Genomic DNA, 144,179 nt, shown 5'->3' on the forward strand with positions numbered 1-144,179 from the left:
AATATATTAATTCATCCACCATTCATTTTTAAAATTTGCCAACTGTCCCAAACATGTATTTTATAGCGATTGTTTTTCCTGGTCCGGAATCCAATTCAGAATCATGCATTGCATTTATTGTCACGTAGTCTTCAGTCTCCTCTAATCTGGAACAGCTCCCCAGGCCTTCTTGGTGTCTTTTGATTTTGGCAGTTTTGAAGAGTATAGGCTGGTCAGTTGAACAGTTAAAACTATATTTTCAATGTTCATGATTTTAGAAAGGACTTGTGGAAATTAGTCCATAAAACTCTCAGGTAAATAAAGATGATATTATGCAAGTATGTTCATAGTTGCACTATTTGTAACAGCCCCAAACTGGAAACTTCTCAAGTGCATCCACAATGGAACAGAAAAATTGTAACATAGTCACAACAGAATACTATTCAGCAATGAGAAGGAAAGATCCACAGTCACATGCAACATAGATGAATCTCACAAACGTAAAGCTGCATGAAAGATGCCAGACAAAAAAGAACGCATGCTGACTGATTCTATTTACATAAAAGCCAAAAACAGGCAAAACTAATGTCTGATATTAGAAGTCAGGCCAAGTCGGGGAGGGTATAGCTCAGTGGTAGAGTGCCTGCCTAGCATGAACAAGGTCCTGGGTTCAATTCATGTGTTTAATTTATTAAATAAATAAACCTAAAATTACTTTCTCCTCATTAAAAAATTTTAAAAAAAGAAAAAGAAAAAGAAAAAGAAAAAAAAAGTCAGGCCAGTAGTTGTCCTTGGAAGAGTGACGTGACAGTTGAGAAGGGCTTCTGGGGCATGTCCTGCTTCTCATAGGTCCTGGCTACAGGGGGGTGCTCCGCTGGAGAAAGTTCACTGAGCTATACACTTAAGCTTCATGAAATTTCGGTATACATGTTATATTTCAATACTACTTTGAAAAAACAAGTTAAGTGGGCATTTTTCAACAGGCAGAAAAACCAGCACTCCTATTTTGGATATTCCTTCATTTCCGTGTTTTGTTAAGAAAAAAAATAAGGCTTTTGGACCTTTTTTGTAAAATATTAATCAAGTAATGAAATGAATTAAACTAGCCAACAGGACAGGAAAAGAGAACATAAAAGCCTCAAGAGACGAGCTGCCATCAGGGGCTGCCGTCCCCCTCCCAGAACTGTACGCGAGTTAGAATTTTAGAAGCAGGCCCACTGGATGCACCGGAGTCTCTCATGTCTATTCAGAAATGCACTTTCCAAAGCTAGATGGCTGGCACAATAAGCTTAGTGAGTAATGAATTCATAATTTCCATTTATTATCAAAATACTTCCATCAGAGGACAAACCTGAAGAGATAAGGAGACGCAGAGCTACAGAGATGCGGTTTTGCCCTTTTCTCACAGCCACCTTCAGGGACAGATTTAATTTAGAAAATCCTGCTTGTAAACCACAACTCTTAGGTATCTTTAGACCACTGTCCCATGGCAATTTTTACCCCAAAGTTTATGCTTAAAGCTTTTCATCAATATGGTTTATAAGTTTAAAAAGTCTCAAATCTTCATCTGTGATTTACAGATTTTGGTTCATAACTCTTTATCTCAGTCTGAGGTTCAGTATTCAACGGTTACCTATAATAACAATCCCTTAGTCATAAATGTCATTAATAATTAAATATAAAAATTATTTATACATTACTACAAATCTCTTAAAAAGGCCAAGTTTTGAGAGAGAGAGAACAAGAAGTTGCTTAGAAAACTGCAGGGAGCCTCAAGAATCTCATGATCAGTCAAAGCAGTAACAGCAGAAACCGTTTCAGACGTTCATTTTAGCCCTAAGAGTGCTTAAAACACAAAGCTCTCAGAATGGATAACTGATGACTGGCAAAAATAGATTAAAACTACATTAAGTCCCGAGGCCCCACTATGTATAAGAATTCTTTGGAAGAGCCCTGAAGGAGTATAAATGTCGTAAGTAAAAGTAAAAATAAGCACACAGGCAACGGGTGTTTAACTCTCACGTGGGTGCTGTGCTTTTGGTGCCGAATGAATTCCTCAACCTCATCTTTCTCCCTGTGATTAGAAGTCCCGGTCATCAAGAGACAACATCAAACTGGCAGATCATACGAGAAATAGACATGAACGGTAGTATTATCTTTAGATATTAAGCATTATTTACACAGTGAGCAGTGATTGATTTGATAGACATTAGACCCCTCCACCCTCCACACCTTTCCCAGCATAACCTAACTTCATTTTATCACAATGCTCTCATCTCTGTGAATGACCTCCATGTAGTTACAGTGACTTCTCTGGCCCTTTTTTTCTTGGATAGAGTTCCCCATTTCTGTGATGTTGGCAAGTCTAGCCCAGGGCTGCACTGCTTCTTCTGAAGATTACCAAACCCGGCATTTCTTTTCTGGATTCATGTATGAATTCTTGTGGCAGTGAAAGGCTTCTGAAAACTCAGGAGAGTTCTGCAAAGTCCCAATAATCCTGTAATTACAAGCAAAAAAGAGTCACCATGAGAATTTGATACTCATATCCATACCACATAGGAGCTCTGTAGACTTTCTTTGTAAAAGCCAAGAGAATGGGTTTGGAAGTTTCAGTTTAAAAGGGAAAAAAAAAAACAAAACTCTTAGAATGAACCCATTCCTTTTCAGTAACAGAATTTTTAAGTGGAGATGTAGTAAACTATAGGACTTAAGAGCACCAATCTTGAAACCAGACTGCCTGGTTTGAATCCTGGTTATGAACTGTATTTATTTGGCCTCTCTGTGCCTCAGTTTCCTTTTCTGTAGAATGCATATAATAATAGTACTTGCATCTTCAGGTTGTCACAGGAAGTTCATTTATCAACACTCTATATGTGTTTGTGAGATAAATGAATAATTCATATTTGGGATTGCAGTTATAAGAAAAGTTTGGTCAGAGAATAAAATCATGATTTCTTACCTTATCTTAAAAGGGCTCACACAATAGCTTTCAGTGTATCAGACTTCAAGTAGATATTTGTTGATTTGATGATTTGATTTAATAGGGAAGATAATTATTTTCTTTATTCGCAAAAGAACCCCATAGGTATCAGAAACTGGATTCAGCCTGAGTAACTGGAAAGGCTTGGCAAATGCCAATTTCCTCTGATCTGACCCCAATGGGCAAAAACAACACTGTTCAACTCACTATCAGCACCAAGCAGCATTGGAGGGACAGCCAGGTCAGTACAATGAGGCAGAGGGATGTTTTCCCATCAACCCTGAACCAGCCCCTTCCCTTCTCTCCCCCGGGAACTGCCCCGCCCCCACCACAGCCACCTTGGGCTGGGGGCCGGGGGCTGGGCAGCAAGCAGCCTAGACCGCTGGGAAGACTTGGAGTTGGTGCTAATTTGCTGAGATCTCCCCACCTGGCAGACGTGTGCGCGTGTATGAGTCTGAGCATTTCTCTCCCTTTTAATCCATTCTTCATACAGTGGTCAGAGTGAATTTTAAAATTTAAGTCAAGTTCCATAATTCTCTTACTTAAAACCTTCCAGGGGCTTGAAGGCTATTCAAACTCCTCTCCATGGTCTCCAGCATCCCGGTGGCTCCAGTTACCTTCCACGCCTCCTCACAGTATCTTTCTCTTCTTGATCCTCATGAGGCTCAAACCACACTGATCCACTTTCCATTCCTCAAACTGGCCCAGCTCTTTCCCTCTTCTGGGCCTGCTGTCCCTGCCAACCCTGCTCCCTGGAAATTTCCTCCCCCATGACTACATAGCTAACTCCTTCCCAGACTTCATGCCCCCGCTGTAACACCCCCCCCCCAACCCGAGGCCTTCTTGGAACACTGTCCACATGAGTTCCCCCATCTCTGCCCCCCATCAGCTCTGTCAGAGCACTGAGCACAATGTGCAATGATTTGTTCTCCTTCTGTAACTCCCTGACATACCCTCCACACTGTAACCACTATGAGGGCAAATACCAAGTATACCTTGCTCCCCGCTGCAGCACCAAAGCTCAGCACAGTGCCTGGCATATTGCAGGGCTCCAGACGTAACGACTAAGCCCATCCCCTGGCCGTGGTGATTACAGGTAGAGTTACAGGGCATTACAGAGAAACACACTGTTCAGTGTTTTTGGTTTATTTGCTACTGTAGACCAGCTAGAGAGAAAGAAAGCATTTCCTTTCCCCACCTCCACTCCATATGGATTTTCTAAGTCTGGCTTCCTAATGTCTCATCCATCACCACATCAGCTCTTTCTCAGTCTCCCACCCGCTACAACTCCCCTATCCTTTAGGAAGGATGTAAACATTTTTGGTTGTATGTTTTTGAGAACTCTTAGAGGAGTCTTAAAGATGGAAAGGAATCTTCCTGGTATGATGGGGTGGGGGAGCAGTTGAGGCGGGGAGGGCAGAGCAGAGGAACTTCCATGTATGGGTCCACTTGAGGGGGAGAAGACTGACTCTCCCAAGCCTGAAGAGGGGCCCAGGAACGCCAGTTTGTGTGAAGAGCAAGGACACGCCTCTCGCTCTGAGAGGAGCCCCGAGGGGATCTCTGATGGGATGGCACGTGTCTGTCGGGGACGCTCCCGCGGCCGTCGACCATAACCAGTGGAAGGAAATGGAGTCACCCGACTTTAGACAGGGCAATCGGACTTCTAGCATGTCAACAGTGACCGTGGCAGGCTGGAGAAGGAAGTTATTCCCTAATTTCTAGGCTCATGAGATGCCACTGGATTCCTCTATGGCCCTGAAAATGACTGGAATTAGATTTCTCACTTCCTGGCTTAGGGTGGGAGCTTAGGGTTTAAATTAATATGATTTCTTACACATGAAAGTTCAAAAACAAATTCACTTGATATATGATCTATGATCATACATATAAGAATAAAAAGCCTTTAGACATCAGAAATTTATATTAGTATTTAGTCTTTAAGATTCTAGGTTAACAGACTCTGGGAGTTAGAGAGGGGCTATGATTCATTTAATCTAATCCTCAAAAGAAAAAAGAGAAAAAAATTTTAAAAAGTTTCTTTTGTATAGTATAGGGAACTATGTTCAATATCTTGTAATAAACTTTAATGGAAAAAAATATAAAAACAACTATATATATGTACATGCATGACTGAGATATTGTGCTGTACACCAGAGATAGACACATTGTACTTGACTGTACTTCAATTAAAAAAAAAAAATCCTCTTCCCACATTAGGAAACCCGATTAGCTGGCTGAGGGACAGTATGACAGTGGTCTGACTGTTCCTCAGACTGAGGAGCAAGCTTCCTGATGGACAAGGTAAGCATTTGACAATCATTGGCTGGTAATTAACATTTTTTCAAAGGACTGTGTCTTAAATATCACCATATGGGGATAAGCACTTCAGTAAAAATGCCCTAACTGATGGCTTAATTCTATGTTTCTCTTAAAAATATTAAAGAAACAGAAACACATACACATACACCTCAAAACAAGAAAACTTTAACCCCACACCACTGGGAGTTGGCCACGCAGCAACACTCAAACTGACCCACATGCCCTCCTTCTCCATTCTAGCTCCTCTCTTTCCTTCCAAAGACTTCAATTTAGATAATTTAATTCTGAATAATCAGGTCAACAACGTACTAGGGCTTCACTTACTTTCCTAGGACTCTAATTAGTGTTACATTGTTTATAACATCAAATCTTTGGATGGATGACAAAAATAGTCTATTTTAAAAAGTGGATACATTATTAATTAAAATGAAGCTCTTCTCTAAGAATGGGATCATATTTTATTAATATTCTTACAGGAATCTCATGCTACCTGAAAACTGTAGTTTTTGTGTTTCTGTTTACAATAACAGAAGATAATACTTTTATTGGTTATGTCTTAATCTACTTGAAATTTTTACTTTATTATACCAAGCGTTTTATCACAGTGCTGCTGTTTATTCCCTTGGCAAATAATCACCTGTACTGAAAATATCTAAAAGATATGGTGTTGAACATCATGTAACCAAGAATGGACTTTATATCCTATAACATATCTGACTACTCCTGCCTGCAAATAACTTTTTTAAATTACAGAATGAGCTTTTTTGCAATTAGTGAGTTCTCTGACAATATTTGATTACTTCTTTTAAATAAATGACTTGTCTACAAGGTGTTCATAGATAAACTATCCAATCTTTATCATTAACTAATGTTCATGGTCCTTTTAAAGTAAGGTCACTTTGATCAGCATATGTTCCACTGAAATTCATGAAGAAATAAATGTCTGAATAGATTCCCAGGTATAGCCCAAAGAATAGTAAGTGTTTATAGCAGTTCTATGAGGCCCACCGAAATTCACATCGTTTATAAAATACCAGAAACCAATGCTAATAAATGGAGGAAACAGCAGTATTTCAAAGAGGGTTTGGCTTAGGCAGGTTAAGTCATTGAACCATAAGAAACAAAATAGCCATGTAACTTGAAAATGTCTACATAAAACACTAGAAAGACTTTTCCTTTAGAAGTAGTAGAAATTAAGCTGTGGAAAACGTTTCTTGTATTATTAGTGGCATTAATTCTCTCAAGTGCCCTTTGTTCTTACTGGAAGCTGATCTCAAGCAACCTAAGTAAATTAGCAGCATTACTTTCCAGGTGGCTTAGACATTGGTGTCATTTTGTCTACTTGAACTTGCTTTAAAAAGTGATCAGGTCCTTATATCTCATACAGAAATATTACATCTGAATAACTTCAGAAACACATTTATAGATAATACAGTAAATATTATCATAGCAACCATTCCCTGAAGTGACTGTAGATGGCTAACAAAAACTGGATTTCCTAAAATAAGTCATTTAAATTGCAAATTCAACTTCTACAATACAAGGGGAAACGTTTTTGTTTTAAACACCAAAGTTTTAGAAGCTTATCTGAAAATACGTAAAACTTTAGTTAGGAAGAATAAAACAATTATAGATTAGACCTAACATGGTTTTATAGAGTCAGCTTTATAGCAATATACTTTGCCTTTTGTTTTTAATACTGTGGTTATTTAAGCATAAAGTTACAAAATCTCCCTCTGTTTCAGAAGTTTCTGCAGAAACCACTATGCACAATTTTTCAACAGCAACTCAGTATCTTACTAGTTTTTAAGTTTCTTTAAAAACATGTGTTTTACTTTGTACAGCCAGGAAGCAGCCTGTTTCCAAAACTAAATGTGACTTCAACCTTTTGCCAAGGAAATCCTTTTACCTCCAGTAAAAATAATAATTTCCTTGACAAAAGGTTGGCATTCCATTTACCCTTTAAAAAAATCAACACATACTTCTCTTATTATGAATGAAAAATAGTCAAAGAGGCATCTTTGGGGCCAAAACAAAGAAAATGACAGGTATAAATAATTTTATATATTTATAATAAAGTACTCAGTTTAAAATTGGGGGTAGAAAACAATTACATATCTACCTAAATTATCACTTAACTGGTGATTAGTTATTTACATTTTGAACCATGCAGACATAAGAAATGAATAAAGAAAAAAAAAAAAGCCCTTGACTGTCAGCTAATATGGAATGTTGCAAAATTCATACACATTTTTTCATAGATATTCTGTTCTTATTTCTCTAATCTAAAAGTAATCCTAGCGCTACTTTTCAAATACATATATGTAATAGGTACTTCATACACAGTAACATTAATCCTCCTAGGAACTATCATAGTAATTCAATCCTAATTTTATATATCAAGAAATGGAGACACAGAGGTTAAGGATCAGCTTGTAAATGGCAGAGCCATGGCTGAAACTCAAATGTTTCTTAATTCAAAGCTTGCATTCATTTTTTACCATAAAAGTCTTGAGAATATGTTTTCTGAGCTAATCGAAATGGAGGAATGGGACAGGTGAAGACAGACAATATAGTAAAAAGAAAGAGAAAAACAGAAAAGACCTAATAAACAACCACAATGAAAAGTTAAGAAGTATCACCATCAATGGCTCTGTAGTGTAGGAATAAATAACTCCACATATTATAGCTCCTAAGGATTTTACAAATCTAGTAAACAGTGAAACCATAAGTAAGTCATAACAGTAGTCTGTGTCATCAAGAAAAAGAAAGCTCAGGTTTTGTTCAGGATACTGTGCTAATAAGGCAGGAAGCTAGAAAATTTATTTTAGAGAAATTTTAATCCATTGGTTAGGATAAAAATGTTAATACTCGAGACAAATTTTAGCCATCAAAAAAATTAATTTGTTACCTCTTGTTCTCTGAAGATGCCAGATGTACAAGGTATTAATAATTAATATTACTTAAATCCACCTGGACTTTTTATGGCTATATGCTTTGGTTCATGAGGCTACGTAGGGCAAAGCTTTGACAAATTAGGTTGTTATGGTGGTTTGTGTGAGTTTATAAGTGCTCTCTGTTATCCTCAGAATTATATTCTTAGACCTTAATTTATGAAGACTTCAGTAAGGAAAAACACAACTTTAAAAAATTAAAACCATCGAATCACTATGCTGTGTACCAGGAACTAACACAGTGATGTAGGTCAATTATACTTCAAAAACAGACAAATACATCATAGAAAAAGAGATCAGATTTGTAATCAGGTGGAGGGAAGGGGAACTGGCTGAAGGTAGTTGAAAGGTACAAACTATGAATCATAAGGTAAATAAGTACTAGAGCAATAATGTACAACATGATAGATATAGTTAACACTGCTGTATGTTATGTATGAAAGTTAAAAGAGTAAAACCTAGGAGTTTTCAACACAAAAAAATTTTTTTCATTTTCTTTTATTTTGTATCTATATGAGATAATGGATGTTCAATAAATTTATCATGGTCATCATTTCACGATGTAAGTCAGCTCATTGTGCTGTACACCCTAAACTTACATAGTGCTGTATGTTAATTATATCTCAATAAAACTGGAAGAAGAAATACAAAATAATTTCAAAAATAATTAGGACTATATAATAAATAATGAGAGGAAGGAAGGAAGGGAGGGAGGGAGGGAGGAAGAAAGGGCAAGTGAGTGAAAAGCACTGGATTTCCAAATTTTATAGAATCCGAGTTGGAAAAAGGCCTCCGAATTTGAAGTAATGGAGACAGTATTGGAGCACCTTCACAGCTGTTCATACTCACGCACCTGAAGTTGCCTGGACTGTGCACATCTGTTTTAATGGAGTTGATCGCATACTCTGGCCTGTAGGTCCCACACCACACCTAGGAAATAGGAATAGAAAAACAAAAGCAACGTACTTAGGTTCCATCAAGGATTATTTGTTTGGACAGTCTAGCAAAAAAACTTCCTATTGCAATAATTAAATTGGAATTCTGCATGCTCAGCCAATTACTCTTCAAATAAGGTTCAATAATAGGCAACCAGGAACATAATTATCATTAATCTGATCTGACAGTCTGTTACACATAATGAAAGTTAGTCAATCAAATGCTCTGCCACAATTGATTAAAACAAGAAAACTCAGCAGGCAACATCTAACTTACTATGAAATTATAACTCAAAATGATTTTCATATCTATCAATCAAGAAAGATACAATACCTGGGCAAAGTTCAAGAAGAACAGTTGTTTGTGATTTAGGTCAAGTCCAGGAAGTAATTTTTCTTCACCATTCTTTTTAACATAATTTTGATAGGCCTAGGCAGTTAATGAAATAGAAACATGATGTTTGTAGTTTGTAAACTTATACATAATTCTGTGCAAAGAACATGTAATCAAGTAATTAACCTTTTATATCAGAATCACCATAATAATACATTTAGATATAGCAAACTACAACTATTTAATGGATTAGAAAGACTAGAATTTACTTACAAAACTCTCTGAAAAGAACAAGATAAATGATTAACAGGTAAAAGACTAGTATATGTCAGATGATCAACAAATGTCAGCTAGATGAAAGAATGACTTAAATAAGTGATGAAAAACTTAAATAAATGTTGTTCTACAGATGGATATGTCTAGCTATGTGGAAGAAAAGATTGCCAAGGGAGTCTGCAATCACTATCCTTGCTTAGTTACTTTTCTCAGCAAAAGAGACTCACACCAGACTTAGTTTGAGTGATTCTTGCCAAAAGTCAAATGATTCTCTTAAGATCCCTTAGAGGCCTAACATCCTATGATTCTAAGAATAAGGATGAGCAATTATTATGGTCCCCGGAAGGCAGGGCAAAATAGACTGAACCTCAGTGACATTAGGAAGAAGAAATTTAGATTAATTGAGTGCCAGAAAATGTTCTTAATTCTTAAGGATTTATGGACACTATTGAAAAATGCAGTTTTCTTTTACTAAGTATACCTAAGAAAGGGATTGACAATAACTTTCTGAGATGTGTTAGTTTCAATTTAATACGAAGAAAGGTGATAATTAGATATGCAGAAGATATATTTCATTTCTTCTTACTTGCCATCAACATAGATTTATTAAGTCTCTACTGTGCAAAGATGCTGGGGATATGGGAAAGGCTTGAGCCTGTTCCTCTTAGGGAGCTCACAATCAAGCAGGGAGCGTGACATTCTGAGATTTCATGTATAATAAAATATTTGCACAATTGTAATTTGCTTCATTATTATAATTCTGTACTGGTTCTATGTGAAGACCTCTATGGAAATACCCTTAATACAGACTTTGGCCAGATTTATACAGCAGTGATTCTCAATTTGGCTATGAATTAGAATCACCATGGAATATTAAAAGCAAACAGTATCTTCCACTTCCAGACAAGATGGAGTGACAGGGACTGAGTTTATCCTCCTACTGAAACAACCAAATGGTAGACAAAATGCATTAAACAACGGTTTGCATGACACTGGACATCAGGCAAAAAGGAAAGTCGTCTCTAGAAGATGGTAAACAAACAAAATGAGCCCTATGATTGTCCCAGCCTTGAGCATTTCCAGGCCACAAAGTAGAGTGTGAAACCCCAGTGGGAGCCTGACGGACTCCTTGTGTGGGTGAGAGTTCAGTGACACCAAGGAGAGGGTACTAAAGAGGAGAAAGCTGCAGAGAAAAAGAATCTCAGAGATCAAATTGCTCCCTCAGGTATTCAGCTGGCATATAAATATGCATATGAGCAAACTACCCAGCCTAGGGAAGGAACCGCAGAAAAGGACTGGAGATAAAAGTGATAAAAATGAGTCTGGTACTCGTACAAGACAAGAATGGAAGACCTCAAGATTACATAGTAGGGTCTTGACTCAGCAGCGAAGAATAATTATCCGTAGATTGAGCACTACCCCAGACATGCCTACGAGTTGTAAAAGCAAGACCCAAAAGGATCAAACCATTTCTGAGGAATTTAACTGCATCCTAGAATAAAGCTCAAGAGTATTTATAGGAAAACAAAAATATCCAACACCCAAAGAGGAAAAATGCACAATGTCTGGCACCCAGTAAAAAAATCTTTAAGCATTTAAAGAAGCAGTAATCTACCATCTTCCAGGACTTGGCTGGGACTCATTCTTTTGGAAACTTTGCAGCCAGCTTAATCTCCCAAGACTAACACTTTGATCATCCAGGGTCACTCTCAAGTCACATGTCCTACCAGTCATCTCTCCAACATGGCTCTGATAGTCCCTCCTTCCTGACCCAACCAGTGAAGCTCTCCAGCCCTCCAACCCTACATCCTCATCTGCTCCACTGAATATTCCATCCATCTTTGTCTCAGGACCTGGTTCTACCCTGCAGACACCTTGTCCCCTATACCCTCGCAAGTAGACCCTGCTTTTTCTTCACATGTGGGCTACCTTAGGGTTGGGAAAAATGACTCAAAATCATGCTCACTCTTCCTTGTTGCTTCCAAGACCATTATTCTTCCACTCTTTTCTGAAAATACATACTTTTTCTCATGTACATAATGTTCAGTAGGCCATTTTAAATTTTCACTCAAATCATCAAATAATGACATCTTTTATGTAGGGTTCAAAGCTGTATCTTCAGCACCAAGAAAAGTGCCAAACACACCTCAACAAGTATTGCTGAATGGTAAAATGAATGGAAGCCTGAATGCGATTCTAACGGATGCTCCAACAATATATTCCTCTGAGTATAATGGTTTGGACTACTGCACAACCACATGCTGGAACCATTTCACTTCAGTCCCTCACTATCATTGTAACTGGACTATGGTTTAATATTATGCCGGTGGTTTATGTTGATTATTGCTCCCAAATACTGCTTCTCTGTTGTGAAACTGAGAGTCCTGCTCAGTCCATCAATCAATGACTCTGAAATAATCCTTTTTATAGACTAGCTTTTCTAAAAAGATTTATTTCAGAGATTATTTCTTAGAAAAACGTTGGCTCCTCTGTAGAATTTACATGTCTCCTCAATTCTGTCATTATAATAGTCTGTATTTCCTTTTCTCCTTGGCTTTTTGGAAGCTTAGAGACTGATATTCGGCTCAGTCACATCAACTGTATTGCCCCTTCTGGTTAGCATATTTCTCTTTCTCCTTACGTAGTTTTCATTTTCTATTTATCATTTATTCCTTACATTATATGTGTCTTTTGCAAAAATCTTTAAATGAATGATTAAATATGATCAATATACACTCCAACCACTAAAATGGGAAGAAAATATTATTACTCACTCTGTATGCTTGGCCAATACCACCATTATCAGCAATGTTTTCTCCCAGTGTGTTAATTCCATTGAGCTGTTAAGAAAAACAGAAAACAATGTTAACAAACCACTTAAAGACCCTTACCAGTGTTTGGATTATTAAGAAAGCATCAGCAATTCACTTAAGATTGAATATAACTTTTCAGGAGAGTGCTGATAACATACATGCTGTCCACCTGCTAGGTCCCAGGAGAAGTTTCCATACTGGTACACCATGCACTGGGATTGCTTTTTAAAGTTATTTGCAGACTCTTGAGTCCACCAGTCAACAAGGTCTCCGTCCTTGTTAAAATTTCTGCCTGAAATATATTTATTTAAGTAAAATGAGAACTCGTTACGTCAGGAATTGCAATAAGGTATCTGTAATTCAAGGCGCAAGGACTGAAATACCACTGTGTGAGAGAACATTAAATTGCACAGATGATGAGAGAAACTGTTCTCCTTTCTCACCCGAGCTGATGAAACCCGGACTGCTGGGGCTGTCTGCTGATACGCCTTAGTGTTAACCCAGATGTTTTACCCGCTTGGCTCTTGATGTCTCCGCCGAGGCCACCAGATAAACACTCCTGAAATCATGACTTGTTTCTGTTGGACAGTTTTCATCTGAACCAAGTCTGTTTAACTTGATGTTACGAGATTTTACAGAGGTCAATATTGCACTCTAGCATTCATTTCATATCCCAAACCCTTCATTAGACATTGTGGACTCAGTTTCCCAGTACTTCAAGCACAAGGGAAAAGTTGCCTTTCCCCCTGGAGCTTTCTTGCTGATCCTAACTACTGATCTTCCCCTTTTTGAGCTTCAGCAACATTTATATGTATCATATGTCTGATACTTAATTTTTATCATCTTTTAAACAGTTGTCTGTGAAAAGGGGTATAAAGACAAACCACCTGACCCCACATCCTGGCTCACCAATTCCCAGTTTTGTAACTTTGAGCATGTCTTATGTCTCTCTGTATTTTTTCTGCTTGAAAAATGGAAAGAGTATTAACACCTACCTGTGAAGATTGCTGTGTAGTTTAATTGAGTTAACAGACGCTTAGTATGTCCTTCCTGTCTCCTTGTCTTCCTGGGCTCTCAAAAATTGGATTAAGGCTTGATTATTTTCTCTCTGCTGTACTCTTTTTATTGTCTTTCCATTTGTGAACTGACTTTTGTTATGCTTCAACTAGTACCTCTTTATCTCATGTCCTTACTTCTAGTCCTCTCAAATTTCAATGAAACTCTAAATCTACTTTGCCATTCGGGGCAGCATATAAACATTAACTGCCTACTGTTTGTAAGACCCTGAACTACGTAGTAGGTGTAAGATGCAAAAAAAAAAAAAAGAAAAGAAAAGAAAAGAAAAGTCTCTGATCACAAGCAGTTTAAGAATCCTATGGGCATTTTACTTTCAGAGTTTACATCTAATTAAGACATGGACCCTATCATCTAAAAGTCTGTCTGGTGAGATAAGACACAAATGATCATAAGACCAGACGTTACCATTGGTGCTGAAAATACATCACAGTGTTTTCTCAATGTGAATATATGTTTTATTCTGTCAGAATATAAAGCACATATTGCTAACCTCACTCTTAGAAATTTCTGATCTTCTCAACCAACAATTTGTAAGGAATACTAAAAGTGTGGTGATTTATTAGGCCAGTGATATGCTGATGAATAAATGTGTTTTTGTATTGATAAATTACAATAACCTTTTTGCCATTTTGGGGTTCTTTTGGGTGAGGAGGTAGTTAGGTTTATTTATTTACTTATTTATATATTTATTTTTAATGGAGGTACTGGGAATTGAACACAAGAATTCCTGCATGCTATGCACACACTTTACCACTGAGCCATCCCTCCCCTCTTATAATAACTCTTGATCAGGTTTACTAGGATATATCTCAGCCAAAGAAAAGCATCAGCTGTACTTTACCATTGTCATCGAAGCCATGGGTGATTTCGTGTCCTATGACCATGCCGATGCCCCCGTAGTTCAATGAGTTAGGCTGATGAGCACTGAAGAAAGGAGGCTGCAGAATGCCAGCTGGAAAGACTGCAAGGAAAGAAGATGGTTAGAGACTACTTGTGGTTTTATTCTGCAGACGACAGGCCTGGGGTTGGCTTCTTGCCTGCTAAGCTGTTTTCCGGTATGCTGGTTTCACTTAATTGTATACAAAAATCTTCCACGATAGAAACAAATGCAGGTCTTTTATTATTGATGACAGCAAAGAGTTCATCCCAGAGTGGCATCATAATCTATGATTTATGTTCCCAATTCACTTTACGATATCCATTAAGATTGTTTTTTGCTATAAGGAGTTAAGAACAAGGGAAAATGATCATCTTCATTCATAAGGTCTCTTCCCCATTGCAAATATTTGGGAGAAATAGTTACTTAATAACAGAAAGTATTAGTTTTACTGTCTCTAACATTTTATCCATCTACAATAGCTTAGTAAATAAACAGAGCCACTCAGTTGAAGGTTCCCCAATCACACAACCTTGTTTAATTTTCATCCAGGCATGTATGACTCTTTACTTATTTATTTATGGTTGGTGGCCCTTCTTCTTCTTGTCTGCCTCCAAAGCACCTCAAATATTAGCTCTTTGAGAGCAGAGATTTGTTCGTTTGTTTTTGAGTCCATTTGCTTTTTCAGTTAATTATCTCTAGAACCTAAAACTAGATGAAGGCTGGAACATAATAGGTGCTCAGGAAATGTATGGAATAAATGAATAATCAATGATAAATGAATGAATGACTGAATTTCCTATGGTGTCCTAAAGATTTTGTAAATAAATAAATAAACGATAATTTTTACGTCTACCCTAACACTTGTCTTATCTTGCTAACTTTCTACATGTAAGATGTCTCACACTATATAAATTTCATGTGTCAAACATCAAATTCATCATTTTCCTTTCTAAGCCATCACTTTGATTTTATAATTTCTGCTAATGGCATGTGAAGACTCTCAGACACCCAAAGTGAACATTTTCTGTTTATCTTCGATGTCTCCTTTGTTTTACAAAATTTTATACAATCTATTTAGGAAAAGATCAGGCCACGTACCTTCGTTCTGGTAGCATCTCATGTTTATCTCCTCCTATCAGTCTTCCTGCCCCTTCCTAGTTCACACTCTCAGGCCTTAAGAATTACTTAATTTCCTAATCCATCTTCACACTTCCAGTCTCACCCAACTATAATCTATCCTGAATTTAATCTGTCCTGAATTTAATCTATCCTGTAGCCAGATTAAAGTTCCACTGTGGTCATTATCACTCCCCTGCAAAAACACCTTGGATGGCTTATCACTGCTCTGTAACTAAATACAGCATCTTCTTCCTGGCCATTGTCTCCATGGTCTCCCACATTTCCACACACATGCCCTCCCTTTACCTCATATCACCCATAGTTTTGTAATTTTATCTTTCATGTTCTAAAATTCTAGTATCCACTGAAACATCATTATGTAATTGAAAAAATAATTAATATTAACACTTGTTACTTGCAAAGCCCTGGGGCATTGCTACATGGAGAGTACAGCAGAAAGTCCTTGACCTTAAGAAATTTTAGACCTAATTAATACAGAGTAGCAAATCTTGTTTTTTTGTCATTCAGGTGGAGGAGGGGTGGTGAGTATGCTAGAGCCTAGCAAAGGTTCCAGGGATAAATATTAGATATTTAGAGAGGACATTTTAAAATATGCTGGACAATTTAAGTGCACTCTAGATCTTAAAAAAAAAAGAAACTGGAAAGTTGTCATAACATTCAAAATGACAAAATAAAAATATATAAATATTTTTGTCCTTGGAGAATTTGATGAACATTATACCTCACATGTAGCTGCCTGAGCCATCAACGGTGCCAAGAAATTATTTTTAGCTTGAAGTATAAAAATTATGTGCAGTACTGTATTAACTTAAAGTGAACACAATCTCCCACACCATGTACTTTGATTAAAATCCACCCATTATATAAAATGCTCTTATGAAACGTGCTATCAAGACTACACAGTAACTGTAAAGATCCTGCTGCTTTTATTATACCTGGATATGCCATTCTCAGGCAAGTGATAAGATTTTTATGGCTTACATTAAATACTAGTCTTCAAGTTCAACTTTGCAAATTATGATTTCTCCTTTGACTCTGTCAGCTAAATCTCTATGGTGAGGATTTTCCCCATTAGCCTTATCGCTGTTACTAGTAGACACCAAACTCTTCATAACCAACTGCTTAGCTGTGCATTTTTTATGTTCATGATTGTCAACAATTAAATTGGTTCATGAAACAAAAGACTGTGTCTCTCCCCACACTGCCCCCCTCATTTCCTTGTTTTTTTTTTTAAGGCTGCAAGCAATTCCACTTTAGAATCTTTGATGTCAAACCCAAGTTGCAATCAAGTAAAATCAAATTCTGGTGGGAGAAATTAAGCATTATTTTTTTATTAAATGGAAGAGCAATACGTTTGGAAATATTTACTCTTAATTCCCAAGTCTGAAAATAAGACTCCTAAGAATAGGACAATTTTAGAAAATTTAATTATGTCAAGTTAGTTATAGATAACCTAGGCTGAAAACACTGAATAATCCAAAAATATTCGAAGATTGAAAAATAATTTTTGATTGTTAATGAAAGAGGAGAATGTACCAGCAGTAAGACTTCCCATTATGACTTGATTATTTCCTTGTTCAAGACATGAGGGTTTAATGAAATTATTGAATAGTGCCTGGAACTTACAGATAAACATTTGACAAAACATTCAAGGGCAGCTTTCCTAATGGCATGAAGGTCTCTAAAGGTCCATTACACAAAGAATAGAAACCGGTAAGTTACACACTTTCAGTATGCCTTCCTGTCTTGGAAGATAACTTCTTTTTATTGACGTGAAGTAGGAGAGTGCATAAAAATTTGAATGTAGCTTATTTGTGTGAGTTATCACAAAAAGTGGTGGGAAATGAATTAAAAAGTAGAAATTTTTAATATAAATAATTCCTTATATGATAATAAAACAAGTTCCTTTTTTTTTTTCACCATAACATAAAAAGACAAAGCCCATGAGAAATTTTATGTGATCTAATTTAAGGGTATTTGTGTAAAGGTGGGAGGGTCATTTACGAGACACATGATGTTCTATACCAATACTAATTCTGTAATGCACATGGTACTAAATTGGTTAAGATAGCATTGCAAAAGTTATATATCTAGGTATGGATAGACACACACACACTTTTATCAAGAAGAAGGATGGAGATCTGGATCTTCAATTACTTTTCGTTAAGACAATCCCCACTTTGGAGATTTAAATGAACTGTCAAGGAAAAAATGTACACATGTCAAAGATTTCTCCTCTTTTATGACACTTTCCCTTTCTATGAACTGCTGTTATTAGCAGAGAAGCATATGAAAAGAGGTAACAATTTTTCGGATTTCATATTTCCATCAGATGAATTTAACTTGAGCATCTTTAAAAGGTCTTTCTTATTTATTAAGAATGCTTACCACAGCCAATTCTTGATTATTCAGAAGATAATTGTCTACTTTGTGAAATGTTGGGCAACTTTTACCTTCTTTTTCCTTTTGCCTTATGCTTGTTTGGTCTGAGGGTATTAAATTCAAAGTAAGAACATTCCCAGGTTTTCTCTGATTAGGGAATCTCTGAGGTAGACCAATTATGAGCCAGTTCCAAAGATATGGGGTAATTCAAAGCCAAACAAGGACTATCTTGACCTAAACTGTGTGGACCTGCCCTGGAGAAGGGCTAGAGGGATAAACATGTCAGAGTGGTCCTACCGAAAATCTCTCTGGCTCTTCTTATGGTGATGAATCAGCACAAAGTTCTGACAGAATCCTGAGCTGAATTAAAATAAAGTGATATCCCTTAGTTTGTCCTAATGCAGAATCCAGGCTGCCTCACTTCACTGTGGGATTCCATTAAAAGTTAGTTAACCTGTTTAAGTCCAAGTCTAGAACAAACTAAATCTTACACTCACAGAACTACTGAATATCAAAAGAGATCTTCAAAGTAAAGACTCTCCAGAGATAAAGGTACTTCTAAGAAAAGGTCTGAGTGGTTTCTAGGAATACCTTACAAAGGATAGACTGCATGGGTTCTGAGTTGATCATTAAATAGGCTCTGATCTGGGTTTAGGTAATCATTTCACTAGCTGGGAGACTTTGAGCTAACTGATTTTAACCCAGTGCACATGTTTTACTTATTACCTATGTTATAGGCATAAAGACAAACTTTTTCTGATCATAATTCATTTTCATTGCATGTACCAAAATAAATTCCAGATGGATTAAAGATCTTTTAAATTGAAGTGTAGTTGATTTACAATGTTGTATTAGTAAAGATTTGCTCCAAAAATAAAAATCTATGAAAAATACTAGAAGAAAATGTGGATGACTTCTTAATTTGAACACTTCCTAGCTTTAAAAATAATAATCAAACTTTAAAATAAGGGTTACAATTTCTTTTTAGTTTATTTTTTAACTTAATGGTGAAAATCGTATAGGATTTTTCATAATTTCTAATGTAATTAATAACAGAATTCAAGAAAAATGAGGCTTCAGGCAGACTCTGAGATATAAAAAGAGTAGTAGAATAATACTGAAATTATCTTCCTTCTTGATTCTTGACCACACTTAGAAATGACATACTAAACTGAGTACACCTGGAGAAGCTGGTTGTACTGTTTGTTTAGAATACTTCTGGTAGTATTTTATCAGTTGAGTGCCTTTCTACATACGAAAAACCCTTTGGAAAAAATGCATCTATTTATGAGATACTTAAGAGAGAATTTAAAGATGTCAAGGTATACCCAGGAATAGAAAAATATACATCTTTGTTATATTAAGTCTTTTCATTATTCATTATATTATTCACTTATGTATTAATTTTTAGGCATATTTTTGTGATATTACTATTAGTGAACATATAAAATTTTTTGATTAAAATTTTTTTTGTTAAGTAAATACAATTTCATATGGTTCAAACTAGCATAATTGACTTTCAACTTTCTGAGCCCCTTGGAGCCTTCCAGGAAAAAAGATGATACAGAACAGACTATCTCTAACAGAGCCAGCACACAGAATTGACAGGAAAATTGGATCTCTGAAAATTTGGTTCTTGGAAACTTAAACCACTTAAGATGATGCTTAGAGAGTCCTTAAGTTAATATAACTTTATGCAGATATAAGGAACTTTTAAAAAGTATTCAGAAATAAAAGAAAAGTACTTGGAAATAAGATAAACCATTCATCTATAAATAGAATATTGTAAAAGAAACAAAACTACTTAATGTGATTTATACTAATATAAATTTTGCTTTTATAGTGAAAAGAGGTACATGGATGCATTTACTTTCAAGGAGGATATTCAATAAATCAGTAACTCAGCCTTAGCTGTGCTTTTATGGGGAGTATTACAAATTGGTCATGCAACACACTACAGCTTGGGAACAATAGAGAAATATTAAAGAATTATTTAGGAATAGACCTTACCTATCTGATTTCTGCCTGAAGAATAAAATGCATTGACTACAGCTGCTCCGCTTATCCACCTATAGAAAACATAAGAACTTGTTACAAATTATACTGCATTGTCTGATTCAATCTACTTACCGCAATAAAAGTGTTATCATTACTCCTAGATGAATCTTAACTTTCTATTTGAAATATGATCAACAAGTTAAAATCAGCTCACTAGGTGAGAGAGTTCAATTGAAAGTATTTCTACTTCTTGAAAAATCAGACTATATCCAAGTCTGCATTCTGTTATTTAATTTGCATAGATTTTTATGGAGGCATCTGACAGTACAAAATCCATTCTAATGTATCTCTTTGGAAATTGCAGTGGATTAAGATTCTATTGAAATGTGTTTAGTTCTGTGTTCTTTATACTAGGTAACAATGCCAACAATTCTGGAGCAGTTGACAGAATACTGAAATAAAGGTTGTTAAAATTTCTGGTTCAAGTATATATATGTGTGTATATATATATAATATATGTATGTATATATGTATATACATATATAATATATGTGTATATATGTATGTATATATTATATATATATATTTTTTTAAATTCCTACTTTACAAAGAGCCTTTTGGGGACCCAGAGATAGTTAGCTTTGAGTAATGTGCCTCCTTTGACTACTGTCATTTATAAGTATTATTTTTTAACTATGACATTCCAACTCAGTGAGCAAAGGCGTATTTTTGTATACTAACTGTAAAATGAAATCCAAATAGATCTTAAGCAGATTTGTCTGTCTGTGCATGGCATGAATTAGGCTCTATATTGAGTCTAGAGATTTTATAAAATACAGTTCCTGACTTCAGAAGACTCTAGTTGAGATGAGAACTAGGTATAAATAATTGTAATACAAGACTGACTGAGAAAAAAAAAAAAACACACACACACACACAGCTCTCCAGATAATAATTCAAGGGCAATGCTAAGCTAAAGGATGGTGCCAGTGTTCCCATGTGTTGTCTGCTCAGATGTTATGAAGACTGCATATTAATAATCACTGTTAAGCACTTTTGTGCAACAGGGGTCATATTACCATCTTAATAGACTCTTACATGTATCCTTACACTCACTGAAAAATAGACACTGCTTAGCTTCAGCTATCTCCTTAAATTTGTCAGCACACATGCATACACTTAAGACAATCATATATTATTTTCTAATGGCTGCGTTGTAGTTATTCCACTTTTAGGGCAACAATTACAGTGGCAATTATTATCCTACTCACGGAAGGAGTTTACAGTGGTTGGTACAATGAGGTTAAATCAGAACTGTTTCCAGACCCTGCTTTGCAAGGTAAGCAGTACAAAGTCAGCTGCCCAAATCAGCATTTCAGCTACAGTCTCAGTAACTATTGTGGGATGTCAGATGTGAGTCCTATTTTGATCTCTTAAAAATAACTCAGGGAGGGCCACATATAACAGCTGTCTGATAAATTCTAATTAAGTATGAGTTTTATCTTCACTAACAAGATAAGACACTCATATAAAGGATTTGGGACTTAAAACAAAACCCAGATAGAATTTCTGTGATTTTTTCCTTTAGGAAAAAAATAAGTTTGAAGATGGAGGGTGTAGGTTGCGGAATGGTTGGTTGATCGATGTGTTTCTTCTTTGGGTTGATTTCATTGCTGTTTTAAATAGAGAGAAACATTTTCAGACAGGGTGTTCTGACTAATTTCATGGTTCTCCCTAATTTCATCACAGCTGAGCCATCAATATTCTAATTTCTTGCAGGTTGATGATTACAAGCATGCAATTTTATTTATTTTAATTAAACTCCACTTGCTTCCCATATGCTTTGTGGTGACTCACAACAAAAACGTGTATTTGTAAACCCAGAGGTGTTAGACTAAAATCTAGAGATCGGAAACTACATAGGGCAAATAGATTTTGTTTGTGTGACCCAAAAGTATTATGTAGGAAAATCTTTACATAAATTAAACTCATGATCAAGAAAAATGATGTATTAGGACTATATTTATATGTATTCACACAGTTATGATGACTCAAATATGGTTCAAGGTGGTCTGGCTGGAGGGGCAAAATAGAAAATGTGCTCATACTACTTCTGAGAATCCCTGTTCTTTGCAGTAACTTTAGAAAGGCATTTCTGATGTGTCCTCTACACTCTGATAGTGCAGGAGAGCAAAACTTGCCACCCCAAAATGTCTCTTTGGCATGAAGATTATATTATTTTGAGCTAAAAACAATTAAGGCCCAAAAGGCTCAGGAAGAAACTTTGACTTCCCCTCAACTGCTTAAAAAAATGTTTGTTCCTGGGGAAGAGAGAAGCAAGATGGCAGAGTAGAAGGATGCTTGTAGCTCACCCTCTCCCACAAATACACCAAAACTCACATCTACGGACCTACTCAGCCAACCAGAGCACCTGCCAAACTCCAACAGAACATTGCCTTCTTCGAAAGACAAAAACGCCAAAAATCTGGTAGGAGAAAAGGAAAAAACAAAGAAGATAAAGCAAAACAGTGTGGACTGGTCCCGTGGGGAGGGAGCGGCAAAGGAGGACTGGCGCTCGTTCGCTGGGTCCCCCACCTCCAACAGAGAGGCCAGCGGAACAGAAGGGGAACCTCCGAGGCTCAGATCTGCACTGAGCACCCCTTGGCTGATAGAACTGAGTTAAACAGGCACAAAGGGTCCCCTCGACACCCAGCCTGAGATGCGAGCCAGCAGCTGGAGCCGGGACAGGCCGCCTGAGCCAGGCGGAGGACTGGGGCGGCTGCACTGAGTCAGCCCCGGGGGGACTGCAGGGGGCTGTGTGCTGTGGCTGGGAGGGGATATGGAGCAGAACAACCTCTGTTCCCCATAAATTGCGAAAAGAGCAAAGCAACACGGGCTGGTATGCCCTGGGGGGAGGGATGCTGTAGCCTTTGTCTCCTCAGACCTGCACCGCCATTACTGGCACTTCTCTCAAGAAGAGAGGCAGAGCTCAGGCACAGCCCCCATCTCCTCCTGTGCGCAGTGCCTGGGCAGGGGCAGGACCAAGCCCTGAATCTGCCCCGGGGGGCTCCACAACCTCCTAGGCAGGACTGAGACTTGTTTACAGCCCAAGGCAGATAGGATCTTTCTGCTTTGGCACCTCAGAGAACTTGTGCCACCAAGACAAACAAGGAGCTGAGATTTGGCACGGAGCAGGGGCGGGGATATTCTGCGGTATTCCCTGAGCCTGCCTTCGGAGTGCCGACCCGAGTCGGAGTGGACAGCTGCATAGAGCAGTGGAGTAACCGGCACTGGGAGAGGGTGGGCGGCCACCCCTCTTCCTGGCAGGAATGCAGCACCTGACCACGGTGCTGGGAGGGGGTGCGATCCACCCACCTGCCTCCCCCTGAAGCACAGCATCTGACTGTGGCATCGGGAAGAGGAGTGACCCACTCACCCACTGGGTAAGAGCTCAGCTCCTGACCCAGTGTTAGGAGGGGGCACGATCTGCTAGCCGACAGCCACTGGGAGCAGCACAGATGAGGGCGCCAACAGAGGGCCTCTGGAAACAGCAAGCTGAGATCGTGGAACAGGGAGAAGACACAACGACCTCTCGATAAAATCATTAAGAGCACACTGTCTCCAGGAGAACTAGATAACTGATACTCCTTAAGCCACAGTGCCAGAGAGATACGAGCAATATGAAGAAGCAGAGGAACCACTCCCAATTAAAAGATCAAGAGAAATCCCCTGAAAGCACGATCAAGGAAATAGACATTGATGGCCTACTAGATCAAGATTTCAAAAAAGGAGTGATCAAAGTACTGAAGGAACTAAAAGAAATAGTGTTTAAAGATATAAAATATATCAAAAATGAAATAGAAGCTTTAAAGAACCAAGTAGAATTAGTAAACTCATTTGCTGAGATGAGAGCTGACCTAAAGGCTGTACAAAGCAGGCTAGATAATGCAGAGGAACGAATAAGTGACCTAGAAGACAGGACAACAGAAAGCACCCAATCAGAACAGCAGAGAGAAAAACAAATAAAAAACAATGAAACAATATAAGGGACCTATGGGATAATATAAAGCGTGCCAATCTATGCACAATAGGGGTTCCAGAAGGGGAAGAAAGAACAAAGGGGATTGAAAAGGTATTGAAGAAATCATGAGTGAAAACTTACCAAACCTAAAGAAAGAATCAGATATCCAAGTACAGGAGGCTCAGAGGGTCCCAAACAGGAAGACCCCAAACAGACTCACACCAAGACATATCATAATCAAGATGGCCAGAGTCAAGGATAAAGAAATGATCCTAAAGGCAACAAGATTTCTCTACACAAACACTACAGGCCAGAAGGGAGTGGCAAGATATATTCAAAGTCCTGAATGAAAAAAAGATGTAGCCTAGGATACTCTATCCAGCAAGGCTATCCTTTAGAATAGAAAGAGAGAGAAAGAACTTCACAGACAAGCAAAAACTAAAAGAGTTTAGAAACACTAAACTCATGCTAAAAGAAATATTCATAGGTCTACTCTAAATAGAAAAGAAGCAGAATGCTACAAAAATGAGAAACTTATAACTGGAAAGGAGATAACTGCCATGAATTACAAAAAGAATAAACACAAAATTGTAAAAGAAGACATCTAAATCATTAAGAAGCAAGGAAAGCCACTGTGGAAAACAGTATGGAGATTCCTCAAAAGACTAGGAATAGACTTACCATATGACTCAGGAATCCCGCTCCTGGGCATATATCCAGAAGGAACCCTACTTCAAAATGACACCTGCACCCCAATGTTCATAGCAGCACTATTTACAATAGCCAAGACATGGAAGCAGCCTAGATGTCCATCAACAGAAGACTGAATAAAGAAGATGTGATATATTTATATGATAGAATACAATTCAGCCACAAAACCCGACAACATAATGCCATTTGCAGCAACATGGATGTTCCTGGAGAATGTCATTCTAAGTCAAGTAAGCCAGAAAGAGAAAGACAAATACCGTATGAGATCGCTCATATGAGGAATCTAAAACAAAACAAAACAAAACATAAATACAAAACAGAAACAGACTCATAGACATAGAATACAAACTTGTGGTTGCTAAGGGGGTGGGGGGTGGGAAGGGACAGACTGGGATTTTAAAATGCAGAATAGATAAACAAGATTATACTGTATAGCACAGGGAAATATATACAAGATCTTGTGGTAGCTCATAGTGAAAAAAAATTTGACAATGAATATATACATGTTCGTGTATGACTGAAAAATTGTGCTCTACACTAGAATTTGACACAACATTGTAAAATAACTATTACTCGATAAAAAAAAAAGTAAAAAAAAAAATGTTTGTTCCTGGAATACAGCTATCACCAGAGGTATCTTCAAAGATCATGGGCCAGGTTCAATGGAGGAAATTCAATAGAGCCTAGAGGTCAGAGTCCACTGTGTCCACTGTCTCTGCACAGCACAGCAAGCAATTGCTTACCAAACATTTGCTTTTCCATCTTCATGTGAATTGCCTTCCATCCCTTTGTGGTCCCAAACCACTATCCGCAACATCCTCTTTTGCCTTTAGCTGAAGATGGTATTTAAGGTGCAGGTTTCTGCTATTTTGGTGAGTTACTGTTTTCTTGGATCTCTCCCATGTGTACATATTATTAAACTTTGATTTTTCTTCTGTTAATCTGTCTCATGTCAATTTAATTCTTAGACCAGCCAGAAGAAACTAGCAGGGTAGAGGAAAATTTCTTCCTTCCTGACAATAGCAAATGTAGCAGTACATTTTATGCATAAGCAGCTTGTAATGATTAAAATTTCAATTTCAATTGATATAATAATGAATGTAACATATTTTTAGGTCTCAGTTGTTCAATTATGATCTTCTTATTTAGTGATAGGATACTCTGCACGGGTTTTAATGGGTAATCCCAAATAATATGCAAATTGTTGGTTCTGGACTCAGGCACAATGCTAATGATGAAATACAAAAGGTGCCAATTCAAAATGTCTTTTTTAAAAATAAGTATATAATACAGAGGAAAGAAACTAGATATATGAATCTAATGGTTCTGAGAGCAACAGATCTCAAAAGTGGGACATATGAATGAAGTTTATGTTATCCATGTTTATTGCTTTTGTAAAAATAAATGTTACACCTTTTGTTTCAGTGATTTTTCTACTCTTCTGTTATATTACTTTGAGGGGCTTAAGATTGTATTTTGATTAATGTTTGTAACTTTCCAGCAGGGAGGGTTTTACATATTAAAATGTCCACTGTGAATTACACCTTCAAGAAAATAGGTAGCTATTTATGACCACAGAACACTCAAATAAAATTAGAATTACGGTGGTTAGGTTTACAGAGCACTACTGTGTAGTGTTTGCTTTTTCTTCCTTGAGCTCTTTCACTGTGCATCCTCAGACCCACCCTGGGTAATTACCCAGATTCAAAAGCACAGGGCACTTTGTCCCTGAGAATGATCAGAACTTGAGGTACTGTGATTGGATCATTACATCTTCAAGTGATGATAACAGCTACAGACTCAAGGTCTAATATTTGTGGTCAATCATGAAATATCTCACTACATTACTATTAAAGCTAAATTAACAGGGCAAAGAAAATATTTTTCAAATTAAATGGTGATGTAACAAAACTGTAAGTTCTTTTGACTTGAATGCAGCCTCAAAGTTTCGAGAGAAGCTTTCATTTAGAGAACATATACAAATCTGACCCTGAAGAGCAAGCAGCATAGAAAAGAGAAAATGCGCAACTAAAGAGAAAGACGAAGTGTCCACTAACATAATGGATAGTGCAGGTTATCTGAAGATTCCATTAAAGTATGGAGGCCAGACACTAGCATCTCCCAGCACAGGTACTGGACCTGAGAGATGAAGTAAATACCACCTTGTTCTTTGAATTCTCTTCCTGCCTCCAGCGGTCTGTGTGTGTAACACGATGGGCGTGTGCGTAACACGATGGGTGTGTGTGTAACACTACGGGTGTGTGTGTAGCACTGTGGGTGTGTGTGTAACATGATGGGTGTGTGTAGCATAAAGTGGAGAGTGGGAAAGCAAGAAGTAAGCAAACTTTATTTTAAATTTCTGAGACATAACTTTGTCAGGTAATCTTATTCTTGTTTGGTTGGGGCACTCACCACCAGAACAAAGGGCCACTAAAAGCAGCAGAGGGCCTCAAAGCTGAACTAACAATGTGGCTGGGAAATATAACTGAAATACCCTTGAGAGGGGGACCAGGTGTGTTTCTCTTCCCTCTCTTATTACCCTGAAGAACCTAAGTGCTAATGGGATGAAAGCACACAGACATCATTTTTTAATAGCAGGGGAGAAAAGTAGGAAGTCTATAGCCTAATTCTATACAGCCTTTTGGATATAATAAACCCACTGGATTGCAAAAGCACCTGGAATAAAACTTCTCTTTCACCCATTCATGTGTAACTTTAAAACTTAAAACAACAAAATTGTTAATGCTCTTTTCCCTGAAAGTGTTCAATTTCTCAGCATCTAGCGGTCTGGAAGCGACTGCTTTGAAATTTGCAGTATAATACAATGGTTTTCCCTGTCTTCCTCAAGTATTTCTGGAAAGAATTTTCACTTTATAATTGCAATTACTACTGTAATGCTTTAGATTTATCAATATTCTCTCATCGACTTTAAAATTTTCTGTATATTTTCATTCATCTTTCAAGCCATCCATATAAGATAAATGACACCTCCAATTTTCAGGTATAGAAACTAAGGCACAGCAGGGATCAAACGCTCTCCTAATGCACTTACAGACTAACCAGTACAACTGGGGAAAGAATATGTAAACCAGGGAGGGAGAAGACTCTCTCATCCTCCAAGAAATCCCCTACTTCTAACATGTTAATATGCATCATACATAAAATTTCACTACAAAGATGAATGCCATTGCCTTGACAACTTCTTCAAAAATGAAAGTGTTCATTTTTAAATTGTTTCACATTCAGGGTTTCCCCTTACCCCAACCAGCTCTAGGCCTCTACACCACCCTGAAGTCTCATCAAGACCAAATCATAACAACAGCAGCTACTGTTCAATGAACACCTAAGTTACGTGGCATGCACATTACACCATACACAGCACAATGAGGCAAAAGTAAATGTCATTACCCTCAGTTTATAAAGGAATCACTGAGGCTCAGAGGTTGCCTAGGTTCACACAGCTAGTAAGTGGCAGACAGGAACTGTAACTCAGGGCTGCCTGCTCTTTCTACCTCCCACCACCCCCACCACCGCCCCCTGACTCTAGAGCACAAGCCCTTTCCACTGTTCTGGAAGGTGCAGTATTTTACCCAAAGGCAACAGCACAGCAGGACTAAGGAGCCTCATTAAACTGTTCACTGTTTTGCAGAGGAGTTGTTAACGTGACTGAAGTACTCTGAGTGACTCACCTGCTGTCTGAGAGGTGAGAGCCAGGACTCTATCCAGACATTACACTGGGAGAATCCACTTTTCTTTCAACAAAAGGCAGTAGAAATCACTACTCTGCTTTTCTTCCTAGAAGTCATCGGTTGTGCGTGGTTCTAAGTGTGGCAACAAGACTTAATCATTTTAGTCTTCAGTAACTCTCTATGTGTGAACACACATGCACATGTGCACTCGCGGGTGATGTGCTGATTTCAGAGAAATTCCCAGTTTGGGACGCAGCATAGACGGGTGGGTGGATCATTTCTATCAGAATTTTCTTTTGGGGACCTATTCTCCTGATTTAGGATAAATCTTGTGATCTTTCAGGAAAGAAATGAAACCTCTTCCACTCCATCTGATGCTTAGCAATGATATATGCTTAGCTTGTGATATTGTAAGTCCACTGTCTGTCTAGCTCATTAGACTCCATGAAGGCGGGAATGGTCCATGTGTTGCTTTTTTAAGATTGTGGTAAGAACATAGCATGAGCGCTATCCTCTTAACACATCGCAAGTGCACAATACATTACTGTCAACTACAGCTACAGTGCTGTACAGCAGGTCTCTGGAGATTAGTCATCTTGTGTAACTGAAACTTTGTGCCTGCTGATCAGTAACTCCCCATTTCCTCCTCCCCCAGCATGATTCTCTTCTTTGATAATACAAATTTGACTACTTTAGATACCTCATGTAAGTGGAGTCATGCAGTATGTGTCTTTTTGTCTGGCTTATTTCACTTAACATAATATTCTCAGGTTCATCCATGTTGTTGCATATTGCAGAATCTCCTTCTTTTTAAAGGCCGAGTAGTATTCCTTTGTACATACAGACCACACTTTCTTTAGCCATTCATCTGTCAATGGAAACAGGTTGTTTCCACATCTTAGCTATTGTGAATAGTGCTGCAATGAATATGAGAGTGCTACTGTCAGCGATCCTAATTTCAGTTCTTCTGGTTATAAGCCCAAAAGTGGCATTACTGGGTCATATGGTAGTTCTATTTCTAATTTTTGGAGGGACCTCCATACTGTTTTCTGTAGCTGCTGCACCATTTTGCATTCCCACCAGCTATGCAAAGGTTCCAATTTCTCCACATCCTCACCAAAACTTGTCTTTTTTTTTTTAATTTAATAGCCATTCTGATAGGAATGATATGACATCTCACTGGGGTTTGATTTGCATTCCTTTGAGGATTAGTGAGGTTAAGCATCTTCTCATGTACCTGGTGGTCATTTGTATGTCTTCTTTGGAGAAATGTCTATTCAAATCCTTAACCCGTTTTTTAATTGGTTTATTAGTTTTTTGCTATTGAATTACAGGAGTTCCTTGTGTGTTCTGGAGATTAACCCTTTACCAGATATGTGATTTGCAAATATTTTTCTCCCATTCTTTAGGTTACCTTTTCATTCTGTTATTTCATTTGCTGTGCAGAAGCTATTAAATTCAATTTGTTTGTTTGTTTCATGTTTTGTTCTTAACAGTATCTCCAGGGCTTAGCACAGTGCTGGGAACATGACAGGCACTCAATATATATTTGGGCCTTGGCATATCAATGGGTCCTTCAAGCCCCAGGAGTGCTGACCCTTCTCTTCCTGGGGCCCTGAGAGGGTGGAGGGCACTAAATGGAGGTGAGGCCCTGCTGCCATGGCAACCAGAAGTGTGCACTTTCTGGACTTTGTCCTCTCGAGAGGGTACACTGATATAAAGCTCTAGAATTCTGCCAACTTCTCACAGTTTAAAACCTCAACCTTTAACTTATTTATCTTCATGCCCTACTTCTTCTCCTTCTGGGAAAAAAAAAAAGCCTCCTTGGGTGCTAACTAAAAAGCAGAAATGTGCTTACTGATAAAATGCATCTTGTTTATAACCCCAAAACAGGTTAGAAACTGCAAAGTTTATTGGTTTAATGGGAGTCTAAAAGATGGAATGCTAACATTTTAATCTATTACAATATGTATACATGAGCAAACCAGGGCAATACTGCCATAGGGAGGTAGAATGGTTTGTCCAAGTTTAGTCTATCTGTTATTCTGGCTTTCTGGCTGAGTAGAACTTGATAAGCCAAATAATCGCTTTTACATATATTCCCCATACATCTACACTCATGGAGATTCACTTGCATCCCAAGTCTTCAGCATGCCCACCCTGGACAGGTCCTATCAACTCTCCACCTCTGTGCCATTTCATATACCCATAAACGCCCTGCATAACAAGTCTTCTTCTGATAATGAGGTTCAATGATAGATGGCTTAATTAGAAAGGAGATAGATTCTAGAAACATCAGTGAAGGGGAAATATCAGAAGAGGTATTTTAGAAAGAAGTGAGGTACTTCCCTGCCTCCCAAGAATATGTTCTTTTTCTCTTGAGTCAATTGACACAGAGAAGCCAAGCAGGAAAACAACCCGGCTCTTACCAAAACTCCCCAGGAAGGGCCATAAAATTTTAATGCTGGAAAGAACCTTAGAGATGTAGCATCATCTAAATCAACCTGCTCGTTTTATAAATAGGGAAACTGCATGGATTTTAAAAAGACACAGGAAGTAACTGGCAGAACTGGGCCACCGGAAAAAGTGTTAGCAACTCACTGCTGTGGCAAAACTACTGTGGTACCAAGAGTCCTGCCATCTTTGGTGGTGTTGGCCTTTCAGGAAGAAAGAGCCACACCTGTTGGGCTGGCAATCTCAGGAGCATTGCTTATTTCAAGGGCTTACAAACATCCAATTAGCCCAGATTAGGAAGAAACAGCAGGCTTGAAGCAATAAGGAAGACAGAAATGAACCAACCATTCTGTTCTGTTCACCTCAATATTAATTTAAGTGCTGACAAGTTGTTTACAAAGAATATTTCACTAATAAGTAAAGGTTTAATAAAAGTGCTATCCCCACACTTTGTTGTCTTGTAATAGCCCCAACTAACCCTGCCTTTCAGCAGCTTTCATGTTACTTGCCTCTTCCACCAGATTGACAGCTATGAGTTTTACTCTTATCTTTTTCCTCTACAGTGTTTAGCACGGTGCTTCGCACATCGTAGCTGCTTGATAAAATGTTTATTGAGCTGGCTGCTGCTAATGTTAGCTTGTTTTTATTTCAATGTACAACAGCAAGGAAGATGCAGCAATGAAATGTCTTGGTAGTTTATGAAAAGTACCTCCACCTGTTCAACGGTCATGATTTACAAACACTGGCACTACCTGTCCCAATTATATGACAGAAAATTCTGTCCTGAGAAACTAACAAAATAACATCAAGTCTAAAAATAAGAAAAGGAATTCATTTTATTTTGTCCTTGTACATTGTTTCTTTTTAGAGGTTTATATTTGTTCCTTGGAGTCTAAGTGAATAATAACGTTATTGGAAGTAAATCATTTTAGACATCTAGCCAGGTAATTTTGCCAATGGATATTACATTCTCAATTTAGCACTATTACTATTTGAAAACATGACATGAAATTCTTTACAAACTGGCACTAAATCTGCAGAGAACATAATGTTTGAGATGATTTTTGGAAGCACAAGCTAGGCACTCAGAAACCACATGAACCAAGAGCCTTTTATATTTAAATCTTTGTCCTTTGCAGTTGCCAGCTGCTCGAATGGGCAGACGGAGGGCCTTTTAGCCAAATGACTAACTCGGGCATATCACAGGCAGACTTCCCGACCTCCTCTATATTTTGAATTTGTTAAGCAGAGAGAGCAGCAGAGATCACACTGGATATCTTCACCAACTATGATGGTGAAATGCTTGGTTGCGTCAGCATTTACTTTAGTGGCTGAGTTAACTTTATTAGCATCATTACAAACCAGCTATTTTAGCAATCATTCATTACGTCATCATTGAGGAAAGGTCTACATTCTGCTCACTGATTTTAATCTCTGGTGACACAAAACACATAGTATCTGCTTTCAACAAGGGCCAGTCCAGCTAAACATAATAAAATGTACTGGTGCTGTGACTAAAATGTGCGTAAGGTATAGCATAGGGACAAGATGAAGAGAAAAATGTAATGAAGTTCTGTGAGGAAGGGTGTAATGCTCCAGTTGAATCATACCATGTATAGGTTTCTGTTAAATGAACAAATGCAGAAAGGGTGGTCCAAGGTAAGAGGCAAGGAAGAGGAAGAGATGGAGCAATGACTTTAAAGTAATTCCTATGGTCGGAGATTTGGGGCAATGCTGCCAGGTAGGGTGACTCTAAAGGAAGTCTGCAGAGCTAGTGGGCGGTATGCAGAGCCTTGTACACACTTCATGAGATGGGCAAAACAAATGCACTTAAAGGTTTTCATCAGAAAATAACATGACTCAATTTCTGTCTTTGAAAGTGAATGCAGTAGCATGGAGAATTAGCTGAAGGAACACGAGATGACTGATGATAAGATTAGGAAAATATTGTAATAACTCTGGTGAGCAATGAGAAATGTCTGAATTAAGGCACGACAATGGAGATGGTGAGATGCAGATCCACACCTCCCCTGACAATGCCTATAAAATAGTTTAAGTAGCAGCTGGAGGATGTGAACTTTTGGGGGGGGGATGGGATTTGAAGTAGACATCACTGAGATGTCAGGGATGATAGGAAGGTCTCAGTCTATGATGATGGGTGCCTGGTTTCTGTCTTGGTAGCAGTAAGATGGAAGTTGTTGGAAAATAGGGTGAGAAGGGGAGAAAGATGATCAATTTTTGCCCAAAAAGGCAAATGCTGAGTTTGTAGGATTAGTGGAACACCTACATGGAGAAGTTTCATAGGCAGTTAGACATTTGGATCTGGAGCACAGCAAACAGACCTGGGCCAGACACAAATATTCAGTGGTTATAGGAGAAGATGTAGGAGATGCCAATAAGTACACAAGTTTGCCCAGTGACAGTATGTGGAGTGAGAAAAGGTCCAGAAGTTTACTATTTGGTTAACTGACTGAATTTATTTAAATTAATTCCTGCCTTGAAATTTCAAGGCATCATCATTTCTCTGTAATACCCTACAATATAACCCTACTATAATCAACAGCTTTTCTTATCTCTGTCTCATCTATTGTGGGTATGGACACCTATTTGTCCTGCAAAATGTTGGGAGTGAAGACTTAGGCATCTAAAGATGTAATTCTCTGAGAGGTAACTACTGGCTATGTGATCAAAGTAGCAATAGATGTTATCTGCCTGAATATACACAGTGAGGACTTGAGCCTGATGCTACATAAAAAAGGAAAGAAAACATAGTGACTTTATTACTATAAAGCAGGTGCTAAACAAGTCAGAATCATTGACTATAAGAAATCTCAATAAAATAGGAGGGATTTTATTATGTTGTTTCCTAAAGGATGCAGTCCTAATGACTGAATGCAATTGTTGTCAAAAGTACTTCCAACATTTTGGAAGACAAAAAAATTAATTTTAAAGATAAATTGCCAAATTAAAGGTATCATCTTGCAAAAAGGAGTAACACTCAGGTGTTCGTGTGACTTGAGAAGGTGGGTGGTACTTAAGAAGAATACTAATACCGGGGTCCCCGCCTTATCAGCAAGTACATCACAACCTAGGGTGGTGGGGTTGGGGAATCAACACTACTGCTAATGCTCCCCAGGTGACTCTAAAGTGCAATCAGAGTTGTGAACCCTTGTCCTCAGCATACAGGCAGAAGATGGGGAAGGAAGGAAAACTAGCCTGGTGTGGCAGAGAAGACCTAACAAGTTATACTGCACTTGTGATTAACTGTCGGAAGTTCATGGAAAGGATCCGAAAAGAATTAATAAGCTATGCATACCATTGAGCAAACATTCATTAAAGTATTATATATAATTTTTGCTTTTGATTATTTATCATGAAGAGAAAAGGACTCAGAGAAAGTCAACACATATGATGAAAAGGAATGAAAACTGCACACTGTCCTACAAATGATTATGGAACTGGGACTATGTTAACTTCCAAAGAAAACATCAAGCAATAATTCAACAACTACTTTTAAAATTATGAAGAAATCTTCTGGTGTCAGGTGGGTGCAGATTATATTAGCTATTTTCAGAAAGCATATTTGATGATATTTGTAAGTAGATATTTTATGCAGAACTAACAATCATTAAATGTAAGTCTATGTATTGTTAAGAAATAAAAATATTCAGACTTCTAAGAAGCTTCTCAGATTATAAATTTACCTATAGGGTATTTTTTTTGATGATTTTTTGTTGGTTTCTAGAGACAAGATACAACAACTGATTATAACACCAACTGTATGTACCTGTTCTCCTTTTTCCCTTCCCACCTGGGACATTAAACGTTCTGACATTTGCCACCCTGTGTTTAGCACCAGACAACATAACATCAGCTCCAGTATTTTTTTAAAAAGTCAGAAAAAGAAATCAGTCTCTTTCTCAGGGTACCTGAAGGGTTCAAAACGTTGTTAGGTATGAAAGTGTATTGGCATTTCCATATTAGGAATTTCGTCCAACCTGTACTCGGTTACTGAGAATAGTCCTATTATCAAATAGCCCCTCTGTACTTTGTACCTTTCTAGGCACAACAGTTCCCTCCTGGGATACAGTTTGTCACATCAGTCTTCCCTACTGATGTGCAACAAAATATAATCAAAGTTCACCTTTGATTCTCCCAGTTCCAAATGACACCTGGACTTGGTCAGTATTCCAAAATATTAGCTTAATAAACGAATGAAAGAATAAATGAATGCATGAATGAACCAAGCACTTCACTAGCATGTTATTGTGTCAGTTACCAGAAAAATCAGGTTAGTATATTTACTTTTCACTTACTCACTCATTCATTAATTCAGTTTTAACTGAAAACCTCCTACGTGTTCAGCACTATGCTGACTGGTCCCCCCGTTCCCTAGGAGCTAAAAGCCTAGTGGGGAAAAAGTCAACATTAGCAGTTGACTTTTATGACTTTTATGTGCAGAAACACATACGCTGATAAATATGTTAGACACATATTTATGTGCACAAACACATATGTTGATAAATATATTAGACACATCCATTTAATTGAAGAAAACCCCCCGCTAAGCTAGTAGTTACTATGAAGTAACAACGCCACTAGTGAGCAGAGATTAACAGCATCAAAGGCTAAGAATGAGGGTGATCCCTGGCATCTCATATTTGGCCACCACGTGGTTGAGAGAAGTGTTCCAGGGAGCACTCTAGGAAGGGGAGGGAGTTGTGGGATGATTGACTGATAGAAAAAACATGGGGCTGAGGGCAGACGATAAATCTGAGTCCAGTAATTGTAGCCTCAGGGAAGACCTGCAGGAACTACGGTTACTCAGGCTAAAGTGTTACTGAGAGCCTTGTGCACAGACAGGCAACGATACGAGAAGAAACCAAAGGTAGCCTGAGGACACCTTACTGAAAAAATTTAAGTCTGGTTAAATCCCTGAGCCACATTTAGTAATATCTGTAGATGCTCTTGGACATAGTCAACAGAAGGAGGACATTACACCTTCGACACTGTTCTAAGTCACGTTTTTTCTCTTAATCCAGCAAAGGCCCTCTTCTGCATGAACCCATTAGAAAACTGGAATATACATACTCATCCTTGTCCACCTTTTCTCGAAGCTTCTTTAGTTGTTTATTTTGGTTGAACTTCAAGTTTTGAACTATGTTCTCAAAGTATTCATTTTCTTTGTAGCGCAACTATATTAATATACAAGATTTGGAGAAGATATTAAAACCAGTATCTTTAAAATTTTTGCAAAATAACACAGAAGATATTTTCTTAAGTTCTACCACTTAATAAAGTTAACAGAGAGCATTAAAATTTAACCAGAGAATTTACTTCCGATTAGCCTAGTTCTGTATTACAGGTCACTGCTGCTCTGGCTGAATCACTACTTCAGTCTACTCTTTTGTAGTTAATCAAATAAAACCAAGTGTCAGACAGGCTTTATTATATTGATATTAATCCTTGCATGACAGATGAGATAACAGCGAATTCTTATTTAGTACATACCATGTGCCAGGCACTCTTCTAAGCACTTTATCTATCACATTCTTTTAATCTTCATAATAATCTTAGAAAGATGAGCTGTTATCACCATTTTAAAGTTGAGTAAACTGAGGCACAGACAGTTAAGTCTCTTGCCCAAGTTAATAAGTGATGGAGCTGAGATTTGAACCCTAGGAATTTGAGTTTATGTTCTTAGCTAGTCAGTGAGTGGTTTAGCTGATATGTGAACCCAAGCAGTTTAGCTGCGAGTCTATGTGCTTAGCCAGTAGACTCCTGCCCCAAGGGCCCCGGGACTCACATGCTACAGCCAGCTCACTAAAAATAATAACAAATAAATAAATAAATAAAGCTTTTCTGCAAATGGAAAAATGAAGAAAGGATACTGTGCCTTGCAAACTCCTGTGTTAGGCAGCAATCAACAGATTAGAAGTCGCTGTCGTCTCTGCATCTAGGCAAGGATCACCTTGTCACCAGGGTTTCAAGTAGTTGTGGTGACCATAAGGTCAGCAACAGGACCCTCAGCTGAGTCTGAAATCAATACTGTAGTGACTTCAATCAACTGTTTTCTTTTCATTGTTACATTACTAAAGGGAATAAAATAGTTCCCCATTTTCAAATAATAGATATTTTTTTTAAATAGAGAAGGAATGACTTGGTTTATCCAGTAGAGGAATTATTAGAAAGTGGAAGGAAACCTGGAGGCGTGTGAAAGATGAGATAAGGAGACTGAGCACTGCCTTAAATTGAAATGTCTATGGCTCTTTAAAACACGCCAGATTTTTCCTACTACTCTTAAAATGGAATATATGGAAACCAAAATAACAAAAATCAAATACAGACCAGGCTAATGAAACAAAAGGCTAAAACTAAAAGAAACAGAGTTCTGGATTCAGTGTAAAGGTTTTACGTAGTAAGACCTCTGGGCGTAGGCTATGTCACGTAATTTCTGGCCGCCACTCCAGCCAGCCCCAGGTGCCATCAGTGCAGAGTCTTCACAGAGACTTACCTTGCGGTATTCATTGTTCAGTTTGCTGTCATTTGAAAGGATGTCATCAGGATAGCCGATTCTTTCTTTAATTGCTAAGGCCTATGAGAATTATAATACTGAATGTGAGGATGATTATGAACTCTCAAGTGCAGACACTGTAATCTGCCCTTGACTGGCAATTGAATAACGTGATCCAGACGATTTACTAAAAGAGTATCTGACAACACTTAAGCAGAGATCTTTGCAGTGGCTTCTTCCTAGGTTTCCAAATAAACAAAAAATAGTTCCAAAATTTACCTTCTCATACCCCATTCTCATAGGCTGCAGCTTGCCCAAGAAAACCAAAATGCAAACTGACAAGTCAGTGTTCCACATGTATTATACTTTTATGAACTTCTTCTCAGAAAGGCTTTTTTCTTCAATTGTACAGGAGGGGTAATATTTAGAACTTCCATTCTGGCAGCTTATAATTATCTTTCCACTTCACTGATTTGGCTGAGAAAGCAGATGTGGGCTTACAGGTTTAGTGCTAATATTCCTCCTGAATATTGGTTCCTGGAGTTTTTATATTCTCCATTGGTCTCCAAAGCCAGTGTACAGATCTTCCCAGTTAAATGAATGACGTTAGTTAAATGAGTAAAAAACAGGGTTTTCCTTGCTATATCAACCCACATTTACCACTTGCTTACTACCACTTCTATTTTTATTATTTTAAAATTGTTTATTTTTATTGTTTCATTATCATCACTTATTTAACTACTTGCTATTTCTATTTCCATTTTTTAATTTCTCTCATTTTTCACAAAGATATTTGACTTTTGATTTTATCACATCACATTGCTCTCAAATAATTTAACTAATTTAAATTTTTCTTGGGTTTTAAGCCTGCATCTCTGAGTTATTTGGTTTGCCATCAAATGCATGTGGTTTTGTTATAAATCTGTTTCATAAGCCAGGATTTCCCCAGTAGGGCAGACAAATGTGTCACTAAGTCAATTAGGCCAAGCCCCATTTTCTTTCTACATTGGCCCCTTCTCGATGGTACTTTACTTTCTAAAAGACATTTCCCCTCCTCCAAAGTATTAGGAATACAAACTCCACAGAAATAAGAGGTACTACAGAGGATATATTGTCAAATATTTGGGGTAAGTCCTGTGACAAAAACATTAAGCAGGCTTCTTCACTGAAGGACTTCTTAGACTCTAAAATTAGGTAATTGTAAGTGTCCAAGAGGATAACTTATTTATTCATTCAATTTGTGTTCAAGGGTCTACAACAAGCCAGGTACTTTGAAAGGGGCTAAGGATGCATGCTAGGCAAACATTTCTGCCCCTGGAGAGTAACTATAAAGGTCAATGGTAGGCAATAAATTGGGTATTAACTCTCAAGTGTGAGGTATGGTGCCATAAAATCACACCCTGGAGGCACGTAACCTAGTCTAGGGTGGGATCAGGGAAGCCTTCTTGTGGGAAGTATTTCCTAAACTCTTTCGACTATGGGACTCTCACAGAGCAACTTGCAGGCCTAGTGTTTGGTGATACTACCTTGGGAAATGATGATCTAGAACAGTTTAATTGGCTACATCAAACAGAACCATGTCATGATAGTTAGAACATGAAAAGAGCAAATCCAATCTGAACTTCTGAGGACCCAGTCAAAGTGGTGGAAAGATGGCTATACTATAGTGCCTAAATTCTAGACCTGACCCACCCAGGTCTCTGTGGTAGCTGAAAAAGATACGCCTTGTATGTGATTTAATCCTGAAAGAGAACTAGACTACAGCCTGAGTCTCTTATTATAATAGATTTAGGGACTCTTTCTGTGTAAGTTCAAAGAATGGTCTGTTTTTCCTGCTTCCCTAACTACAGAGGAATAATCAGGTTACAGGCAAATACTGCACATAAAGCATACAGTTTTCATTGGACATGTTTCTTCGAATTTTATGTAGTTATCAAGAAAATGACCATAGTAAATCTAAACCTGAGAGTTCCTTAGACATCTCACCTTTATTCTAATGCAAGATATTAAAAGTCCCAATAAAAGATGCACAATGGGATAAACAGGAATGGTTATTTAAAACTCCTTCCACATCCCTCTAACTGTAGGTCACCTTATAGCACTCAAATAATGCACCTCTTTACATTTGTTTGAGTAGAAGTTTAGTATTTTTCTCCCTAGATCATATAAAAAAACTAAATTGGGTATGTTTAAAAAATTGTAGCTGGAAATGTGCATTAAAAATTGAGGGGATATTTTTAGACATTGGTAGAGGTCTTTTAAATATGTTTTTTAAAAGGAGGAAAAATACGAACAACTGATAGATAGTATCTTTTAATGTTCTCTTGTTCACACAAGATTTTCCTCTTGTTTTCTGAAGACTTCTTAAAAGAATAAAGGAAAATTGGAGATATTTCTAAGTTTTGAGTTGAACATGGAGAGTAGGAGCTAGTTACAAAGAAATAATAAGTGATGAAACTCACTGAAAAAAACATCTTCATCCATGAAAACTATTCCTGAAAATATTACCTCTTAAAGGAGCTTGTTTTTATTTTATGCAATCTTTGATTACTATATTTTTTCCCAAAATTTCTTAACAGTTAAACTTTTCTTATAAAGAGATTTTCCCTTGAGAGTTAGCCCTGCCTTGCTTTTTACCTTTTCTTCAGCTTTCTTTTTTGTTTCAGCATCCATCCAAGTAAGGTCATCTAAAGTCTGAATAAAAACTTTCCGGATCTGTGCAATCAAATCCTCAACCTCAAACCAAAAGAACAGAAGACAAATTTAGGCCACTAATTTTTTGTAACACAAATTTAAAACAATAGAGCTATAAGCTCTCTTTATGTGATTCAATGATATGTAAATAAATGTAAATTTATAGACAAACTGTGGATCTAAACAAATGGATATATATGGATAGTTATATTTTTAAAGCAACACTGCTCCTATCAAAACTAATGATTAAATTGTTCTTAATGTATACATTAATAAAAATCATCTTTAGAATGTAGTAGTTTCCATTATCATGAAAAAAGAACTAACATAAAATATTAGCTGTCATTAGTGGTAGTAGTTAAGCATGAAATAGCATTTAAATAGATTCTTTCACCATGACTTAAAGTTCCCCGTCTTCATTTCAGTAACAATTAAAAAAAAAAAAAAAAAGTACATGTCTTATATTTCAAATAAACCCTGGCTTATTTTCTAGTTTTTAAGAAAATACTAATTCTTGGTCAGTTTTACAAATAGAAGAGTTTATAAATGACCATCATTAGAAGAGGTGACTAGGGATTGTGAATACACTGTTTCTGGAAAATGGACAGTTGGTTTGGGGTTAAACAATATTAGGATCAGAAACATAACCAGGCCCTTGGGGAAGGGAGGATGAGATTTACTGGGAAACACTCGCAAACTGTGATTCAGAAGTTCCCTGCCAATTAATAAAATTTTAGCCAAATTATGGACTACTACTGCAATTGCTCATCAGTGAACAAATTCTGATAGAGTACTGTGTGAAAACATTACCACATGTTTACTCTCTCCAGAAAATGCTGCTTCCACATAAAGCCTTCCCACAGCATTCTCCATGTTCCCATTGACGTAATTTGCACAACGTCTCCAAGTTGCTGTTTCTGATGTTGTGCCATAAAGAGCCTGTAGGAGAGAAAAAGGAAACGGCATTTGACCAGGAGTAGAAGGCTGGAGGGTGGTCAGAGCACAGACGTCACAGGACTCTAGTCCTTATGTCTCCTAAGTTCTTGAAACATTCATTGCTTCTCCTCACAAGGCACCATGTCCATGCATAGGATAAAATGTAATCCAATTGAATTACTCCTCACATATGATCTGGAAATAAGGTATACTTTCAGTAGCATGTCCTAGTAGAACTTTTGGCTATTACAAGTTAATATCCTTCTAGATGGCTTTAGAAAAAGATGATAACCCCATCCCCCTCAAAAAACAAAATAACACTGCCACCACTGCGTAAACATAAGTATGAAGTAATGTTCAATAAATGTAACGTGGGAGAGATCTGGTATCAAGAAAACACATTCCTGTTTTTTAATTTTTTTGCTGAACTTCCAGCACTTAGAAGAACTGCATGTGTACAAATTGAAGTACCAGTAAAGGGATTGACTTATATAAGGGAAATTTAGCAAAAGACCATTTTTACATTCTTTAATCTAAAAAATACGTCTATGTTTTCTTTTAAAGGATAAAAACTAAAAATTTCAAACAATCAGAGCGATATTTCCTTTTCATGACACCAACCAATACCCTTGGGAGAATTTCTCCTTCCTCAATCCCCCTTGCCCTGTCGCCTCACAACAGGGCTAAAATGGCGACTGTTTAAATAATGTAGCTACAGCCTAACAAAAGGCCTTAAAGTTATCTCCAGGTACGTATATTCTCAGTGGATTATCCACATCAATGTAGTCCATCTGTCTGCATGTCTAGTGTGCTATGAGCAGCTGAAAATCAAATTAATTGAGATAGACATCCCTGAAATTACTTTTAACACAAGCAAAAAGCAAGCCAGTATTCTTTCATGAACTGCTCAAATAACCAAATGCACCTTCTTCCAGGGCAATTCAATCATGGCACCAGAGTAGACAATCCTAGGACAGCAGAGCCCACGAAAACTGGCTTTCCTGGGCAGCATAGCTTAAACATGGTCAAAATGACCAACACTTGGCATTTTGTCTCTTGACAAAGTTTACCACAGTCTAGCAATGTACATGGCAAGCCTTCATAACCATGTGTCTCTTTATGCTTTAAGTCTTAAGAAAAGAGATTTTTTCTTCACCTTGCGGAAGGCATTTCTGGACTCCTTGTAGGTTCGGCTGAGGCTGCTTACAAGATCCATTATGAATCGCCAGGACATTAAATTTTGAAGATCTCTGTATAAAAAAACCCACCACCCAGCAACAAAAAAGATGAGGCTGCAAAGCTTCTAAAGAGTGATATTAAATGTAAACTTTGAGGACATGGTCACTATGACATACCTACCTGGCAGAATATTTGGTAAGAATGGGCTTAAGTTTGATTAAATATTCTGGAGCATAAACAACCACATCTTCCTCATTTGAAATATTAATATTCACAGTTGACATGATTTCATTTGTGAAATTTGACCAGCTGAATGGCTGGAAAAAAAAGCAGGCACAAAACATTCAGCAATAATGGATTTCTCTCCTTGGTTCCAAGACTCAATCATGGTTAAAGGGTCAGACATGGTTACAGTGTCAGTTGCATCACTATATAATTATCACAGTGGTCAGTTTGATATTTATTTGGGGTTTTTCTTCAATTGCTTCAATTAGTTTTTGAATAAAAATTAGTTCTGCAGCATGATTATTTAAACAGCAGAATTGAACCAACCATTTAAGAGCAAAAGCAAAGCCTCTAAGTGTAGAGAACACAGAGCTAGAAATTAGGCTCAATGTCATATTCTTGGTCTAACGAACATTAAAAAAACAAAAAAAGAAATTCAGCTGTAAACAAAGTTTCCTAGGTTTACGTAAAAATTTAAATGAATATAAAGTGTTTATTTTTTTAAAAGTGGATATTAATAAACAATCCATTTGAACACACTAATACCTCTCAGTGGAGATCGTGCTGTAAATGAAAGCACACTATTGTCCCAGCAGAGGTATGGCACAACATAAGATGGTCCAACAAAGACAAACAAAGTACATTTTAAGCTATCAATAGTGGGTCTATCCGTGTGCAGTTTTTACAGTTCAGGAGCTGGGTCTGGAGCTGCCAAAAGATGGAATCCTATCTATTATTCTTTAAATGGGAATTGTAGTTATTCAACCAACAATGGATATAAGAAAAAACAGAAATGAAGGTTATGGAAATCTTGCTGAAATGCCACATTTCAGTGTTTGAGAATGTTTATTTGCCAGTATCTTGGGCTCCATGATTATATAAATATATAATGTATGTATGTGTGTGTGTGTGTGTGTGTGTGTATATATATATACGTGTATATATATATATATATATATGTATATATATATAAATACACTGCTTATTAAGTATGAGGTGCTATGTAATTTCTTGATTTCCTTTGGTGGTTTGGATCATTCTTTCCAAACATATTTATTAAACATGTATTATATTAAAAGTTCTATGTAAGAAATTCCTAATTCAATGAGTTATGCCTTTAAAAAGTCCTCGTTTACTGCAATTCCAAAGGGAATTCCATCACTGAATGTGGTGGTTTGTAGATTTACTATGAATGTTGCTTCATTTCCCAATCATGGGCTAGTATACAAGAATATATGCATAGCTTTAAAAGAGATTATTAGATACTAGCTAAGGAATTACAACTAAGCAAAAAAATGTCAATTGATGTTTATAAATGGAACCTACAGACATTTTCTGTTTCTTTTGTTCTATTTTTCGATTATTGCTCTGAACACTCCCGTTGATGGCTTTGATGAGAACACAGCAAGTTCTATGAGTAAATTATCCTTTTTTGGAGTTAAAAAGAAATCTGGTACTTCTATTATTTAACTGTCCACCAGTAGCTATATAATGGTCTTCCAGAAGGATTTCCAGTTTTGATGTTTCCAAACCCTTTTTTTCTGACAGTTTCTAATATAATTGCACAGCTGCCTGGAAAGGACTTTTATCTTTGAAATTCACCCTGACTAAATATAAATATAATGATTTCAAATAGTTTTTTTTCAGATCTTTTCATGAAGTCAAATGGTTGGTGTCATCTAAATTCATTTTGATGTTCAATTTATTTCAATAAATAAGAAATCATTGAAGTTTAACAAACTGCATTTCAACCTTTTAATTTTGGAAATGGCACAATAAGAGAGTACATAAAACTACTTACCTCCCCATTGATCATTAATGAAAAATTACGTTGGATCTGGGCTAATGTCATTTTGTTATAAAGATGCATTGGATCATTTCGATCTTCAGATCTAGTTGTAGCCTATGGATTTAATTTTCGACTGTTATTTTAGACTAAGAACTCTTCAGGAAAATATAGCTATACATAAGGTAAAAAGAAACATAGGATAGGTACAACATAATTATATATAAAGTCTTTTCTGTATTTGTTTGGGAATTTATTTTGTCATATCAAGAGGAAGAGACAAATAGAAGAGATATTAAATATATTCGGTTAACAATTACCAAGATTTGGCTGCAGTGTCGAGTATAAATTTCTTCAAAAATCTTTTTGCATTTTGATAACTGTCAAACGCCACACGCAATACTTGCAGGCCTCTTTCCCTCTGTGGCTAATGGTCAGCTCATTGTGTCTGTGACTGTTTCACATTGTAGTGACTTTCTGAAATAGTTATCTCCAATTTATCTCTCTAATACTCTGTCTCCCACCACCGCCTTTCAGGGTCCCAGTTAAAATTCAGACAGGAAAAAAAAAAAAGCACAATGATTTCTACAAGAATTTAAAGCAAGTAAGACAGAGAAAATTCCTAGTACATAGCACAGTTAGGTGGCAAGTTATCTGAAGAGAGTGCTAGCAACTACTTTTGTGACTGTCCTCTCATGTTGCCTCACAAGTTTGGTGCTATCAACAGGATCCAGTATTATTATGAATGTGGTTTTTTTTTTGTTTGTTTTTCTGAATCAAAAAAGAAAATTTCAATAACCACTCCTCAACTAGTGGTTGAAAGGAGTAAAAGCAATTTTAAGTGAGAAGGGACAAAAATAAAAGTGGGAGCTATTTCTCAAGTGACAATGGCTCCAATTTCTCTTTTAGGTCTTGTTTACATATTTATTTAAAAATTATGCATGTAACATCTGCATGGAATAACATGCTGGACACCGTTAGAGATACATAGGTAATTCAGAGATGACTAAGACCCCACCACAATCTCAGAGTCCAAGAGAGGAGAGAAAATACATACAAAGAACCCTGAGGTAAGATACAACTACCACAGAGCTGAGACTGATCAAAGGAGAACACAGGCTGGGAAGGTACAGTGATAAAAACCCAGGGCAATAAACTGCTCTCCTCTAATAATTCTGTTTCCAACACAGAACCACATGTAACCCATCAAACTGTCATTCATCCAGCTGCAGCTCCAAGCAAAATGTGGTTCTGATTGGAGATTTTTGGTTTCACGTAGCCCCAGGAAAGCTAAAATTATTCCTCAAAGCTCTTCAGTCTTCAAGATTCTGATGGCAGTGGCACGCAGATGGGGATTTAGGATTGCAGGTTGTTGTTTGTAATGTCAGAGAGCTCTGTGGATCCTAGACTGAAACTGACCACAAGTTCAATCAATAACCCAGATGCTGATTAGACAAAGTTCATTCTTGAGACCACAGTCCCCATCAGAGGAACATCAGACAAGAATGTGCCAACTCAGACTCTAAGGGTTCACTTGGAACTAGAGAAAACTCAGAAAAACATCCCTGGGCTTTGCTGATAAACTCCTCGTGTTGAAGCTCCCCTGAGCTAATTAAGCAGCCTGACAGTCTGAACTCAGTGGCATCACGCTAGTGTGGTCATGTTCAGGGGCTAATACTTCTTAGCAAAGGGACAGAGACAGTTTCTGTGGTCACCTTCAACTTTGGAATAAAATAAAGTAACATCGTACATATCAAACTAAAACAGCTTTGCTGAATAGTTAGCAATCAAGCGTGTCCTGCCTCTTAAGGGCATCTTAACAACAGTTTGACTATAAATAGTTATGATCTTGATGTAATCCACTTATAATAGGTCATTATATTTTATATTTTAATATTTGTCAAATTTATTATGTCTCCTGGATGTCTAGAACATGGTTTACTATAAAATTCCACAGTTTCAAAGGTCCTCTTGAAGTCAATGATCCATTACTGAGCTATGCATTTTTATCATTTGGCTAAGGGTTGTACATTTTACCCTTAAACTATGATAGAGAGGAGAAAGCCATAAAAAGTGGTTGCCATTATACAGTGTATCAGAGAAAATGTGTTTTACATTGGCAATTTCTTTTTCCAATTCCATAACTTTATTCATTTCCAAGGAAAGCTTATTTTCATCCACGGGCAGTCCTTTTTCCTTGCGAATCAATTTGGCCACAGAAATCATAAAATCCACATATGCTGTACAAGCCTGCAAGAAATAAATAACAGTACATTGCTGGAGAACTTTCTAAATATTCATCACAATGCTTTCACTTGAAATTTATTTTCAATTCAATATTAATTTTTAGTAACAGATAAAGCACAATAAAATAGAAATGCAGTCCTGAATCCCAAAAGAAATGACCTGCACAGTTTCTTAGAAAGTCAATGTGTCTTTAAATTAGAGCAGAACAATAAAGTTTTTAACTATTCAGTTGTGGAAATTTTCTGATTTTCAACTTTTAATCAATTAAATTGCTTTAATAAGAATGCAGTTGCAAAACACTTGGTAAGCAATAAACTAGAATTTTTTTCTTAAATAATAATCAATTCCTTTACCAAATTTCCTTTTATCAGGTTTTCTCTGCTCATATATATATGTGTGTGTGTATATATATACATATATATATATATATATATATGTATATTTTTTTACCTATTCATGAAAAAGATGGCCATGAACTCATATCATATTATTAGGATATCTTCTATTTGTCTCCTCTGGCCAAGCAGTATTTTTTTTTTTAATGAGACTGTGTTCTCATGAGCTCCCCCAACACAAATCTGTGGGTTTTAGTTAATTCCATAGTTGGCTCCCATTACTCTGAAATTTCTAAGATACCACAGATTTGAATATCAGTTTTCTTCTAAGAACTCAAATTCTTTTCATTTTATCTTCACATACATTTTAACTTTGTGAAGGTAAACTATAAGCTATTTATATTACCAGTGTTTTACAGAATATATAAAAGCCTTATTCAAGTTCAGAGTGGTGTCAAACCCAGGAAACTGAATACCGCTTTCATAAATCTCAATCCACTGCTACTTAGCCATTATCCATCAGCAGTTAAAATAAATTATTATAATCCCACCACATTAAAATTTACTCAAGACTCAAGTTCCAGCACCACGTTGATGACAAGCAGAAGACAGTGATCACACCACACAAGTCTGGGACCCACGGGTGCTTCTATCCTTCTGAGACTCATGTGTGGGGTAATCAGGAAGGAAAGCTGTGGAGTGCTTAACACTTCCAAGGTTTCCAGGGGGTTTTACAACCTACTAATTGGTTATCAGTGAAAGGGGCACACTTCTTGTCACTGTGAGCACAAAGGCACATCTAAATTCACAGACTCATTAAAAGGATCAAACTTACAGGGAAATGAAAATATTTTATCAAGCAAGAACCTAAGCAAAATGTACAAAGTCATTATCAGTTTGAAAGTTGAGAGATCTTTAACTAAGGTCTGGATACTGGCATTCCATGACCTTTATTAAATGCTAAGTAAACACTTCCCTGGGGAGAGGGCTCTCTCTATCAAGGATACCCCGTGACTCTGAGGCTGTCTAGTTAGCATCTCTGTCTACTCGGTAGAACTGTTTTTCAGCTGTGCGTCTGTATTATGAATCTAATCACTAAGGTAACAAGGATAAATGATGTTACTATGTATATTCTTGCCAACACCATTCTTTTCCTAGTAAAAGGTAATCAGAACTCTTGTTTCACTTTGAAGAAGACAAATATGTCTGAGTTCATACCTCATGGGACCAACTATTCCAAAATATAAGCATGCAGTGTTTTGAATGAATTGTATTTCAAATCATATAAATTCATCTACATTCACCAGGGAATTAACTACTGACTATGAAGGAAATGGTCATTTGAATTTTCCAGTATCAATCTACTGAGATTTTTTTTTTACGCTATGGGATGCTTTTTTTGTTAATGAGGTGAGAAAACAATTACAAGAATGTCCTCCTGTATTTCGTTGACTTGCAAACTGGTTTTACTCCAGTATCTTTATCTTTACAGATATATTTAAAGACTATCGAACTTGGCAAGCACGAGAACTTTGGACGATGCTTCTAGTCTGCTGAGCTGGTAAAGTTTCCTAGAAAATTGGAAGCACATGATACCACTAGCTTCCAGGATGCTTGAGTATTTAATACAGCTGCATGGAATACATTCCTCCCTCTAATGAGCTCCATTACCTGGCAACTTTTACAAAGTGACTGATTAAAACATGTGTCTTAGTATCTTGATTATCTTTCCTGGCTTCCAAATTTATCTAGTAGCTGTCAGAACCCAGGCTTACTGCTACTGTTAAATTCTTTCTACAAGATACGATTCTACCTTAAGGTATTCATTTTCTTCCTTGAGATACTAGATGTGTAAAATGCCAAATAAAGTAATTGGTATAATTTGGGGAGAAACTAACCAACATACATTTTAACATTTAAATAGTACATTGGCCAGGATATCTTAAATCCAAGTTCATTTTTTCTTTTCTGTCACTAAGAGAGTAACTAGTTAGTAGGACAAGGACCCGAGTCAGTTACCATTTTTGACAGTCATAAGGCAGCCTAGTGGAAGCTTTGATACAGTGAATTCTTTATGGTGGGGAACCCCTAAATATCTAGGTAGTCCTCCCTTTAAAGTGAAAACAGCTCTCCAGTCGGATTAGCTGATACTTGTGTACCTTAGCATGCTAACAACTACGCACCAGGGTTTCACTCCCAAAGATTCCGTTCCGGGACACCGAGCTCTTAACAATTTTATGCCTTTCCCTTTCCAAGACATAACGTGGGGCATGAAGTGACTGAGAGGTCACAGAACTGTCCTATTCCTAGCCACTGGCTGGGGAAGTGGGGAGAGGATATTTAATGCTACACAGAAAGCTTCCTGGGGGAACACACAGGGGACACCAAGCAGGAGAAGTATGTTTCCTCTCAAAAGGCTTGGAAGTTTTCCCCACTTGAAGCAGTATGTCAGGATCATGCAGCTGCCAGAACACAGACTAGCTCCCCAAAGACGGACATCGACATAGAATCACGCAGTCATTCCTGGGGACCAGAAATGAGAAACGGCCCCCAATCCTAGCAGGGCTCTGCAGCAGGAGAAACAGGACACAAGAGGGCCCACTGTGGGCTGGCACAGAGACTACTGGGTGCTTTCATCAGGTTATTAATGAGAGAGCCTTCAGATTCATAGGAGAACTTACTGCGTAACTTCTAAGGTTTGCTGTAAATGTTTGGGAAGTTGCACTTAGTTCATTTTACAAACTGGGTTCATCTGATCTAAAAAATTTCTCTTGTCATACCCACTAAATCCAAGTTCAAAAGCTCCTTTATATTTGTTAAATACAGATACTTGGACTGGGTGCAACCTCCTGACTATTAGTCACCTGGTGCCCAGAAAAGACAAAATGAGGTCAGCAGTTTCTCTTGCAGGATCTGCTTTATGAAGTCAACCGAAATCAGAGTGATCTTTGTAGAAACCAGTTCCATACACCAGAAATGGATACAACATTGTAAACTGACTATACTTCAACTAAAAACAAAATTTAAAAAAAAAATCCAATTACATCTAAATTATCCATTGACCCCTATCCCCATTCGTTTACCATGTATCATATCACCCTGTTTTATTTCTCTCATAACACTATCTCCATTCATCTTATTTCCTTAGATTATTTTCTTGTTTCTTTATTGTCTATCTCCTCACATTGGAACTTGAGTTCCATGCGAATAAGGACTGTTTCTGCCTTGTTTCCCTGGAATCCCTTCTGCCTAGAAAAGCATCAGCCACATAGTAGAAGCTCAATAAAAATAAAGTTAACTTTTAAACATATTGAGTAAGTTTCCCTCACTTCCTATGTCATCAGGCTTCTATTCTCAGTCCAAGTCCAGAGCAGTTCTCTCAGCTTGTATTTTGGGGAAGTGGGCAAACAAAATCCTCTCTGAGTTCACCCTCATGTTCAATACTTGTTCATCTAAAGGACTGGAAACCTCAGCTTGTGCTTTTTTCTGAGTAGGTGCAGCTTAGAGACTCTTCCTGGATGGTGTTTTCTCTTATTCAGTACACAGGTCCTGGCTCATCTCTTTCTGGCTTCCAACCATCCTGTGCACATTCCAAGTCGTCTATCCTCATCCCTAAAAAGTTTCCACTTTTTTTTTTCTTTTATGAACTTCAAGTTTTTCTAAGAGCTCTAAATTTCTTACTGACTCTGGCCTCCTCCTCCCCTGCCACGCCCCACTAGCTAATCAGAAAAGCCAGTTCCCTGGACACAGCGATTTGTCAAGAGAAGAGCAGGTGGCTCAGGCAGGAACCATCAGAGCCATTTCATCAGAAATTGATAGGCAATAGGAGAGATGGAACTTCTTTTCTCTGGATTATAAGGCTGCCAGTGGTCATCTTTGATGCCACAAGGGAGATAGCCTGCTAGAGAAGGGCTCGGACACAGAGAAGGGAGAACCTTGAGAACGGGAAAAGAGGTAAGATGATCCAATTGACCCTTGCAGCCCACCAAGCCCGACTCATCCCTGGAACTTTACATTTAGGTGAAACAAAGAAACAGAAAACATTTTTTACAGAATTTAAGTTAGTCAGAATAGGTTTCTATTGCTTACAATGAATGTTCCTGACACATGGATCTTCTAATCCATGACTTAAGCAAATCATTTCACTTATTTGAGTCTCTGTTTTCTTATTTATAAATAAATAAAATGAGGGGTTGAACTAAATTCTCTAATGTCCCATTTAGCTCTTAAAGTCTGTGCATAAGTAACTGTAATGTTGAGAAAACATACGATTCTGTCATGTGAAAAAAATATATACATCTTTGAGTTTCTACTGCCTTAAGGCATGTTCCCTCTTTGAGAGGAAAAGTACCAAAAACAAAAAGGAACTGAAGTATTTAAGTTTAGAACAATAGCCAGAGGAATACAATATGCATTTCTCAAAATATAACATTCAAATCTGCCAGAATAAAAGCACATGATAAGTTTGAAAAGCAGAAAGTTTTTTTTAACAAGAGAAAAATAGGTTTTGTCTTTAATGAAGGTGAGATACAATTCTGGGGAAAAAATGCATTACCTATTTGCATCACTTAGTGGTATAATGACACAAGGCATTTTACATTTTGAATGCCAAATATCACAACATAAAAATTCCCTTCCTGCGGTGTCAAAAGCCCCAGAACACTTCTGTGAAGTGGAGTGGGCTTTCCTTTACTTGTAGGTGCTGTTTGCTTTGTTCATAGGAAGTCTGGTTGTAGAATTACAGAAGATGATTCCCTGGATGAGTTGTATATCCCGGAAGGAGGGATCAAAAAAGACCTGGGGAGATGGGCTTGGGTAATGATTTGATCAAGAGATCTATAATTAGGGTCCTTTTGATCAAAAAGGGACACCTCCTCATCCCCAGACCCTGAGGCATATCTGCAAACCAGATGCCACACCATAGTCTGAAAATCATTGGCTAGAGTGACAGGCAAAGAAGCCAGGCTTCTCTAGTTAAAGACTGAGCACCTTTCTTGGTTAATAAGAAAAAAAAGTTGGTGATCTCATGTCAATCCTCAAAACTTCTTTTGGTTATTTTCAATAAAATAAAGTGGGATGAAAAAATATGGAACCTACTGAATGTGTAAATATATCTCAAGCAAACTGAGTATATTGGAGAAATAATTGGAGATTGAAAAGAAGAAAAAGGATACGTGGTCTATGAGATGTTTGTAAGACGCTTAGGAAATGCATTCCATTAGCATTGATGCCCTAGACCTCATACTTCTCTAAGAGTCAAGGTGAGGATCTAAGAGACTGGCTTCTTCTGTCTTCCTTTTCTTTCCTCTTTTCCCTGACATCTTCCCCCTCAACTGTTCATCCACAGTTTCAGCAACATTTATTTGCTAATTACTAAGGGCCAGAAACCAAGCTGGGTACTGGAACGAAAGCAAAGGATAAGTGAGACATGACACTGCTCCTGCTACGCTTACAGTTCTCTAGAAAAGTAAAACACATTAAATAAAAAAGTATTCAGAAACCCGTGTGCCGTGGGAATATATAGGTATCTTCATCCAGTCAAAAATTCCAGGGAAGGCCTTCATGAAGAAGTAAAGTTTAAACTTAGATTTAAAGGATGAGGAGAAATGGAGGAAGGCTGAGCAGACGGCATGTGTTTATGGAATGTTTCGGGCAAAGGGAGCCGCATATATTAAAGTATATAAAGTGAAAAAAATCAGTGAAAACCACTGTTACTCTGATACTATGATAGATTTCTTCCAGCTTTATAGCTTCTCCACTAGATGTTACTGTGATACCCTATCTTTTTCACAATTTTTTCTTTCATGAAGCAATAAAACTCTGAGAAAAAAATATTTGAAGGGACTGACTACTTTCAGAGATAGCAGGGTACTAGAAAAACAAGAATTAACTTTTATTTGATAGCTGGCTGTGGATGCAGGGGAGCTAAGTGAGAGATTACAGGTGGCAGCGACTGGGGGACGTAGCAAATAACATGGGGAATTAAGAAGAAAGTTGAAAACTTTTTCTATGGCAAGGCACTCTTCCCCTCCCTCCAACACCCCAAAAGAATGGATTTTAAGATGAGGAGGGTACAGAAATATTCTAGAATTTACCCATTTCTAGGAGATGACAAATTTTATCTCATATGCCAAATCCCTTCAACGGGAAAGAGGCTGCTTGTGTCCTGGAGCACAGACTTGAGATGTATTCTGGGCTCAGGGAGGAAGCAGCCACAGTCACGGAAGCGGGGCAAGGCAGTGAGCATGCTGTGTGTTTGCTACTCTAATGCAGATGGTTGGAGGACACCTGATTCCAGCTGATAATAACTTCCTGGCTGAAAGTGCCACTGCCACTGAGTCTTCCAAATTATTTGCTCATTTAAAGAACTTGACTAGTATGAGTACTACTCTTGGAAGTTGGAACGAGGTAATAGAAGGAGCAAGAGACAGGGACAAAAGTTCTACCTCTGGTTCTACTACTGTTTGGCTGAGCATTCTAGGGCAAACCACTGGGCCTCAGATTTTGCACTCAAACTCTATAAACACAACATTAGTAATTCTAGATTTGATCATCACTTCATTGTTTGACTGCAAATATGGCATTTCCCAGACCAGCGGATACAATCTGTGAAAAAGATTGCTAAATGTCTTTGGGATCTTTTGCTAGCTCTCCTTCTTTTTATTCATAGAAACTTGTCCCCATCGATGGAATTTTAATAAGGCACATACATGGTCAACCAGCTTAAGACTACATTTCTCAGAATCTTTAATATTTACTTGTGGACACATGACAATGTTCTAACCACTGGAATGTATACAACTTCTGCATCACTTACATAAAAAGAAATTATTTGTCTATCACTTTCCTTCTCTTCTTTTTCCTGTGGCCCAAGATGTGAACAGCGCACTGGTGAACCAATTTTGACCAAGTAGACTACAAATAAAACACTAGAAAAGGATGACGTCAGAGCAACAGGTTAAAGCAAGTGTGGTCCCGGCCATTCCCAAGGCACAGAACTTCCTACCTCACCTGGACTAGAACAGGAGACAGTAATAAACTTTCCTCTTGTTTGAGCTACAGGATTTTGGGGTCTCTTTGTCACCACGAATTAGTAGGACTCAATTAATTTGCATACTCAAGTGCCTAGAGGGACCAGGAAGTCAGTATAAATCAATGAATCATCTAGATGAGGACCGCCCAAGTCTGGAGAACAAAGGCCCTGTCCGAAGGGGCAAACTCAAAACAGCTTTGTCCAATTACCACACAGGAATGCAGGCCTAGGCTTTCCAATTCTACTAATTTATCAAGAGATCTGGATCCTCAAGTAAAATCTTCCATTTTTAAAAAATCTTGGTAACCAATCGAAAATTAAAAAAAAAAAAAAAAAACCCAAAACTGCAGGTTAAACAAAATGCCTCTATATCAAACTCAAGCCTATGATGGACAGCTCTAGATTAAGAACTTTTCTTGATTACACAATAGCGTTGAATATGAAATGCAGAAATACATCATCATCTTAACAACAGGATCCTTTCCAAAAGAAAAAAATTGAAAAAAAGAAATTTTACCACTTGAAATATGTACACTGACTGCCAGTTATATTTTGATATCAGGAACGTTAAAATTCAAAAAGTACACCTTTTTAGGATTGGACAAATTTTTTATATTTTTAGGACATAGTTCTAAATTTGAAAATAATCCCAGTTAATGACAATGAAAATGTAGTATAATGAGCCAAAATTCTTCAATCACTCTCGATTCTGCGATAGGAAGCAACCGGACAGCTTGTAAAGCCAATAGCTGCAACCCACACAATTCCTAGACTGTGATTAACTAGAATATCCCACACCCATTTGACTGTCTGTGCTATTAATTATGGACTTTTATAATATTTCCTTTCCCTCATTTTGATGTTGCATAGTCACTCAAAAAAATACTTTACAGTGAATTTATTCCATGTTATTTGAACTTAACAATTAGGCAAAATAAATGCTCAGCATAAACATACAGAGCTAATGATTCTAATTAAGAAGTAATTTCAGCCACAGCAGCACACGGTGACTCATTAGAATCATCAAAGTAAACTTAACTTACTTCCGAGCTACAAACAATGAGGAAAACATTTATGGAACCAACACCTTCCCCAAACATCTAATCATATGCCACACTGCTAAGTTTATCTCCTGTGCTTCCTTTACATCAAGAAGCAAGAGCACATCAACAGCAGCCTGTGGGAGGCGAGGCTGTGGGACAATCAGAAGCCGTTCTGTGGGGTCTGATTAATGTCAGATTCAGAAGGTGGCTGCAAAAGTTTGTCTGAACCTGATGCCCCTACCTGGGTAGTCCTCTGAAAGTCAAATCAGAAGGCTCTGGACAGCTGCTGCAGAGTAAGATGTATCTCACACTGGACCATTCCCTGGTCTTCACTGACACCAACCTAGACCGTGATTCATCTGTTCATTTTTTAAATGATCCAGTTTATAGGGAAAATAAAACATTTAAAATCGACTTTTCAAAACAAGTCACATGACTTAAATATTAAGAATCAAGACACAACCAAGACATTTCAAGTTTCTTTGTTTCTTAAAAAAACCTTCATTCATCCTATTGAGAATATTCAAGGAAAGCTCACTATTATGTGTGATTTTCAGTATCTGTCCTGAGTGAAGAACATAGAGGGTTAAATTTAAATTTGACCTTAGTGGGGAAGGTTCAGCTCAGTGGTAGAGTTTGTGCTTCGCATGCATGACGTCCTGGGTTCAATCCCCAGTACCTTCATTGAAAAATTAATAAATAAATAAATATATAAATAAATTTGACCTTAGTCTTTTTCATTCTTTATGAATTTACACCAGATGATTCAGTAGTTTTGTTATTTTGTTGGCTTTTTGTTTTTACCTCTTTGTATATTCCAGTGCACTCATAGTAGTCTCTGGAAGGCAAGCCAAGTCGAGGTTGGTCAATCTATAAAAAAATATACAAAGAAGAAAATAAACTGTTCGGTTGATATAGAACATTTGGACAAATTACAAGCACGCCTATCTGTGTGAGCAAGATATTAGTGTTCTTGCTGTTTATAAAAGTAAAACGCAGACACTGAGTGAATACATAATTAGGAAATGGTTTCCACACTACTTCTAATTGCTAAACTGATAGGTAGTTAGATAGTCTAGAAGATGATGCTGCAGATACTTGAGAAAAACCAAAGAAATCTTGAACAAAAAATATACTGGAAAGCATTTTTAATGCAGAACAGAAGGTACAGGTGAACACATACACATTAGAATCTAGGACTGGGGTGTTTTATGTTTTTACAGGACACTGTGGCTTCCTAAGATTCTAATATGCTCCCCTGCGGGACATTCTCTTCTGCCCCCCCCCCCCTTAATTGGGATGGAACAAAATACAAGGTGGAAAACCTCAATGGTGACTCTAGAAATTTTAAGGTAGTGGAAATCTTGCCAGAGACTTTTTTGCGATCCTCTACCCAAGGGAGGTAGAGGAGACTTCTGCTCAGGACGGGCCTCAGTAGACCTAGCTGCCAGCTGAGTGTGTGAGAGAGGAAACTCATTTCTACTCTAGCATGTCCGGCCCCCATTTGATACCCAGTGAAAGCTGTCAAAATACTCGCAGCTTTGTCAGGTTCCCTCCTATGCACTGCATGGTAAGGCAGGTCAGATAAACTGAAGCATTTATGGGTGAGACTGAGGATCCTACTAGCAGCTGTGAAGAGCCAGGCCAATACAAGAGAAACAGAACCCAGAGGGCTGGTAAGGGAAAAGCCAGAAGGCATCCCCACAGAAAGGGCCCTGCTCCTTCTCCAACCTCCGGACCCTCCTTAGAAAACCCCTCATGATGATCTTGCAGGATGCTGGTGTTTGAGAGCCAAAGAGGAGAATTTAGGAAGGGAGAAAAGGGATCCACCATAGGTAAGAGATGGGTTCAATCCCTTTCGTGATTTTAATAAAAATGACCATAAAAAGTTATCCAACAGTGATATAAATATGCTTCTGTAACCTGCAACTTTTAGTCAGTTTCCTTTACAGGAAACTAAATAAAAGCTCTATAAATTTTTCAGCCCAATCCAAACATAATCATTAAGTATTAATATCATCTTGGGTGATGCTTTTAGTAAACCTAAGTGAATGCCTTACACATTAAAAAAAAAAAAATCCAAAAAGCCATTTTAAAAGAATGGTGTTTTGTTTACCTTAACTGAGAAAAAAGTACAGACGTTCTTTAGCAAGAAACTAAACTGTGTTCAAAATTCCTTTTCTATGATCTTTTGGAATCAAGTGGGAATTTCCCACCTGCATAACTTACGTAAATCAGACCATGTTCCTTTCATGAATGTACAGAGAAATCAGGTGCTTTTACTAAATAGGAGGGGGTGTGAATTTATTTACTTATTTATTTATTTACTTATTTAATAATAAATCTTATTTATTTTATAAAGGGAGAGGTATTAAAACAAAGGTAGCAGAAAGGAGAGAAGAATGTCCAAAACACAGCATTAAGAAAACACTTTCAAAATTGGGAATCTAGGCATTTGTCCTTGAATTTATTACCTCCTTGCTCATGCAATTCAAATGAGAATATGCATCATTTCTAAATACCAATAACAACTGTGTGTAGAAGTTTTATTACAGTTTACAGATAACTTTGGCTGTTGGCCACACCAACTTACATGAATTATATGGTTCATAGAGTTTTTATCATCAGTGCCAATAAAAAAATTAATAATGACTTTTTTCCCATATTTAGAATTCAGCTGTGCAATAGCTTTCTCAGCTGTCCAAGAAGAACCTAAAGCAATGAGAGGTGAAGTGTATCATTAGACACTTTGGTGCATTAATATGGTACTATAATATAACGACAAATTTTATCTGGAAATTTTTTTTTTAAAACAAGGAAAATAGTCTTACCGTATGTTTGCTCCCAGTTTTCTGTTGCCACTGGCCAATCATATATATCAGGTAACAGTCTGAGTAGAGGTTCTCCGCCTCTGCTATCAATAGCAGCTTTTGAAAATAATGAATATAAATGTATTATGAAGTCTATGCATATTTTGGAATACCCCTAATAAAATAAAATGAAGAGCACTTACATTCATTTATACAAGATCTATACAACATTTTTGCTTTCTGCACTGCTACTATATCTTCAGCTTTGGGTTCCTGAAGGACATCTGAAATAGGGTATTGAGTAAATCCATCAATATAATTGCTCATTTGCAGCTGTAATTAACATTTTCAATGCAGGTTTGGTTAAAAACCTGCTTTTTTGTATGTCTGTTCACACTTCTCTCATTCCAAAACCCTATAGGAAAAACCAAGCTCCTCACCAGATCATTATTCCTAGTGCAGAACTGGGAGTCAGTTTCATTAGCCAACTTAGATGAAAGTCTTTTTGACTAGATTATCTCTTTTTGTGAACAGTGATGTGTGCTGTGCTGCCACAGAGAAGTTACTTTTTTTGAAATTGAGATTAAAAGGAAAACAAATACTATAGAGGAATTTAATATGACAGTCTTCTTGATGGTTGGAAAATAATTATCTTTGTGCAATAGTACCGTTCATGCTCCAGATGAACTGAATGAACTGTTCTATTTGTTTGGTTATTAGAAAATAGCAAAAAAAAATTTCTTTTACAAAGTAACTTCTAGAAGATGAGAACAAAGAATGGAGGATAGCAAAGGACTAGACGCAACTTTCTCAGCTTCCCAGGCAGAGCGTCTCAGCTGGGTTAGAACAGCTAAACATACTCTGGGAGGCAAATCTTAGGAACGTCTTGCAGCAACTTGAACACAAGGCCAGAATAGAAAGAACATGCAAGCGGCATTCATGGATAATCATTTAACTTCTCCTTCTGTACAATGGCGTAAAGATGCCACCTCTGAGGATAACAGAGCTTTATCGCGTATACTTGAAATGAAAGCAGGAATGCTAAGAGATGCCAGCGTATCCCTTTCAGTGTCCACCGCCCTCAGAGAGACCCAGTGGTGGTCCACAGAACTTGGGGGGATTATCAACTTGAATCTTTTGCGACACTCCCTGTAATGGCCTAGAGTTGTATCTCAAAAAATTGCTATATTAAGAGAAATCTCTGATGCATAGACACAAATCCCACTAACCTTTCAAAACGACTTCCAGTTCATCTCTTAAGATGTCAAAGTTACTATAACGGGAGCTGGTCTCAGGAATGACGTTGCGCTTCAACCAGCCTCCGCAGGCGTATTTGAAAAAGTCTGTACAAGGCTCAACAGCCGCATCCATGTTCTGGATAAGTCGAGCAGCTGAAAGACCAGAGAAAGCACAAGATAAAATGAAGGATATACGCAGTTTGGAAGGGGATAAAAAGAGACATGTTGCTTCTTCTTTATGATCAAGTCAAGTAGACTGATGCTCCTTTTTTTTCACCTGTATAACCTGTCAACTCAGGTGGAATGGCAAATACTACCTGTGGATAGTTCTCCCTCCTTTACTGTAGTTGGTTGGTTTTATTCTTGAGAGGTCTGGGTCCTCCTATCTACATTTCATCCCCTCCTTTAAATAACTGAGGTTCTTGCTAGTTCCTATCTCAGATGAGAAAAAACAATACAGGTCTGCTTTAGCCTTCCCGGGCCGGGCGTTAACACAAGGTTACTCTTCACTCTGGTAACTTGAGCTGCTGACTCCACTCTTCAAGGTGCTGTGAACTTTGAATGTCTGAGACTCCAAGGGATGTGGGATTGTTAATGGATTTATCACTGTAGTAAAGACCTGAAGCTAGAGTTATTACTTCTTGGACTTTGCTTACAAAATTTTTGCAATTCAAATGTGATATCCGATTTGCACTTGTTTACGGAGAGTCTGTCATTATAAAATTGTCTATAAGCTTCTTGGTTCTTCTCATGTCCACCATTTTATCTTTGAGAACTATGATGAAAATTGTGAAATAAAATTCGTATTTTATGGCAAGACAAGAAAAATTTAAACATAAAAAATTCTTCTCCACCCTTTGGCCTCCTTTCCTTGCACTGTGCATTGTGTGTCTGCATTATGCATTGACCAAGCCGCCCCCACTGGCAGGAATACCTGCTCAACCATGAAGAGCAACATTCTCCAAGCATCAGCACGGCAACTCCTTAAAAGATAACATTCCTTCTTGATCTTGTAAGGGGTCACGTGACCCACCAGGATGACGCTTAGATCTGGATTATATAAACTGTCAATAATACATAATTTAATGTACAGCCCTCTGTCTCAAAAAACTTATACAACTGTGCCTTGATTTCTAACTGGCGGGACAGTTCTCACAGCTTTCTGAGATGCTCTTCCTGGGTTATAATCCTCAAATTTGGCTCAAATAAAACTTTCCATTTCTTTTTTAGATTGTTTAATTTTTTTGGCAGCAAAATGCAAATCAATCAACACTGAGTATTTACAATGTGCAAAAACACTGTGCTAGGTGCTACAATTGACAGAAAGATGTATAAAATAGGAATTATTACCGCTGAAGACAGTATCACAAGTAGGAGGTCCAACGCCCACAATTTCTACACCTGAAATAGTGAGAAAACCCTTCCACTGTCCTCCCCAAATTCTACCTCATACAAGTTGAACTGTTTTGCAAGGAAAACAAAAGAGCAATTGAGAATTCATCTGCATCAAGAGAGTGTAAAGTTCTCAAATTAGCTTTTGAAAATACTTCACTTTCTGAATAAATAAATCAATTAAACACTTCAAACAATTGCTGAGCTGTGTGGATTTTTCCAACCTGGAATGGGGAATCTGTCTTCCAGTTGAGCCTCAAGCCCCTGCTTCTAACACCTCTGGACACATTTGCTCGGCTGCCATCTTTCAGGCTCCATCTCTTTGAGACTAAATTCTCTGGGTTTCCTCCAGGCAGTCCTCTCTGGACTTTTACACTTTGATACATGCACAATGGTTATCACAGCCTCCCAAGTTTGAAATCTCGAGTAAAACTCTGTACTTTTTGCTCTCCCCTGGGCTTATCAGTAACTTCTTTGCCTCTTTTCTAGACTTTTTACATGATCTTTGTCAGCCCAGTTTACATCTTCGTCCCTTTTGACTAGAAGCTACCCAACTACTCCTCTTGCTAGTATCATCTCCTTACTTCTATATACTCCCCCCATCTTTCACAGATAAAACTTCCCCAAAGACCCTTTGGCACTGGCCACCCCCTTGCTCAAAAAATGTCAGCAGTTGACATCGCCCAGGGTTAAATTAAAAACTTTAATTGGCTAATCAAACATCTCTACCTTCTCTTTTTTTCTCTCTGGGTTTTTATATAAACTCTGCTCTAACCTGACGGGCTTGCTCCACATGCCACAAACACTCCTGTGTTTCCCTACCCTGTGCCTTTGTTTCTCATCCCCTCACCCCAGCCTTTTACCTCCCCTTCCCATTCTTTCCAAATCCTACCCACTATTCAAGGTTCAGCTACTGTCCCATCTCTTCCGGAAGCTCCCATGACTCCAAACCTTAGGCACGATTTCTTTCTCTGAACTCCTCAGCTTACTGCCTCACTCAGCCTTAAAGGCTTTGAGTTTCTCAGGGCGGATCCCTGCCATGTCTTCCTAACCATTCTGTTAATGAACTTAGCCTCTCTGTATTCCCATCACTTAGCACCTCAGAAAAAGGCGGCAATTAAGCTTCTGTGTGACGATGTTACTGAATCATCCATGAATCCTCTTCCTCCCTCCTCCTACACAGCCCCCTCCGCAGCTCCTGCAGGCAGATCAGCTCTCATTTTACAGCCTCCACAGTCCATCCCATTCACGGTTTCCATTCTCTCTCAGGCTCTGTTTGTGCCCTTTCACCCAAGCTATGGCCCCAGGCTCTCCCCACCCATCCATCCTGTCTGTCAGTCAGATTCAAGCTGTCCTGTCATTTCAGCATGCCATCTTCCTCTCCAAGGTTTTCAGTATAGCCCTCTTACATTCATAATGAAACAGAACAGGACCCTGTGGGGTCCTCCCTGGTAAAAAATACTTTCGGTGTCTTCCATTTCTTGTTAGTAGGACATAGGCCTCATTCAACCTCCTTGGTCTTCCCTGAGTTCCAAAGGGCAGATTCAAACAGTTGCTAGTCAGGGAAGGGAGGGAGCACAGAGACTCCGAGGAACACTCAAGAAACAATAGTGCAGCCTTGGGGCAGGGTCCTGGTTCCTTCTCAAGGAATATATATAACAATACCTTTGAGTTCTTCTGCTGGAACTAAGGCCCCCACCCAGGAGGAGGATGGCAACGTCAGGCTGAGCACAAGAGTGAGCACCGCCCTGTTACCTCACCGCCAACCAATCAGAGGCAAGGCACATACACTGAAGCTTTCACCGCAAATTTTGCCTATAAAGACTTTTCCCCAAAAACCATCGAGGAGTTTGGGTTTCTTGAGCACGAGTTGCCAGTTCTCCTGACTTGGCCCTGCAATAAACACTTCTCTGCTCCCAACTCGGACTGAAGTTTCAGTTTGTCTGGTCTCACTGTGGGTTTGACACACAAACTTTTGTTCAGTAACGATAACAGAATCCAGATTCCACAGCATATGCTAACCCTCATGTATCTAGTGAAGTTTCTCACAATGCTTTCTTACATGAGCCATCTGCCCCAATTAAAAGAATGTATTCATTTTCTGCTATAAATTGTTATAGTTTTCTGCTTCTGTAACTTTGACCATGCAGATCCTTTTTTATTTTTTCATGTTTAGAAATTTCAGGGATGTTCAAGGTCCAGTTCAACTCCTCCTTCAGGAAGAATTGTCCTTACAATATCCACATCAGCTCATAGCATATTCTTTTTTTTTTTTTTTTTGGCTGGAAAATGCATTGTCTCCTTGAGACAGGAGGGAAGGGGACAGGGCACAGCCAATAAAGGAATGATGCAGCAAGGAGCACCAAGATGGTGGAAGACTCAATTCTTATTAGACCTTGAGCTTTGATATAAGGTCACTGAAATACAACAGCAGCTAAATGGTACTCCCATGGGTGCCAATGACAGTTTCAAGGCTCAAAGGTCAAAAAGTGGGTGATGGCCCAGTTCCTGGGACTTCTAGCTCCTTCCTCAAACTAGCTGGAATAATCCTCCCACTTGTTAGCATATGAAGTTACAGAGCCCATAAACGCTAACAACCCCACACCCGGGCTCAGTCTCGCTCGTGCTCTCTCTCTCCCTTTTCTCTTGCCTTTTGAGATGGCGAGCATTCTGTCTATGCAGTGTGCATCTCTCTGAATAAATCTACCTTTACTCAACTGATGCTCATTCTTGAATTCTTTCCTGCATGAAGCCAAGAACCCACACTTGATGGGGTGTGTCTGAGAGACTCGCCTGGGACCTAGGACGTGGCCATCTTCTCATGCCCCATATTTTTCCTGCATCATCCTCACCAGGACTGTGGTTCCCATAAAGGAGAGAATGCATTTTTCCAGTTTTCTCTCAGAGAAAACCAACGTTGTGCTCAATCAAGACTTGTCAGTAAAAACTCTGACTTGGAACATCAGGGAGAGATTAAGAAACTGATCTTAAAAAGGCAGAGAGAAAGAGGCAAATCCCTTGAACTTTGAAGGAAATGAAGCTATAGTGGCAGAGGAAGTAAAAATAAAGACCCTAAATAATATATGTAAAGTGAAAAACCAGAAAATTGGAGTCTGAAAGTACTGATACCTAAAGACATTCTAAGGAGACATTTTCAGTCATTTTATGTAACTCATGTCTTTTAACATACTTTTAAAAAATGTAAGGTGAATGACATAAAGGTAACTGCCATCTTGGGAGCACGCTGTTTTCTCCTCTTCTCTGAGGAAATGGACGGTTTATGTCCTAACACCACCAAGAGCCATGAACTCCAAGTTGGGAGAGCAGTGAACAAGTAACGCACAAGTGGAGTGAACGAGAGTAACGCACAAGTCTCACTGCCTCCTTGGAAACCCCACCTGCCCCTTTTTAACATTCTGGGCAAGCACGAGGACCAATGGCTGCAGCTCCACTCTCAGGAGCACGGATCCACTGCCCCGTTCACGCAACCCTACCTCCCACGTCTCCCGCAAGGAAAAAAGATGACCTTCCCCTCATAGGTTGAATTCCCCTACTTGATACCCAGTTAAACTGCTTCCATCTGGACAACAAACCAAAGAAGCAGCATTCAAACCATTTGTGAGAGAGGTGCAGACGAGAGAGGAAGAGGCCACTCTGCAAACCCCTTCTGTGCCACTTTTAAAATTTCCCTTTGACCAGAGAGCTCATCTGAGCACCGGCGCTTCCAATTACTTCAAAGAGAGCTCTGTTCTGATGAATATTTTGGGGCCATGGGCCAAGGCAAGTCACGGGCTAGCACTATTATGCTGGCTCTTTGATCAAACTTCCTTTAATCTCTTATCGTGGGTTTGATTTTCGTTTTGCACCCTATCCTCTGGACCTCCTCTGTGCTGACTTTTCTTTGAAGTCAGCGGTAGACTTGTGGGTAGAAGGGCCATAGGAAACAGACGCACAACTGGTTGTAGTTGTTTTTATATTTTCGCACTTTGTTTTGAATTACTCAGCCTCTCCACATAGCTACACCTGGCTCTTCAGATGTTTCCTTATCTGTGGGCTTCTGACTTCTGAGTAAATAAATGTGGTTTAAAAACAAATAAAATGGGGGACGGGTGGAGGGCATAGCTCAGTTGTAGAGTGCATGCCTAGCATGCGCAAGGTCCTGGGTTCAATCCCCAGTACCTCCATCAAAATAAATAAATAAACCTAATTACCCCCCCCAATAAATTAAAAGATAATTAATAAATAATAATGACTGATAAAAAATAAAATGATTTCACCTCAATAAGTAAACATAAAAAATGGTGCAGTAAAAGCCAATGTATTGATATGGAACGCTGTCAGCCTGATGCTTGTAAAGCGAAAGAGCGAGCATATTATGATTTTCGAAAATCTGTCCAAAAACATAAAGTCTAAAAGGCTTTTACAGCAGTTATAGCTGGGTGGAGGGATTATGAGTGTGTTTAATTTTGTATTATTTGCTTATCTTTATTTTCCAATTTGTATTAGATGAACATAGGTTGCTTTTGCAATAAGAAAAAAGAATTTATTTTTAATTTTAGAAAACAGTCACAAAGAAAAGTAATCTTCTATTAATAATGAGCTTATTTCTTATGAACGACAATTCTGAATGTTCTAGGCTGATAATAAATGGCACGCCATTTTCTCCCTAACTAATCTCATAACAGTCTCCCAAAGTTATTTGACTACAGGAGTTTAAAATCAAACTCAACTACCATCTGGGACGTTATTAATTACTGTATTCATTACTGGGGTCTATTGTGTGGGTATGGATTAGGAGTTGCTGTACAAGCTGAGAAAATATTTGGAGTGCTTAAATCAGGCAGACCTATTTTGAATCCCTGAGCTTCCCCACTTTTTAGTTGTACAAGAATAAGTAACTTCCCCAAGATCAAGCAGTTAGTAAATGACGGAGGCCCAAGACTTGCATTTAGGTATGTGTGACTCCGAGCTCACCCTCTCCCCTCCATATTTTGGACACTGCAGGGGGACTGGGTGGAGAAGCAGAGCCTTGCACTCCCTCCCTTTCTCCTCCTCCGCTCTTCCTCAATTACCCTTTCTCATCCCCTTGCCCTGTCCTCTTCCTCACTTTCTTTCCTCCCTGCCATCCTGTCCCCACAGCTTCCCTCCGTCTCTATGTTAACTTTATCACTAGCAACTAGTCCTGGGTCCAAGGGAGGGGGAAGCATCAGAATTTGGAGTCATGGTGGCCAGGAAGCAGGAAGGGGAAAAAACAGCTGACTTCATCACAGCAGGGCAAGCAGACAGGAAAGGGGCACAGAGGCCATTCATACTCAGAGGCCATTCATACTCAAACGCAGGAGTGCAGCTTCTTGAGATGGACACATAGCAGGGTTCTTGCCTCATCTGTCTCTGGACAGAACATGGATTACGGAGAGTGAAAATTCTCAGTGATGTGTTTTACAGGAGTACTTTTCAACCCTGGCTGACCATGTGCATCACCTCAGAAGACTTGTAAACATACAGATGCCAAGGACAGACCCCTGATCAATTAAATCAGAATCTTTCAGGTGGTCCAGGCATTATTTTCCAAGGCTTCCTAAGTGATTCTAATGTCCATCCAGGGGAGAACCATCATATTAGACAACAGAGAAACCTGGGAAAATGAAAACCAGAGAATCTAATATCAGAGAGTAAAGATGGTCTCATACTTAGGTGAATCAGGCTTATTTCTTCTTGCCTTTCCAGTGTGAATGGGCTTGTATCATGACGATTCATATTTCTAAGTGCACGTGTGCCCTCTGAGTCCCTGGCACAGTACTGCAGGGAGCCACACATGTGTCTCCTGTACAAGCCCACTCCCCCCAGGCCTCCACTCTGCTATACTGGCTTTGGCCTCCACAACGTCTTCCCTAGACCCCATCATAACCTCTGGGGCTGGAGCCGTGTGATGCAAGGAAAATGCCTCTCTTTCATCAGTCATTGTCTTAGAGGAGTCCCAAGGAGGGCTCATTGTGCCCCTGGGTGAAGAACTCTCTTAGATTTTATCTCCATGCTTCTCTCTCCCAAGAACAACAAGGACCAATGGGCCTGGTTTGGGGAAGACTATACTAGCAAAAACCGCACTGTATTCAGAACCACTTCTCTGATGGGAAAGGCTTCATTCAAGGGACATTTTTGCTGAACTGGATATTTTATTCCTCTAAGATGAGCTATCTCTATCTCAGGAGGCTCCTGGCCCTCTCAGGCAACAGACCAAAGGCACAACCACCAGACATGATTAGACGTGGTGGAATTCCAGCTACGCTGGAAACGTGCTACATGTCTACCTCAAGAAGGGGCAATCTTTGGTCTGCCTTTGAGTATCTATGGCTTCAAACATCTAACAATCCCCCTTTCTTATCTGTATGCCATGCTTTCCAACATCAGTTGTTTGCTAACTGAAAGCAAAAATTTTGACACTATACACAAGAAATATTTCTACATTTATACATGTACATTTCATAGAAGCCACTTTTTCTGGTCCTGTGTGTGTGTTCATAGGTGTGTTTGTGTGTGTGTGTGTGTGTGTGTGTGTGTGTCTGTGTGTTAAAGAAATGTGTCAAGTGCTCCTGAGGAAACTGTCAGTAAAATAAGGGAAACCTAAAATAAATATTATTGCCACAAGCAGCAAATGAATGAACTGTAAGCATAAAGCTCTGTGCTGTGGCACTTTATTGTGGGTTTAATTTTATTTAATGTTAGTCCCTACTTAGTAGATCACCGATGCTTTCCTGCAAGAGTAATTAATAGGAAATACAAATAAAGTTGATTTTTGTTATTTTATGGAGTTTTGTTCTAAAGCCACCACTGACACTGAATAAACACTGAATCATTGATTCTTGGCAAAATACAGTGATAGGTTCCTGTGAGCCTCTGATCACGTGGTATTTTCATCAACTGATCAATAAATAATCTTGTTTTATGTGTGTTTCTGATTTAATATATATCACTGATTCATGAACCTTGAAGTCATAGCTAAGAGCACAACTCATCTCTCAGTGAAGCTTATCCAACACATGTCTTTTCTCTGTAAGGTACATCCAAGCTTTCGGGTGCTTAGGAACACTAGATAGCACTTCAGCCCTAGGCTTGAGGGCAATTTAAAATAGTGAAATCACTAACAAAAAGCACGAAAAACATGGCGCTAAATGGACCGAGAAAAGGACCCTTGTTTACGATCTCCTGGTTGGACCTCAGCTGGGTACACGTGTGCAGGGTGATGGAAATCTTTCATCAATCTGTGTATGTAAATGACCTCGAAAGCACTGTGAGTATTGATTTTGGGGTGACAAACAAATTTTAAGTCGGCAGACGAATTAACAAATAGGGAATTTGCAAAGATTAGGATTGACTACACTTTTGTCCATTTCTTCTTTGTGGCTTTTAAAAAATATCCAGGAAAATGTACAACACAGGCAACAATACTAAGTGAGAATGGATTCAAGTCATTTCTTTCTCAGTTACTACTGTAATTAAAGAACTGCTGGCCACTATATATTTTAGTGTCGAACACAGATTAGGCATCTGTTTACAACACACATGCCACACACCTGGCTGCTCGGTAAAATTTCTTCACTGGCTATTCTTGCCCTGCATAGATGTAAGGTTTAGGGAAACCTTTATGAACAAAACTGTTTTCAGCTTGTTCTCTCCCAACCAGCCCAAGCCCTTGGTTTTTTGCTCCCAACCACACAACACTTTTCATTTTGGTATCTGGAAAATCACTATAATCATCAGCCTGGCCTCTGACTGTTTTGGAAGTGCCTAGAAGAGGTCAGAGCAATGCCCGGGCACCCAGGGGCAAATGCTCTTCTGAAGGCGTTAGGACATCCACTTCTGACCCAGCCTCCTGTCCTCAGTGTTTGCTTTATTAATAGATACCAAGCTTGATGTTACCTACTAGGCAATTTTTGACACTTTAAAAATCTCCTTTGACACATTCTGGAAGTTCTGCTGATCTCATTCCCCTGCTGCCGCCCTCCTCCCACTATCCCTCAACCAAAATTAAGACAAAGTCAGAGCGTTCTGAAAGAACACAAGGAAAATGCAATGCAATCACAACAGGTCACAAAGGACTCCATTCAGAAGGCGGCAATGTGGAAACTAGAATCTGGGGGACCATTCCTGAAGAGAAAACGACTGAAAATTCGCAAGCACACAGATTAATGCTAATAAAAACCAAGCAGTTTTCATTACAAGCCTTCCGGATTCTTCCACAATCTGGCTCCTCACTTTTAAATAAAATCCCTGTTTCAAGTTGCTTTTGTGATGCCTTGGTTGAAGAAAGGTTGGGGTTGGGTTTGGGGAGCGCCCAAGGCAGAATGTAATCTGGACTGCTAGTTATCATGTAGTCAAACACTGTCAACCACTGGTTAAGTTCCAGCTAAGCCAAGGTTAAGTCTTGCACTAGTCTAACTGGTCAGCATCAAGAAAAGCTATCTCTGTACAACTGTTCAGAAACTGTCTGTGGATTTACATAAGTAGATCTGAGAGAAGATTCCAAGATAGTGAATTTTCTCTGTAGAGCTGCAACTCTCAGGAAAGGAAACCTATTTTTTTGTGTGTGTTTTAGTTTGAGGAATAGTTAGTTTATAATTATATTTCATATACACATGTGACCAAGTCACCTTGAAGGCATAGGCACAAACACACACCCACACCTGCACCCACATAGGCACAAGCTACACATAGTTAACCCCAAATCCATTTGCTATCAGATTTACAGAGAAACTATCAGATTTATACACAGAATGCAAACTGGAGGATTTTCACTAGGGTTTAGTCAAAGACGCCCAGGTCTTTATCATCATAATAAAAGTCAACATTTGACGTATGTCGGGCACGAAGCACTTACTTCACACAAGCCACTTTTCTAAATTCCTTAACATTTGTTCTCGTTTAACTCTATACGGTAACAATATTTTTTATTATCAGAGCTCTTATTTATTGAGCTGTAGAAATTGAGGATTAGGAATTTGCACCCAAAGTCACACGGTTGGTAAGTAGCAAAACTGAAGTCTGACCTCAAGCAGGCTGGTGGCCACAGTCTGAGCTCTTAATGATGATGTTAAACTGCTTCTCTGGCTAATTATTTTTCTTCCTGATAATATCTTCCCATTGTTCTATAAATGAACATGTTACCTCTATTTGAAGGAAATCTAGGCATCAAATGGTTACACGCCCAAGGTCACCAAGATGACTTTCTATAGAGCCTAGGTCTAATTTTAAGCTGATGTTTTTCTACAGTATCAACCTGCTGTAACTCCAAACAACATTTTAAAAATTTTGGAAGCTCCACACAGAGAGAGAATCCAAATTAAGTTATACAGCAACCACTGGTTTTGTTTTGTTTTTTGATGCCCAATTAAGATTTTAATTGCTCCATAGCATGAGTACAGCTACATAAATTTTTTACCTTGTTTGGCCCTAGATTTTAGAACTTGTTGAAATAATTACAGAAATCTCAAGTCTAATGGACCCACAATAATAATTTCTAGTTGGCTTTCCCCAAATTAGTGAAATTCTTCAGCCTTATCTCATAGCCCATTTAAATGAATGGCTCACAGCCAAGAGAGGACAGTCAATAATTTTCCAGTAGGGAATTCCTCCAAAATTCACAACCAAAAATATGTTCTCTTAACAAATGAAAGCCCTAAAAATGTGTTACAGTTAAGTGAAAGTGCCCTACATCTAAAAATAAGATTTATTCTTCAGGTCCAATTTGCATTTTAAATCCTGAAAGATTCTTTGCTGCTAAAAAGCTATTAGAGATTATACTGTAATTTGAATACAATATATCACTTAAAATAAATTATTAGAACTGCATGTTGATTATAATGTTAATGAATAATAATGTTCCTTTCTCAGGGAAAGATATAGATGGTTATGAAAAGGCTACATTGTTTCCTTAGTAACACTCATCAGGTAGACCCCAAGTTCTCTGGACACTCGCGGATGTCTCTGAAGAGGAAGCAATGAGATTACCAACCCATGTTTCTCTCATTTAAACATTTTGTTATTTTGGACCATGCTGTTGAAAAAAATGATCAGTCCAACTTCAGTAATATGTAATTACTGAGACTAACTCAAAACATTCTGCCTTTGCATCAATTTTGGTTAGGGAGTGGTATAAAAAGATCACAGCAGAAAGACAGGCTGGGTAATCAGTGCTTCTTAGAATGCTGCCTAAAGTGAAGTCAAAATTGTGAAAAAGGTCTTCTCTAGTGGGCACTGTTACATTTAGTACGTATTCACAAACAGCCTTTAGCTGACACAAGGTAGCACTGGGCTCCACATGTTTAAACTTTTTAATGATTAAATATCTCTTTTCTATGATAGAAGACCCAGAGGATTATGTTACATCATTTGCCTTCTCCAAAAAGATTTTCTCTTTGTAGACCATGAAAAGACTGAAACTTTTTATCTCATTTCGACAACTCTTTTCGAGTATTCCTACATGTCCGACCTATTGAGAACTGAGCATGTCATGAGAACAAACGTACGATCCCTGCCCTCACAGAATTTGTAGGGTTTCCTCTGACACAAGACTGTTTCTTTCATAATGCACATGAACTCCCATAATGTAACTATATCTAGAAATAAAGGGTTGGTAGGCTTGGTTCTCATTTTCAATTCCCAAACTTACCCAGTATTCAGCTGACAAGCAAAGGTTCTATTTTCTGTAACCGAGAGGCAAGGAGTCACTTGCAGGGTGCTTCTATAAATGAGCTTATTATGCATGTGTGTGTGAGCTGACCAGGAGTTTGAAGGAGCGTGCTACGAGTGAAGCGACCGCAGCTAGAGGAAACTTCGAGGATGATGGTTGAAATACAGCAACACTTAGCCAAGCAGAGGCACCCAAGAGAAGGCAAGCAGGGGACCTCATTAAAGGAGAGCAGAGATGAGTTACTGAGAAGGCAGAAGCTCCGAGAACCGGAGCTGGGAAAGAAAGAACAGACTTGTGGAGATTTCGGTCACAGGGAGCTGTAAATGCTTAACTGAGTAGGAAATTAGTTGAACATTTTTCCTGAAATAGGCAAAGAGTGGGAAAGAGAAACACACACAGAAACTGTTTCCTTGTTGACCTAGTTCTAGCTTAGGAGGGGAGCATTAGCAAGGTAAATTAAACAAGCAAGAAGAGAGTCATTGACTTTGCTGCTAGCAAAGGAGAAGGATCAGAGGAAACTGCTAAACCAAAGGAGACTTGACAGAGAGATACAGAGCGGAGAAATCTGATTTACACAAGCGGGACAAAGCTGGAATGAGAACACTTCTTTGCTGCATTTCTGTGTATCTGGTGCCCTGACAAACACCTTGCCCAGACAACAGAGATTTTGTGACCTCGAGATAAGGAGCCTAAGAATAAATATAAACAATGAATAAAATATTCATTTATTCAACCAATATTTATTGACAACTTACTATGTGCCATGCACCTTGCTAGCTGCTGGAAACACAATGATGATTAAAACAGAAATAGTTATTACAAAGGGCAAAACTAGACATTGGGATGACTACAGGTGAGATGTGAGTTATGGGTACGGGTATAGAATGCACTGGGAGCAAAGGAGAAGTCTGCTAGGCAAAGGCAGAGGAGAGAAGAACGTTTCCTTCATTCATTCTTTCAGCCATTCAACAAATATTTGAGTCAGGTACCAAGCTGTGTTCCAGGCAGGGAAGGTGGGTGACAGCCTTGACAGAAGAGGCAAGCAAAGGAGGACTGGTGTGTAACTGGCTCTCAGTGTGTGTGAAAGGTAAGTCATTCTCTGAAGGAAGGACACAGGATGAATCAAGAATGAAGAGCTGGACTCCCGAGGCCTCAGCATCCCAGGAGGAGCCCTGCTTGTCTCTGACTGGTGGAAATAGACCTGTGGGAACTAACAAGCAGGGGCTCAGCCTGTCACCCTGTCCAGGTTAGGGGAGGGATCTGATCCTGGGAAAGAGGACTGGTTTACTTTTGCTGAGGAAACAGCCAGGCTTGTCCTAGAAGTCCTCATACTGGGCATCTCATAGAAGCGGTTTTCCCTTTATCCTCAATCTATCTTTATGGCTGATCAGAAAGTTCCAAATCATCTCTTCAACACATGCGCTTGCCAAATCGACTTAGGCTTTTCTGAGCACTTGCTTGGACAAGGTTTCTCCATGAATCCAGATGGAGTTCTCCTGGACTGCAGATGCTCAGTTGCCGGCCAACCTCTTCTGTAAGGTTCGCCATCCTGGCATCATTTGTATGACCGTATGGCTGGGTGAGAGATGGAAACTCAGACCACCAACCACGCATTAAATTATCAGTATGAGATCCGTGGTTTCTAAGAATTAACTCAAAGTATATTTCCATGTAATCCACAGACTATAAAAGCAATAACTGTAGGTACACCCTTCACCCAGAGCAACGATTCTAATCCCAACACCTTGCACAAGACTGGTCCATAATAGACACTTCAAAAGAATCCTTCATTCTCAATTAAGTCTTTTGGTAAAGTTTCCATCTGTTAGTTAAAAGCTTTAAAAACCACGCAGGTACTGTTTCAGCATCTTGAAATATTTTGATACTAGCTTCTTTTTCCTGTTACTACATTTGAATTAAAAATGACTTTTATTGTTCATTAGAAGTCAGATAGGCAATATCTGAAAAATTTTGAACTTTCCACACATAATTAGATTTTCTTGTATTTAAATAAAACAAGACAAAAAACTGATTCCTCCCTCCTAAGTTTTTAAAATTAATAGGTATGGTTGGCTGATGGTTGAAGGAAAAGCAGGATCCTTGACTTTCCGTGTTAGCATACAAAACTAGTGAGAAAATGTTTGTCACGTCCAAAAACTGGGCTCAGACAGAAGCTGTCTGAGTCAGTCCAGTGAGAACACAAGGGACCAGCAACAGAGAGCAACAGAAGAGAGCTACACATGGACAAGGACCAGCAGGCAGCTGTGATGAGTACAAGAACCAGCAGACAGTGTGTGGTGATCCAAGAAAGCTCTTTGGGGTCTGGTAAAGGTGATGAGGTTAAGAACTGAGCTGGGTTTCAGTCCCAGAAGAGAGGGAAGAAAAAGGGGAAATGCAACTCCCAGAACTGGGGAATGAGCCAGAAGTGTGGTCCCAAGGGACAAGGTAGGAATCCGCTCACCAGAACTGGGGTGACAGGCAGTGAGACTGACTGCGTATGGAACCAGAGCCACTGACTTCGGCCATAGTCAGTGCCCGGGCCTGGAATGGGGCTGATCCTTGCAACAAGGGTCTCCATGGAATTCAAACAGTTTGAAAGCTTTTCCAATTTTCCCACTTCTTTTGTTTTAATTTTATTAACACAGTTATTGAAGTACAACATGGAAAGTTTCACAGCATCTGTAGCTGCTATCTTATATTTTCTTGTAGTTTCATATTTGCAGGGGTATGAGTTTAAAGGGATGTAAACTCACAGATTTCACCTGTGCCATTTTTTTCTCAACATATTGTCATTTCCTTGCTACAGAATATTATATACAGCACTTCGAGAAATTGTCTGCTGTTAATGACTTTTTGAACATTGTTTTTTATATTTGCTTCATTCAAATAAAATTAAATTATTTCTCTGAACAAATACAATTATTAATATTTCGCTTCTTGGCTTCCAAGTCAGTGAAACCATTATTTGCTATCTACATGTGTTTGGGGATAATGAATTCATTTTGGCTTCAGACTGGCAGAAGTATCAGAAACACCCTCATTTCACTCAGCTGATTTCGTTATACCACAAAATTAAACCCATGGATTTAACAAAACTTTCTTTTCCGGAAGTATTTTCAAATAACTACTAGATCTTCAAGCACATCTTAATAAGTCTTTAATGACTTGTGAGTTCTTTAAGTAGTAATTTCTTTGAAGTTCAAGAAAGCCTTGATTAACACAGGGAACTACTTACAAGATGCAGCCTGGGCTGTACTCAGTATTTTGTAGTTGGCTTGCTTGGTTTTGCTTTAAGCATTAAGCACATAGAAACAGATGCACTGCTGGCTATTGGTTGCTTGTTAATTGATTTCAATTTGACTTCTCAATCAATCTAGTGTGCGCTGAGGACCAAATCCCTTTTTATTAGCTTCCCAGCAAGGTACTGCCACTGTCAGACTCCTCTGGATTGACAAATTTTTTTAAAAGACATTTGGTGTCTGAACTGTGACAGTTCTGTATGGGTTTTGTTGTTGTTGTTAATTTTGAAGGAAGATCATGCCTCTGAGAAATGTTTAAACAAACTTTTTGTTTTAAGATGAGAACTCACTGATTCACTTTGAGTTTTTATCTAGGCTGGTGCAAAAATAAATAAAAATGAAGTCATGAGTGATTCTAATTCCATCAAATGGAGTTACCCAACAACACATCAGACAGGTGGCCCTCCAGCACCTCCTCTCGCTGGCTGCTGTTGACCCATTCGAGTAACATAGTCACATATGACAACACAGGTCGAAAACCCCAACCTGCACGAACTAATGTCTAGACTAGGTGGCACATCCTATGATTCTAGAATCTGACTCTTGTCAGCAAACACTTAACCTCCATTCAGAAGGATAGCTCCTGCAAACCTCTCTCTCTACAGAAGGAAAGACAGGGCTTTGGGTTGTAGGAGGAAACAGAATTAGAAGAGCATCTCTGGAATCATGTTGGGCAAAAATGCCTTTATTAAGCCCTAAGCCTACTCACGGGATGTTCCTCCAGCTCCCTGCTTTAAGGGAAACCCCTCCTCCTGAAGCGCTCTCTCCCTCAGCACTCCATTCCACTAAAAGATAAAACCAGCCTTCTGCCACCACTCCGTGCAGCCTCCAGATCACCCCTCTCCACCGTGTCTGCTGAGGCTTCTGCTAGTTGACCATTCCCGCCTCAACTGCTTTATCTGTCGTCTACTCACTTCCTAGACACTCAACTCATCTTTGTTTACTAAAGACTCTGACACCTCGGTCAGAGTCCTCCCTTCCAGAAAAGTTCTACCATCCTCCCAGGTAACATCAGGGACTGTGTGGACAATCTCCACCACACTCTAGGTTAAGAATTTCTTAACCCTATGAACCCCCATGACCACAGCTCCATTCCACCTCAATATGTGCATGTCCATGGTAACACTTTGATGCTGTTATCACCCAGAGTAGTTTGACCTTTGAAATCTTCCACTTGAGTAGCCTACACTTGTGCCTTCCCATCCTTTGGAGTTTTTTCATTTCTTTGTTCCTTCTGCACCTGCTCTTCAACTTCACTGAGAATTCTCACTTCAGGCCCGCTCTGTTCTTCCTTGGCCTTTCTTTTATCTTCTATCCAGCCTACCTCCCAAGGTGCCATCCTTTAAACCACCATCTCACCAAAGTAACTCATGCCCTGGCCCCTGCAAACGAGCCTACCCTGAATCTTCCCAGCTGCCTTCCTTTTCCCTTCCACCTCTAGGCTAAGATAGTTAAGAATGTTTTTTATAGATTTATTGATCGACTTGTTTTATTGTCTGTCTCCTTTTTCATTGTCAGCTCCTTATGAGCAGGGACCTGTGTTGTACACTTTTGCATCTGAAGCAACTAGAGCAGTGCTCAATAAATATCTGTGGAAGATATTACCGGTGATGCTGGGAAAACCCCATAACTGCCTGGCCGAATGCCATTTCAAATTATGACGTTCATCTTCAACAGGGCCATCAATTCTGTGCTCAGCCTTTCCATGTGGCCCTGTTTAGCCTTCCCTTCCACTCTGCACACAGCCCCTTCCCAGCTTTCCATACTTCCCCTGCTTCTCTGCCAGCTCACTCCCAGGAGCAGATTCTACCTCTTGCTTCACAGAGAAAACAGAAGTAACTAGACGATGAGCCACATGGTTTCCCAGCCTTCCCAGCCTCCAACCGTACTTGCATTCAAATTGTCATTGTCGCTTTCCCCCTGGTAAGAGAGGAAGAGGGGGTCCTCCTCTGGTTAATAGTAGTCCTGCCATCTTTTCTCTGGATATAGCCTCTCTAATGCCCCCAGGAACAAGATCCAGCAGTTTCCCATCTGAAGACTACCAGCTGAATCTTCAACCTCCTCCTCTCCACTCTCATTCCTCTCCCAGCATTTAACTCCCAATAATCAGACTCTAATTTTTAATAATAATTACACTCTTTTCCTTTTGCTTCAGGGATTTTACACTTTACTGATTTTCCCTCTACCCCTCCTTCCCTGACTACGCCATCTCAGTCTCTTTTAAAAACCTCCATTGCCTTCCTGGGAAATCTCAACCACCTCATCCTTATTCTAATGACTCCTCAATCCTTATTTCCAATCCAGACTTCACTGCATGGAAGACTCACCAGTATCTCAAACCCACACTGTTTCAATGGAAACTTTTCACTGCACTGGCCCCAGTCTAACCAAGTCAGCTCCTCCTCTGTGTTCTCGGGCTCAGTGAATGGCAACACTAACCACCCAGTTTCCCAAGCCAGAAACTTGAGTTACACTTTACTCACTCCTTTTCCACGACCTCACACATTTAGGTAAACACTATGCCTTATGAACTCTACCCCCTAAATATTTCTCAAACCTATCTATTCTCTCCACCCTGTCACCATTCACATCCAGGCAACCACTAGCTCTCATCCAGAGAAGTGGGCAGAAGCCTAATGTCCTCCCCACATTCATTCTTCAGTTACAGTCAGTGATCCTTCTCAACAATTCTGATCAAGTCATGCTTCATCAAAAACCCTTCCTTCTGTAACTTCCCATTGCCATTAGTAAAAGGTTCAAACACCTTAACATGGACTAGGAGACCCAGTTCCTGCCTATCTCTTGTGCCAACATTCAAAACTTGCCCTCCTCTTACATCCTCATACATGCTGTCTGTGACTGAGCCCTCTAGCTGTTCTTTCAGCTCCCCGACCTTGCCAGGCTCTCCTTCACACCTGGGACATGGAAACAGTATTCCCTTGAACAGGTAAATCTTTGCCTCCATTTCACCAAAGGTGAAGCTTGAGAATGCTCCACCTTTGCTTAAAATCCCTTAGATGCTGCTCCCCATATGTATTTTTTCATTTTTCTATAGACTTTAGGTGGGATTACAGCCTGCTGCATTCCGCGTTACATGGCAGCCACCATGACCCACTTGCAGATCCTCCGCTCACCCAGCCTTTGCATGCATCTGGCACGAGCCTGTGCACATGCCGCCCTCTGCTCCACTGGCCTGGCCTCCTCTGACTAGCCTTCTGAACTCAGCAGGCGGCGTTTCCTCTTGCACATGCTTTCCTGGCCCTGTTACAATCACTCCAGCTACCAATCTATAATGACTGACGTGGTTTACGCGCTCTGTTCTCAGAGTGCCTGTAGCATACTCTGCTCTCTGGCACAGCACTTACCCAAACCATATGGTAATTTGGTTTATTCGTCTGCCATGCCAGCCAGACTATCACTTTCCTGAGGGCAGGGAGTATCTTAGTTCACACCCACAGTGTCTAGAAAAGTGCTCAATGTTTAGAAGGTGTTCAGTTAATGTTTTTGGAAAATACAAATGAATGAGTGAATGAATGAATGAATGAATGAATGAATAGATGAATGGATGAGGAAAGATGCTGTTCTGAAGTCTCTATGAAAACATCCATGCCCGCATTCTACTGGGGAAATTCAGGGGGCCAGTCCAGGCTTAGTGTTCCATTATCAGCAGAAAAACGGGCCCCATGTCCCTCTGCTCTTAGTTTTCACTAAGTAGTAGTCTGAAATTGCACCTGTTAAAGCATCAGTTGGTTAACATATACCTTCCTTTAAAATGCAAATGTCCAGGGAATGCCTACATACCTTAACATCAATTTGTTTACTTAAATTCCTTTTCCTCCCAACACTTACCAGACACCACTCGGCTGAGGGAATGGGGACTTTGAGTGTCAGGGAAGAGACAAAGTCTGGCATGGGTGTATTTAAAAAGTTTCCCAAATTATCCTAATAAGCAGTCACAGTTAGAATCACTATTCTTCAGGGCTTCTCCAACTTTACTGGACACACTACTTTCCTGGGGACTTTACTAAAAATGCAGCTGCAGATTCAACAGGTTGGAGGTGGGGCCTGAGGATGTGCATTTTTGCAAGCTTCCAGCTGTGCCAATGCTGCTGGTCCAAGGACCACACTTTGAATAACAAGAATCTAGTTATGCTCCTCTTACCAGCAGCAGAGGCCCCTGGCTTATGTACTTTCAGGGCTTAATCAGTGGGGAGGGAAGGGCTAACAGTGCGGGTCTGCAAGAGTGAGCACAGAATAGCTACAGGTTCAAATCAAGGTGTACCTGACTGACTTTACAAAAAGGAAAAAAAAAAAAATGTGTTTTGCTTTACAGGAAACATGGATCCAGGTGCTCATTTTAACTGATTTTCAGGCTGCACTGTCACTCCCTGTGCTGAGACAGCATAGTAGTCAAGGAAAATGTTAATAAGAGATGACACATCTTCTCCAGATAATATCTAAAATGCACTATTCTTTTTCTCTCCCCCCACCCCATACCCTCTCTTTTTTGGCTACACTTTCCACTTAAAAAATATATTGACTGCTTTCTGGTTCTCAATAAATAGCTTTATAACGTCCATGTAAGAACACGTTAAATGGGATACACCTGTGCATGATGTGTGTGGTCCATCTCCTAGAGGGATGCGTAACATGAAACGGACTGTCTTTAGTATTTGCTGTGTCTCTGTACAGTGAGACACTTTTAATTCCAATTTTGTAGATAAGAAAAATGAGACGCAGAAAGCTAAACTGACTTAATTAAGATCACACACAAACAACACAGGATGTGGCCCAAGCTTACATCTTAGTTCTTCCATGATAAGTTGGCTGAGTGGAAAAAGAAGCAATAATCTTTCAAAACATTGTGCCTTCATCATTCATAACACTTGCATCTGTTTGAAATAAAGTTTACTATTTAACAGCCTTTCTCCTGCACATATGTATTGCTGGAATTTATCTATATTCTACTCATCCAATTATTTACCTACATTTCTCATAAAAGGATTCAAAGTAGCCTTACAGGGATACGTAAAATAAACTAAAATCATATACATTAGACGAGAAAGAAAAAGGAGGACAGGAATAATGCTAATGAATCAAATGTATACAAAGAGACCCTACAATTACAGATTAAAAACAAATCTGACCTTTGCAATACTAGCAGGCAAGGTGAAAAGGGAAGCATTTCATAAGACTCTTATGAAAAACCAACACATTTCCCCAGAAGCATGATTATCCCTGGTAACTGCTGTGGTAGACCCAGTGTTCTGACTTTGAGAGATGGCTGGTCCACCTGGCCCTACCATACCCCATTTTTCTGACTTCCTCCAAAAGCAAAATTCCAGCATGTGCAAACAATGCTTCCAATGTCTAGTTCTGAAATAATTTTAACTTCCTTGTTGATTTACTAGTTCCACAGATTTTCATCAATATAATGCTAAAATAATCATATAATATAGGTGTGCACTCAAAACTGAGAAGCTTTAGTTATTTACTGATTTGGTAGGCATTGAAAACTACACATAATCACAGATTTGGTGATGAGCAGGACAAAGCAAGATCCTTCAGGGAGAGACGGGCCTTCCGATACCTCTCACTCTACAATGTTGAATATAAAGCTGAGGTCCTCACTGCCCCCTAAGCTTGAGTTTATATCCACCCCTTTACACTTAGGTCATTTCTGCAGCTGTAAAACCAGGAATTGCTAATTTTCTTTCCCTTTAACCACTTAATCCAACTTATCTATGTTTTCCATACCTTAACCATGCATTAAAAAAAAGATGGTTCACTACTGCTGAAAATCTACCCAGAAGGTAAGAGAAAGTATGTTATATACATGTCTATGTATCACAAAATGACTTCCTTTCTTGGAAAGAATGTGATTGACAAATGCTAATTTTGACTGGAGAATTTTTTGAAGCAAGTATTGCTACACAATTGTCAGGAGAACGGTGTCAGGGAAGCTACTCAAAGCAAATTGCCACATGCCGCATTTCAATTAATGAAGGTGTGCTCCATCAGCCTTCCCACTACGATACCTGCTGCCTTCTTATTGCCTGAAGGACTTTTTCAGACTTAATTATGTAATGAAATAGCCTCATCTCCCACTCTGAAAGGCTGTTACATGGCTGGCGGTCCTCAGGAGTCAGTGTGCAGTCCTTTCTGCATTTATCTACTTATGTCACTGTTCTTCATGGAGGCTTCTGGAGTGTTAACAGGCAAGAAAGGAGGGACCACAGCCCACAGCAGTGCAGAGATTCCCTGCTGCTGCCAGGAAAAGGCCAGCTGGTGCCACAATACTTCACTTAGGGCATTACCGGGATCTGGCCATTGCAGAAATGACTGATATTTGGAAAGTTCATTCACTTCAAGGGTTATAGCTCAAGCCACACAAAAGTAATAGTAAATCAGACTATGAATACATTATCTCACCATGCTGAATGTATCTTTAAAGTAAACAGAATGCCTCCTTTCCTTGTATTAATAAATACTCATCAAAAGTTTGCTTGGTGAGTAGAGAATTAAAGTCAAAGAAACGGGACAGTTCTGAGAAGTTTCATCCTGGTCCTGATGCTCCACAAACCTGTCTCTCAGAGCTGCCAGGATTGTGCAGTGTACATCCTGCACAAATGTACAAGCAGTTGTGCTCTCTTTTGAGAACTGTATTGCTCATGTATCTTAACTTGGTTTCTCTATGCACCCTGGAAAGTTTAGGACTACACTGGTAATGTTTGCTTCTTTAGACCCCTTAATTCCATGCTGTGTTTGATGTACTAAAATCACTGATAAATCTGCTCACTGTTCTCAGCAAAGTAGCTGGATTCTGGGTCTAAGAGATATTTATTCTCCCCCTTCTTAGTCTGGATTTAATTATTTCAGCTCTCTGAGAGTCATTATATGTCTTTTAGCTCCATGTTCTGGCAGGAGGGGAGGCAATCTGCTCTTAAATACCGTGTGTACTGGCATAGAGGATAAAAAGTCTGATAGATTTTTGTCTCCTTTGCAACAACATGGAGAAGTGGTCCTGAATACAGACCCTGGAGCCAGGCTGCCTTGACTCCTACCCTAGCCCAAGTTTGTTCACCTGTAAAAAGAAAGGTATAATGGCACCTATCTCAAAGGTCATTATAAGGATCAAATGTGTTAACACACGTAAACTACTTACAATAGTGCCAGACACAAATATTCAGTGTCAGCTATTACTGTTCTATTATCTTCTATTTTTATTTTATTATATTCTATTATTATTCTCCTGTATTCTTATGCTCCTCTATTAGTCTATTTAACATTTCTTCCTTATAATTGTATGTTACCTCAATTTAGTAATAAAACAGTAGCTTGGCAGGAAACACTGCATGTGCATGTGTGTGTGTGTTTTAACTCTTCAAAGACAGCCCCAAAATAAAAGGTCTGTAGAAGGATGTATTACTAATTCCTTATGGCTGCTATAACAAATTACCACAAACTGAGTGGCTTAAAACAATACAAATTTATTGTCTTATGGCTCTGAGGTTTGGCAGGGCTGCATTTCTTCTGGATGCTCAAGGGGAGGACCACTCCTTTCCCTTCCCAGCTTCCAGAGGCTGCACACATTCCTTGGCTCGTGGCTGCATAACTCCAACCTCTGCTTTCTCTGCTTCTGTTATTACATCTTCCTCTCTGATTCTGACCCTCTGTTCCCTTCCCCTTATAAGAACCCTTGTGATCACATAAGACCACCCAGATAATTCAGGATAATCTCCCCATTTCAAAATGTTTAACTTAATAATCACATTTGCAAAGTACCGTTTGTCTTATAAGGTAACACAGTCAAAGGATCCCGGGGGTAGGAAGTAGACATCTTTAGGAAGGCATTATCCTGCCTACCACAAAGGGAAGTGCCTTGGATGATCTTCTGAGAGCATTTAAGTCAGTGCTATCCAAGTGGAGATGATTCTGCTGCCCCAAGGAAACACGTGGCAATGCCTAGAAACATTTTTTGGTTGTCACAACTCTGTGTGTGTGTGTGTGGGGGGGGGTGTTACTAGTCACCTAATGGGTAGAGGTCAGGGAAGCTGCTAAGCATCCTACGATGCACAGGACATCCCCCTCCCCGCAACAAAGAATTATTCAGCCCCAAATGCCAGCAGTGATGAAGCTGAGAAACCCTGATTTAAAGTATATGATTCCCTGAAATCTTAGTAAGGTTACAATACGATGGAAGCCAGGTTCAGGATTTAGATTTACATACAGACGTTAGATAAATCATATTCAGGGTCTATAACTCCATGTTTTTAACCATCTTATATGGTAAATAAGAGATGAATGATATTACTCATACTTTAACAGTAGGGTTTTGAACACTGCCTTAACTTGTTATTTGTTAAGTAGTGTTTATTTTAGGTCTGGTGTAATCTTTCAGAGTGATGCATTTCTTATAGAGGTAAGTTAAGTTAAATCATGTATTATGAACATCATTTTCTGTATATTCTAAGTACTTAAATTTATAGATGCTCAGATTTAAAGGACCTAACACCAAACAGATTTCAAGATGATCCACAGCCTTCTGCGATATTTTATTTTTGTCTTGGTGTGGCCTGACTTCTACCCCTTGACTTCAAATGATCAAAGAGAGAAGTATACTTGACATTCCCTTCCATGGGGAGAAAGATTTAAGGTAAAACCAACTTTCACTTAAAATAAGCACCTTGAGTATCAATACTGACTTTTCCAATTCTCAAGAATTTCTGTGCTCTGGTTTGAATTCTTTCAGTCTTTTAAAGTAATCTATAGAATTGCTGGTAGGAGACGTTACATTTTTTTCAACATCTTTCTTTTCCTTTCCATCCACTCCACTCTTTTCCCTTTCTTTATTACTTCTCCTGTCCAAGATTTTCCGTAGAGTTTTCTTAACCTGTAGCAAGTTCTAAAAGCAATAGTTGTGTTTTCTGTGGCAGAAAATATTACCTAACCAGTAGAGGACTGTGTGTGTGTGTGTGTGTGTGTGTGTGTGTGTGTGTGTGTGTGTGTGTGTGTTTGTACGGCATGAAAACTGTATCTGTAAGGTTGAGTTTCATCATTTCCCCCCATCCAGGAAGGCATAGCAAGTACAAATATGAAAGTATTCTAGCAGCTTGTGAACCAACAGAGCAGAATGAAGAACACACGGCTATTCAGCAACCTTGTTCACCACTGAGCTATTTCTATTGTTTACATTCCTCTGCCAAGATACAGTTCTGTGAGGTGTTTTTTTTTTACCTTTGATATGATTTCTAAGCTACAATTAAAGGATATACAGTTTAAATACATTTTAATTAGTTAAGATTTGCCAAACATTATTAAAAAACCAAAGCCATAACCCCCATAGACGTTAAGTCACATCTCAGATTCCAGATTCCAAATGTCACATTGTTCGTTGGGTGGGTACCACTAAAGGATTGTACCTCTCTCTGGGGTACAATCACTTGTAGGATTACAAAGATATGCGTTCCTAGTCAAAGGATCTAGTTTCTTCAAAAATAAAACGCAAGACAGGGTGGGTATAGCTCAGTGGTAGAGTGCAAGCTTAGTGTGCACAAGGTCCTGGGTTCAATCCTCAGTACCTCCATTAAAATAAATAAACCTAATTACCTCCACTGCCAAAAACAAAAATAAAAACAAAATAAAAACAAAAATTCAAGAAGAAAGAAAACAAGAGTGAAAGGGAGAACAAAAGGCAGTGCCTGAGAACAAGGAACTTAGAGATAATTAGAGGTTAACACATAAGTGGGAGTTTCTCACAACAGGATAGCATGAGCATTTACAACAGGGCAGCTGGGACAGAGAAAGGAGGGATAAGATTTTAGGAGGGAGCAAATGGTAACTTTGACAACTCAGGCACGTACCAACTCTGGCACAGTGACCTGGACATTTCCCAGCCAAGGAACCTGTGTGGCCATTTCCCTAAGGAACAAAGAAACTTCTCCGTTTCCGGGAAGGCTGTTGGGTGAGAAAGTGTATGTTATTATGCTGAGCAGCAAATGGCTGGTACCTCCAATCAAATCTCTCTCAAGCTACCCACATCATGTCCCAGAGTGTCTGGCCAGGGCATCTGAGATCCAGTACAAAAAAAAAAGAAAGGCAAAAAAGGAATACAGAAAAACAGAGAGTACGTACATACTCAGGACATTAGACTATAACTGAGAATCCCACAGTATTTTGCTATCATTATTTTGGAAAGGTCAGTGAATAACAAAAACCTGGATAAGAAAATCCAACAGAAAATGGTTAAAAATCATTTGTGATAGATTATTTCTTGGAAGAAATGCAGACATTAGGAAGGAGGTTTAGAATCCCTTGTCAAAGGGCGTAAATATTGTGTTCATATCCAGGGCGCTGTGCTCTGCTAGCACCTTTTCCCTTCTTGTCAGAATGTTCTTTTTTTTTTTTTTCACCACACTCTAATTGATGTCACCTCTATAGCTCCATTCACTTTCCTGTACCTTCTCTGATTTTTCTTTTCCTTTACTTCTTAAGTTTCTGATTTTCTCTTAAGTTCAGCCCTTATACCTCTTCTCCTTTTAGGAACGTAACTACTGCCAAGGCTTCAGCGATCACCCCTGGGCTGACAGATCCTAAATCCACCCATCTTTACTTTCCTGCTGTCTATCCTCAGTTGGATGTTACCCTTGACTTAGACCCAACAGGTCTAAATCCACAGTAATCACACCCTTTCCTACAACAAACTCACATCCGAACTTCTCTATTTCCTTGAGACTGTGTGCTGCCACGGTCTCCTGTGTCCCCCCAGGCTTCAAACTTGGTGCCATTTTCATATTATTCATGTCCTTCATTTAGCAAGTCAGTTCTGTAGAGCCGCACAGTTGTCCCTGCACACTGTCTCAAAGTTCTCTCATCCCACCATGGACAGCCCTCCTCCACTCACACCTGTACTACACAACCAGCACCTACCTGCCCACCCTCCCTGGCTTCTCACTCAATCCACCCAGCTGACCATTCCCAAAACTGTCTTTCAACTTTTGCCTTATTAAGAGATTTGTTCAAGAATATCTCTTTTCCTCCCTGATTACAACATCAAGACTAACCATGAATTTTCAGAGTGCTCCGTAACATGTCCCCATCTATCAAGACTAGGTTTGCATTGCTTCTCAACATGATTTATTCCTGTCATTCTTTCTCTTAGTTTGGAATTCCCTTATCTGTACCCCTGCTTCTAAATCCTAGGCCTGTTTCAAGACCCCTCCTAAATCTCAATTTCTCTACCTCTTTACATGTTCCCATGACACTCCTTTCTTAGTGCTTGCCCCTCTGATGACTTGCATTGAGAAATTTTTAACACCATTTCAATGTGCTGATAGTCTTTCTCCAATTACATGGCAAGTACCATAAAGCTAGAGATATAGTTCTCTATCTCTACCCTACCATTCACTCCAGGGTTGAAAAGAGTGATTTTTTTTTTAGAATAAATAAGTTTGTTAATCTACTACTTAAATACATTTTGATTTTTTGACTATAAATTAGTGATCTATAATGAATTAGAATATAAACAAAGCAAATACAGAAATGTATCCGTTAGCATTTGATTTTTAAATGTTATACATTAATTTTAAAACTACTAAATTTAAAACCATCTTCTTACCTGATTTTATGCAGCCTGATGACTTGCAAATACCATCTAGAAAAAGGAGGATATAGGCATAAATATTTGCAATACATGTTTTCTAATTTCTCCCTATCTTTTGTCATTTTAAAAACTGCCAGTTGAATCATAAATTCCTTACAGCTAGAGCTAAAATCTGAGTTATTATATACCATTGATGGTAGTTAGAAAAAAAACTAGAGAAATAAAATAAACAAATCTTAAATTTAAAAATTTTATAATGAATAAAAATTTATTTATTATATCATCTCCACCCGCTAAGCCTTAGGTCAATTAAATTGAAATAATAAGTTATTTTAGTCTGGTAATCATTTTTTTTTTTTTGTCCATTAAGGAACCAATCTTTTCTAATTCTTATTATAAAAAACTTCTAAGGCTCAAATTAGACTTCTTAAATTCTTATACAACTGTTTAGAATTTCAATGACACAACAAAAGTTGACTAATTGAAGTTGGCCATAAAACTGTGAATACTTTAATCAAATAAAATTATACATTAGAATCCTCATAGAATAAGCATGAGTGCACTAAATATACTTGGCAATTAATAACTTAGCTCAAACATAAAAGACACTGTACTTTAGTCAGAGTTAATTGTTTTGACATACTGATGTTACAGCTTATAAATGAATCTTTCTATCACCATCTTTAAGTGTCTCTCTCCTTAACACATTCTTTAGTAGAAAGGAAAAGCCTAAGATGAAGATTCCATTCTCTTCGGCATGTTTGTGGGCACAGGCGTGGGAGTGACTCACCATCGTAGGTTGCATAGAGAGCTATCATTGTCACAGCGATGATGGTGAGGAGCAGGACAAGGACAGAGAGACTGATCTCCAGGGGGGTCCATCGCTGTTTCTTCTTTGGCTTTGGAGTGTTGATATCAGTTATATCCATCTGACTTTCTGATCTGCCCATTACCTAAAATCTGCAAAAAAATTTTTTTTTAATTTTTAAAATACTAATGATAATGTATTAATAAAGTGATAGAAAGAAGACTATAGCCAAATAAATTAGAAGCTGGTCAGAACCTTTTGAGTCTTTTTGATATATCCGTGAAGGTCCAAGCAAAATTAGACAGGAAGACTCGGTTAAACACTCACGTCGGATTCCTTCAGCAGTTCATAAGCAAATAACTGCTGCACCATCATTAAAGAAAGTTTTAAACTCACCCTTCTGAACTTTGGACAACATCAAAGGTGAACTTTATATCTTGCTCCACTGGCTTCCTTTATAAGCCTGGAAATCAACGACTAATTCTTCGAGGTTTTGACTAAGCAATAATTTGAAATATGAATACAAGTAAAAACAAAAAGGAACAAACACTTGTGGTAGTTCCTCTTCAGTTTTAAAAACAATTTTTAATTTTACAGTTCAAAATTACAACTACTGCTGATATGGGTGTCTATTAACTGGTTAGACAACATTTTGAAATCAATCACTCATTGGACCAAAAGTCTTGGTTTACAACCTGGCATGAAAGATATTAACCATAAACAATGTTTCTTTGTGTAACTGAAGAAGAAAAAAATGATTAAAAAATCAAGCTGGCAGGTCAAGATAACAACTGTTAAGATACTTTATTTAACTTATTTTTAAATTAATAATGCTAATACTTCTACTAATAAAAGCTGGCATTTACTGAGTACTTCCCATGTGTCACTCCCAGTTCTTAGTGATTTACATGTACTAATTCACTGAATCTTTGTAAGGTGGATATGAATATTCCAATTCTATACCTTAGGAAAGTGGGGCACAGAAAAGCCAGGTAACTTGCCCAAACCTACACAACTAAAAACACATTTACAATGAACACATTTCAAAGAACACATTTTGAAATAAAATTGTATCATCCTACAATGGAAGCTACTTTAGACCTTATTGCAGAAGTCTAGGAGGGGAAATAAAAGGGATATAAGCCTAAATATTAAATTTCATCATGTTTCTTTCAGAGGCCTAGTGATACTTTACCAACTATTCACCAAAGCTTAGAACAGGCAACTTCAATTTTTCTGCCTGACTGTAAAAAAGAACATCGTAAACTAACAGATTAGCTGCTTATAGCTTGATGCAAATTAAGCATATAATTTAGTTCCTAGATGAAGTGAATAGCTTAGAGATGCTCTTATACTTAGAAATCTTTGTTGAATACACATAATTTTCTGCGGATGTGTTTTGTGGAAACTGAGGCACAGGATAAAGTAGAAACGGATTCTACATTTGAAGTATAGCCTGGGATACCCAACAATACCTAGGAATTTAATTTCCTAGTGAGTTATTAATAAGTGAACCACAACTAGACTTTAAAGTTCTGGATACAGAGTCTTAAGCATGCTGTCCCCTTGATTACGTGAGGCTATAACCAAGGACAGACTATCAAATAAAAATACTTTATTAGACCATGAGAACCATGTCTGCTCAATAAAAGTGGAATGTAATGTACCTGAATGTTAAAATGTCTTATTTAATGGTTATGTAACTCATGTTGGCTTAGTCTCACATCCCCATGGGTTATGATACGGAATTACATTGATCATAGTCCTTTGAGTTTTAACACTGCAAGTGGTGGGAAAGAAAAGATGGAAACAAACTTAACAATCAGAAACCATACAAAGAGGTAAAGAATAAAAAGAATAATTTTCCCACTTCTCCCAGAAGAATTTGAGATTGACTTCAAGAACATCAATATTAATCACATTTGCTTGAGTATTTCCCTTTCCTATTTTTCCCGCTGCTCTAATAATAATACAGAAGACAATCCAGAGAAATGTTCTCCTTATATAATATGACCCATTTCTCTTTTTAGTTCTTCCTTAGACACAGCAATCAGTTTCTCTAGTAAAACCTGGGGCCAGGAACCAGGGGAACCATGAGGTTAAATTAAAGGTGCTCTTTGGCACCACCAGGCTCCCACCGAGCAAGAAAACTAGTAGCCAAGCATGTCGTTCTCCCTCCTGGGTGACTTCTCCCTGGCTTCTCCTCCTTACCCTTGAGATTGGGATACTGAGGCATCTGAGCTCTTAATAGTTCTACACCTAAGGCAACAATAATTGTTATCGGGGAAATGAAGGCAGTGACTGAGCTGTTTAGTCCTTTTACCTGCATCAAAAGAATATCATCTTTGAATCACCTGCTATCTCTCCATCTGCCCCTCTTGTAAACACTCTGCAAATTTTCAGTCTTTTGCTCCTAAGTGGCACTTTTCAGCAGCACTGACCAAAGCAGAAATGAGTCAAGGTTAACCTCCTAATTAACTTTGACATTCATTTCCAGTGGAGTCATTGTTTTTTAAGAAAATGGGGTCAGAATTTCGAACCTCAGGGTGAAACACATCACCACCCCTCAGATACTTGGATATCCAATGCAACCACACCCAAAGCCATTTTAGACAAGGGAAGAAAGGGGACAACTAGACAAAAGAATACCAAAAAGTGATAAGGTTGACATTTGTAGTCCCAGATAAAGCAGAATATGTCAAAACATAGCTACATCCTTAAAATATTCCACCTCAATTGGAGATATGTTGGAAAGTTCAAACCAAAACAGACACTTCCAGAGAAGAGATTAGAGAATGAGGACACCTAACCCAACAAGAACCCTGCGAACTTCAGCTTGACAACATCACCAATAGAATAACTGACTATTTTGCCTAAGTAGAAACTGAATTTCAAACAACATAAAGCAGCAATTTTTATACCAGTTACATGTACACAAAGAACCCAGAGGATAACTGGGTTGTTAAAGGTTAAGTCTACAAACCAAAGCAATGTTCATCTTGACAACACATTACTACCTTAACATTTCTGCAAGTCGCTGAGGTTATACTACACAATTACAGTTTGTGTTATGGAAACTGAGGCACAAGAAGCAAGAGAAACAGGTTCCACCTATAATGGAATATAAGCTGCAAAAATACTGAATCACTAAGCTCCACACCTAAAACTAACACAAGATTGTAAATCAACTATACTTAAATTTGAAAAAGGGAGAGAGAAACAGGTTCCACATTTAGACGGTAGCTGCAGAATTTGAGGAGGCAGGTACGCGAGAGAAATTATCTCCTTGTTTCCCAGGACGTTAACTTGTAGGTGTTTCCCAGATCCGGAAATCCGGAGTTCTGGACACAAAGTCCCAACCACATTACTTCCATAAGCTGTGTAGCTATACAGCAAGACACAGTATGGAGTCCAAGAAACTGTCAGACAAATTTTTTTTAAGTGCTGGAACATAGCAATAAAGCAAGCTAGTCTTCTTAGCCGATTTGCCAATTAGTAGCTTCCAAATGCTGACGCTGCAAGTCAAGGTGCTACTTTTCAGTTTAATAAAATTACCATTTGCTTTGTATATGGGGGAGGAACAGACTTGACCAAGTGGCTAAAGAGGACAGTTCGGTGGCAATTACCTTTACGTCCAAATAATACAAATAGATTGAGACCGATTAAGGAAACTTTCATCCGCAAAAGAACTCCCCTCTACTCCCACCAGCCAACCGTTGTGTGATTTAAGCACTCTATCAGCATAAATTATGTAAGAGGAAACTAAGGTTCAAAGCAATGTGAAGAGGTGGGATAATGAAAAGATCCTCAGGTTAGGGAAAATAAAAATAGAAAAGTGAGTTACAAATGAGAAGAAAATCCGACAGAAACCAAAAAAGAAAACAAACCTTACTTAAAAAAAAAAAATCAGTGTCTGTACAGCAGAATGGCAAATTCCCAGCCCCCAAATCAGCCCCGCTGCAATTTGGTAGCGCCGATCTCAGTAACCAGCTATAACTCTCCGAGGCAGAGGGTGCAGGGAGCTATGGAAATGAACCTGAAGAGTCGACCTGACATCACTTGCAGAGCCCTCCTCCGGGTCCCTCTCTCTGCCCCCGTCCCTCACTCTTCAAGTCCCAGGAGCGGCTGCTTCCCAGGGCACGCCTCCCTCGCCCACGGCCGCGGGGTGCCAGGCGCTCTGACCGCGCCGGACCTGAGCCGCCGACCCTGCTCCGTGCGCCTCCCGGGCAGCCGCTCCCCGCGGCGGCCTCTGCGCTCTCCCTCCCGTCCCATTGGCTCCCACCGCCCCGGGCGAGATCTGGAGCCCTATGGACCCAGCTCCCGCAGCTCCCCCAGCTCCCAGCTGCCGGCTTGCTCTCCCGGGACTCACCAGTGGGATTCGGGAGAAGTTGGAGGCTGCTGAGCAGACACATCCCGACCAATGAGCGTGCGGGGCCGGCGGGTGGCGGGGAGCCCGCAGAGCGCTGGTGGGTCGGTGCGTCCGCCCAGGCGCGCCGGAGCAGCGCGGGCTCCCGGCCTCGGATCGCAGCGCCGAGCCGAGGCCGGACTCTGGAGAGGTTCTGGGCCCGCCTCGGCCCGGGCCCAGGGGCGACGGGGAACCGGGACATCCCTCGGACCAGCACCCGGAGAGACTCACCGTGGCCTTTCAGTAGATCCCGCGCGGGGAGTTGCGCGGCTGCTCCCGCCTGCGCTGGGTCCAGCTTCGCCACTTGCACATCTCCGCGCCCCGCGCGTCTCTGCTCTCACCCCCCCACCCCCACCCCGCCTCGCCACTGCAGGACCAGCGAGAGGAGCAGTTCCCTGGGTGACCTGAAGGTTTCCGCTAGGTCTCCCAAATCCTGTCACATCATGTGAGGGGGCCGGAGCTGGGGGGTGGGGGTGTGAGAAAGTCGTCCCCCCTCCCCCCGCGCTCGTCCCCCACCTCACCCTTCCCAAAAGGGCTTTGCCAAACATTCTTGGAATTGCTTAGCTTCGGGGCTTTCAGGAAAACAATACATCGCCTCTTCGAAATTCTGTAGTGCTGATGAAGGTAATATTTCTCTCCCTAGTGGACCTGAGACAAAAACAATTCTCTTTCTCACACTCTTCTTTCGCTCTCTTCCTCGCTCCTTTTCCTCCCTTCAGCCAAGCTTCCTTCTTCCTTTCTAGTATTTTCTTTATTTTCTCTCCCACCCTCCTTTTTGTTTTTTCTTTCGTTCTTTCTTTCCTTCTACTCCCTCGCTCTTTTTCGCCTTCTCTCTTTCCTTTCCCCCTCTTCCTCTTTGCTTACCCTCCTTTCTCTTTCTTCCCTTCCTTTCTTTCTCTTGGTCACACCAGTGTGATGTCCAGAGCTACATTCTGTACTGGAACTCTCTACTCCCACCTCCTGACTCTCGGGAATCTTGTAATGTGTGTACCTGAGGGGTTGGGATGGGGAGTGAGAGAGTCAGAGAAAAATAAGCTTAAGTATCTCTGCTCTGCCTACTAAAATTAGCTGTAATGTGTCTGGACCCTTGTCATTTTTATGCAGCCAAGCAGCACACCATCTTCACACGAGTCCTCCTATAGGTATAAAAAAACAAGAAAATACTTTTTGCACAAAGATAATTCCTTTATAAAAGCTGCCTTTAGCAGCAATGAGCTTAGAAGAACTAAACCTCTCCTAATTTTTTTTTCTTCTGTGATTTTTGGTTCAATTGATCAATGCCAAATATATAAATAGCTTTAACATTGCTCCCTTTTCTCCTTATATATTTGTAAACATGTGCGCGCGCACACGCACGCACACACACACACACGCGCACACACACACGCGCACACACACACACACGCGCACACACACACACACACACGCACACACGCGCACACACACACACACACACACACACCCCTTGGGGAATTCATACTAAAATACAGGTGGGTTTTCCTGAACTTGCAGTTACTGTTTTTAACATCAGAGTGACTCACTGCTTGAGAAGAGTCCCTCTGCACTGACAAATTTTGCATCCTTTTCATAGTAGAGAAAGCTGAATAGCAAGGAGAATAAGTAATACTTGCTAATGAAATAGTAAATGGAATATAATGAAGAGACATTAAGAAAAAGTTAAAACAATCATTAAATAATTAGATTAATTCAGTGAAATCTTGAACTCCTATAGGTAAGAGTCCGAAAGTTGGATTTCTCTAAGGTTATCTAATTCTGAAGATTTCTTAAGCCACTTTTTTGTTCATATAAAAGTAATTGTATGCTTTACTCACAGAAAGTCTGCAGGATTATGTTCAGAAGAAGGCATGGGTGGGGAGGATATAGCACAAGTGGTAGAGCACATGCACAGTATATACAAGGTCCTGGGTTCAATCCCCAGTACCTCCTCTAAAAATAAATAAGTAAACCCCTCCCCCCCCCCAAAAAAAGTATAAAATAAATAAACTAAAAAAAAAAAAAAAAAAAGAAGGCATGAACATGGTGTTAAAAATAGAATCTAGAGGGTGTTGGGCCAACTGAAGTCTTTCAAAGTCCATCAACCCCCGTTTCTGGGCTCTCAGATGTCTGCCTGTGGTCCCTCAACAGACAAAGTACATTCTTTACTGGGCGTAAGAAATTAATAGCGCTAGGTAATGCGCAGGCTGGCTTGTTTCAGCCCACCTTATCAGAGTCGTAAACCCCACCACCCTTCAAAGACCCTAAACCTCTTACCTCACCTACAACCAATCAGAGACTTGTGCATAAGCTGATCAGGCACCTTGTGACCCGACCTTATAAAACACCCCAACAATCGGCCCTCAGCGCTCACACAGGCACCCCTTGCCTGTGTGGCCCGCTGTTGCCTACAGCAGCTAACTACTACACTTTTCCTTTGCCCTTCGCTTTGGTGCTCACACAGGCATCTCTTGTCTGTGCTGCCCGCTGTTGTCTATGATAGTGTACCCTAAGAAACTCCTTTCCATTCTTACACTTAATCTCTGGTAAATTCTTTTACCAACCCGCATGTCAGTGGCTCACTGACCAGCCGCTCCACTGAGTCACACAACAGAGGGCTAGATGGAAACTGAAAAATAAAACAATTTAGTAGTTTTGAGGGAAGGATGGGCATAACAAGATTTGTTTCCTGAATACTCCAATATGATAGTGACATAATTTATGAAATAAAGTTTACTCACATCCAAGGATGAAATGGATGTATGATTGAGGGGTGGGGGTCTTTCAGAGTAGACAAGAGAAATCTCACATCCTTCGATTCTACTTACATTAAGCTATTCCAATTTGTAGTTGGAAAATTAACTCATAAACCCTTCACCACTGTGTTAATACTGCCTCATATAATTTTTAATAAAGCACATGGCTCCAATAAATGCTAAAAAGGAAAAAAAACTAAAAAACCAAAACAGTGAAATCTAATGTATAGACTTCAAAAATACTCTCTTCAAGTCTCTATTCTTTGCTCTTTCTTGGCTCATGTAGCAAACACTACTTAATCCTTACATCAGTATTACAATGTGGATGTAATTACCCCACAAATAAACATAAGGAGCTCAGCTAAGTTAAAACTGCCAGGAAGTGTCCCTTCAAACCTAGTTCATTTTGATTCAAATCTTAAGTTACTGTTATCCTCACTTTAGAGAAAAGATTGAGGCATAGAAAGGCGATTTACTAAAACTCAGTCTGTGAGAAATCTACATTTTCTAACACTCCAGTGCTTAATTTTTATTACTTTTCAGCTAAATTACCAAAATGTTATTTCAACCTTACATAATTAACAATGAATTAAAATGAGTTAGAAAAGTCTTTTCTGTTTTTTTCATGTAGCCAGTCCTCAGTTTCTTCCTATGGAGCTATGTACATTAAAAATTTAATACATTTTTTTCTGATTAACGGAATGCTGAAAGTTGGTAGTGGAGGAAGAATGCCTTGGCCAGAATAATCACCAAATTTGCAGAGCAACAGGAAATGCAAGTAAAAGTTATATGCCTGGTCTTAACATTTCTATTTAAACTTTTCAAGCTAGGTTCTGTTTTCAAATTTGCACAAACTTTTTTAACAGAAAAAGTTCCTTTGGAAGAAGTTTATCCTTGTAGTTCAAGAATATCTTATTTCTGGTAGAAGCTAAGATGGTCTGACTTGTTTATAGTGCCTCTAAATTTAGAGCTGAATTTGAAAGCAAAGGTAATTCATTTAAGTTTTTTAAAAAATTAAAGATTTGTTAATGAATACTTTTCAGACTATTCAGTTATGAGCATATATCATAGATTTAGATCTATCTTGTTGCAAAAGAAGAAAAATCCTGCAGGAATCTAATTCAAAGGTTCACTCTTGTTAGGGGTATTTTATAGAGAAAAAGAATGGATATAGAGTACACAGCGAAAGAAACAAAAACACATACAGTTATTTTTAGACTGACTTTCAGCTGTTAGTCACGTATGTGTTTTTCACAAGAAGTCTTCCCCAGAAATTTAAGGGTTTTATCAAAAATGCTAAATCTCTTCCCAGAAGGAGGTTATGTAAACTGAAAAGATTTCTCTTTTAAGGGATCGAACGAAGAGTCCCTAGATAAGGAAACTCAGAAAACTGAGGTTTACAGAGGTTGCCCAAAGTCATGCAGTTTTGTGAGTTACAGAGATGGAGGAGAAAGTGGTCCTCCTGGCTGTCATGTATCAGATATTAAGAGTGGAATGCACTGGTTCTAGAAAGATGCAAGGTAGATCTTGAAAAGCTGTCCTTGTATGCAGCACTCATAAATACTTGATAAGGTGTTTCTAAAGGCCCTTTAAATGCATTACTGAGCAAGCAAGAAAGTGAAGGAAGATAAAAGAAGCCAAAAAATGGAGAGCTAGGAATACAGAAAGGTATTTGAGCACTGAAGACAGTACTGCCCTGGGGACATTTACCTATCCCAAGAGGCTTCATCAAACCTAGGTGACCCAGAGTTTCAATCTTAACAAGACTTGTGTCTTCCTACAAAACCTAGTCCAGAACAAGGTGAAAGTCAGGTCAGAGATTCCTACATAAAGCTGAGACCACTGAAAAGAAAGATCTGCAGTGAAAAGGTGAGCTAGAATAAACAAACAAGCAAAGCTCAAATCCCACTTCCACTCTTACCCACTCCCTAAACATAAATATATTTGCTTTTTTCAGCCTCTACTCAGTCAGGTAAATTTACACCAAAAAGCTTCCAGTGAAAATTCATGATCAGGCCAGACTTCAGATGGATGTAAGGCTAAGATTTAAACTAATAGTGTGGCCTGAAAAAATCCCAAGTGAAAAATTTATAGTAAAGGGACCCCAGCTAGACTATGCCAAACAAGAATTGAGAGAATTATCACCACCTGACCCTCACTAAAGCAACTTCTTGAGAATGAATTTATGAAACAGAATAATACTAGATAGAAGATCTGATATGCAAGAACAAATGGTAAGAAAATAGCAGCAACATAGGGAAATCTAAGCAAATATTGACCAAAAGAAATAGTATAAAAAAGAAAAGATCAACTAAATACTGGACAGTAGTGATGTGTAACTTAGGAAAGTGTTCACTAGATTTAAAGCACTCTAAAGTGCTTACTAATGCTGTTGGGAAGGAAGATAATGACACTGATTAGTTTTAGACCTTATTAAATTAATTATGCATGTAAAAATTACAAGTGTAACCACCAAAAAAAGTAGAAATAGACTGTGTATAAGGTCAAATCTTGCAAAAAGAAAAAAAATTGAATTAAGTAAAAGGCAATCTAAATGAAGATAAGAAAGAATAAAAAATGAAATATTAGAAAAGGACATAAAAAAGGAAAAAATAAGACGTTAGAAATAAATCCAAATATATTAATCACAATAAGTACAATTAGACCCAATTTGTCAGTTAGAGGACAAAGATTGTAATAAAACAAATAAATAAAATGCAGCTATCTTCTCTTTAAGAGACACACCTATAACATAATACTACAGAATAGTTGAAAGCACAATGATGGAAAAAAGATATATCAAACAAATATTAACTAAAGGTAAGCTGGTATAGGTATATTGCAATCAGACAATATAGACTTAAATTTCACCAAAAAAAGATAGTAATCAGTTCAGCAGAGTGGTATCTTCTAAACTTGATTACATCTATTAGCGTTAAGTTTTAAATATGCACTGCAAAAAAATGACAGAAGAACTGCAAGAGGAAATTGAGTGATTTTAATACACTGTAGACAATATTTGATAAATCACGTGTACAAATCAGTAAGGATGTAGGAGATCTGAATAACAGTATTAAAAGCTTATCTAATGGAAATCTATTGAAATTTTACCCAAGAACTGAAGAATAGACATTTTTTAATCATCTATAGAATATTTATAAACATTGATTATATACCAAATCATTAAAAAGCTCCAATGAATTTAAAAGGCTTTTCACTACAAATAACATATTCTTGGAAATTAACACAAATAAAGAAAGATAAGTCAAAACCACTTGTATATTTAGAAATAGTTAAATGATGCACGCAAACATTTTAAATATATTAAAGACAAGATGACAGACCCCAAATGGAGTTTAACTTATGTTAAGCCTCACATCACCAAACTGAGACTTAATCTTAACCTAATTACAGTTTCTGCCCTCCCAGAAATGGAATTTTCAACTAGTCAATCAGGAATTGCCTGATCAGCACTAGTTAGGCAATCTGTATGATGGACCCCGACATCCCCTAAAGGAAAGTAATCTTGCAATAACCAATTTACTTTTTTTTGCCTAGTACAACTTCCACATTCCTGTTCCCTTCTGTCTATAAAAATCTCTTGCCTTGTATGGCTCTTCAGAGATCCTGTCTGCTAGATTGGATACTGCCTCTTTCGTGGATCACTGAATAAAGACAGTAACATCTTTACATTTTACTCAATTGATTTTTTAAAAACAAAAAACACACGAATCAAAAATGAAAGCACAACGAGTGTTAAAAAACTGGACGACAATGAAAATACTGCATATCAGTATCAGTTGACTTTTCTAGAGGGAGATTGATTGCCTTAAATGTTTTTACTTTGGAAGAAAAACCTGAAAGTTAATGAGATGAGCATTCAACATAAGAAGTTAGAATAACAATGATTCAACAATCCCACTCCTAGGCATTTATCCAGAGAAAATCCTAACTTAAAAACATACATGCACCAAAATGTTTATAGCAGCACTATTTACAATAGCCAAGACATGGAAGCAGCCTAAATGTCCATTGACAGATGACTGGATAAGGAAGTTGTGGTATAGTTATACAATGGAATACAACTCAATGATAAAAAAAGAATGAAATAATGCCATTTGCAGCAACATGGATGGACCTAGAGATTGTCATTCTAAGTGAAGTAAGTCAGACAGAGAAAGACAAATATATGATATCACTTATATGTAGAATCTAAAAAAATGACACAAATGAACTTATTTACAAAACAGATACAGACTCACAGACAAAGAAAACAAAAGTTATGGTTACCAAAGGGGAAAACAGGGGGCTGGGTGGGGGGAGGATAAATCAGGAATTTGATATTAGTAGATACAAGCTACTATGTACAAAATAGATAAACAATAAGGACCTACTGTATAGCACAGGGAGCTATATTCAATAGCTTGTAAGAATCTGTAATGAAAAGGAATATAAGAAATACATATATGTATAAATAAATCACTATGCTCTACACCAGAAACTAACAAAACATTGTAAATCAAGTACACTTCAATTAAAAAAAAAAAGATGCTAGGAAAAGAACAGAATAAATCCTAAGAAAATAGAAGGGAAGAAATAATTACCTTAAAATAATAAATTCATGAAATATATATAATAGGGATGATCAACAAATTCAAAGTTGGATCATTGAAAAGCCAAATAAAATTGGCAAGGTTAAATAAGATGGATGAGTGGTGAAGTTGTAATCAAACATTATAAGGCATGAATAAAAGAAGAAACAAAAATAAAGTAGAAATTAAGAGAAAATGTTATGTGCTGCTATATCCAATATATTTAAGAAATTAGATAAAATAAACAGATTCTTAAGAAAATGCAAATTACAAAACTGTTTCAAGAAGAAATGGAGAACCTAAAAAATCTTACAGTCATTAAATAAATCAACGAACAATTAATAATCTTCCCACAAAGAAAGAAAACAGAAACAGGCCTAGACTTTTTTTAAGGCAAACTCTACTTTGTGAATGGATAATTCCATTCTCACACAAACCTTTCTAAAGAATATAACAAGGAAGAATATTTCCTAATTCATTTTATGAGGTTAATATAATGATACTAATAACAAAAGAATATCTGAAGGGAAAATTAAGATCAAACTCACGAGTTTTGAAGCACAAAATGGTAAATAAAATAAAATATTAGCCAACTGAATGCAGGAAGTGTACAAAAATGACCCCTAAAAATACGAATACAAGTTTGGTTTAACATTAAGTACTGTATTTAGAGGACTGAGACAATACAGTTAGACCATAAACAAAGAAAAAGAGAGAGAGAGAGAGAAGGGAGGAAAAGAATGCAGGGAGAGGGGAAGGAGAAAAGAAAAAAGAAGGAAAAACTAAGCAAATAATGGCAAAACTGTCATTGTTTGAAAATAGTATGATCATCAGTACTGGAAAATGAAAGCACTCAATAAATAATTGTTAGTATTTATGAGAGTAATATGATCACTGAATATAAGATATAAGCATTAAAAAGTTAACTACATTTTTATAAAACAGAAATAAAAAGTTAGAAAATGTAACCTTTAAAAAAATCAACAGGAGCAAATATATGTATGTACAGATAGATAATGATACTAATATAAATACAGACATAGAAAGATATTTCCTGTAAATAAATCTCATAAAAGACACGCAAGTTACAAATCTTCACCGAAAGTTACTGGAGAAGACCAGGTAAATTGAGGAATCAATCAACTACTCAGAGTTGAATTTTTAATATTTATAAAAATATCAGTTTCCTTAACCTATAGATTAGGTAGGTATCAATTAAATGCCTGATATCTTGCTGCAAAACCAGCCTCTGTACCCGAAAACCAGACTGAGACTTGGAGGCAGAATTTGGGAAAATTAAAATGAACAGCTTTATTGCTTTGCCAGGCAAAGGGGAGTCAGAGCAGGCTCGTGCCTTAGAGACTGTGAGTCCGTCTTGGGATTGGGGTCTTGAGATTTTACAGAAAAACTGAATGGAACAGAAAAGGTGATAATCAGGGCATTTTACAGGGGGTTACATTCCTCTTAACCTCCATGAATTTTCCTGATATCCTGGAGGAACTCTAGGGTCTGTCCATTCTTCTGAGATTATCGGCCCATTGTCTCCCTCCTGGAGCACAGCCTCTGGGTTAAAGCTATTCTCGGTAAAGAATGTACAGGGAAAGGAGAGCGCAATGACGGGGAAGACAGTTTGTCAGTTTGCCTCCAACTCCTTCAAATAGAGGGTTTTTTTTTTGAAATATGATAACCGGATCATAAAATGTTTATGAAAGAGCAAAGGGAAAATTAGATTGAAGACAATATTGAAAATGAAAACAAGGTAAAAGGGATTTAACATACTAGATAACAAAACCTATAAGATAATTTTTATAGTAATTTACTAATTAACAATATTTTATTGATTTATAGAAAAATACATCAGTGGAATATAATAGGGATATATAGACTCATGTATGAAAGAAAACTCGATATATGCAGAGTTGACATTACAGACAGGGAAAGGATTTAAAATTCTTTAAATAGTGATGAGACCTACAGATAGAAAAGTACTGCATTTCTACACCATACAAAAAAAAAAAAAATCTGTTTGCCAAAAAACTGTAAAGAAAATTAAAAAAGCAAGCAATGCACTAGGGAAAGATACCGCCAACACATAAAAGTGGAAAATTATTAGAATATAAAAAGAACTGAAAATAGATGCCAAACAATCCCCGCACATGAATAAGAGCATAAACAGACATTAAAACAAAGATAAACAGAAATGATCAGCGCATATATGAAGATACACAATCTCATTAATTAACAGGTAATCCTACTGGTCTGGACAATTAGGTTGACTCTCTGTGGGCCATGCAATTTTACTATTCTGGAAAGATATCTCTTGTTGGAAACTGATAATAATAACAAATGTGTTCGAATATTCAGTGATTTGTAGAAAACTGACAGCAATAGAAATGTTCCTTGTTTAAACAATGCAAATAAACTTTTTGTGACAGAGATTCTATTGATTTCCACTGAAAAGATAAACCCCAAACATTACATTTTACTGGCCTTGGCCAAGAAAATTTTTGACAGGCCAATATAGTTTTGGAAAAAAACTACATTTTAGCAAATCATTTTGGAAAACATTTGCATTATCTAGAAAAATTGAAGAAGTATATGATACACAATCCAGCAATTCTACCTGCACATACTTGAGCACATGTGCACCTGGAGATGTGCACAAGACTTCACAGCAGCATTGTCTGTAAGTACAGTCATAAAGCTAGAAACAACACAGAAGTCCACTGATGGAAGAAATGGATAAAATATTGTAATACATTCATAAAATGGAATACAGAATGCAAAATAACCAACTGCAGCTAAACAAATCAACATGGATGACTCAGAAAGATAATGCTGAGTGAAAAAGCAAGCAAATCCTGTGCAAGATTATGTAGATACAAAGAAAACAAAAGATATGATGATTCCATAATCAAGGAAGCCATCGTGTAGTGGGTAAAAGGAATGCAAACAAGCATTTATAATAGAACATGGTTATTTTCATAATTGAGTAATATGCAAAGTTTATTTGAAATATGTGAAAGGGCAACTTTTTATCATTGGGTACATCAGAACATCTCATCAATTAACATATTTCTTATTTGATTTGAGGAATTTGCCAGATAAAGAAGAGGATAAGCACATTCAAGACAGAGAGAACAGAGAGAACTTTCTCTACATCTTGAATACTATGTGAGATGGTTGCAATATTTTGATGACTTCAAGAGGTTTGGCGCTGCTGAAGTGTAAAAGGCATGGGGAGGGAGGAGAGATGGGGAGTACTTTCTCAAGAGAAGACTGAAGAGGTAGAAACCAGATGATGAAATGTGTATGAGCTGCAAACTGTTTATATTTTGTTGCAGATAATAGAAACCCATAGTAAGATGTGTGCAAGGGAGCAGTAAGGTCAGAGTTGTACAGAGAATGCCCATGCTGCATTGAGGGTAATGGGAAGCATGGACAGAGGAGACAAAAATGGAGGCTGAGAGATCTGTTAGAAAGCTAGTGCGGGGGAGGGTACAGCTCAGTGGTACAGCACATGCTGAGCATGCATGAGGCCCTGGGTTCAATCCCCAGTACCTCTATTAAAAAAGTAATAAATAAACCTAATTACTACCCCCCAAAACCAAACAAATAAAAAAAAGAATTAAAAAAAGCTAGTGCAATAATTCTTACGAGGTATGTCTTAAATGATCTAAGGCAATCAAAGGAGAGATTTTTGAGGTGAAATCCATAGGACTTAGTGAATTTTTAGTACTGAAGGTACAAAAGAAGGAATCTAGAATGACTCCTGCAGTTTGGGGCAAATAGGTGGATCTGCCATTTCACTGAGATAGGGAATATTTGATGGTGGTGGTGGTGAGTTATAAACAGAATGTTGAACAAACTGCTGAAATCGTAGCATTTCTGTCATATGATGGAACATAACAATGGGATGTTGTTGTTTCTGACAATCTGGCAAAACATCTGAATGTTATGTGCTGAAGGTAATAATCCATTGTGATGATGGGACAAATCAGGCTCAGAAACACTGTAATGTCAAGCTTCACTCATCAAGCCGTTTTTCAATTGACTGCAACTGACTGAAAATTAAATGTAAAACATGGAATTGAGCCTATTCTCTGGCTAAACTGTTCCAAGCGCTCTGACACTGCAGGGCAGGAAAGTCCCTCTGGGGACAGGCTGCAATCTCCCATCACATGAGGACGTGACTAGGCTCGATTACATAGATGTGCACATCCCTCCACATCTCCAAGATGATTACACATTTCATCCTAGCAATACTCTACAATTCCACTATTGACAATGTATCGGGGAAGGGAAAGGAGAGGTGCTTTTACAGCAAAGAGCAAAGCTTGTGTGGACACTTGGCATTCACAAGCCTGGAACCAAGTCTGGCCTGGAGGGAGCACTGCCTATAGCTTTGAGGATTCCCATCACCACATACCAAGGAACATGTGCATCTGATTCACTCCCATTAGACCTCTCTGATGCATTTCCTGTGGACATCTGTGGCCCTGACTCTGGGGCAGGAGCAGGGAGCTGAGTACTCCACAACAGCAGCCACAGGGAGAACCCAGATTGGGGACAGCTGTTCAGCCTTGGCACAGTTTACCTTTAGATCTCTGGTACTCTCTGATTCTAACGGTGGAGGGTGAGGAGGAGGGGAGGCTGTTTACAAATAGTCAAGACTACGACATGTAAGATAAAGAAAAGAAATGCGGCTTCTAAATGATCCCTGAAGGAGAAAGTCTGCATCTTTACCTTGATATACTCATATTTTAAAGGTAATTGATTCCCAACTTCTCTTGGATCTGTAATGTTTCCAGGAAAAGTGCCAAGTGAAATAGAAATATCTTGATTTTAGACTTGTTTTCTGCTTTATGCTATAATAATTCATTTGCAAAAATAGATGATCTCTAACCCCATCATTCTTAACAATTTCCATCAGACAGTCATTCTTACCAATTCAGATTATTGAATTTACCTACATTCTTTAAGTCCACCTATAAAGAAAACTTTTGGCGGGGAGGGTAGTAGATCGATGGTAGAGCACACGCTTGGCATGCACAAGGTCCTGAGTTCATCACGAGACCTCCATTAAAAAAAAATATTAAGCAAAAAATTTGAAAAAAGAAAAAGAAAACTTCAAAAAAATTTTTAAATTCAACCTGATCTGAACATGCTTTTAATATGTACTTTAAAAATAATGTTTAAAATATCCAAATGCCAAATCCCAAATAAAACTGCTTATTGCTACAAGATGCTTTTTAATGTAAAAAATCTTTTCAAGTAAAGTGATTTGGGAATGCTGTTTCACAGTGGTTTGTTCAGTACACATTAATACATTGTAACTTTTAAAACTAGGCTAGGAAAATTAAAAGAAATTTGACTAGGGCAAAATTTATGTAATTGAAAGCTTCAAAAATATTAAATAATGTGGTCTGTCTTGTTTTTGCTCCTATCAAACCATCTGTGTTTTTATTGAAGAGATAGTGTCTGTCCCCCTAGTCTTCCTGTGATATCTGTTGGGTTTTGGTAGAGGTGGTAGTTACATTCCTAAGGGAAAACCATCTTTTCCAGTTCTCTCTGGTTATGCCCACTTCCTGCTGCTTCTGGAGCAGGGCAGGAAGGCCGATCCCCATAAGGTGTTTCTGCTGGGATTGCCTGACATCACAAAGATAAGGGTTCAGTCACATTCTTGCTATATTGAGCCAGCATCTGGGTATTATAATAGCTGAAGGTAACAGAGCCTGTTCCCAGTCTGTTAAGCTGACACTATTGCTTTTGACTCATTTGAAACTCAGTGAGTTTCTTTCTGCTGAGGAATTCAGGGCCAGATTAATTTCTCCAGCAACTCTTTGAAGTAGTTGTTCATAAAAGTAAAAAAAAAAAATTCTCTGTAAAGTACAATTCTTTTTCCTCCTCCAATATCTCCAATAAATTGCTAAGGCACCATTTCACATTCTAGTGGAAAATGATTAATAATATTCTCAGGTGCCTCAAATCAAAAGGGTGAGGTTAGTACTCTTCAATTACAGGGATGTTCACCTTCCCTCCCAATCAGTCACTCGCAGGCTCAGCTCCATCCTGGGCCTGGACAAACCTCTCGTAACTCTGAGCTGTCCACTCTAATCCTCTCACTCCTCTTACTGACAACCTTCTTTAATTTTCTCCATTATTTCTAGTCCTGTGAACTTTTAAAATCTTTAATATGTATATTTCTTGAACTTTTGGTTCTCAGCCTTCGCAACATTATGTAATCACTATGCTGACACTGGACTCCAGCAACCACTTTCTCCTCCCTGTGTCTAGTAAATAAAGCATCTTTTCTTCTCCTTTCATCTCTCTGCCATTTCTTCCTTGATTGTTTTTATCCATTCTCATTATCTCAGCTATGATCTCATAGCAGATAACTACCAGACCCACATCAGTTCCTCCAGTGTATTTCCTGAGTGGTAGACCCACCTTTTCTTCCACTTGCAGGACACTTCACACATTCATGCTCCTGTGAACCCATAAACTTTATAGAATCAGCACTGTCCAAGTTCATCTAGGCTTGACACATCCAAGTGGTCTTCAATGACTTCATTATTACTACCCATACAGTAACTTTCCAAGCCCTTAAATTTTTATCTCCACAGGCTGTCTTCAATTCCTCCCCTACATTTCATTTCAAAGCCAACATTAACCAGCACGAACGCTCTTATATTCTTCTGAATTACTATACTAACATTTTAACTATTATCCTTACAAATGCACAATTTCATCTTTTCTTTATCCCAATTCATTGTCCACTTTACTCCCTGGTGGATTATCTTAAACAGAAGCTCCAATTATTTCACTGCTCAGCTCTTCAAAAACTTCCAATAACTCCCTACCGCTGTAAAATTCTGTAGTCTCAAATGTTACTCATGGTAAGCCAAATTTAGCAAAAGTTGTTCGGTTAAGTGTGTGGTAGGCCGGTTAGAATGAGAAGTATGCTTATAAGAATAAAGACCTCAAAAAGGAGTAGCTTATGAATAACATCAATAATGCTGTATCAGACAAGCTTACCATATTCAAGTTTTGGGGGGAATTATTTTGGCTTCAACAGCTTTATTAAGGTTTAATTGACATATAATTCACTGCACATATTTAAGTGTACAATGTGATAAATTTTGACATATGTACATATCCATGAAAGAATCATCACAGTAAAGATAATAAATTTATCCATCACTCTTTAAAAATTCCTTCTGCCTCTTGATAATCTCTCTCTCCTGCCTTCCCCTACCTTTCTCTCATTCTCAGGCAAAAGTTAATTGGCTTTCTGTCACTATATGATAGCATTCACTTTTTAGAATTTTATGTAAATGTAATCACACACACACACACACACTCTTATTTGCCTGGCTTTTTTTTTTTGTTCACTTAATGTAGTTATTTTGATATTCATTCACACAGTAGTAGTAGTTCTTTTTTATTGCTGAGTGGTGTTCCATTATATGGATACACAGCATTTGTGTTGTTTCCCATTTAGGCTATTATAAATAAAGCTGCTATAAAAATTAATGCACAAGTCTTTATATGAACATATGCTTTCATTTCTCTTGGGTAAATATCTGGGAATGCAATGGCTGGATACAGTAGTCATGTTTAACTCTTTAACAAACTAACTGCCAAGCCATCTTCCAAAGTGGTTGTAGCTTTCTACATTCTCACCAGTAATGTATGAGAGTTCTGTTTTGTTCTACATCTTTGTTAACACTGGTATGGTCAATCTTTTTAATTTTAGCCAATGGAACAGGTGTGTATTGATGTCTCATTGTGATTTCAACTTACATTTTTTTAATAACTAGTGGCATTGAATACCTTTTCATGTGCTTGTTTGTTATCCTTATATCTTACTTGCTAAAGTGTCTGTTCAAAAATAATTTTAAAAAACTTTCAGTAAGGTAAGTAATTTGCAGTTGGTACTTAGATATGTTAAACTCATTAACATAATATACAAATGACTGAAATTTGGGAAAAATTGCTTTAATATTTAGCCTAATTACTTTAAAACTATAATGCACAGAAAACAAGGTGACTCCACTATTGGCAAAGGGTAAGCAAGGAGAAGGAAGCAAACAAATTTAGGGAGCCCAGCCTTGGGATCAACCACAGCAGCCATATTATTTATTTATAGGAAATAGGAAACATCAGAAAGCATAAAGAAGACAATAATCATCTGTATTCGTATCTGCTATTATTTCCTTTTACTATATATCCTCTACTCTTTTTCTAAGTTCATATGCATTATTTTATAAATGAGATTACAACATAATTTCATTTACTTCTTTAAGATATAAATGCTGGGAGATGCTTATTTTCTGTCATTAAATAGTCTTTAAAAGTTGATTTTTACAGCTCTGAATGTTTACTTAAACTGTGAGCCTCAGTTTCACTTCTATAAAATGAGAGTTGGACTATTTGACATCTAGAAAACTTTCCTGGTCTAACAGTCCTTGATTCTGCTAAGTAAACAAGCTAGATGAGTGGATTGAATAAATCAGTCCCTCCTTATTCACCCTGGAAGCAGCTCCATGTACAGCAAGGACAGCGGTTTGGAACATCAGCCTGTATCACTACAATTGGCTTCATATTTGAAACCACTGTTCTTTTATGACCACAGTGTCTTATTATGTATGGAATGCTTCTTCTAATTAGTCACTGTCCTCTCACTTTACCTCAGCTTTAGCTGCTCTGGACGATGACTGCCTGTCTATTTAAGGCACTCTGAGAGCACTACGAAACAGGTTTTTGTTTATGTCATATAGCTCATGTTTTAAGTTAGACGATGCAAAATTCACCCTCCAAATTTTGTGAGACTCTGTCATGCTACTTTTTGTTAGATAATAACAGATAAAGAGATAACATTTCACTTTATTTACATAGATTTCGTGAAGAATTAAGGATAATTATAGCCTGGACTTTGTTGAAAGCTGTGTGTGACTATATTCCATTCTACTTTTCCTAAGCTGAGATTTGAAGGAAAACAGTTCCATTTATCTTCATATCTGGAGGGTCTTCAGGATCTAGGTGAAGGATAATTTATTTATTTCATTTCATAAATATTTACTAAGGACATACATGTGCTAGTGTCCATGGTAAGTGCTTAAGATACAAAGATAAACAGAATGTATTATCTCACCTTAAGACTCTCAGTCTGGTAGGGGAGAGAGAGAGTGAGAAGCAGTAGCTACAGATACATGAGTGTGCTGCTTAAAGAATGCTCAAAGTGGTCAACTTAAAAAAAAAAAAAAAAGGAATTCACAAATGTTACCTTTGAGGAAACTTGCAAATGATACTCTACTGTGCTTAATTGTCTCCCCCAAATTCATGTCTTTCCTACAACCTCAGAATGTGAATTTAATTGGAAACAGAGTTATTGCAGACACAGTTAGCTAAGATGTGGTCATACTGGAGTAGAGTGAGCCTTAACCTACAATGCCTAGTGTCTTTATAAGAAGAGAAGGGACCCAGACAGCCACATGTAAATCAATGAGGTCAGAACACTCCCTCACACCATACACAAAATGGCTTAAAGACTTAAACATGAGACAGTATAAATCCCTTAGAAGAAAACATAGGCAAATCTTAGCACTATTCTCCTAGGGCAGTTTACCTAGGCCATAGAAATAAAAGCAAAAATAGACAAATGAGGCCTAATTAAATTTATAAGCTTTTGCACAGCAAAGGAAACCATAAGCAAAACAAAACAACAACCTACGGAATGGGAGAAAATATTTGCAAATGATGAAACAGATAAAGGCTTAATTTCCAGAATATATAAAGCAGCAGCTCATGCAACTTAATAACAAAAAAACAAATAACTCAATCCAAAAATGGGCAGAAGACCTAAACAAGCAATTCTCCAGTGAAGAGATACATATGGCCAATAGGCATAAGAAAAAATGCTCAATATTGCTAATTATCAAAGAAATGCAAATCAACACTATAATTAGGTATCACCTCACACCACTCAGAATGACCATCATTAAAAAATCCACGAACGATAAATGGTAGAGAGGGTGTGGAGGAATGGGAACTCTCCTGCACTGCTGGTGGGAATGTAGTTAGTTTGGTGCAGCCATTATGGAAAATAATATGGAGAGTCCAAGTTTCCTTAAAAAACTAAAAATAGACTTACCATATGATCCAGCAACCCCACTCCTGGGCATATATCCAGAGAATATTCAAAAACATACATGCATTCCAATGTTCATAGCAACACTATTTACAGTAGCCAAGACATAGAAACAACATAAATGTCCATTGACAGATGAATGGATAAAGAAGTGGTGGTATATTTATACAATGGAATACTATGGAGCCATAAAAAAGAATAAAATAATACCATTTGCAACAACATGGATGGACCTGGAGATCATCATTCTAAGTGAAGTAAGCCATAAAGAGAAAGAAAAACACCATATGATATCACTTAAATGTAGAATCTAAAAAAAAAAAAAAAAAGCCAAACAAACACCAGAAACCAACAGACTCCCAGACAAAGAAAACAAACTTACAAACTTACAGTTACCAGGTTGGGGAAGAGGGAGGAAAGGGATAAACTGGGAGTTCAAGATTTGCAGATACTAACTATTATACATAAATAGATAAACAACAAGTTTATACTGTATAGCACAAGGAACTATAGCCAATAACTTGTAGTAACCTATAATGAAAAAGAATATGAAAATGAATATATGTATGCATATGACTGAAACACTATGCTGAACACCAGAAATCGACGCAACATTGTAAACTGACTATACTTCAATAAAAAGAAAAGAATAGAGCCGGGGGGAAAGGAAAATAGATGGGGGGGGGGGGGGAGAAGAGAAAAGACTCAAAAGCAGTCACACAGGGAGAAGGTGACCATGCAACAACAGAGGTAGAGATTGAGAGATTGGAGTGGTGCATCTACAAGCCAATGGTTGCTAACAAATACCAGAAGCTGGAAGAGGTAAAGATGAAAGGGATGAATTACAAGTTTCAGAGGAAGCATGGCCCTGCTGACACCTTGCTTTTGGACTTCTAGCCTCCAGAGCTGTGAAATACATTTCCCATTGTTTTAAGCTGCCAGTTGTACTTTGTCAAAGCTGCCCTTGGAAACTAATAAAGCTACCTAGGAGCTCATTAAGTAGACTTGGGGGGAGATCTTCCAGGTAAAGGTAATGGTGTGCAGTTACTATTTTCTTCTTTACCAGGCCAATGAAATTTTGAGAAAGTTTACAGAGCTATTTTTCATAGTTTGTTCATGTAGAATCCTTTTAAGTATAAAAAGAACTGCCACAGACGTTAAATAGCTACATATATTTGCCCACATTTACATAACATATGAACATATATATGCATATGTGTGTATAGACATGCAGTGGGAAAACAAAGATGAGAGAAATTAAGGAATTTTCTGAAGTTCACAGACTAGGATATTCATTCAGGTATTTTAACTTCAAATTTAGCATTTTTCCCACTTGAGTATGATGACTAATGACATATACATGACTTTTCAGCACAGAGGTTCTCAACCAGGAAATTTTTGCTTCCCAGATAACATTTGACGACATCTAGAGACAATTTTGGTTGTCCCACTGAGGGAATACTGCTAGTATCTGGTGAAGAGAGGTCAAGATGCTTCTGACAATTTTATTATATATAGGATATCCCCTCAGAAAAAGAGTTATCCAGCCCAAAATGTTAATAGAGCCAAGGTTGGAAAATTTTGATTTAGCATAATGGCTAATAATAAATATCTTTATCAAATATTTACCATATGCCAAGCACTGTCTAAATAAATCATTTCTAAGCAATGGTTTCTTTACCCTCAAGATATTCCTGATTTAGTATATATTATTTTATTTTATTTAGTACAAATCCCATTTTACAAACAAGAAAACTAAGAATTGGAGAAATCAATTTGCTCCAGCAAGTGACAGGGCTAAAACTCAAACATAGGTGTTTTTGTTGCCAAGGGCTCTATATTTAACTGCTACATTCTGACTATCTCATTGACAGGAAGGTCATCATATGATAAAATGTGATTCTAAATACATTTCTGTTAAATATTATTTTATATTTTGGTTGCCTTTGCCTGACAACAACTATTGTATCCCTTATAAGACAACAATATGGTGTAAAATTTGCTGAGATCAGTTGGCATAACAAAACCAATCACATAATGAAAATAAATGTTACTGTCTGAATTGTACCTTGGAGAACTAGAAATATAATTTTAAAACATTTTTATCTCTTTTAAGATAAAAATTTGTAAGGTACTTCTGTGATCACTCAGTCAGTAAATTTTATCCAGCTATATCATGGTTGTGAAAAAAAATTTTTAAAAGACCAAGAGAACTTAGGAGTTTGAGTTAAGAAGAAATGGCTTATCAATAATAGCAGACTCATAATTCAGAAGAAAATTGCCACTGTGAACAACAGAAAAATAAAAGAAGATAATATAATAAGTGAAAATCCACAGGGTCAACATCTAGGAGCAAAAGGGAACCTAGGAAGTGAGCCCTCAATATGGAGCACTTTTCCTCTAGGTTCATATGTCTTGAAGAGATGTCTGAGAGCCTGAGATTGAGCAGCACTTTTCACAGTTTTGTACAGCTGGAAATAAAAAAAAAAATAATGGAGACTAGCGCCTGTCAAAAGAAAGAAAACCAGTAAATGCCTCAGTGCTTTGGGTTGAGACCCCAAAGGGCTACACCTTAAGAATTAGAGTGTAATGAAAATAATCCGTTTCTTCCAGGAAATGAAGGCCAGTGTAAAACACATATATCCCTTAAATTAGATTAAGGTAATTTAAGTTTGTTAGTCCCTCACCACCAGTAAAGAAGCAAATCTAAATCCTTTGTGGAGAAAGGTAATATTATAATAGAATTAGAATTATTTCACAATTTTTTATATACATTTTCCAGCACTCAATCAAAAATAACAAGGCACATGAACGTAAAAGAGAACAGAAACAAAACTTTAGATAAACAAGAGACCTATAATAGAAGCAGAGTAAGTACCAATAGATACTGGAATTATCAGAAATAGATTTTAAAATAATTATGCTTATTATGATCCAAGACATAGAAAAGAAGCTTGAGGACTTTGACTCACACCTGGAAATTTTAAAAAAGAAAGAACCAAGTTGAAGATAAATATACAATTAATGATCTTGAAGCTAAGTCAGAAAAAACAAAACAAAACAAAACAGAAAATACTAGAATAAAGCACTGGGAGGCAAAGGGGCAAGCAATAAAGAAAAGAAGGTGACAGTAGAGGGGATACAGAATACTATAAGAAGCTGTAGCACACTTGTAACTGAAGTCCCAGAAGAGGAGAGAGAGTAGGTTAGAAGAAATGTTTGGAGATAATGGCTGAGGATTTTCCAAACCTGATAAAAGATGTAAATTCACAGATTCAAAAAGCTGAAGTTGAATTTAAAAGGAAAAGAAAAAAAGAAGAGAAGCATACCCAGGCTCATCAACAGTAACCATGTTGAGAGCCAAAGTCAGGGAGAATAATCTTAAAAGCAGTTAACAGAGAAGCAGTAGGGGCTGGGGAGACAGGGGCTTACCTGTAGTTTTCTCAGTGTTGTCTGTTGTTTCTCTAAAGTTTTCTTTCTGTTCTGTTCTCTTCTCGGGTGCCTGGTTATTTTTAATTGAGTGCTGGAGACTGTGTTCAAAAATTTTGTGACATAATTCCAGCCCTATAGGTATATAACCTTCCCTCCATAAGGATGTTTGTTTGCTTCTTACAGGTTACTAGGGGCCAACATTTTGAACTCAAAGAACTGACAATTAGGCTGACAGCCAAAGGCAATGGAAAAGATATGTCTTCAAAGTTTTGAAACAACAGGTTCCTCAAAAATAAAGATAAACTTTTGGGAATTTGTTTCAACAGATCCATACCAAAAGTAATATTAAAGTGTTTCCTTCTTGCATATGGAAAATAACGCATAAATTAAAAAAAAAAAAGAATGCAGGTGAAAGCTCAGAAAGGCAGGAAGGAATAATGAGCAAGACAAAGGTAAACAGGTAAACGTAAATGACTGTTAACTGTAGAAAACTTAACTGTACAAAAGAATTAAAATATATGACAAGGATGCCATCTACCACTATTTCCATTTAACATTAAATGAAAAATCCTAACTAGGACAGTAAGTCAGGACAAAGAAATAAACATGTTATAAGGTTTGGAAACAAACAAATATAACTGCTGCTATTCTCAAAAGGAATGATATGTAAAAGAAAATCTAAAAGAACCTACAGATAAATTATTAGAATTAATAAATGAGTTTAGTAAGGATGAGATACATAAAAAGTAAATATAAAAAAAAATCAACTTTGGGGGCAAGGGTATAGCTTAGTAGTAAAGCATGTGCTTAGCATGCACAAAGTCCTGGGTTCAATCCCCAATACCTTCAGTGGAAAAAAAAAAGATCAAGTTTATTTCTATACATGTGTAACAAGTAACAAGTTTGTAATTATGATATTACAATCTTTAATACGAAATATATAGTTGGTCTTTCTTTCTGGCACAGAGCTACTAAAACTTTCAGAATTTCCAAAGTGATGAGCATAATAAAGGTGTCTTTGTTATGTTAATGAGGTGACTTTTGGAAATCCCCTAGTCACCTAAGGATGGGAGCTGGTTGCCTAAGAAACCAGTCCTGGGGTTGGAACTTTCAGTACAGCTTCCACTCCCCCACCTCTGGGGAAGGGAGTGGGGCTGGAAATGAGTTCAAAAACCAATGGCCAATGATTTCATCAATCATGCCTAGGTAATGAAGTCTCCATAACAAACCAAATAAGGGTTTGGAGAGTTTCTGGGTTGGTGAACATGTGGAGATTTGCAGGGAATGGTGCTCAGAGAAGGCATTGAAGCTCCTCATTCTTTCTTCATACCTCGACCTATGGACCTCTTCCACCTGGCTCTTCCTGAATTATATTCTATAATAAACCAGTACTCTAGTGAGTAAACTGGTTTCCTGAGTTCTGTGAGTCACTCTAGCAAATTAATTGAACCCAAGATGGGGGTAATGAGAAACTCTGGTTTATAGCCAGTTGGTTAGAAGCACAGGGAATAATCTGGACTTGCTATTGGCACCTGAAATGGAGGGCAGCCTTGTGAGACTAAGCCCTTAACTATAGAATCTGATGCTATTTCCAGTTAGATAGTGTGAGAATTGTGTTAAATTTACAAACACCTAGCTCGTGTCAGGGAATTGCTGGGGGGGGGGGGGGTTGGGGTCCGCACTTGGAAATTGGTATCAGCATCTTAGTAATAAATAGTTGTTATAGTAATAGAGTCCCCTCCATGACTTCGTATCTCAGAGCAAAGCTGCATAAAGAATGCTTGATAGTTTTAATTTGTATGGCTGACACATCTTTTTTTTTAATATGTTACATGCAAAATTATTCTTTTATAAGGCATACCTTAGACAAAGTTCTGAAACACTTGGGTTTGTCTTTAGCCTTTCTTGCATCATGTCCCTTACCCAATCCACTCTCATTTTGTCCTTTCTTAATATCATCAGGACCTCAGGCCATTCCCTCCTTTACAACCATCAGTACCTGCTCTCGGGGAAGGATCTGAGGGCTCTAGAATCATGGAATGTTGGAAAAAATCTTAGATTATCTTGTTCAACTCCTCTCATTTCACAAGTGAATAAACTAAAGATCAAAGAGGCCAACATACTTGTTCTAAATCACCTGCACTGAGGTAGAAATGTCTGTTGAAAGTCAGTAAACCATCACGACCACAGGTATTTCACCTCACTCATTAAGACAGCTTCCACCTAAAGCGAAGGATTGTTAATGCAGTTTCAGCTTTTAGCCAGCCCAAAGGGACATCTGCAGATCAAAGAGGCTGTCTTATGTATTCAAAATCACATATTTTTGCTGCAATCTCTCAGAACATTGTTCTTGCGCCAGTCTCCCGAAGGGCAGGTATGAAATTCTATTCCTGGAGTCAGTAACTTCTGACCTAGTGGCCCAAAGTAGTTTTATATGGCATATAATGTGTTTACGGCCTTATCCTTATCACCCACTAGAGTGATCAACTGATTAACAACTCCTGCTTTGAGATCCTGGGGTCTAGTTGCCTGCTAGCCAAATCTATTTAACAACTTCTTTACTGAATTTTCATATTATTAAAAATTCTTTTCATTTTGTTTTCTTGTGTTCACTATACTCTCTGTGAATAATGATAATTTTTACTTTTTTCATTATATGTGTACATGTATATGATTTATTTTGTTCTCTTTTCTGATTGAATTGACTATATAAAGTTTTAATTTATCTATATTTTAAGAATTATATAGTTTTTATACTATTGATCTATCTTTGATTTTCTTGAATAAACCTTGCCTTGGTTGTGATAAATATTTGTTTTCTTCTTTCATCATTTAATATACTTTTGAATTAAACTTGCTAGTAATTTATCTCAGATGGTGGCATCTTCATTCATAAATGAGGGCTTGTAGTTTCTGTTTTCTATGGAAGGCAGGCAGTGTAATGATTAATAACTTGTCTTCTAGAACCAAATTACCTGGCTTGCCTTCCACTTCCATCATTTACTAATTGTGAAATCTTGGAGAAGTTACTTAACATCTCTGTGGGTAAGTTTTCTTATATGCAAAGGGTGATAATAATATCTATCTCACATGTATTTTGTGAGACTTAAAAGGATTTATATTCCTCGAACACTTAAATAGTACTCATTATACAAAAAGCCTGCTTTAAATATTAGCTATTTTAATGTCATTCTCCAGCCTGGTTTTGGTATCAATATGCTAACCTCATGAAATACACTTAGAAGTGATCCTTCTTTTTCTGGATCTGGAAACATTTAAAAGGCGGAAGAATTATTTACTCCTTGAGGATTTGAAATAACTTGGTTATGAAATCATCTGGAACCTGTATCCTCTGGGGAAGATATTGCTTTGACAAATTCCTGCTTTCTTCCTCGTATTGCAGTAGTTTTGGAAATGGGTGTTTAACTGGAAAATTACAATGATTATTTGCAAAATATTAAGATGTTTCAATTATATCAATATAGAATTTTGTTTTCAATCTTTTTGCCGTTGAGGTTAAACAATATTTGTTCATTTTGAGAAATTTTCAAAGAATAAGATTATGGTTTATCAACTTACTCTTTATTTGTTTATTTTCCATTCAATTCTGGTGTCATCTTTTAAAATTATTTTCTTTTCTTGGGTTTTAATTTTTCTAACTTAGTAAGTTAAATGCTTAGTTTGATTTTTGGCACACTGCTAGCAAACTGCTTTAAAATTTTAAAGAAATGGCTAAGAAATGTTTCTATTTTTCCAATTTTAGCATGCTATATTTATATTTTGTTATGATTGCATTTCCATTCATTATTTAGTCATTCACAAATATTATTTAGAACTGGACATTGTCCAGGGTGCTGTCTGTGGGGGTAGGGCAGTGAACAGCAAATAGGACACTATTATTGCCAATAAAAAAAATGCAGTTGTTAAATGTCCTCTAAGGAGAAGGAGATGCTTTTTCTCTTTCTTGGGGGTCTGAAGTAATAGAATTCTACTGTGTAACACTTGGGTCAAATGTGATCAGGAGCCTTTATTAAAAGTTTTGACAATTTTAACTTAACATTGTGAATGTATTATCATCATCGCTGTTATTATTATTAGTAGGGGTTTATACAAGTTTGTTGTTTTTTTAATTAACTACCTGCTAATGCATCTTAGAAGATACGGTAGGTAAGGAAATTGGCAGTTAAGTAAATTTGAGTTGGGCTTTCTGGAGATAGTGAAAAAAAGTTATATCATAGACCCTTCCTTGTCCAGAAGTTAAAAAGAAATAAAAAATAAAAATAAGTTTAGAACAGTGACAATACAGACACAGAGGAAAGAAAATTTAGTATGACAGCAGAAGTTAAACAAATAGGTATATAAGCAAGCCACAGAGAGAGGCAGAAAATGACAGGCACCGTGAAGACTCTATCCATCCTCTATCCATCCCGCAAGCCGTTGGGGATGCAGATGAATTATATCCTAAAAAATATCACAGGTCTCCACCCCTTCACCCGTCCCCTCCCCTCCCACACACAGTCACCACAGTTTGAAGAAAGATAGAGAAATGAGTATGTCAGCTTGGGCAAAACACACCAAAATCCTTGAAAGTACGAAATACACACCACTTTTTGGTTGTTGTTTTAATATATATATTATACATTTTTGATATATAACATATATATTTGTTGTGGGGGGGGAGTAATTAGGTTTACTTATGTATTTATTTATTTTTAGAGGAGGTAGCAGGGATTGAAGCCAGGACCTCATGCACGCTAAGCATGCACTCTGCTGCTTGAGCTTTACCCTCCTCCCTAAGCCACTTTCTATCAATGCACTAGAGGCACGCAAGTCCTCCAGGGCTTACCTGCTAGGACGTAGGCTGGGCAGAGAAGTCTGAAAAATTATAATATTGTCCAAATTAATTGATCTTTTAAAAGTTGTTTAGGGAGCTAGTAAGAAGATGCCAGACAAGAAAATAAGATAAAATCATCTGAGAGAAGAGGCACTTGGAGAACTGCAGGTGATATCCAATTAACTTTCTTTTCTGTGAACTAATTTTTTTTGGTTAAAAAAGAATGCCTGAGTAGGGGGGACTGTGAATTATAGCTGCTGAAAGATGGTGAGGGAATTAAGATCTGAGATTCTCTACATGAAGCTGCTAAACAGGGGACAATGAGCTGTATCTTAAGAGTAGCTCCATATAAAAAATAAAATTAAATTAAAAAATTTAAAAAGCTCCCAAACCTATGTCCTGACTAGGAGGAGTGAACTAAGGCACTGAACTTATAAAAAAGACAAGTTTTGTTATACTTTATGTGTAATGTATATTTAGAAAAATGCATCCATTGTAAATGTATACCTCAATGAATTTTCAAAAATTTTAAACAGCCATGCAATCACATCGAGAAACAGAACATTGCTAGTGCTTCACATGTCTGCCTGGGCTCCCTTCTCGTCGTTTTCTACTTCTCCCAAGAGTGACCGTTACTCTAACTTCTAATTCCATAAATTAGCTCTGCCTGTTTTTGAAGTTACATGAATTCCTGCAATAGAGCCTATGTTAGTATGCTTGGGATACCATAAAAAAATATCATAGTCTAGTGGCTAAAACAACAGAGATTTAATGTCTCTCAGTTCTGGAGCCCAGAAGACCTCGATGAAGGCTTCGGCCAACTCAACTTCTGCAAGAGCTCTCCTCTCGGCTTGCAGGTGGCTATCTTCTGGTTGTTCCCTCACATGGCAGAGAGAGAGAGTGAGCTCCCTGTGTCTCTTCTAATAAGGACACTAATCCTATCTAATGTGGCCCAATTCTTTGACCTTATTTAACCTTTCTTATCTCCTAAATGACTCCATATACAATGACAATGGAGGTTATAAATATAAATATAAATTCATTTGGGGTGAACATAAACATTCAATCCATAACAGATTTATCTTTCTCTTTTTTTGCCCAGTATTATGTTTGTGAGATTTATTCATGCTGTTGTGTGCAGTTTTAGTTTGTTCAGTCTTATTACTGTATGGTATTCCATTGTGAGCTTATCACATTTTCCCCCATTTTATGGTTGAGGCATTTGAGCAGTTTCCAATTTGGAAAGGCTATGAACCTATTTTATATACCTTTTGGTGAACATGTGAATACATTTGTGTTGGGTATGTATCTAGAAGTTGAATTTCTGGGTCATGGAGTATGCATATAATCAGGTTTAGTAGAAAGGTGCTACCAAACAATTTTGCAAGATGGCTGAACTAAATTTATGTTAGCAATCTGTGACATTGCTGGTCATTCCAGATCCTTGCCAACTCAGTCTTTTTCATTTTAGCTATATGTCTGTTGGCTATTTGGATATCCTCTTTTGGGAGGCACTCATTGAAGTCTTTAGCCCATTTTCTTACATGGTGAATTTCTAACAAAATGATATGAGAGAGCACACAGGAAAGGCCATCTGCCTGTGATTGTCCGGAGCTTGACTTAACTCCTCCCATTCATGCATAATTAGGGGAACAAGAGTATTCAAACCAAAGCTCTGAGGAAGAAAAAACTGGGTCTCAGTAACATGGAAGGAAGATAAAAAGAATGTATCAAGATTATTTAGGACCAAAAGAAAGTTTTGACAAAACAATGTAAATGAATAATAAATTGACAAAAAGAAATGGCATGAAAGCTACACAAAAAGCACTATAATAAAAAATAATTTTAAAATACAGTATAAAAAAACCCAACAGATAATATATACTATATTTTTTAAAGAGCCAAAGAAATAAAGGTAAACCCCACACTGTATTAGTCCTAGAGCTGTCATAACAAATTACCACAAACTGGGTGACTTAAAACAATAGAAATTACTCTCACAGTTTTGGAGGATAGCTTTTGGTGACTTCTGGAAATCCTTAGCAATCCTCTCTATCTGTGAACCTGTGAAACTAGAAAACTAGTTATCTGCTTCAAAATACAATGGTAGAACAGGTAAAGGGTTGACATACCCATTCCCACAGGGAAAAATTGGAAGGAATAAAGGCGTTTCAAGCAAGTCTGAATCTCAGTAGGACAAATTCCATTAAATTCAAGAGTTGGGAACAATCATCTAAGACTTGATGCTCCATCCTCTGGGCCTACAGCAGTGGCCACACCCCCTCTGCCTCTGGTAATGGCCCTTCCCTTTCTGACCTCTGTCTTTGCACCTGCAGCTCTACGCTTGGAGTCATTCTTCTTTTTTCTTAGGTTAGAACATATTTGCAGTCAAGTAGCTTTATCAGCCCAGTTTTTTTGCTTTTAGAGTCTCAGAGTCTGACAGTCTTCTTTCATTTTGTCTCATCGTTCACTCTTTCAGTCCAGGCTGCCAGTGTTTCTGCTGGTATAACATTCTCAAAAGCCTAGTTTGCCTCTCACTCAATTGATAGCAGTCCAAGCCTCAGACAAGAAAGTCCTCCACAAATCTTTCCTTGATAACTTCATCTCTATTCCTGACTCTTGTTAAGATGGTTGAGCTGATTCATGAGTTACATACCTAATCTCTTCAGCAAAAATCTGTCCAGAATCCTCGGTCTGTCTCTAGAGCATGCTTTCTAAATAGACTGAGAATTTTCCAAATCATCAAATTCTGTTTCCTTTTTAACAGTTCCTTCTTCAATTTATCTCTTTCTCCTCATATTTTACCATTTTACTATAAGCAGCAAGGAGAAACTAAGTGAAACTTTCCACACTTTGCTTGGAAATATCCTCAGCTAATTATCCAAGTTCATCACTTACAAGTTTTCTACCAAACTACAGAACACAATTCAGCCAAAGTTTCTGGCACTTTATAACAAGGGTTATCTTTCTTCCATTTGACAAAAACATGCTTCATTTCCATCTGAGACCTCATCAAAAGCACCTTTGATGTTCATATTTCTACCAACATTCTGTTCATGATGAAATATGTATTCTCTAAGATTATTGTCTACCATGCTCCTAAATTCCATCTGAGCCCTCAGCAGAATTGCCTTTCACATTCACATTTCTACCAACCACCTCTTCAAGGCAATCTAGACTTTTTCTATGAAGTGCCTCAAAATTCTTCCAGCCTCTGTTTCCCCATTCTAAAGCCCTTCCACATATTTAGATCTGTTAGAGCGGCACTTTACCTTCCAGTACCAACACCTGTGTTAGTTTCTTAGTGCTGCCATAACAAGTTACCACAAACTGAGTAGCTTAAAAAAATTTATTCTTTCACGCTTCAGGCCAGGAACCCAAAATCAAGTGAGAACAGGCTTGGTTCTTTCTGGAGTTTGAGGGAGAAACTCTCCCATGCCTCCCTCCTAGCTTCTGGTGGTTGCTGGCCATCCTTGGCATTCCTTGGCTCATAGAAGCACTATTACTGCCTCTGTACCCATCTTTACATGACCTTCCTCTCTGTGTCTCTCTGTCCTTTTCTGTCTTAAATAAAAGCAGTCTTACGGGATTCAGGGCCCACTCTAATCCAGCATAATCTCATCTAAATTCTTAGATTAATTACATCTGCAAAGACCCTATTTTCAAATAAGGTTACACTTTGAGATTCTGGGTGGACATCAATTTTGGGGGCACACTATTCAGCCTACTACTCACCATGTGAGACTTGACCATAAGAAAATTAAGAACATGAATTTATGAAAGAAAAGAGAGAGGGATTAAAAAATAGATAATAAACTAATAGAAAAAGATAAAATGGGAGATTTCAGGGCTAATGAAACAAACTGAAGGTGCTCAATACAAAGGTAATGAATAAATTAGAATTAGTACAGATTAGAATAGGCATGTTAAAAATGGGTTTTTGGTGGGGAGGGGAGCAGTGTGGTTATAGCTCAGTAGTAGAGTGTGTGCTTAGAATGTGTGAGGCCCTGGGTTCAATCTCAGTATTTCCATTAAAAAAAAATAGAGTTATTTGAAAAAGTTTGGGATAATCACAGTGACTTGATATAAAAAGACAAAGAGATTAAAGCAATTAGAGTGCATGTAATAGATATGGAGAACAAAAATCAATTTCACACAAAAATCTTCAACGTCTATGAATAAGATAAGCTAAACACTGAAATAGAAAAAAGTATTCAATGATAGAATAAAGAGTATTTTTATAAGAAGAAAGAAGAACTGAAACTACTGATTAAAAGGCCTACCACGTTCTGCAAAAAACTGGATACAGGGTGTTCATTATCAAAGAATGTTCTGAAGAAGTTGCTGAACTTCAAGGACAAAGAATTCTGCAAGGATGTAGGTATAAAAAGGCTACATTCAGGAAATTTTAGACTTCCTATGATTTTACAGTAAGTCAATCTCTATTAAGTTCTGAGGAAAGAGTTAATGAAAAATTTTATGCAAGCTTTGTCATGTAAACACAAAGGCAAGAAGTATTAAAGTAATGCAAAAACCTCAAGAAATATAATTACCACAATCCATCTCTATAAACTGATTAGAATGAAAAAACTGAAAAGCAAACAAGCAAACAAACAAAATGTTTTGAATTGTTCAAGGACTCTGGGAAAAAAAAGTTAGGCTGTAGGAGAGGGAAAACTGAGTGAAATGTTCCACATGGGGTGAGTTTCCCATTTATTTATAAATTTACTTTACCTTTGTGGCTCTGCTCCAAGAGGAGGCCCCATAGAAATCAGAAAAGGGGGCCATCACAAGATGAAGAGTGTGTGTTGAGGGGAAATTCTGGGAAGGAGAAACTCAGAGAGGAGGATTTCTAATTCTGTATATGATCCTATACAGGTCTCAGCCTAACCTCTGATCCACGCACACAGAAAGATCTTCAAAATGGAACTAAGCTTTGAACCATATGCATGAGTCTCAGCTTTAACTCAGGAATAATGGCCTTCTGGAATGATGCCTACCCAAGAAAGCCCCAAAGGCTTGAAAAGAGCTGAACTAAAAATTAGACTCCTCAAAAAATTCTCATACTAACCCAGGAACTATAAGCGCACGGGCCAGACCTAAAAGAGATTAGCACTCTCGGAGAAAACTGAACTGAGATTTAAATTACCACTCACAGAAATGAGACAGATCTTACTGTTTAAATAATATTGATTTCTCCAGAAGATTACAAGAGGACTCAGTTTACACATCATACCTTTCATAATGTCCAGGATACGGCAGAAAATTATTCTGCATACCAAGAATATGCATCTAACTTTCAAGAACAAAAGACAATGAACGACTGTCATCCCTGAGATGTACCTAGGCATTGGAACTATCAGACTTAATGCAGCTATTGTATATTACAAGTATGTAACATGATGTAGAAAAACACTCCTGAAAAAAGTGGAATGAGCAGAAGTTTCATGTGACATGTAGAGACTATAAAAAAGAACCAGAAGAAAATTTTAGAAAAGATACATATAATAAAATTCTTAAAAACTTACTGATAGGTAGGCTCACAAGGTGAATGGAGATGACAGAAGAACAAGTCAGTAAACTTGAAGGTAAATCAATACAAGTTATCCAATCTGAAACAAAAAGAGAAAAAAGATTTTAAAAATTAAAAAAAACCCTCAGCTCTCAAAGTTGACAATGAGATAACATCAAAGGTCTAACATACATGAATAGATGCCCAAAGAGTCAGTGCAAGAGATATAGAGGCACAAAAAATAGTTGAAGAAAAATAAATGGCTGATTTTTTTTAAATTTGGTAAAAGACATAAATTTATAGATTCAAGAAGATCAGCAAACCCCAAACAAGATACATTTAAAAATACCAAGAAAAACAAGAGAAATGAAAAAAAATACTTTGGACTGAATTACAATGAAAAGACAACATATCAAAATTTATGAGATAAAGTGGTAAGAGGGAAATTTGATTTTAAAACTGATATTAGAAGAAAAAAGAAATATCTAAAATCAATACCTAACATTCTACTTCAAAAAGCTAAAAAAAAAAAAAAACAGAGAGAGAGAGAGCGCAAAATAAACCCAAAGTCAGCAGAGGGAAGAAAATAATAAAGAAAAACATAAAAATCAACAAAGTAGAAAACAGAAGACAACAGAGAAAATTAACGAAGAAAAAAGTTGTTTCATTGAAAAAACCAACAAAATCAGCAAACTCTTAGGTAAAATGATCAAGAAAAGAGAAAAAAAATCAATTGTTACGATCATAAATAAAAAAGATATCAGCAAAGAGTCTACAACTGTTAAAAAATAATTAATTAAAATAAAATAAAAAAAAAAACCTTCAAACCCCAACTACCTGAAAATTTACACTTTTACTTAAAAGATCTTTTTGGTAAAGAAGAAATCAAACCAAATTTGCTGAAGACGTATTAGTGGTACTCTCTGAAAAAACAGTCCAAACGGTTTCATAGATAATCCAACCTGATTTAAACTATTTCAGTGAACAGTAAAGGAAGGAAAGCTTCCAATTTCTACATACTAGTTCAGGAGAAAAATCATACCAAAATTTGCCTCCTCACACATACTACAAAATTAATTTCACTCATAATAGTGATACAAATATCTTTAAAAAATTTGTAAATAGCATTACATGGTCAATTAAGGGATATTACTTTCTGGCCTGGTGACGTTCATCCCAAGAATGCAAAAATGTTTACATATTAAGAAATTAATGAATATAATTCCTCATAATACTGGGCTAAGAGAGGAAAACTGATTATCCCATACCTAATAGGTACTGAAGATACTTTACAAATATCCAGCATAGAGAAACTACTTAATAGAGAAATACTATAAACATTCAAATTAAAGTCAGGATAAAGGCAAGGATTCCCAATGTTAGCACTAATATTTTTCAGGAAGTAATAACCAGTCCAATTTAAACAGAAGAAAACAGTTGCATAAATACTGGAAAGAAAAAAATGGAAAAAAGAGAAAAATTACCATTTGCAGATGAGATAATTATCTACCTAGATAATTTTAAAGAATCACCCAAACCCCTTAAATTAGTAAAATAAATTATATCAAGATGGTTACTTGCAAAATTAACATACAAAAGTTAGAACCTTTCCTAACAGAACAATAACATGTTAGATTAAAAAAAAAAAGAAAAAATCTAATTTACAATGGCTATAAAAAGATAAATAGTTAATAAGAAACAGAATTTATAGGACTTTAATGACTACATTTTAAAACTTCTTTTGAGATTGATAGAGGAAATGATACTTTGTTTATGGATAGGTAAAAAAATGATCAACTCATGATCAACTAGTAATTATTAGTTTAAGCCAGTCAATTTCATTAAAACACCAAAAGATTTTAGGGGGAATTAAACAAAGTGTTACCAGAGTAAATTTGTGAATGTAAACATGTGAGTATAGAAATGATAATTTTGGAAAAGTAATGAAAGAAGACTAGTCTACCAGATAATAAAATGTGTAATTAAGTTAAAAAACCTAAAAGAGTTTGGTCCTATAGAAGAAATAGATCTAGGAAAAAAGAACCAAATGACAGACTTGGGTATTTGTAAGAGATAGAATCTACAAATAGAGATTTTTCTAAATTTACAGTTTACACAAATTGCCAGTTAAAAGAAAATATAGTAGAGAAACATGCAAAAGTGATAAATACTTAATAGAAAAAGGAGTATAAATGGCCAAAAAACAGGAAAAAATATTCACTTTCACTCACAATTAGTCAACAAAAGCAAAAGCAGTGATCTTTCTCATCTTTTAGATTAACAATAGTTACTTAAAATTTTTGAATCATGGCATTATGACTATAGGAAGAATCAAGATAAGGTAAAAGATTTTAGTAAGTTTTAAAATGTATTTCATTTCAAAGATAGGGCTAAAAGTCTTTAGCCAGTCTTTTTTTTTTTTTTTTTTTCTTTTGACACAATTTTGAACTTACAGAAAAGTTGTAAGGATAGTCTAAACAAATTCTGGATTCTTTTTATTCAGATTCTCCCAATTAGTAATATTTGCTACATTTGCTCTATCTTTTCTTTCTTTCTCTGTCTTGCTCTCCCTGTCTTTCTATTGGTCTCTTTACATGTACACACATACATATGTATATGTAATATACATGTATGTGTATATGTATACACACACAGATGTATATACGTATATTTAATTTTATACTTACACATTATTCTTTTTCTGAACCATTTAAGAGTAAGTTGCAGACATAATATACCTTTCCCCTCAAACACTTCATTGTGTATTTTCTAAAGACAAGCAATTCCCTTACATCACAACAGTAAAATGATCAAAATCAGGAAATTGCCTTCAGTACAATAGCATAATTTAACTGGCAAATAAATTTTATGGAGATTCCTTTGGACAGTTTTCACAAATTCAAAGATCTAGCTTATTATCTTTCCCAACAATGTTATTGAAATAAAAGTGGCCATTTTAAAACTGAGAGCTAATCATTCAGTATCAGTTGACTGAATCTCATTTTAAATGTATAATCATTTCCCTCAAGCAAACCCTGGTGCTACTGCCGGATAATTCTACCATATATCCCTGATCTATTTAATTCCCACTCTCCTAAATGATACCGTTTCCATTTTTGTCAAGTTGCTGCAACTCTCTTGCCTCTCTTCCATCTCAGCTGATGGTCCAACTTTGTATTTCACTGAGAGAACAGAAGCCCCTAGAAGAGCACCCTGACATGTTCCCACCATAAAGCCTGCCAGACCACCTGGTACCCACATTCTCTGCCTTACTCTCCTGCTACTATGAAGGGGTTATTTCTCCTCCTAGTTACACTTGACTCTTCCTCTTGCCATTGGGTCTAACTCCCATCTTCACTTGCCTCCTCCAGGATTTGGAGTCTGCAGTTTTCTCTCCCCACTTTTGCATCATCAATGTTTTCTTCTTCGTTGGATTCATCCACATCATCACACAAACCTGACTTAATGTACCCCCACCACAGTCACTCCCAGCTACCACCCATTTCCCTGTAACAAAGCTAAAGAGTTCTGTGTGCTCTTCTCCCATTCTCCCTTGAACCCACTCTGGGCTTATTCTCCGCTACAATTCTACCACAGATCTTTTTCTTATCAAGATCATCAACAACCTACATTGTCAGATTCAATGAACATTTTCTAATGCTCAGCTCACCTGACCTACCAGCAGCATCTGACACAGTTGATCACTCCCTCCCTCCTTCTCAAAACACTTTCTTCCCTTGGTTTCTGGATGACTTCTTTCAGTGGTTTTCCTGTCTTTTTCATCACTACTTTTCAGTCTCCTTTGTTGATTCTTCCTTATATTTCTGAACTCTACCCATTGGAGTTCTCCTGGGTTCAGTTCTCTGACCTCTTCCTTTCCTATTTCAATCCTACATGAATTCACTCAGTTTCAAGATTTGGACATCATCTGTATAATGATGTCTGCCAGTTGCAGGACAGAGTGTTAAAGCCATAAGCTCTGGAACTGGACTACCTGACTTTGAAACTTGCCCTCCATCACTTACTAGCTCTTTAAATATAGGCAGAATAGTTAACTTCTTTGTGCCTCATTTTCCTCATCTACAAAGTGAGGATAATTATAGTACTTATCTACCAATTTTGTGAGAATTTGTATTAGCCAAACTTTACCTGGAAAACATAAACCACTTTAAGTATTTACAACAAAGGGAACTTAATGCATTTGTTAGTAACACAACTGATTAGAAGAGTTGAGAAGCCAATCAAAGGCTAATGAGGAAATCCAAATATAGTAACAACAATGATCTACTACCACTACCTGGAGGGACAAAGCAAGACTTACTATAAAACTATAATATTCAAGACAGTGTGAAATTGCCATGAGAATACACATGCAGATCAATGCAATGGAACAGAGAATCCAAAAATAGTCCCTCACATCAATGGTCAATTGAATTTTGAAAAAATGTGCCAAAATAATTTAATGGGGAAAGTAAATTATTTTCAACAAATCATACTAGAAACCTGTATATCCACTTGGCAAAAAATAAACTGCATACCACATATAAAAACTAACTTAAAATAAATCACAGAGATACACTTGAAAGTTAAAACTATAAAACGTCTAGAAGAAAACATAGGAAAAAGTTTTTGCAACCCTAGGGTAAGCAAACATGTTTTGGACATAAAAAACACAAACCAGAGAAGAAATCTGATAAATCAGACTTCAACAAAATTAAAAGTTCTGCTCTTCAAAATAAAAGGCAAATGACAGACTGAGAGAAAATATTTCCTATGTATATATCTTATGAAGGATTAATATCCAGAATGTAGTAAGAACTTTTACAACTCAGTAATAAAAAGGCAAACACTACCGAGCAATAAAAGGAAATGACCTACAAATACAACATAGATGAAATCACAAAAATCTTGCTCTGGGTGAAAGAAATCAATCCAAAAGATTACATACTATATGATCACATGTATCTGAAACTCTTGAAAAGACAAATCCAAAGTTACAGGCACAGAGAGCAGAACAGTTGTTGCCTGGGATGTGCGGTGACTGAGAAGTAGACCAGAACAGGGCCCAGGGGAAATTTTGGAGATGACAAAAAACATTTTATATCTTGACTGCAATGGTAGTTACACCAGTATATAATTTGCTAAAACTCATTAAACTAAACACTTTAAATTGGTGCATTTTATTATTTGAATTATACCTCAATGAAGTTGATTTTTTAAATTAAAAAGAATTTAATATGTCTGAACATGATTTTTAAATTTTTCCTGAAAACCTGCTGCTCTCACAATCCTCCCCATCTCAATATACAACAAATCTATTTCTCCAGTTGCTCAGGCCATACATATTGGAGTCTTTCTTGACTCTTCTCTTTCTCTTACATCTCACCTCCAATCCATTAGCAAACTCCATCAGCTCTGCCTTCAAAATACATCCTGTTAGTGGGAATGTAAATTGGTGCAATCACTGTAGAAAACAGTCTACTAATTTGTAAATACATGTGTATCCATGCTCACTGTAGCATATTTACAACAGCCAAGATAGGGAAACAACCCAAGTGTTCAACAATGGGTGAATAATGGATAAAGAAGTTGTAAAGTTGTAAAGAACTCCCAGTTCTCTTTTCATCCCAGTGCCTTAACAAAATCTCAACTTAATCAAGTCATATATACAATGGAATGTTATTCAGCCATAAAAAAGAATGACATCTGGCCATTTGCTACAATACAGATGGAACTTAAAGGCATTATGCTAAGTGATTAAAAGACAGAGAAAGACAAATACTGTATGATGTTTCTCATATGCGGGATTTAAACAAAACAAACAACAACAAAACTTTGCTTAGATACAGAGAACAGATTGGTGGTTGCAAGAGGCAGGTGATGGGCAGGTAGGAGAAATGGGTGAACTGTTTGGTTTTTTTTTAAGTTTAAATAAATTGAATAAATATTTTAAAATGTAAAGTATATGTATGTATCCTGAATATGATCACTTCTCACCTCCACCAGAACTAAACTGGCTCAAGCTACCATTGTTTTTGCCTGGATTATCTCAACAGCCTCCTGAATAGTCTCTTTTATTTTTGCCCCCTTCCTTTCCTGCCTCATATTCCTCAGCAGCAGCCAGGCCATTCACGGTACTGTTCAGCTCAGAACTCTGTTGGTAACTTGTCTCATCCAGAATAAGAGGCAACTTTCTCACAATGGCCTGCTAGGCTTGGCCCTCACCATCCGCCCTCTCTCTCTCCTCATCCCCTCTAATCCCTCAGTGATCCCTACACCAGCTCCGCTGAACTCCTTGCTGTTCCCCAGACACACCAAGGACACTCTCGGATCAAGGTCTTGGCGATTGCTCTTGGTGATTGCTCCTCCCTGAAGGAGGACCACCCTTCCCATATGTCTGCACAACTGTGCCACTCGCTTCTTTCAGGCTGTCCTCAGGGAAGCCTTCACCAACCATCTCAAATCAAATAGCACTCCCAGTACTCACCATTCTTTTTCCTAGCTTTCTTCATTTTTTTCATTTTTTCCCCTTGCTTTATTTTTATTCTCAGCCCTTATAAATCCCAGGCATGTATTTATTTGTTTAATTGCCTTTTTTTTGTCTTTTCCTCATATGAAAATTAATTTTGTTTCCTGTTATATCTCTAGCACTTGGAAGGTCCACTCAGTAAATGTTTATTATTTTATTATTCGTACATAACATATAATTTATTTTTACATTTTATATTTAATATAGAAATACATTAAATAAAAAATATATTTACACATATGTCATATTATTATTTATTACTATTAAATAAGCATATAAAAAACTATTTTTAATGAATGAATGAATAGCTTTTCTCTGCAGTCACTATGCACACATGTCCAACTTCTGTCTTCTCCCTTTTTGGTGTAGAAGTTTAATTTTTCCTCCATGATGATTCCCTGAAACAATCATCTGTTTCCTTTGTCTCTTTGACTGTGTCCATCTGAGTCAGCAAACACAAGGCATGAGCCCTGTCAGTCCCTCCCTGAGTCCATGGAGAACAAAAATAACCCATCCTGGTTTTTTCCCACTGAGCCAGTGTATTTTACCATTCTGCTCAACACAGAACTCCAGGCAGCCACTTCTAATAGATGGGATTTGACTGGAAATATGAAACCTGTTTGTTATCCTGGATGTAAATTTAAACTTTCTTTGGTTGTTGTTTTAGGCTTGATTTCCAAGCTGACCAAGAGACATGGATGCATGGGGTAAAATGGAAATCACATGCTCTTTAAAGTTCTTCCAATTTTGTTAGGAAGGACCAAAGCGGCAAAGAGCATGTTAAGTAATGAGTACTGCATATTTTATTAAGACTCTAGAGGGCTGGCTTAAAATTAAAACTCCCAGTACGCCTTCATCTCTTCCTTAACAACATCTCAACTTAATTGAGTCATATTCCTTCTTAGCCTCTTGAAGCCTCATCAGTCACAGATCTCCAAGTCATGTACAGAAAATCTTACAAATTGTTTGCTTCTTTGTTTATAAGGAGAGCCCTTTACGGACACAGCCCTGTGCCTCATCTGAAGTGAGACAGATGGTACAAGGCCAGGGAAACATCATTTCTAACCTCTTGCTCCTAAAATCAAATTGGTAACTATGGTCCTTATTTCTAATGAGGTCCTTAGACGTAAAGTAAGATATTTACTATTACTAAGAGATCACTGGGATAGGAAAAGCATACCTGGAGGAAAAAATAAATCTCAGCAAACAGGTCATGCACATTCTGCCATGTGTCTGGGACTCAGGAATTTACTGGTGGTAAGTTTCTCTGATGGCTGGGGAACACACCGGCCCAAATTCTTTGTACTTCCTCATTACTATTTACGGTCATGACACACTGGCAGTTGCTGGATAGGTAAAGTGTTCCTCTACTAATTCCACTCCAAAGACAGTTCCTCAAAACTGAATTTTACTGTTGAGAGGAGACATGTTTCTTATACAGGTCTTTGAAGGTCATCTTTTTCCTTGTGTACTTTCTAATGATCTGTAGCCTGATTTTTTACGGCAATTGGCTGAGTTTTCTCTATACATTGAGATATTACTCTAATTTTGAATTTGTTTGTATCTTTGGTTTAAGAAATATCTCCCAATGCCAGTATAACTACTTCCAATTCACCTCAAGTTTATTCTGGTCCAAGGGAAGAAAGTTATACATGGGATTTTAATTAATGTTTTAATTAGCTTTTCGGTGGTTACTGACTGCCGATAGATTAATTTTTTAATAGAATAAAGGTATTTTTTTTCATTGTATTCATTACAAACTGAATGCTCTTTTTGAAGTGCCCACAATTGCTCCATAGTTGCATCTTCTTATTGATTTAATGTGTTATGTCAGCCTTGAAGAATTGATAAAATGTTTTAACATCAATAGGAAACAGTGCTTAACAGACAAGTAGAGCCTTTCAACATTGAATTGTCTCTTCTTCTGTCCTTAAACTTTAAAAACATAATCTCTTCCAAAAAGGTGTTGGATAAACTGGACAACCACATGCAAAATAATCAAACTGGACCACTTTCTAAGCCATACCAAAAAATCTCAAAATGGATTAAAGACTTAAATGAAAGACCTGAAACCACAAAACTCCTAGGGAAAAAAAAAAAAAAAAAACATAGGCAGTAAGCAATCTGACATAAGTCTTAGCAATAATTTTTTAGATCTATCTCCTCAGGCAAGGGAAACAAAAGCAAAAATAAGCAAATGGGACTACCTCAAACTAAAAAGCTTTTGCTTGCAAAGGAAACCATCAACAAGACTAAAATGCAGCCTAATGAATGGAAGATGATATTTGCAAATGATATGTCTAATAAAGAGTTAATGTCCAAAATTTATTTTTAAAAAACTCATACAACTCAGTATCCAAAAAGGAGAAAGAGAAGAGGAGGAGAAGGAGGAATAGGAAGAAGAAGAAGAAGGAGGAGGAGGAGGAGGGGAAGGGAAGGGTGAAGGGGAAGGGGGAGGAGAAGGAGAAGAAAGAAACCAATTAGATTAAAAAATGTACAGAGGACCTGAATAGAAAATTTTCCAGAGAAAACCTATGGATGGCCACAGACACATGAAAAGAAGCTTAACATCACGAATTATCAGGGAAATGCAAATCAAAACCACAGTAAGTTATCACCTCACACCTGTCAGAATGGCCATCATCAAAAAGACAAAACAACAAGTGCTGGAGAGGATATGGAGAAAAGGGAAACTTTGTGCACTGTGGTGAGAATGCAACTAGAGCAGTCATTATGGAAAACAGTATGGAGGTTCCTCAGAAGATAAAAAATAGGACTACCATACAATTCAACAATTCTACTTCTGGGTATTTATCCAAAGAAAATGAGAACACTAAATTGAAAAGGTACATGCACCCCAATGTTCATAGCAGCACTATTTACAATAGCCAAGATATGGAAGCAACCTAAATGTCCATTGACAGGAGATGCATTATGTACACACACACACACACACACACACACACACAGAGGAAAATTACTCGACCATAAAAAAGGAATGCAATTTTTCCATCTGTGACAGTGTGGATGTATTTAGATGGTATTATGCTAAGTGAAGTAAGTCAGACAGTCAAAAACAAATACTGTATGATTTCACTTACATGTGGAATCCAAAAACCAAAACAAATGAAGAAACATAACAAAGCAGAAATGACTCATATATACAGAGAACAAAATGGTGATTGCCAGAATGGAGGGGGAGGATGGATGGGCAAAGTAAGTGAAGAGGATTAAGAAGTACACACTTCTAGTTATAAAATAAATACGTCACGGGGAAGTAATACGTACAGCATAGAGAATAGGGTTAGTAATACTGTAATAGCTTTGTATGGTGAGAGATGGTAACCAGATTTGGGTGATCATTTTGTAATATAAAAAGTATCAACTCACTAGGTAGTACACCTAAAATCAAGATGATATTATAAATGAATTATACTTCAATAAAAAAACTTGTCTATATTCTCATATAAAACTCACACTATGAGTTTTAATTTTATTGGTCTTTATAACAATAGGCATTTTAATTTGACCTATTAGAATTCCATTAAAATGCAGTTTGTTGTTACACAGTTTCTACCACAGTTTTGAATGGATAAATTTGATATTCAAATAATAATCATTTATTAATTGTTTGCTATGTCTAGGCACTGAGATGAACTCTTTCCATGAATTAATTCCTTTAATCCTCATTTTATGAGGTAGATACTACTATTGTTCTCTTCATTTTACAGAAGAGGAAGCAAAGGCACAGAGAGGACAAGGAATTTGCCCACATCACATAGCCAACTAGTGGTGGAAGTGGGATTTTAACCCTCACAACCTGGACAATCTTTTGCCTCTTGTACACACCCTATAGTATGTTTCTCATGTCACTTACACCCTGTGGCATCAGTCATGCTCCCATGCTTGTGCACGTGGTACACTTTGGGGTAACATATTCTTAACCTCTTCAGTTCTTTTAACTACTTGGCTTCTGACAGATGGGCTGCAAGGGCCTCCATGAGCAGATACAAAACTTTTAAGGACAAAAACAAACAGACACTTCCAAACCCTAAGCATTCAAATCCTTGTGGCAGTAGTCTTCCCAAAGACCAGCATGGGACAAGCATACAGTAGACTAAATCAATGTAGATGCTGCTAAGATGTCCACAGCTACACTGGCCAGAGGGGCAGAATCTGTGCTTGGTCTTCACATAGGCTTTTCTGTGGAATTGCCACTGTTCCCATGATTTGCAAAAATCTGATACCTGATGTCTGCTAATCTGACACCACCTGGTTTCTACTTTGTCTCTACTTTTGCCTACAAATTTCCCAGTTCCTTATTTGCTTCACCCTGGAACCGGGTTTCAGGAGAACAAATCATGAGCCCATCACAGTTAATCTCTGGCCACTGCGCAGGCACAGTCAGCACAACAGACACTTTCTGTCAATATAGCCCCGTTTTATTTGTCCTCTCCACTGGCAGGCATGTGGCTGCCACACCTAGGTTACACACCCAGGTGCTGTATTTCCTCTCGGAGCCAGGAGCAGAGACACGAATATCACAGACACACTGCTCCATCTTTCAGGAAACTTATTCTCTCATCATCAGCCCCTCAGGTCATACCTAACAAGCCCAATCTTTTTCCTGCCAGACAGCCTCCAACTTCCAGCTATTACATTCAGTGGGTCTAGTTTCTCTAAGTTAAGAAATGTGAGTTTTTCAGATACTTTTCATGTGGCAAGGTTTTCAGTAGCTTCACAGCTATTTCTGTGCTTCCAAAGATATTTGCTACAATTCCGCTCTACCTCCTAACAGCATTACTTCTACATAAGTAGGGACATTTTTATTTATCATTATATAAAATTGTCTCCATTTATGGTTTATATTCATAGCAAATGCATCTTTATAGGAAATCTATCCTTTTAACAAATATTCCTGTTTCTATTTTATACTAAATTCCTCAGTCCAAATCACCAAATCAAGGCAATATCAGTACACAAAGTATCAACAAAATAGCCACATGTTAATAATATCAATTCCAGCAGAAAAAAGTAAAATAATATCAGCATGTAAGACTAAGGCTGAATGGCATTAATGTTGCCCTCTCTTTACAACTTTACTGCCCTCTTCTCAGACTACCGGCCTTATTTACCACTTTTGGGCAAACAACATGAATCATTACATATACCGAATTAAGCAGGGGCAGGGGGTATTTAGAAGAGCATGAAGTGATATTCTAGCAGCATAGATATGTCAGTGTAGGGAAGATTTCAAGGCTCCAAGTAAATTTTAACAGTTAATAATACTTTCAAAGAAATGAAACTGAACTACTTACAAACAAGAGCCTGTGTAGTATAAACTCCCTCAAATTCATACACTGTACATCCTTGTATATACACTTGTCACAAATCCCTCACTGTGTCTCCAGCCACTGCAGGCACAAATTCCTGTCAAACAAGGAATCCCACTCCGTGATTTCCAGCAATGACAATCAACAACCCCAATTCATGCTCAGGGAGGGGCCACAGCACTGTTCTCAGCACTAAAAACCCCACTGCTTTTCTATTCCCACCACATTCCACAGAGCCCCAACTCACGTTTTCTGAGTTGTTTCCAAGAATGTCTTCGTGTTCTTATCTCGGTGTCCCCTGAGGTTGGAAATACACCGCCTGGCACTCTCACTCCCGCAGACAGACAGCTGAACTGTCATTGGAGCAGTCTTCCTTTCTTGGCCCTCTCCATCCTCGCTTGTCATCACACCTCCTCAACTCTAGTTCAGGTGTGCACTTCCCTGAAGACCCACGTGTCCTATTTCTTTGCCTCAGCACTGCTCGCTTTCCTGAGCTTCAGAACTTGAAGGCTGGCTGCTGAGAGAGGGTCTTGGCAGACTGCTCTCTGGGATTCCGACCTTCCCTATAAGCAGGCTTTGGTGAACAGCTCTTACAAGTTGCCTAATGTAAGCACTTTGTGGCAGTAGTTTCACTCTCCTATTATTATTTTTAATCTAAAGCATTTTTTTCAAAACAAAATCGTATGGAGAAATTCAAAATATTAAAGATATAAAATCAAGAGGGCAGATTTGGATGTAGGGAGCTGAAGTCCTATTTGCCTCATCTCCTGACCAATAGTGCTCCATGGAAGGGATCTTGGGAACATTCTTTGAAGAAAAACATCTTAACAGGCACCCTGTTAAGCCAATATAAAGTCTCTTTCCCTCCCTCCTTCCCTCCCTCCCTTCCTTCCTTCATTCCTTCCTTCGTCCATAAAGCTCCACTTTCCCCTTATAGCTCTAAAATTCCTCTCCAGCTTATTCTGAAAACATTTTCTTATCCTTCTCTTCTTTGTTAGTGGATTCTTTAGCCTTTCCTTTGACATTCCACAAAAACACTGATTTTTACTGAATTCAGAACATTTCCCTATACAATCCTTCCAATAGTGAAGGATGTGAGCTGTGGCCAAATCTAGGGAGCCATGTTCCAGGTGGGGAGGTGCTCTTGGGCAAAGGCCTCCAGGTGGTGATGCACTGGGCAAGGTGAAGGAACAGCAAAGAAGGTAGAGTGGATGGAGGGATGCAAACTAAGTTGAAAGTAGATGAGTTCAGAGAAACAGAGAGGTCAGTCTTGCAGGGCTTATAAACTGCTACAAGGACCTTGGCTTTTGTTCTGAGTAAGAATGAGAGTCACTGAAGAGTGCTGAGGATTACATGCTCTGGTTTATACTTGTCAAAGACCACCTGGCTGTTGGATGTGCAGTGTGGAAGCAGGGAGGCCTGGTTTAGGGGCTACAACTTTAGAAAATCCTTGAATTTTTAATTTATTTCCACTAGTACATGGTTGACCTCTTACTTTCTGGGCCCTGGGTTAGGTGCTAAGGAGATGATGGTTAACAAGGTTTGGGGATCAGTCTCTTTCCACACCAAGACTTTCTAATAGTTTATAGACCTGTATACATTCAGTAGTTCTAATTTTTTTTCTTTTTAATCCTGTTTCCCACTTCTAGGGAAAAATGGCCACAAAAGTTTCTCTTCTTATTTTAATTAAGAAATCTTTTAATATACTCAACTGCTCTAGAAAGTCTGCCCACATCTCTTAGATAATCTAATTTCCTGACACTGGTGGCTTGATGAGATTGCCCAAGATGATCTGCTCTAGCAGTTTAGATAACATTATTCCTGTAAGAGGCAAGAAATCCATTGCCTAACACAGGGTTACAAGGTTGATAACCTCATGTGGTTAGCCAAACTTGTCAAGTTCCTACTTTGATCCCCATGGGAGGAGATGAAACCTTTGTAAGATAGAAGTCATTAGACTGGAGTTTGCAGCTTCATCATTCATTTCATAAGTCTGGACTTACTACCCAAATTTCTTAATCTGTTTCACCCTTAGCTTCTTCCTCTGGGACACGGGAACTCCTTAGGTTTTCTTTTCTTGCTAATAATGAGGTTAAATAGGTCCCTGCAGAGGTTGGCCAGCCTGTTCTGGCCAAGATTCTACCCAAGATCTCTATAAGGCCAGGAAAACCCTGGAGAGAGACTCTAAATCCATTAACAGATTCTGCAGAGATGCTAAAAACTGCCTTCATGGTCCCAACCTCACTAATGCTACCGGGAACAAAGTATAGGAGACAGGGCTGTATCAGGAGAGGGAAATCCTTAACTGTGCATCGACCAGCAGGAAGAACGTGTCCCAGCGGGCATAGTCTTTGTCATTCATTACCATTGATTTTTAACAATTTTACTATGTGTCATATAGCAAATAGTAGTTTGACTCCTCTGTTTTTATTGCCTTTTAGGTTCCTACATGTAAAATAAACAAACAAACAAAGAGCAACAGAAAATAAAACCTAACCAAATTAATCTAACAAGTGTTTATTGGGTACCCTTTGGGCACATATGAGCATGAGTACCAGAGCTGACACTAGGATTTCTGTGATGCTGGTTTATGAGTGATTAGCTATTAATAAATTCCCTTGTCAGGTATAAGAATGAAGGAAGTTTGTTTACTATGTAAGTCTACATCTGTTCTGTAAATAAGTTAATTTGTATCTTTTTTTGAGATTCCACATATAAATGATATCATATGATAAAAAACAAACTTAGAGTTACCAAAGTGGGGGAAGGAACGATAAATTAGGAGTTTAGAATTGACACATTAGATACACACTACTATATATAAAATAGATGAACAGCAAGGATCTGTATAGCACAGGGAACTATATTCAGTATCTTGTAATAACCTATAATGGAAAAGTATCTGAAAAGAATACATATATATGTAAATGTATTACTGAATCACTTTGCTGTACAACATAACATTGTAAATCAACTATATTTTAATAAAAGGAAATAAAAGAACGAAGGAAGAAGAAACTAGGAAAATACTGTACCATATCCTTTCATGAAAAAATGAATGTGTTTGCTGAAAAGACTCATAGTCTTGTTCAGTACTGATTCATGTAATTAAAATCACAATGCCTCTTAGAAGTCTGTTAGAGGAAATCGTGTGTTGATTAGATTGAAAATAGGTTTTACAGTAATACTAAGGAATATATCAATACAAGGAAGGTTTAGAATATGTATCTAATGGTCTTAATTTTGTCCCTCCCCAAATTCACATAACCCCAGTACTTCTGACTGTATTGGGAGATAGAGCCTTTAGAGAGATGGTTAAGTTGAATTAAAATAAGGCTGTTAGGGTGGGCCCTAATCCATTCTGACTGGTATCCTTATTAAAAGAGGAAATTTGGACACACAGAGAGACACCAAGGGCGTATGTGCCCAGATGGGTGTTTACGTGAAGAGGTAGCAAGGAGGCGGCCGTCTGCAAGCCAAGAAGAGAGACTTCAAGAGAAACCAGCCCTGCCGGCCACTTGATCTTGGACTTTCATCCTCGGGAACTGTGAGAAAACAGATTTCTTTTGTTCAAGCCACACAGACTGTGGCATTTTGCTATGGCAGCCTTAGCAAACTAATGCAACATAGTGAGGAAAAGCCAGCACTTGGATGATAGAAAATTGAGAGGGCTTTAGGAATGCTGAGTGTAAGAAATGGAATTAAACTGAAGGAAACCCTCCCTCCCCACCTAGATACATCTATGCTTATTCTGCCCACTAATGTATGTCTGTGTCTATAGCTGTATCTCCAGTGCCCTGCCGATATGTAAAGAGGAAATGCAATTAAAACAATGTCCTGAGTACTGATGTTTAAAAATAGACACCTGGTTAAGAGTAACCCTCCAATTTCACAAAGAAACTTTCCTCAGAAGAGTTAAGCAACTTGCCCAGTGTCCCTCAGCAAGCAAATGGCAGAACAAGGGTCACTCCTGACTTCAGGTTCAACGCTGCTTCTCTGCTAGTCTAAACGGCACTGCTGCTTTATTCCAGTTAACAGGGCAGAGGGCACATTCCTATTTACTGTGGAGCTGTATTTAGTTTATGCCCATTGTTTGGAATCATCTTCACTGAAACAACAACAAAAGAAGCAGTGAACCCTATCAAAGCAGTTTTACTCAGCATGGGTGGCTCTCTGAAGGGCTTTGTCTGTTTACACTGTAAAAAAGTGTGACACAAAGGCCAGATGATAGGAATAATTTTCACCTACAGGAATTTGCTTTATTATTCATATTAAGGGCTTTTTTTAATTGTTGTAGAAGCAAACTCAGCTAAACCCACCTTACTTATACCCTCTGCTTTCCTTCCTTACAAAGGGATGATTGTGAACCTTTGAAACAATTACTTAAATATATGTGTGTAGGTAGAGGATTTGCAAATCAAATCACATGGTTCAGCTAAATATAGCCTTTGTCAGGAGAAGTAATTTGTGAGCAAATAAAAAGTAAGAACTAGAATCCACTGTGGACCATAACATGGAAATAATGTCTACTGTTCTTTGAGAATTTTCAGACTGTGATCATTGTACATGAATCCGGACTGACTCAGTGATGTATAATTCTTGAAAGATATCATTACTACAGAGAACAAATGGAGACATCATTCTACTTTATAATGTGGTTCTTAAAAATGTAAAGACAATGTAAACTAATCAGGCTTGAATGACTTTGGAGTACAACCTAGAAACAAGAGAGTTTAGTATTTTGTGAGTGACTCAACCACATTACTTATGAATGAAAAGGGACTGGCATTGTCTTTCTGGTCAAGGATAACACTACTTAAATTATGTTACTATCTGTGTGGATGAGTGTGCATGAAATATTCAATCTGCATTCCACTTCCTCTTTTACTTAGCATTTCAGGGCAGTAGTAAATCCGGTTTTGTAAATCAAGCTACTCTTTGCAATTATGCTTTTTCCTTCAGAATCCCAGTATCTTGTCTGAAGCTGAATCTGTTGTTCAACATTTTGAATTCAATTCAAATATTATTTTTCCTCAATTTTATGTGCATATCTATATGCACTTTCACATGTGTCAATTAATAATTTTTGGAATTTCGCTGTCTCTCCATGTAGATATTTGTGTTTAATTTGGCTTTTATTGGGCATTTTGATGATATCACATATACAAAATGTTGGCAGAGAGATACATAATCAAAACTCTGACATTTTCTTGTTTGAAAACAAATGTGTTCAGCTTGGACAGTACAGAGTGCCCTCAGCCACATGTCATACAGGATATCCTGGCTGGGTGAGTTCACACATACTTGTGTAGCTCCCATTAATAACATTAACTGTGCAGCCAGTAATTGCAGCAGATCAATAAATACAGTATGAACTTTTAAATTCAAATATATATGGTGTGCTTCCTGCCTAAATACAGTATTCTAAAACTTTGTATTACTCCATTAGGAACTATTTATTGAGCCCCCACTATGAAAAATTTGCAGTCCTATTGACTATCCTTTTGAGGTTTCAGATCATGAGTTTAAAATGAAACAAGTCAATATAGCTTGCTTTATCTTCTTTCCCCCTGTCCTGAAACCACCTTCTATCCATAGTTATTTATGTATCACTTTAAAAGAAATCAAGAAGGGACTGGGAAAGTATTTATCCCATGAGAAAAATAAAGCAAAGTAAAACAAATAAACTTAAAAGCAGAAAAAAACGAAAAGCCCTTTTAAATTGTTTATTTTGTTCTTCATAGAACACAGTATGCATATCATTTATTCTTACCCACCATGAGCATTAATTAATAGGAACTTTGGTATTTAATCAGCAGCAGGCTTTGTTCTCTTTGGGTAACTTGGGGAACATTACTATATGCCTTGTGAAATTAATGACATTCTCCCTTTTTACAAAAAGTACAGACAAAGCTACAATATAGCTTTTGTTTCTTGATATTCCAGCAATGAGAACTCGATCAACTAACTGATACATACACTTACCAATAGCACAATGATAGTGGAGACATTTAAAAGCAATTGTGGAGATTTGAGATATATTACAGGGCTTCTAGAATCAGAGAAAGTATAAGGTACTTTAAAGTGGGTTAGTCCTCACTTTGTCACATATACATATGGAAAATGCTTATTAATTCTTAGATTAACCAGTACATCCAGTTTCCACATAATACCATATAGAAAAGAGTTTATAGCACTTTGCAGTTGCTTTCAAAGGAGACACAGAGAATCATACTGGGATGGGAGAAGCTCAGACATGGTGAGACAGTTTCTCCTGGCTGAAAAGAGAAAGGACATCGAACTTATAAATTAGCACATTATGCCTTTGTACCATGTCATCAGATTCCAGTAGATGTGTATCTGTGTTACTTCCTCACAGGCTCATTCCTCACTGCTGGCAAATTTATTATACATATTACCTAGAGTTATAAAGAAAAGCACTTTTTTTTCATTATTATGCTTAAGGGATGAAATTCCCTTTTTTCACCTTGAGCCACTTCCCAGTGAGCAAATCCAAGTGAGCAATATAAGTTACTCCACGGGGAGATTTGAGCACTATTCAGATTTGAGGAGTAAGATTAAAGTTGAGAAATAGGTGTACATTTCACTTTTTGATTCAAAATAAGCCTTTTCAGTTGCCTTCCTTGAAAATCCAAAACACAACCCTACTATTGCCATCAATGTAACTTTTTTTTTTTACACATTCCATCAAAATTTCTGTATTCTCACCTCAACTCTAGAAGACCCAGTCAACTTTAAGTTTAGAATTGTAAGAAAAATTGAAGTAAATATAGTATGTATTCTGGTTACATATTCTGGAGCTTTGTTTTTAAGACTGGCTATTCATTGGATAGATAGGGAGGATGTATTCATTGCATAGCTGGAATGGGCCCTGGGACAACAAACTGGTGCCAGACGTAGAGCTAAGTTAGAGTCTGGCATTTTAAGGGTGTGGCTAGCTTATCAGTGATTGGAGCCCCACTCTGTTCCAGGGTTTTCCACTGGGAGGTTAGAGTTCACAGGAAATGTTGTGAATACTTGGTTGTCAGGTCTTTTGGACAGTCTTTCTATGGGTGCATGGGATGATCATGCAAGGAAAAATGGGACAGTAGCTCCCCTGTCACTGTGGGTGAGAGTGGAGGCTGACACCAGGATTCTAGGTCAGAAGAATTTAAGAATAAAATCTAAAGCAGAAGACAAGGTGTAGGGACTGCTCAAAATGGGTAGTGAGGATACTGTAACTCTGGGGCCACATGGATGTCAAAGGTTATCAGTCCTTATCTGGTTTAAGGAAACACAAGGAGCAAAGCAGGAGCGGGGAAAGTTGCTAGATTATTATATAGCTGTCATACCAAATCACAAAGATTGTAAGAGTGGAAACAAACAAACCCCCTTCTAAGTTTTATCAGTGCATTCATTGCTATAGTTTACTTTTATAAAATGATACTACCATATACCAAGGACCTACTATGGCACAGAAACTTCAAATAACATGACTCCCCTAAATCTTATCTGTATTACTTCATTTTATAGAAGAAACTGAGGTTCATAGAAGTTAAATGAATTGCCAAAGGCAACACATTAAATTGTGGAGTGAGGATGCAGGGTCATGGCAAATGGCTGTGATCTTTCCTGCCATGCCATGTGTACTCTTTTGTTTGGTCGTTTTTGGTGGTCTAATTTTTCATGCATCCAGGATGTCTATTCAGCTAGTTCGTTTAATTTGTAAGTTACTCTTCTACTGTTTTGATATTCTGTGGATTTCAATGACAACTAGGACGTCCTTGAGGCAAAGTGTCCTCTTAAGTGTTCAGCCTCATGGAAACCAGCATCCAACTCATGTGGCTGAGACCCAGAGGTTGACTCTGCCACACTTTAGAACAGTTGACAAATTGCTCACAGCTGTCTGGGGTTAAAGAACTCATTTCTGAGCACTGACACTTTCTCATGCTCTTTTTAAAGAGACAAGTGTACTTCCTTTTCTTCTGCACTTCTAATGATTCCTCTACTTTGAAAATGGCCCCTGCTCTCGCTGTTTTGTCTCACTAATATCTCCACTCTTGCATTCTTCTAAGAATGCATTCTAAGCTGTAGACTTAATGTCTATTTTTAACTGTGACAGAATATCTTCTCATTCCCTCTAAACCTTTTCAGATGACACAAAAGAAGAGATATCATTACATCTCTGTTGAAACAAGATGCTTGGTCACTCAGAAATGCTTCTCTATTATTGCATTTAATTGGAATGGGCAGCCTATTAGCACTAATGGTGAGAGACAGTGACCTCTGCATTCAGTATGAAAATATACTGTGAACTGCCTGATTAGATGACTTATCTAATGACTGAGGTTTAATGATGTCAGCAGTTTTCAGAGCATTGATGTCAGGAATCAAAAAGAAAACTAACTTACATATGGAAGTACACTTAGTAAATAGATAAAAGAAGACTTTTGAGGGTTGTCAGCGCTATTGAACAAATATACAAGAACTTAATTTTATTCTTACCCAATTGCTTGCCCCAAACTTGAAACATCATCACTGATTAAATATCAGTTTACTAAAATAGTATTTAATAGCTTACTAAATAAAAATCCCTTTTTGTGGCATTATTTTTTTAATTCCTCAAAACTACTGCTGCCACAGGTGCTCCAATTACTTTTTTCTAGAGTTGGTTATTATAAAGTATCTTGTTTTTAATTTCCTCATGCTGCATAAAGGCCACTAAACTACAACAATTTATAATTTATCTGGCCTACAACTGAGTACTGTTTAAGGAACTAATTGTCAAAAAGCCACATGACAATAATTGGACTATTCCTTTGTGAGTTTCCAAAATATTCAACAGCTTGTTTTAAATAAGTGCTAAAAAAAAATACATTGTTTGGATCACGTCAAGCATTTCCATCCCTTTTTTTTTTCTCTAATAAGCTTTTAAGAGGTCAAGGATCCTGCAAAGATAAAGTTTAAAACATTTACTGTCCTAGTGTTATACATAGTTCTAGGCAAAATAACCTAACTTGCATTTGTGAAGAGGTCACCCTGGCACTGCACATTGAAAATAAAATGCCAACCAATTACAAGATTAAAATATTTTAGTAGTCCCATTAGAGAAGGGGAAAAGAAACATATGAAAGTAATTTTAATAATATTTTATTAATCTAGTATGTCAAAAACATTATCATTTCAATATGGAATCAGTATTAAAATTTCATTAATAAAATGTTTTTTATTTGTACTAAATTTTTGAAGTTTGGTGAATATTTTACACTTACATCACTTCACAATATGGAATGGCCATATTTCAATACAAAACACTAATATCCATATATTGCTAGTCACTACTATGTTGGACATCTCAGAGTTGTGCTAATAGTGGAGGGAAGCTGTTAAAAGGAAGCAAAGAACAGGGAAGATGTGGCCAAGATGGCAGAGTAGTAAGACCCTGAGCTCAGCTTCTGCCGCTGACACACCAAAATTACAACTGTTTACAGAGAAACTATCTATGAGAATGGTCTGAACACTAGCGGAAAAGATTTTCCACAACTAAAGATACAAAGAAGGAACCACAGCAAGATGGATAGGAGGGGTGAAGATGTGGTATAGTCAAGACCCATACTGTCCGGTAGGCAGAGGTTTTCCCCAAGAATCAGGGGTCTTAGCGCTACATGAAGCTACCCAGTCTAAGTACTGCACTGGGAAGATGAGCCCTCAGAACGTGTGGCTTTGAAGGTCAGATGGCCTGCATACAGGAGAGCTGGAAGGCTGTATGAAACAGAGACTTTCTTAAAGGACACATGCAAAACATCACATATTCTGGGTCCCAGCAGAGAGGCAGCAATTTGAAAGAATTTCAGGTTAGACCCATTTGC

At 37.8% G+C, this 144,179-nt stretch overlaps 1 protein-coding gene across 3 annotated transcripts; it reads right to left on the bottom strand.

The window, feature by feature from the left end:
- Positions 1 to 1,279: 1,279 nt before the first annotated feature.
- Positions 1,280 to 91,563, bottom strand: MME (membrane metalloendopeptidase). 3 transcript variants are annotated; one of them, XM_074369211.1, is made up of 23 exons: positions 91,407 to 91,563; positions 86,753 to 86,922; positions 85,978 to 86,013; positions 58,974 to 59,135; positions 57,948 to 58,028; positions 57,766 to 57,861; positions 57,528 to 57,646; positions 55,739 to 55,804; positions 46,392 to 46,526; positions 44,292 to 44,393; positions 42,446 to 42,582; positions 42,243 to 42,336; positions 40,961 to 41,089; positions 40,094 to 40,192; positions 37,457 to 37,537; positions 36,034 to 36,137; positions 20,080 to 20,138; positions 14,509 to 14,628; positions 12,749 to 12,882; positions 12,552 to 12,617; positions 9,502 to 9,597; positions 9,086 to 9,162; positions 1,280 to 2,476 (listed from the first exon to the last, which is right to left on the bottom strand). In XM_074369211.1, the coding sequence occupies exons 2-23, from the start codon at positions 86,910 to 86,912 to the stop codon at positions 2,377 to 2,379; spliced, it is 2,253 nt and encodes a 750-aa protein (XP_074225312.1). In that variant the 5' UTR covers positions 86,913 to 86,922; positions 91,407 to 91,563; the 3' UTR covers positions 1,280 to 2,376. The 3 variants fall into 3 exon arrangements, with proteins under 3 accessions (XP_074225312.1, XP_074225319.1, XP_010950319.1); XM_074369218.1 differs by lacking the exon at positions 91,407 to 91,563 and adding an exon at positions 91,140 to 91,285; XM_010952017.3 differs by lacking the exon at positions 91,407 to 91,563 and adding an exon at positions 87,026 to 87,160.
- Positions 91,564 to 144,179: the final 52,616 nt, after the last annotated feature.

Source organism: Camelus bactrianus, chromosome 1 (assembly GCF_048773025.1).
Source record: "Camelus bactrianus isolate YW-2024 breed Bactrian camel chromosome 1, ASM4877302v1, whole genome shotgun sequence".
Taxonomy (NCBI): Eukaryota; Metazoa; Chordata; class Mammalia; order Artiodactyla; family Camelidae; genus Camelus; species Camelus bactrianus.

What these genes read in the sequence shown, in the direction of transcription:
- MME (XM_074369211.1), bottom strand. Translation starts at nt 86,912, where the DNA reads ATGGGCAGATCAGAAAGTCAGATGGATATAACTGATATCAACACTCCA. An exon ending in CATTAATGATCAATGGGGAG is followed by an intron (nt 42,583 to 44,291) that starts GTAAGTAGTTTT and finishes TTTTTTTTCCAG; the next exon opens with CCATTCAGCTGGTCAAATTT. An exon ending in CACAGTCCAGGCAACTTCAG is followed by an intron (nt 2,477 to 9,085) that starts GTGCGTGAGTAT and finishes TTGTAATTACAG; the next exon opens with GATTATTGGGACTTTGCAGA.